This window comes from Eutrigla gurnardus (assembly GCF_963514095.1).
Source record: "Eutrigla gurnardus genome assembly, chromosome: 17".
NCBI classification, from domain to species: domain Eukaryota; kingdom Metazoa; phylum Chordata; class Actinopteri; order Perciformes; family Triglidae; genus Eutrigla; species Eutrigla gurnardus.
Window position 1 is genome coordinate 955,180 of NC_139928.1, and position 122,205 is coordinate 1,077,384.

A 122,205-nucleotide genomic window follows, 5' to 3' on the forward strand; every position below is an offset into this window, starting at 1 on the left:
GAAGCTGAGGAAAGTCGACCAGCTCTACCAACTCGAGTTGATCACCAACGTTAATATGGTGCCACGTCAACAGAAACACAGAAAATAAACTAGAATGTAGCTGAATACATTAACATGGACCAGATCCCTGTTTACACTGTGGAGAAACCTGGCTAACAACAACTTAATCACCAACTGAATCCAAGGTTTGTTTAATCTTTATGGAATCATTTTCTGAGCCCAGAGCTATACAACACAATAAAACAGAAAATCTGGAAATATTTGTCATACAGTATATACCCTACAGTTATATTATGTGTTTTGTTTTCGCACATCGTCAGACAACTTTTTAAGTGTTGTTATTGATGTTGTTTGTATTGTTCTAATCTTTATTTAAAAATATTATCCCCCCCCCCCCCCCCCGTGGTAGAAAAAAAGGTATAGAGTTTTCCTGGGTATCGGTATCAAGTTTGAAATTGTAGTTTTGAGACAAACTGAGACAAGCTTGGGATATATTACTTCTATCGATAATGAGTAGTGTTTGGCATCAAAAATCGGTTCTAAATGGAGACTGTAAAATTTGGACTCCAAAGGAATCATTTTTATTTTTATTCCGGTGATCAGTTCAATGAAACAAACTTCACTCAGGAATGGGTTGAATTATAGACTGTCACCACGGCAAGTGGCCTTTAAAAGTGTGGCTTCATTTTACAGTGTAACGCCTATGCTAAACATCTTTGCCTGCATGGTGTACAAATGAAGGAGTGTACCGTGTTCGTTTGCCTCGTCCTCCTCCGTCTCTCCTCTCCACTGCCGGAGACACCATACTGCACATACTGCCTGAGAAGGCAGATATGATCATTTGTCTAAACAAGAACTGTTTCTAATTGAAGTGTGTTGTCCAGACTGGGTTGGTTGTAGTTCTATATATTTATATTACGTTATGTTAATTTGTTTGGACCAGGCACCACAAACTACTTCTCTCTCATCAACACCTGCATGAGCTGCAGCCCTCTAAACAAACTGTTAATCAGTTGGTTTTGCAATGTTGTCAATGCGATGGGGTTCAAGAATGGATTTATTATCAAATCATTCATCATTAATGACAGAAACCCACTGTGTGCAACATTCCGTGTATTTTTTTTGTATTATTACTTTTGAATACAAGTTTCTCTAAATAAATAAGTGACCTGTTTGATTCTGCCCCTCAAAGAACTGGAATGGAGAATCGTTAAGAACCTGACGAAATGCAGAATCGGTATCAACATCAGAATTGTTAAAAACCAAACGACGCACAACCCTACTTATGAGTGATGAACGACTCACGCCAGAAGTGAGTGACATATGAATCAAGTCACAAGCAAATGGCTAACAACTCACATCACTACAGAGTGACAAACAACTCATGTAACCTCTGAGTGACTTACGACTTGCGTCAGTAGTTAGTGAAAAATGCCTAACGTCACTCCCGAATGACAACAGACATGCATCAGGGTGATAAACTAATCACGTCACTACTGAGTGACAAACGAGTCACATGGCTATCAATAACAGATGACTAACGTGACTACCAACAACTCATGTCACTAGTGAGTAAAGAACGAGTCATGTCACTTTTTTTTCTCCGTTTTGCCTTGGCGTCGTTTCAAGAAAATCTGCGTCCACATGAATCCACTGAAAACGACTCAGCGTGCTGTAGTACATATTCCAGGCCCTTATGCGGTGCTGTTTCTGCTACAAAAATACACCAAAAACGCAGAAGAAGAGAGCTGACCGGATTTTTGCCGTTACTATGACAACACGTGAAAGCTAAGGCTTAACTCCGCCCGGCCACCCGATCACCCGATCAATAAACACCCATAAGATGCAAGTTTCGACCCGCGCAGCCTTGCGCATGGTCAGTTTGGCAGTTTGGTGGATCGCCTGCGCCAAGATGGGTGTGGCGGCGCAGCAGGGGGAGGCGTCACAGATTCAGCTTGGCGTAGCGGAAGTTTCGTGGCAAAAAGCCTTGCCGAGACTTCGCCGAAAGCCCGCCAGCTCCAACCTGGTCTACTCTCGGCGCAAGGCGTAAATAAAGTCCATTCATTCAAGGCGAATCACAGCTGGCGGAGTGGAAGTTTGGCTGACGGTGCGCAGTGCGCACACGTCACCGAGACCTCACAGGCAGGTTTCCACAGTTCCAGGCACATTTAAATGCTATAAATAATCACAACAAACACTATTTAATGCAACTAATTGAATCAACACGTGAATTTATATCTATATCGATTGTCCCGTCACATCTGACGTCAGATCAAAGGCGCGTAACGGAAACTCAGCCTCTCGGACCAAAACATCTCCCTCTCTCTCTCCTGTTTTTTATAATATCGCCATTGTTATTATTATGATACGCACGCACAGCGCGTGATGCGCGTGGTGGGAGCGGCAGCGCTGCTTCTGTCATCGGGTTGTCAAGTGACGGAACTTGCACTGAACCTCCCCTAACGCATTAAAGGTGAGGAGAGGAGCTCATTTGATTGGTGAAGATCTGAATCGGCTGTATTAATCCCAGTCCACGCCTCGTCTCCTCCTCGTCTCCCACTCACGCCTTCTTCTCCTCCCTCTTTCCCACTTGCGTGGGTGGGCGAGACGGGAGGTGTGCCTGCGCGAGCCTGCGCGGTGCACGAAACTTGCAAAGTCCAGGCGGACAGGCCTAGTTTGGCAGGACTGTCTTAAAACGTATAAGGAGGCTCTCCGTAATGCCAGAGCAGCCTACTACTCATCTTTAATAGAGGAAAATAAAAACAATCCTAGATTTCTTTTCAGTACTGTAGCCAGGCTGACAAAGACTCACAGCTCTACTGAGCCATGCATTCCTAGAGATCTTAGGAGTAACGACTTTATGAACTTTTCTAATGATAAAATTCTAGCAATCCGCGACAAAATTACTTGCATCTTGCCTTCAATTGGAACCGCGTTACCCTCAAAGTCAGGAGTTTTAGAACTAGCATTAAGACCTGATATATATTTAGACTGCTTTTCTCCAATCAACCTAAACCAACTAACGTCAATGATCTCTTCTTCTAAACCTTCAACCTGTCTCCTAGACCCGATACCAACCAGGCTACTGAAAGAAGTCTTAACCTTAGTTAGCGCGTCGCTATTAGATATGATCAATGTGTCTTTATTAACAGGCTATGTGCCACAGTCATTTAAAGTAGCTGTAATTAAACCTCTTCTTAAGAAGCCTTCTCTAGATCCAGGGGTTTTAGCAAACTACAGACCAATATCAAATCTTCCTTTTCTCTCTAAGATCCTTGAGAAAGTAGTCGCCAATCAGCTGTGTGACTTTCTCAACAATAACAGTCTACTTGAGGACTTCCAGTCAGGATTTAGAGTACATCATAGTACAGAGACAGCTCTGGTGAAAATTACAAATGACCTTCTTATTGCTTCTGACAAAGGACTGGTTTCTGTACTTGTTCTGCTAGATCTTAGTGCTGCATTTGACACCATTAACCATGAGATTCTAATATGTAGACTGGAAAAATTAATTGGCATCAAAGGAACCACATTAAGCTGGTTTAAGTCCTATTTATCCAATCGATCTCAGTTTGTGCATGTCAATGAAAAATCCTCCAGGCACACTGAAGTTAAATACGGTGTTCCTCAAGGTTCTGTGCTCGGACCAATTCTTTTCAACTTATATATGCTTCCTTTAGGCAACATTATTCGAGGACACTCTATAAACTTCCATTGTTATGCTGATGATACTCAGTTATATCTATCGATCAAGCCTGAAGAAACCAATCAGCTAGTTAAACTCCAGGCATGTGTTGATGACATAAAATCCTGGATGACCTGCAATTTCCTGATGTTAAACTCAGATAAAACGGAAGTTATTGTACTTGGGCCTAAACTCCTCCGAAGCTCGCTGTCTAAAGATATAGCGACTATTGAAGGCATTGCCATCGCCTCAAATGCTACTGTAAGAAACCTTGGAGTTATCTTTGATCAGGACCTGTCCTTTGACTCGCATATTAAACAAACCACGAGGACAGCCTACTTTCACCTGCGTAACATTACTAAAATTAGGCCAATGCTGTCTCAAAAAGATGCTTCTCTGACTGGCTCCCAGTAAAATCCAGAATAGAATTTAAAATCCTTCTCCTCACTTACAAGGCTCTTAATGGACAAGCACCATCATATCTTAAAGAGCTCATTAAACCCTACTGTCCTCCTAGAGCACTACGCTCTCAGAATAAAGGGTTACTTGTAGTTCCTAAAGTCTCCAAAATTAGAACAGGGGCCAGAGCTTTCAGCCATCAAGCTCCTCTCAGGTTTGCCCTGAGCCAGCTCTTGGTTAAGCTGCTATAGGCCTAGACTGCTGGGGGATTATAGTGACACACTGAGCCTCTCTCTCTCTCTCTGTGTCTGAGTCCCTGTGCTCTCTTGCCTAGCAGGTCTCCCTGGACCGTGGTGGAACCTGATCCGGACTGCACCGATGTTGTGGTCTTGTTTGCCTCTTACCGCCAGTATTTTTAATTAAAGTAATTGACTAAAATCTGCATCTCTACTGTCACTAACTTGACTACTCCCGGGATCACTCCCGGGAGTCTGGCCATGCTTTCTGGTCCAGCAGAGTCCACTGAGGTCCTGACTGATGCAGACTGCTAACTGGCCTGACGCTGGAAACACCACATTGTAGCTCCACCTGCCCGCTGTGTGACTGCTCAACTACTCCTGCTTTTTGGTCTACGGCGACATGGTTGGGATGGATCCATCTCTGCGTGGCTGTGCCTGCTGCCATGGACTACTACTGTTGATACTATTGCTTCTGTTAATACCACCACTACTGTTAATGCTACTACTACCATACTACCAACACCAAATGCAGTTGGAACCCAAGGGCCTGAGCTGCACGAGATTTCTGCCTAAAAGCCTATTAAGGCAGTTTTTTCTCGCCACTGTCGCTGTAACGCTTGCCCTGGGTGTTGTTGGGACTTTGAAATTGTGTTGACTCTTGAAATTTTGAGTGTATTTTAGTCCTGCTCAATGTGTCCTGAGATGACTTCTGTTGTGATTTGACACTATAAATAAAATTGAATTGAATTGAATAAAGTAGCAAATCTGCGACTTTTCTCCCGGAATATTGCCCCCCTCTCTCGGCTCCGTTTTTTTTCCATACAGTGGCCCTAATACGCCGTAGTACAGACGAGCAGAATATCTGCTACTAGCACGTAGGCCGCCATTATTGTTGTTTTTGTTACGAGACGCCAAGGGGCAAGAAGTCAGTCTCGAGGGTCCAGGGGCAGGCCGATGACGTCATCGTATTCGTTTTTGTCGTCTACATGAAAACGAACACGAAACGGAGGGGTGCCGTTTTTTTCTTTTTCACCCTGAGAGCTGGTTTCAAAAAAGTGCGTTTTCAGGCAGCGAAAACGCCGGATCCGTATGGACGGCAGGCCGAAACGCACAAGACTTGTCCGTTTACACACAAAAAACGTTTCCATGTGGATGGGGCCTCATTAGCAGATGACAAGCAACTCACATCACTGCATATTGACAAACAACTCACGTCAGTAGTAAGTGACACTAGCCACTCTCGTTGGTACTGAGAGTTGTACTAACAACACATCACTAGCAAGTGACAAATTACTCACATCATTCCTGAGTTACAAACGAGTCACATGATTACTGAGTTACAAACGAGTCACATCATTCCTGAGTTACAGCCAGCCAAGCCCCCTAATCAGCCCATCTCTCCCCAATCAGCTCTGTATTTAACCTGTGGAGTTTTTCTGTACTGCTTTTGGGTCCCAACAAAGCCCCGTGATACATGTCAATAATGAGTGATGACTCAGGTCACTACCTAGAGGCAAACAACTCAGATCACTACCTAGAGGCAAAAGACTCAGATCGCTACCTCGAGGAAAACGACTCAGGTCACTACCTAGAGGAAAACAACTCACATCACTACCTAGAGGCAAACAACTCAGATCACCACCTCAATACCTAGAGGCAAACGACTCAGATCACTACCTCGAGTAAAACGACTCAGGTCACTACCTCGAGGAAAACGACTCAGATCACTACCCCGAGGAAAACGACTCAGGTCACTACCTAGAGGCAAACAACTCAGATCACCACCTCAATACCTAGAGGCAAACGACTCAGATCACTACCTCGAGAAAAACGACTCAGGTCATTACCTAGAAGCAAATGACTCAAATAAATACCTAGAGGCAAACAACTCAGATCACTACCTAAAGGCAAACAAGTGTTGGGGATGTAGCAGGAGCAGATTTGGTTATCAACAGCTCATTATTAATATCAATATCATTGTCGATATTAATAATTATATTTAATATATTATTATGATATAATCATGAATAAACGGGGCACCACCCTGGGATCAGGGAAAAGATAACCTAAAACTGTATTCAGTCTGAATATAAAAGGTTTTACACTCACATGCCAATCATCGTGATCATTGGCATAGAAGTATGAAACAATCGAACAATTAAAAAGGCGTGAAATTCAAGCACTAGCCTTCACAACCTGCTGTTATCCAGTGACATATACACAACAAGCACAAGAGACAGCTAGTTATAATATAATAAGATTTATTAAAATCAGTAATAATGATCACAATCAATAACACTGCAATTAACATAGCCTTATTACCTAACTACCTAACACACGAAGCTAAGCTAAACAAAGGAAGAGACACACGTGGAGTGTGTGTGTGTGCGTGTGTGTGTGTGTGCGTGTGTGCGTGTGTGTAGAGAGAGAGAGAGAGAGAGAGAGAGAGAGAGATATGGCCGGGCGCGGCCACCAGATGGAGCTATCCCTCACAGCGTTCAGGGGCGGAGCCACTGACGTCAGATAGAGTAGCGAGAGAGAGAGAGGGAGAACGGGGAGTCGCGCGGTCGCGGCGGTCTCCTCAGGATCCAAAATGATAAACAAAAAGAAAAATAAAGCGAGTAGAGAAAAAGAGAGGGAAAGCAGTCTGTTGCTTGTCCAGCGAGTTTGGGGGAAAGACTGCGGCCTAGGACAAAGGAAAATGCTGCAGACGTAACGTTCCCCTCCTATTGTAACGTGTGTTACGGTGGAGAGAGCGTTGGCCTCCTGTTGCAGCGGTGTGCTGCGGTGGAGGGGTCGCCTCCTGTTGCAACGTGGTGTTGCGATGGAAGAGCTGTTCTTAAGATGGCGCCGGTTTATATAGCTCACGGCTGCTCTCCGGGACCCCCTGGGGTACCTGTGGTTGTCAGCCAATAGGGCACCAGTTGTGTGACGTTGCACTTCGCACCTAGGTGCAAGGTGAAGCAAAAATGTCAGTTGTAGTTTTTTATCTCCTTTGTTCCTTTGTCCTGACTGCATGTGAGGGCTTGTGTAGTCCTAATGGTGAGGTCCCAACATTCCCCCTTTTGGTCTGAAGGTTGAGGTGTGGGACGCAACCTTCGGAGCAACATAAGGGCCGAACAGCCCATGTATTCCTTGAAACACGTGGGAGTCCAAACAGTCTGTATATTCCATGGAAAAGAGGTTAAACAGTTCAATCAGGTTAAAGTCCATAACTTTGATGGAGGCATTGTCTGAGCAGAGGTTGAGGCAAAGTCTGGGCAGAGATTGAGGCAAAGTCTGGGCAGAGATTGAGGCAGATTCTGGGCAGAGATTTCTAACCATCTAACCTATATCAAACATCTACTAAGACACAATTTACACAAACATCAACATTGTCATTACATTCAGGTAGTTTCAAACAGGAAACACCCCTACTATGAAAACAGAACGAAGGAGGAAAAGGAAAGCGAGGAAAAGGAGAAGGGGTTAGTGGTCGCTGGGTTTACTCCTGGAGAAGATTTGAGTTAGCCATATTTACTATGTTGTGGCTCAGGGCTGTAACGCTCCATGTAGCCAGAAACAGAGGAAATGTCAGAGGCGCTGTCATTATCTGAGTTGTCATGTTTGTACACTGCTGGTTCACGTGACTGGGCCAGAATTTCAGAGTAGGGCTTCCTACTGCTTCTGTGTGAATGCCTGTCTCGACGCAGTTGGTGGACATGTCGGTGATGCTCAGTGTCCCCACGCCGTCTCTTGCCAGGCTTCTGTGGGGAGCTTAGTGATGGTTGGGATGCGTCAGGCTGTGGCTCTATCGCTTTTATCAGCTTTTCGATCGAGTTGCACAGATCCCTATCTTCGTTAGTTTGGGAGTTTGTCTGATTCCAGGGGCGTGCTGGCCGCTCACCCCCTTTCGCGTTGTTATGAGGGCTATGCTTTAAGGCGGCAGATGTTTTGGACTTATTCTCGTTCCTTGGTGTTGTCTGATTCCCGGGGCGTGCTGGCCGCTCACCCCCTTTCGCGCTGTCATGAGGGCTCTGCTTTAAGGCGGCGGATGTTTTGGACGCAGATGTATCAAAGTTAGCAGGCTTTCTTTTAAGTTTGCGCGCTAAGTAGGTTTCCCAAGCCATCTGTGCGTAATTACAAATCTCTTGCATGGAGAGTCGATGTGTCCTGCAGTGCATGGCGACATCCCCCCGCACACTTTCGTGCAGGTTATGCAAGAAGAGAGACTGGAAGGCAGGCTCTTCCTCCAGTCCTGGGACATAGGCGGCTCTGAAGCGCCTATAGTACTCCTTGGGTGATTCCTGCTCCTCGTGTACAACGGCGAGGGCACCGAGCGTAGCGGAGGCGGGATCCCAGTACCGGCTATACTCCTTCCGGAGTGCTGCACAAAGTTTGGGGTATCGGTCCTGGATTCTGGGTGCAAGTGTTTCTATGAAACTGCGGACATCTCTGGTTGTGGTCTTCCAGACTAGTCTGAGCTTCTCCCGTGAGGAGGCATGGGGTAGGTCAATCAGGTGGCTGTCTAACTCTCTCAAATATTTGTGAATATTATGGTTCGAGTTGTCGGGATCAAAATGTTGAATATCTTTAGCCATGCTCTCAACAAAGCGGAAGCGCTGTGGCGTCCTTCCTGGTGAAGGCGAGACTAAGCTAGGTTGAGGAGGCGCGTCGCAAATTACCGGTTTGTTCCAAAGATAGGAAGATTTTGGAGGAGAACTTGTGTAAGTTCCGCTGCTGGTTTCTTCGCTATCTGTGTCAGAGCAATGGGAAGCTGCGTAGCGGTTACCGCTGTCTCTCAGTGGAGCTTGTCTTAAGGACTTTGTGTCCGCTGGTAACTGTTCCCATCTTCTGCATGGCGGGTGAGTTGTATTTTCACTACAAAAAGAGTGGGAGTTGGAGAAGCCTGAATCACACTGACTGGACGAGTCTGCTGAGGGAGGACATTCTGGTTTAGACTTCGACCACTCGTTATTGTAGGACAAAAACTCAGACTCTGCGGTGTGCAGGACATCTAAAAAACGCATGGCTCTTGTGTTTGCCGTTTGAACCTGGTGGAGGCGACAGGCACTTTGCTCCTCTAATGTTACCACTTTTTCCTCTAGGGCAGATTTACTCTGAACCAAGAGACAGATTTGTTTGTAGAAAGTCAGTAGCAAGCATTTTAACAATGGACCCTTGGATGATGTTACTACATCAGATCTGCTGTTCAGTAACAAGTCGATCTCCTCTTGGCACTCACTGAGGTTTAGTTTCTGCAAAAACTCAGAGTAGCCTGTCTGAAGGCTCTGTGCCACAGATGAGATGAACTGATTGCAGGGGGTCTCCATTGTGTCTGGAGAGAAAAGGGGGGTTATGCAAATCACCTGATAAGGTAACTGGCGGTTCTCTTTTAGAGAGGTCAGCTTCACCCTCTAATGATTCTATACAGCAACTCAGACTTACTGTAGGCTGCTTACTTAATTCTTTTCCAAAGGCACGCTAACTTAAATGCACGGCAGGAACAGTTAGGGAATTATTTTGAAATTTTGACTCGAGCTAGAACCCGTGGTGGAAACAGCAACGTACAATTTCAACGTTCACAGAGTTGGTACACTCTGTGGCTCAATCCTCTGCTCTACTTCTAGTAAAGGGAGAATCTGGTGGCTTCACTTGTTTGGTGTTAATCGCAAAAAAAATAATTAAATAATGTATTTGTTGTTATGCTGATGTGGGTGCACAGGTGAGCTGCGTCCACCTGTGACTTACAATGGAAATGTTAGTACTCTTTTACAGCCTGTGGACTGTCAATGAGGTGTCTCTAGCACCTCTGGTGAGTAATAACAGTGTTATAACGCGTCTTAGTATTCATAACCCTGCGTAGTTGTTAGTATTGTTGTTACACAATAAATGGCTTATCACAACATGCATTTGCAACCCTCAACTGTACTTGCCTGGAAAATAGTAACGGGGAGCACGCAAATCGATCCTTGAACATCAATTTCTAAACAATGATATTAATAATAACAATTCCTATTATTGTTATTATTACTATAATTCTCAGGTTATTGTGCATAAATCTCTGGATAAAGCTGGTTTAAGAAGGCCTCACACGGGGCGACAATTAATCGCGGCTGTAGCAGGAGCAGATTTGGTTATCAACAGCTAATTATTAATGTCAATATGATTGTCGATATTAATAATTATATTTAATATATTATTATGATATAATCATGAATAAACGGGGCACCACCCTGGGATCAGGGAAAAGATAACCTAAAACTGTATTCAGTCTCAATATAAAAGGTTTTACACTCACATGCCAATCATCGTGATTATTGGCATAGAAGTATAAAACAATCGAACAATTAAAAAGGCGTGAAATTCAAGCACTAGCCTTCACAACCTGCTGTTATCTAGTGACATATACACAACAAGCACAAGAGACCGCTAGTTATAATATAATAAGATTTATTAAAATCAGTTATTAATGATCACAATCAATAACACTGCAATTAACAAAGCCTTATTACCGAACTACCTAACACACAAAGCTAAGCTAAACAAAGGAAGAGACACACGTGGAGTGTGTGTGTGTGTGTGTGTGTGTGTGTGTGCGTGCGTGTGCGTGAGTGCGTGTGTGTAGAGAGAGAGAGAGAGAGAGAGAGAGATATGGCCGGGCGCGGCCACCAGATGGAGCTATCCCTCACAGCGTTCAGGGGCGGAGCCACTGACGTCAGATAGAGTAGCGAGAGAGGGAGAGGGAGAAGGAGAGATGGCCGGTTGCAGCCACCAGATGGAGCTATGTCCTTAGCATCCGGATACGGAAACAGCTGGCGTAGGACACGTGTGGGGGGCGATGTATGTGTGCGTGTGTGTGTTAGCGGGACACAAACAAAGAGAGGGGGAGAATGCGCGCGCAATATTCTAAGGCTCAGGAGGCGTGTCACTATCATCAGCTCGTGAATGAACTGGCGTTCAAACAGTGGGACCGTGGTCTTTTAACTGATAGTAGACGCTTACTGAGCTCGCGAATATGGCTGAGGTTAGTCAAAAACACCGTTACAGAAATCAACCCAGCGGCGTGGGTACACAATCAGCATTCAAATACAACAGCACATAAACAACGGACTCGGCGGTCCGTGATCAAAACTTAAAACACATTAACAAGAATTACAAGCATGTCCTACACTATCGAATCTCTGCTTCTGCCCAGACAAATAGCCTCTTACTTTTGTCGATGTGAGATGTGTCGATGTCAGGTTTCCGTGCGGTGATGGCGTTTCTTGACACTGGCGACAGACGGTGGTTCGCGAGCGCTCGTTCGGCGCCGGATCAAATTAGTTGAAGAAAACAGTTAGTATTTCTCCCTTCTGCAGGCAACAATAAAATCGCGGGCTCTGCGATTTAGTCAGCTGATTTCAGACAAAAACGGGTTGTAGTTCTAGTTCCGTTCTGCTGGCAGCTGGGACAAAGAAAGTGTTTTTCTTCCTTCGGCGGATGAACAGGGGGAGTCGCGCGGTCGCGGCGGTCTCCTCAGGATCCAAAATGATAAACAAAAAGAAAAATAAAGCGAGTAGAGAAAAAGAGAGGGAAAGCAGTCTGTTGCTTGTCCAGCGAGTTTGGGGGAAAGACTGCGGCCTAGGACAAAGGAAAATGCTGCAGACGTAACGTTCACCTCCTGTTGCAACGTGGTGTTGCGATGGAAGAGCTGTTCTTAAGATGGCGCCGGTTTATATAGCTCACGGCTGCTCCCAGGGACCCCCTGGGGTACCTGTGGTTGTCAGCCAATAGGGCACCAGTTGTGTGACGTTGCACTTCGCACTTAGGTGCGAGGTGAAGCCAAAATGTCAGTTGTAGTTTTTTATCTCCTTTGTTCCTTTGTCCTGACCGCATGTGAGGGCTTTTTTAGGCTGCATTGTTTAGTCCTAATGGTGAGGTCCCAACACAAGTCATGTGACGACATGTGACAATGACACATGTGACTATAGAGTGACAAATGCCTCACATGACCGGTTAGAAATGAGTGACACGACTACCTAGTTACTAACATACACTACACGCATCACTAGTGAGTGACAAATGACTCGTGTCACTTATTTGACCCATCCACCTCCTCTAAGCAGAGTGTGGTGGTCTTTATCCTACATCACATGCTTTCACCGTCCACTAATGCTGCGGGAGGGTTTACATTGGAGCCACGGAGTTCTCGCCGAATCTCTGTATTTGACGGGTTGGGAATGAGATCTGGTTGGTGAAAGACTCGGGACATGTTGTATATTACCTGAGGACATTTCTGTACTCTACAAGACAAGACAACATAACCTCTGACCAAAGTATTATTTATAACAGTTATCAATCACTTACTTTACACTTTTGCTCGATCACCCCGGTGCATTTCCTGAAACAATGTTGCTGCAGTGGACAGTAAAGACAAAGAAACATGGAGTCTGCTTTTTCGGTCATACAAGAGAATAAATTACTGCAGGGAACTATTGCAAAACAATAGCAAGTAATATTGTAATTGTCACTAAATTTTAAGGCAGAGTAGGTAATTTGAGAAAAAAATACATAGACTTCATCGAACACATCGTGCAACCAAAGAAACCTCACCCCCTTCCTTCAGACCTCTGTCCAAAGCCACGCCCCCAGAACACGTGAATGCGCTGCCTGACTACTGAGGAGGACGAACACGAGAGCGTTGGGAAGAGGAGCACAAGCTGACTTGTGACGGCTCATTCACAAGTAAGAAAACACCTAACATTATCATAATAAACGTAAACAACAAACATGGCTATTGTTACTAGGCCCATGTTAGCATGTTAGTATTAGGAAATGTTATTGAAAATGGAGTTCTGATGCAGCAACTTATTGGGGGCTAGTTAGCAACAGCTGGCTGTGCTAACTGTAGATGTCAGGCAAAGCTAAAACATCAACGAGGTGAGCAATACTACACAGCCAGAGTTAGTTTTTAGTTTTAAAATTCAGTGCATTTCATGAAACAGCTGCAGTACCTTCCTAGCTTTCTGTTACTACCTGTGACACAAAGACGAATTTAGATAGGACTCATATTGTGTTGTTTGCATATCAGAGCTTCCACAATGAGAGCTTTTTTGGATCAGATATCGAGTATGCTCAAAAGCCAACAACATCCGTTCAAAGACGACCAAGTTGAGGTAGAGAGTGAGGGCAACCAGCAGTGTCTGGGGAAGAGGAGGGGGAAGAGGACGGGGAGGTCAGGCAGACACGGAGAGACAAGATCATATACAGATAGTTGAGAATCTACAAGCTCATAGGGTTGCCGATGAGCATGTATGTACACCAATACCTACATGTCTTTGTCTTAGTCTGAGGATATGATGGTCAGTGGGCTCTCTGTGTACTGGTCTAACTGGCATGTACAGAGGATCAAATGCCTCTTTGAGGATGATAGGAATATATAATCAAGTCTGTTACTTTACAGGCCAGAATTCAAGGACTGAACTTGGAGTAGTCACATCAGCTGTTGGACCTGGTTGACACACAAACCCCAAGTTTTCTGTTAGACTTACTACATATGGACAATATAAAGGTTTCATCCCAAGTAGAGCTAAGTGAGCAGTATATTGTGCAATACAAATGGTTTGTTTTATATACTATGTATGCTCTGCATAACTTATTTTACATTGTTTGAATAAAAGTCTATAAAATTTTGAAGGCATTTTCCTTATACTCACAGCATAAATGATCATTTTAAATAGATTATTACAACTCTCTCTATTAGCTGCAAAAATAATGAGAAACAAATGTGTCATGTGTCACCTGTTTATTTTTCGAAACCACAAAATAATAAAAAAAACTATTTTTATTTCTATATATGGGCTGTCAAACGATTAAAAATATAATCAGATTGTAGCTGTAGATAAATCATGACAATATACCAATCGTAAATATACCTGGAAAATTTACAGTTACACAGTTAAAAGAAATATTAAAGATAAAAAAGCTAAGAGACTCAGAGGAGCAGCTCGTCACTTACAGAAGAATAGTGTTGGTCCACCTTAAAGGTCAGCCGACCTTAAGTGTCCCTAAGCTCGAGCAGCCAGAGTTGACTGTATGTTTAGTTTTATACTGCAGCTGCTGATAAATGATGATTTAACATGTTTGTTCATCAGGTTATTGTTGCAGCTGCGTGAGCTGCAAGCTCCGGTGTGCTTGGATCTTAGTCATTTTATGAGGCTGCAGCATCTGCACAGGGGTTTCCTAGAAGTCTTCTTATCCTTAGGCAGCGGTTGTCCTTTAGAAAGAATATCACAATTACAAATCAACATGACTGTCAAAGACTGATTTGATTTTATGCAGTGACAAACGTTTATAACAGTTTTCACCTACCGTGGGAGCCAAATATTATTGTTTTAGTGATTTGTTAGTGCATTTGTGTTGGTGGACAAAGCCACACTTTCATATGGCTGAGCCATGACTTTGTTAAAAGAACTATTGTAGATCATAAAAAGTAGTTCTGTAGCCATTACACGTGGGGACGCCAAAATAAGATTGATTCTCTTGCCACCTTCACCAAACCACTTGGGATTACTGGATATATGAGCACCCTTCCCCCCCTGCACATTTATTCACCGTGTCACAAATAAATATTATTTGTAAAACTGCTTTACTGAGTTCTGTGTCTTGTGTTTGGGTTCGGTCTCTGTTGTTACCATAACAGAACGATCTGGCCCAAACATGAACCCAGCAGACACAGGACCAGATCTGCAGGCCACGAACCTTGGCCGTGCTGTGACCCAACAGGGGGTTCTGCTTGGACAGCATGACCATACTCTTCGTGGGATCGTGGAATCCTTGTCGGACCTGACTACCGGACTTGCTCGGTTGGAGAGACAGCTGCAGATTTCCCCTCCTCCAGCTCCGGTTCTCAACCCACCTCCAGCAGTACAAGTGGGCAATTTCCCTTCATTGTGAACCTTTTGTCCCTGCACCCGAACGCTATGAGGGTAATTTAGGTGACTATAGGTCATTCTATCCGTCATTCTTAATTCCAATGTTCTCTGGTATTTGAATTGCAACCTTTGACTTACTTAAATGACAGAGCCAAAATGTGTTGGGTTTATTAACTGGCAGAACTAGGTCGTGGGGTAATGCTTTCTGGCACAGCCCACATACAGCTAATGCTGTCATTGAAGAATTTTCAGCAGATATGTCAACAGTATTTGACCACCCCGTAGCCAGTAGTGACGCTAGCAATCGCCTGGTTAGATTTCGACAGGGTTCCCTTAGCGCTGCAAACTCTTTCTCTTCTATTGAATTCCATACGTTACTGGCTGAACTGGGGTGGGATGATAGGGCTCTTCAGAGCATTTTCATGTAGGGGTTAAATGAGGCCATTAAAGACAGCATAGTAGGGAGAGCTGAGACTAAAGAGCAGGAGCTAATAGCATTAGCCATCAAGGTTGACAACAGGTTGAGAGAAAGATGTAGGGAGAGATTGCAGTGCTCCCAAACTGGTTTCTCTGGTACCGCTGCTGCAACTGGATGTTCCTACCAGGTTCCTGAGACCAAGACCTCCAACATCAGCTCCTCTATTCCACCTCCACGGACCGAATTGACTAACCCCCACAGAGTGAAAAAAAAGATTTAAAGAAGGCTTGTGTATCTATTGTGGAGAACCTGGACATCAACTAGCAGCATGCCCTCTACGGTTAAACCCGAGGCCTCAATAGTCACAGACACGGTTCTGGTGAGTAGTGCAGTATTACCCTGTTTGCCACGAAGACGCATGAACATTAATGCCAGTACTTTCCTTAACGAGATCGATTCAGGTTCCGACTCCAACCTACTTGAATGTAAATTTGTTAAACACTGTCAGATAGCCACTGAACTCATTGACCCTCCACTCAAATTAAACACCCTTAATGGAGATTTATTAGCTCTCATTTCTCGCCAATTCATTGTTGAAGTAGACACCTCGGATCTTGGTGTGGGAGCCATCCTGTCGCAAAGAGCCAAAGGAGACGACAAGCTTCACCCCTGTGCCTTACCTTCTAGAAGAAGCTGTCACCTGCGGAGAGGAACTAGGACGTCGGCACCAGCCCTGGAAGAGTGGTGCCACTGGCTGGAGGGAGCAGATATACCATCTACGGTATAGACAGATCACAAAAACCTGGCATACATTCAGACAGTTAAACGGTTAAACTGCGCACCAAGCACTTGGGCCCTCTTTTTTGGTCGCTTTAACTTCAACCTCCCCTATAGACCAGACACGGTAGCAAGAACATTAAACCTGACCCTCTCTCCAGACAGTTAACAGTTAACTCAGACACTAAAAGACCCTTTGTTTCTGATACCATCTCTCTTCAGGGTAACCCAGATCCTGGTGGTGGTCCCCAGGGTCATCTGATTGTGCCTGTCCCTGTCCGTCCTCAGGTTCTCCAGGTCAGCCTGGAGTCTTCCGCACCCTGCTCCTGATTCAACGCCATTTCTGGTGGCCATCCATTGCGGCTGACACACGTGAGTATGTGAGGGCCTGTACCATCTGCCGCCGTGGCAAGGCTACTCATCACCCTCCAGCTCGTCCCCTGCATCCTCTCCCAGTGCCCAGCCGCCCATGGTCTCACATAGCTCTGGACTTACCCCCATCTGAAGGTAAAGACATCATACTTACTATTGTGGACCGTTTTTCAAAGGCTGTGCATTTTGTGGCCCTTGCCAAACTACTCTGAGCTGCAGAGACTGCTGAAAGAAGGAATCCAGAGCGGCCCTCCTGCGCACTCATGAACAGAATCAGAGGTTGGCTTACCGGCTCCTGCTCCAGTGTACAAGCCTGGTCAGAAGGTTTGGCTTAACACTTTTAATACAATTTAATTTGTAAATTATTGTAAATGTGGGAATGATAGTCCAAAATAATATTAAATTGTGAAATTGGTTGTTAAAAAAAATGATTTTTTGGGGGATCATTGGGTGCTCAAAACCCCTAAAGCTCTGTTCCTAGAATCGCCCCTGGGTTCCACCTCTAAAGTCATTACTTTAGAGGGTTGGTTGGTGCATTGTGGGCAGGAGTTATAGACAGTATTTCCCATATCGAACTTAAGCCAGCCGACACAGTCAGATCATCATCTGCAATGCAAACAATACATTCAAAAACATTCTTCTCATAGGAGCTCTATTGGTAGGCACCTTAGCACCTTAGCACCAGTACTGGAAGCATAGTGGAGCAGGAGCAGTTGATGAATGCTTTTTTGTATCTGAAGGAACACCCTCATGTAAGCAAACAAACAAGCTATACAAGAACGAGAGGATAAGAAAACAGGTCTGAGCTATTATCGAATCAAGTTGTACTCACCAGTCAGAGGGAGGCAATGTGAAAATGGTAAAAACAGCAGGATGGGTTGGGTCTCATCAGTCCATATTTCATCGGTGTGGAACTGTATGAGTCTCTGTCATAACCACAAAAACAAGTAAGCTACATCACTGCATCCGTAAACCATCCATTCAAAGACAAGATAAATGAGATGAATGAGTTACATAGTGTCTAGTAGTAACTTGTAACTTGGCGTTGGCTAATACATACATAAGCTATCTGCAAGTTACGTTGGATACAAAGTTTCACCCAAAACAAAGCAGATAAATTACCTGTCCAGAAGAAATAGGCCTTCATGGCATCACTTTTGAGCCCCTTCTCTTCACACACGGTTGTTGACTCTTCATAGCCGTCTCAAATGCTGTCTTTCTTTGGCGACCGATTGCTGTTGTAGGCACTTTCTCCGCAGTCTGAAACTCTTCTTTCGATTTTTGCTTCCGCAACTTGCTTGCTGGCTGGAGATACTGGCTTCGTGTATGGGACGTTTCATGTGCCCCAATGAATGCAGTATCAGCAGAGTGCGAACTTGGCAAGCAGGAAGTAGGCAGGTTAACAGACAGGCAGACTATATTATCATTTTCCCCATAAAGACTGGCTTTTTACAGGCCTGCCACTGCCACAGATGAAGATTTATTTTCATTTTAATGTCTTTGTTTAATTCCTTCATTGCTATCGGTATGTTACAGAAAGTGCTTCTGAATAGAATCACCTACTCCATCTTTGAGTAATTATTTTTCTGTTTTTACCAATAAAGAATGGTCGTACCATGTCAAGGACCTTTTAATTTGATTCCTGGTGTCTATATCATATGAAAAAGTAAGTTAATTTGTCAAAGTATATTGTCAGGTTCAAGGGTTATGAAAACCATTATCTCATGGATGTATTATTAGCTGGATGGCGCCATATTATTCTACCTGACTCAGTGTTAGTAACGACTCGGCCAAATTCCTAGTATTTTCTTTCCTGTGTTTTTTCGGTTCCGCTCCACCATTCAGCTGTCACCATGTTGCACATCCAACTCACACCCCATTCACTGGACTTCATTCTTCACTGTCCCATCACCTGTCCATCCCTCTTCCCCTTTTTATTGAACTGTCAAATCTTAACCAGCTGCCTCTGTGTCTGCTTCTGGATCCAATTTAAAACCTGGCCACATGGACCCAGCAGAACCAGATCAGTTCCACCAAGCCTTAGCCGCCCAGGTGAATCTTGTCAGTCACCATGACAATGTTCTCTGTGAAGTAGTGGCGAACCTCCATTCCCTGAACACCAGAGTGGTTGGCTAGACAGCCAGATTGTTGCTACACGCCCAAAGATTACTCTCACCAGTTACTGGAGGAGTTCTGATGTGCCACACTCAATCTGTCCCTCCTGTCCTTCAGTCGAATATGTTAATTTGAGCCTCTCTACTCCTCCCTAATGCCACCATTCCCCTACCAGCACTAGTAGACTCCGGAGACGATGACAACTTTATTGACTCCAATCTTGTATAACAGGCCGGGATTCCCCAGCGCAAAGCAGGTTAACAATTTAGAGAGAAGACTCCTCTCCAGTTTAACCCACCAGACCCAACCACTCAGTCTTCTCCTCTCTGGTAACCATTGTGAGTCCATTTTGTCATCACCACTCCACAAGCTCCCCTGATTTAAGGTCTCACTTGGTTCAAGCTCCATAACCCCCATATATACTGGTGCAGAAACACCATCTCCCTTTTGCCATTCTCACTGCCTCCAGTCAGCTCAGCCTTCATCGAGTCATCACTCCCTCTTTCCGGCCCACCTCCTTGATCTCTCACTGGTTCCCTATCTATATCATGACCTAGCTGAACTTTTTAGTTAGGCACACGCTCAATCCCTTCCCCCACAGCAACCATACAACCGTTCAATCAACTTACTTCCTGGTGCCCCTCTTCCCTCTCACCACCTCTACAACCTCTCCCCACCTGAAAATGAAGCTATGGAAAAGAATCTTGGTGAATCCCTCACAGTCAGCCTCATCCGTCCCTCGTCATCTCCTGTGGGTGTTGGGTTCTTTTTTTTGTCACCAAAAAGGACCACACGCTACGCCCCTGCATTTGCATCACTGTAAAAAAAAATCCCCTTCAACGATCCCTTCTGTGAACCCCTCAGCAAGCCACCATCTTCACTAAACTGGACCTCTGCAAGGCATACCACCTCATCCGCATCAAGGAGGGGGATGAATGGAAGACAGCATTCAAATCCCCCCTTGGACATTTCAAATATCTTCTTTGTCCTAGTGGATATGGACGACATCCTCATCTTCTCCCAGAACCCAGAGGAACACACTCAGTACATCAGGTTGGTGCTTCAGAGACTACTTAAGAATAAACTATTTGTCAATATAGAGATGTGAGTTCAATGTCCCTTCTGTCAGCTTTCTCAGATTCATCATCGAGCAGGGGCAGGTGTAGATACATCACACAAAGACTGGACTGGCCCTTCCCATCAACCCAAAAGCAGCTTCAACGTTTCTTCGGATTTACCAACTTCTACTGACGCCTCATCTGAAACTACAGGTGGGTGGCGGTCCTGCTTACCCGTCTCACCTCCCCTTCAGTCCCGTCCAGTTTGTGGTCGAGTTGGACACTTCTGACATCGGGGTCAGAGCCGTACTCTCACCCACAGATCAGAAGCTCTCTTGGCAGCTCTCTCCAGCTAAGTGCAACTATGATGTGGGTAACTGGGAACTGCCGCATTTATAGATCTGCTGTCCTCCAGTGGGGACATTCCTCCTACTTGTCCTGTCACCTCCGGATTCAAACGATTTGGATTTTTTATTCAGAGACATTTCTCGTGGCCTATTATGTCTCTGGACCCCAGGTTTTCGAGGCTGCCTGTCCTATCTTGCATTAGCCTCCAGCTGGTCTCCTGCGCCCCCCGGTTTGCCGTAGTCCCACATTGCAGTGGACTTTGTGACTGGTCTACCAGTGTCCGAAGGTAATGCAGTTATACTAACCAACCTTGACCATTTTTCTAAGACTGAGCGGACTTACAAGCCTGATTGAAACAACATATGAAAATATAACCTGAAAGGGTTTTGTTTGTCCTGGAATACATTTCTGTCCTGCAAACATTGTTTCAGTCTTGCACCAGGCAAGACACACATTTTCCAGAGATAAACAATGCAGAGGGCAGCTCTTTACAGTCTCATCATAGCCTAGTTCATTATCAGACATGTGCTGTGAATGTTAGTCCCCATCATGTTGCACAATGTCTACAGCCGTGTTACAGTAGCAGCTATTCTCTTCTATGATAATTTCATGTAGTGCTCTGGCGTCTGTATGCAGGTCTGAGAGACAATTAATACCACGGCATGTAGCTCCAGTTTGCGGCAATGTTCACAGTGGTACGAGTCCTGACGGTAGGGCAGGTGTTTGGACATCAGACCTAGCGCAGCGGTAGCAAATGCAGCACTGATGAGGTGCAGCACCAGGACACATTTCACCTGCAAACCACAACAGAAGTGCTCAGGTACAGTCAGGTAATTACACAGTTTTACTATGCTGTATGCACTATGCAGCATCCTTAACATGCCTTCTGCCATATCAGTGACGCTGTTATTATGACTTTATGAGTCGGTGTGAGATTTGTCACAGAAATAGTGTCACAACCTTGCAAGATGCATTCAGCAAACTTTAGGGCCATTAGCTCTCCTACTATACGCCTCAGATCTGATTTGCTGTGGCTACTGAGGTGATCGCATTGGTCTCTATTTTGGTGTTTGTAAAATGGCATAACAATATACAAATGATCAAATGCATGACGGAAGAGGGCTTCTTGTCCATTCCAACGTCTCTTATACAACTATTCAAATAGTAGCAAACAAGATAATATCTACCTGAATGTTAAACAAGAACAGAAGGCCAAGAAAATTCACACAATGCAAATACACCCACCTAAGGACAACATTTAAAATATGGAATTCCTATAGATTAACACTGTTGCCATTGATTGTGTTTCTCAGCACCAGTTCACCTGTAAATATATCTTCAGGATTGTAGCACCCTATAATGTAATAATTTCCTGAAAATGCACGCCTGTTGTGTTATAAATGTTATAAAATTTCCACTCAACTCGATTGAAAATACGATAAAACCCAATAATGTAATAACTTCACCAATAATGTAATAAAATATCCTGACTGATATTGTAATAGCATTTTCACCGATAATGTAATACCTTACTGCATTATTGGGAATTTATTACATTTTCAGGAGGGTCTTTTTTTTTCAAAACTGATAAATGTAATACTTGACAGATAATGTAGTACTGTAAATCCTCTAATATAGGCCTGTATTCTATTACCGGCCAGTCTCTAACATTGGCCGGTCTCTAATGGAGGCCGGGACTATTATGAAAACCAACGTTTTTCTGGGCAGGCCTCAACATTATGCTTGTGATAGTAACATGCAAGTACCACAGGGGCGCAATGTTTGCTAACGAATCCAAGCCAAAGCTACGGCAGGGCTCTCAGTTCAGTGTGAGAATTTGGCTGAAGATACGTGTCCACAGGCAGCGTTATTCCCATTCATTGTCTATGTAAGAAGCCATGCATTGCCTTCGCGTCGCGGTGAGTTTTGAGAGACGGGGCGGCGCCTCCCGCAAGCTCTCGAAACTGACCGTTGTCGATCTAAAATAAAGACAGATTCAGCAACTGCATAGCTTATTTCTCGCATAAAATGTTTTCAGAAAAACATTTCTGTGAACTATTGTCATAAAATAAGAGAAAGTTTCGAAACGAGCCGCCATGTTGGTCGGTTTGAAATCCGGGAGCAGACAGGACAGTGGTGAAAGCGTTCGTCCGATCAGGTGCAGCCACGAGGTGTGCACGTGATTGTATGTAGTAGAGCGCCTGTCATCCTCCTAGTGGCAGTCCACCAAGCGTGCAATACTGGCAAGCGGTAAATGTTGTTTACGGTAATATGGCAGCTGCAGAGCCAAAGAGGAGACTTTTTCAATAAATGAGTATTTTATAGGTTCAAATAGACACAAAATCTTGTTTTTATTCATTCTACTGGTAGTCCGTTTTGCTCGAATAGAAATAGAGACCCATCTCTAATTCTGCCCTCCTTACAATAAAGGCCTGGGCCACGATGCGCTTGAGTAAATCAAGGCCTATATTAGAGGATTTACAGTATATATGTTCATTTTCAGTCCAGAGTTCTACATTTTGTGTTTTAATAATCTAAGAATGTTATATACACTGATTTGAAACAATAGAATGACTATTGGGTTAAATTGCAGACCTTGAGTACCATACAGCCATATGCATATGTGCAAATACTCAAGGACATGCAACTACATCCTGGTCCTACTGAGTGGGTGATGGACTTCCCTCCTTGGGAGACCAGACTTCCAGCTCAGATATAAGCTTCAGCAGCACTGGAGACTCCAGGGAACTCTTCCCTAAACGTACCTCTTCATTTCACAGATTTCTAACAAAACACTACCTCATGAAATCAACCACAAACCAACAAAACAACCTTCAGTAACACTTCATATGAAGAGTATACATAAGCATTCACCTACATACACATTACATGACACCTGACATAAACATAGGCCTATATATCTACTCATAAATCGTTGTGATATCACTTTTAATGTCTCCAGTGCTGCTGAAGCTTATATCTGAGCTGGAAGTCTGGTCTCCCAAGGAGGGAAGTCCATCACTCACTCAGTAGGACCAGGATGTAGTTTCATGTCCTTGAGTATTTGCACATGGCACACATGGCTGTATGGTACTCAAGGTCTGCAATTTAACCCAATAGTCATTCTGTTGTATCAAATCCAGTGTATATAACATTCTTAGAATATTAAAACACAAAATGTAGAACTCTGGACTGAAAATGAACATATATGTTACATTATCTGTCAAATATTACATTTCTCAGTTTTGAAGAAAAAATGACTCTCCTAAAAAAATGTAATTAATTCCCAATAATGTAGTAGGCTATTACATTATCGGTAAAAAAATATTAATTCAATATCAGTCAGGATATTTTATTACATTATTGGTGAAGTTATAACATTATTGGGTTTTTATCACATTTTCGATTGAGTTAAGTGCAAATTTTATTACATTTTCAGGCGTTATTACATTTTCAGGAAATTATTACATTATTGGGTGCTACAAGGATCCCTGCTGTCCTGTAGATATGAGTAAATTTGATTATTAGAGGATGATATATTTATAATAATTAATAATTAAAATAATTATTAATATAATTCATACATTTGGGGCACCACCCTGTTATAAGGGACTAATACGTATAATAATTAAAATCATTATTTATATAATTAAAACATTTGGGTTACCACCCTGTTATCAGGGACTTATAACAAAGAGTTAGTTAGATTATTGAGAAAAAGCAAAAATCCTACCAGAACCCAAAGGCTCACTCGGGTGTGAACTTTCAGGTGCAACTTAAACTCTGAGATCCTATTGGACAAAGTCCACTGGAGCGTTTTTATTCTTTTTTCGCAGCCAAACGCCGCATGCTGGAAATACTTTATGTCCTGTTTATGTAATCCACAACGAAATATCCCTTGAAATTAATTTACAATGCAGAATAGTTGTGTGGGGATGAATTTTAAGGAGAGCAGGCAGGCTGATGAAGAGGAAGTGTAATATTACACCCATGTTGTTGTAGGTAGATGTCTGCTACTGTGTGACTAGAAGTCACTGTGTTTGTGTACAACAGTGATCTGTATCATTATACGCACCCAAAACAAAGTCGGCTTCCTCCCACTGTGGACCAACACTGAACCCGACAAGGTCACCTGATGAGTGGCAATACAGCTTAGATTAAAATCAGAAAGCAGGACAAGATCATCTTCCATCAGTGGCGTCTAACTGACCTGTATGACAACAACCATGAAGAGGGCCACGTCTCCCGTGAAGTGGACCTCATGGATCTGGAGCACCGAGGCACTCAGACAGAGAATCAAAGCCCCGATAATGATCTGGATTGCCTGAGAGGGGGGTCGGGCAAAGAGCATGTTGAGCAGTTATCAGCACATTGAGTTCGACACATGCATTCATGATATTTGTCAGAAATTCAAAGCTCTTTTTTACAGAGACCAAATGCCCCAGTTTGTTCGGGGTTGTCCCGATTTCAAGCTGGGGGTCCCAAGTCTCCAAAAATATCTGTAAAACACTCAAATGTACTGGTTCTCACCAAAATTAACTGGTAATATTATACTTGTTGTCAGCGCTTACCATGGATGTTTCTCAAGTTATGTCCCATTCATTAATACTAACACAATAACATTAACAATGCACCACACATCTGTTTACCTGTCAATCAATGTTGTTGTCAAGACTGTTGCTATGGCGCTTGCGGTCTGACTGCCGTAAACACACCTGCGTACTTATTACACACTGACGTCGTATAAAGACGGTGTCCACACGGGGAGGAACTGGATGGGTCAAACTCACACTTTAGTCCAGGGGTGTGTTCCAGAAAGCTCTCAACCTAACCCTAACCTGTCGCAAACTGCCGTGGCGGACACGAATGGGGCCAAATGTATTTTAAAATTAAATATTTCAACTCACGTGACAAATTTGCGCGTGATAGCATCGAGATTCTCCTCGTGTCGTCACTCTTCAGTGAACCATTCACGGAGGTACACAGAGCATAACGGTCTGTGGTCTCCCGGAGCTCTACGATAGTATCTCAATTTTCATACAGAGTACAAACACCAAGGTCGCTGCCGTATTTATGCCGAGACAACGTTATTTTCAGTGTTAGCGAAAATGTGTTAGCATAGCCTAGCTCTGAGCAAGCTGAACACCAAAACAAGCATTTTAAAAGTTATTTGCGTATCGTCTTAACGGACAGACTTAACAAACCACAACTTTTTTTCCAGTATTCGATACTTTGGCATGTTATTTATCCATGTACTGCAATTGAATCACAACAAAGTTGTTTGATTTTGGTTCATACCACTGTAGTAAACCAGGCGATCTGTGTCCTGCTTAGTCACACTGAATCCAGCTCAATGAAATCCACCGAGCACCTCTGGATGATGTCATGAACGCAGACAGGACAGCCTTTGGTTTCCTCCTGTATCTGGGACTTGACTGATACAAAGCAGCAATAGTGGTGATTTCAACCATGAATTATGAAACATTGTCAGTGTCTACACTTACGCCCGCCTCCTATTTATTTTGAAAAGACACAATGCAGGTAATGAGTGTCTATTGACATGTGGCTGACAGCTCCTGAATGGACCCTGGTATCTAAGGCTTAGGAGTACTAACCAAGCTGCATTATTTGACTCCACGGGCTGAGAATGCGATTATATGGGAATGTGCATGTGGTTTAGTTTACAAACCCCCAGAGTCTTTGGCTCCATCTTGAGGTGGGACTGCAGTTGTTCTGGGGACAGTGTCTCCACTGCAGGCATCGGGTCTTTCTCATACAGAGCCATCCTGGTGCTGATAGAGAAACAAACAGAAAAGGATTCAGTGAAAGAAGACGATTGTATGGAGGGGACAGTTGAATTGTTTGGCAAGACGGTAATAGCGTGTAAGAACTGACTTCAAAATAAAAGCAACCTTCCAGTGAACGTGATATGGCACTTAACATTCATTTACTAAGTTTTGTCCATTAGTCCGACCTCCCATTTCCCCGACCTAAGTATGCTCGGTGTTACGACTCCCAGTAATTACGACAGTGTATTAGACCGACTAATCCGGCCCAGAAGCAGGATAGACTGAGATATCAACTTGTATTTTGACGGCGCCACAGTGTAGTCAAAAGTGCGTGGGTCCTGCTCCTGTTCCTTTTATTTTTTAAGACATGTGCACAGATGTGATACAGTCAGTGAAAGCTTAATTAATAAACACAAAGTCTCGGCATCCGAAGGAGGAGATGCCTTGAACGGGAAGCAGACCGTGGTGGATTTCAATCACACACTGTTGCAACTTTAGAACATTTTATCCAGGAAAAAAAAGACTTACAAACACGGACCAAAACGGCTCCATAATACGCACAAAAATCCAAAAGAAACTAAAGTAAAAAAAAAAAAAATTATAATCTCTGCATGACATTTTGTTCAGTGAAATCCACAGACAAGACGGCTGCAGAAGTGGGGCGTCAGTTTATTTTGAAAAGTGCTGGGGACAATAACCATATACTGGAGTTTGTTTTGAGGGGTGCTGGGTAGGCTGTTCCGTTAGTTTTGACTTTTGTTAACACTAGAGGTGACCCCGAATAGTCGTTGATTGGATTCGGAGGAGTCTCATTCACTGTTCATCAAATCATCGCAAAATGTGGTTATGAAAAAAAGACCGTACCATTCTGACTCCATAGGGGTACTCACTGCTGCTACATATAATGGCCGCGTTTCCCAGATTCGATCGTTCTTAAGGACTTAAGAAGGCTCTTAAGAAGGGTTCGGCTAAGAAGGAGCGCTAAGATACGGCTGTTTCCCAGACGCGTTCTTAACTGCCTTCTTAGGAGAACCTTAAGATCAAGCCAAAGATTTTCTTAAGAAGCTCTTAGTGGGAGCTGTCCACCGCGGTGGTGCTGAAACTGAATCAATGGATGCCAGGTAAATCGATCACCCACCTCTTTATCAGCGCATAAGTCACACACAGCGCCCCGTGGTCCCCCCACACAGGTGCAATTAGGCTACGCATGTATTGTGTGTGTGTGTGTGTGTGTGTGTTTGTACCAACAGCTGTACTATCCAAGTAGTAATCAAGTCCATTAGCGCATATATACCCCCGTGGATATAGGCACACACATGTGAGAATGGAAGAAAGCAGCAGCAAGCGAACCAAGCGGGCACCGGCGTTCACCGCGGAGGAGATGGGCGTAGTGCTTCCTACCGATCCAGCATGGATCCACCAGGGAGGGATTGTGGATTGGAACGAGGGTGCCATCCACCACACCGATCACCCGGGGGATCCCAGCCACTGCGTGGAACCCTTGGTGGACCTGGCGGACCTCGTCTCATGTGGTGGGCATCTTTATGTGGGTCCGGGCATGACGCAGGAGAATCGGTGTCACAGCTGCCACACTCCGTGACACCGATGCCTTGCTGAGGCCGGTGCCGTCCCCCACCACCTCCAGGAAGCTCCCCACTGCGTAAAAACGCAGCGCAGCCAGGAGCTGCACCTCAGGGCTGAGGGCAAAGTTGCAGCGGGTTGCTCTCTGGATGTGTGGAGACAACAGAGTGATCAGCCGTTGGATCTCCGCACGGGGCAGCCGGTACTTTGCCTGGACAGCCCGGTCTGACAGCACGTCCAGTGGCGAGAAGTGCTGACGCACGTAAGCATTTATATAAACTGTCTGGCTTCGCGCACGGCGACGCTGTTGGTTCGCAGCGAGAATGTGCTGTATTGCAGCCATGGTTTCTCACACGCGTGGACTTTGGCAACGCCTTTATATAGAGTAGCAGGTGGAGCCTCTGTGGATGAGGTTCAGCTGAGTTCAATTACATCTGTTTCCTTGATATCTGTGAAATGCCACAGGGTTGTTGATGTGTTTTTATGTGTAGTACTATAAACTCATATATGGAGATGTGTGTGGAAAACTTAAACGTGTAATTCAATGAAAAGTTTTTTGTTTTTTTAGCGCATTACAACATTGAGCATTGTTTGTTTATTATTTCGAAAAGTGGAGAATATAAATTTCCCTGACGCGGCTTGATCACTGAGCATTTCGTCGCTAAGAAGGCTGTTAAGAGTGGGTCAGCTCGATCTTACGTTTCCTTCTTAGTGAAAGATCTTCTTAAGCTAAGAGCGACTCTGGGAAACACATCTTTCTTTCACAGCGTTCTTAAGAGCGCTCCAAAGACGATCTTAGCACTTCTTAACTTAGCTTCTTAACGAATCTGGGAAACGCGGCCAATTTATTTGACTTGTAATAGCCTATAGCCTTTTTTTGATACAAATTAAGTGATTAATGTGCATTGGAGGTCCTAAAGAAAAACAAAACAACAGCGCTGTCCATGGTGCTGTGATCGACCCCTGAACCGACTAAGCCCTGATGCTCATGGCCCCACCCCCAGCCCACCTCTGCTGTAAAGGCTAATAAAATCATAGAAGGTCATATGACCGTTGTAGATAGAAGGAAAAAATAGAAGGAAAAGACAAATGTGGGTTATCTGAGTGGTTAATTGTAATATCCATTACTAGTATGATCACATTTTTGTTTAAAATAGGGTCTGTGAATATCATTTCCTCATTTATTGATGCAGTCATTTGGGTACTTAATGATCAGTAAAACAAAATGCCTCGAGTCCATATTTATGTTTCTTCAGTACCTATGGCTGATGGTTTGACTAATTTTAAATAAAATATTGCCCACCCCTGTGTTATTACAGTAACACTGGTGCACGTTGTGCGCAAATGATGCGCTGAGGTCCGGGTTGTTAGCGGAGCTGTCCATGGTGCTGATCGGCCTCCATGACGATGCGTCGCAACAGGGCTCTGGGTCAGAGAGGCTTATGTATTTGCCACTTTCTTTTATTTTTGCCACCTGATTCTCTGTTTGTGTACACTTTTGTTATCGTGCTTATGAGACGCACTGTCCCCTGCAGATTGGCAGCCGACTTTGACAAAGAATTACCGTAAATTACCAAATAATAGCCAGGTTTCAATTAACCGCTGGGTTCCCTTTAAACGCCGGGTGCAGGTGTATATTTTGATAAATAACCGCCGGTTCCAAATAAATGCCAAGTCTAATTATTATTATTTGTTTAAATCAAGGAAGAAGACGTGTCCACTGACACTGCACGTTTTTCTTCTTCGCCTTCTTCACGTATTGTGCTTTCTGTCAGTCAATATCACACTGATGATCGCCATGGCTCCGGTGCAGCAAAAAAGTACGACTTGAAATTCAAACTTTCTGTCTTAAAATATGCAGAGGAGGAGCAGCCGCTAGACGTTTCTCTGTCGACCAGAAGAGAGTGAGACATTGGCGAAAAAATTAAACGGAGCTTCAGCGTCTGTCCGAGGAGGACAGCAACAGGGCAAGGCTGCCTGGTGGAGGTGAAGAAGGCTAGCGAGGAGCTGGAGATAAACATGCGGGGATGGGTTATCAGCAAACGGGTACGCCATGAGAGAGTGTCCCACAAAATGATCAGGGCGATGATGAAACAAATGTACGCCACCGTGAGTGACAGCAGAGATGAGGAGTTTGCCGCGAGTGCTGGTTGGATAAATCGTTTCCTCCGCCGCAACAACTTCACTTGCAGAAGACGAACAACTATTGACCAGAAGGATGCCAGAGAATTCACCGAGAAGCTGGAGAAGTTTGTGACATTTTCATCCCGGATTTTTGAGAGGAAGGAATTAAAGCCTGGTCCAAATAAACGCCTGGTCCCAAATAAACGCCTGGTCTGTTAAGTGATTAAAACAAATAAACGACTGGTCCCAAATAAACGCCTGGTCTGTTAAGTGATTTAAACAAATAAACGCCTGGTCCCAAATAAATTAAAAGCAAAAGCGAGAAAACTTATCGTCCTTAAGTAAATAAGTGAATCTGTCAAGGCATCATGCCGACAATGCAGCCTGTGGCGTTTGAACGCACCTCCAATACACAAAAAAGCGACTGTGTGGTTCTTTTAACGGTTTAATTTCCCAAAGCAGGTGAAAACACAGACACACTTGATTACATAATAGTAATACATTTCAAAATGAACGAAAAAGCCATCAAATTAACGAACTGAATAATCCAAAATCCATAAACAACAGTGGCCGCGTTTCCCAGGGCTGCGTTTCCCAGATTCGTTAATGAGCTCTTAAGTGCTAAGATCTTCTAAGGAGCGCTCTTAAGAACGCTGTGAAAGAAGGATGTGTTTCCCAGAGTCGCTCTTAGCTTAAGAAGATCTTTCACTAAGAAGGAAATGTAAGATCGAGCTGACCCACTCTTAAAAGCCTTCTTAGCGACTAAATGCTCAGTGATCAAGCCTCGTCAGGGAAATTTATACTCTCCGCTTTTCGAAATAAAACAATGCTCAATGTAGAAATACGCTCATAGCTGCGGACCACTGGCGCAAGAAACATAGGCTCATAGTAGAGAAGAAAAAACAACTTTTTATTGAATTACAGGTTTAAGTTGTCCACACACATCTGCATATATGAGTTTATAGTACTACACATAAAAAAAACAAAGTAAAGAAAAAGCCAAAGTCCATGGCTGCAATACAGCACATTCTCGCTGCGAACCAACAGCGTCACCGTGCGCGAAGCCAGACGGTTTCCATAAATGCATACGTGCATCAGCACTTCTCCCCACTGGACGTGCTGTCAGACCGGGCTGTCCAGGCAAAGTACCGGCTCCAACGGCTGATCACTCTGTTGTCTCCACACATCCAGTGAGCAACCCGCTGCAATTTTGCCCTCAGCCCGGAGGTGCAGCTCCTGGCTGCGCTGCGTTTTTATGCAGTGGGGAGCTTCCTGGAGGTGGTGGGGGACGGCACCGGCCTCAGCAAGGCATCGGTGTCACGGAGTGTGGCAGCTGTGACACCGATTCTCCTGCGCCATGCCCGGACCCACATAAAGATGCCCACCACAAGAGACGAGGTCCGCCAGGTCCACCAAGGGTTCCACGCAGTGGCTGGGATCCCCGGGTGATCGGTGTGGTGGATGGCACCCTCATTCCATTCTCACATATGTGTGCCTATATCCACGGGGGTATATATGCGCTAATGGGCTTGATTACTACTTGGATACAGCTGTTGGTACAAACACACACACACACACAAAATACATGCGTAGCCTAATTGCACCTGTGTGGGGGGACCACGGGGCGCTGTGTGTGACTTATGCGCTCATAAAGAGGTGGGTGATCGATTTACCTGGCATCCATTGATTCAGTTTCAGCACCACCGCGGTGGACAGCTCCCACTAAGAGCTTCTTAAGAACGATCGAATCTGGGAAACGCGGCCACTGATGGTCAAAAAGAGGCAAACATTTAAACCATGACTGTCGGAATTCTGGATGGTCGGATTTAGCCCTGAGAATACAGAGATTATTTTGGTCGGAGCAATGGGCAGTCGGGCCAATGGGCCTAGAAAAGTCGGATTAATGGGTAGTCGGAGAGATGGGCGGTCGGACTTTTGGGCCGTCGGACTGACGTATGCTCCCCGCATAAAACGCAGCCACCCCGCTGCCAAGTGAGCCGAGGCCGGAAGACAGAGATGGAGACAGAGATCACATTTCAGTCGAGGTGGGAGGGGGAGATGACAGGTCGTACCTTGTTTGTTTACATTGACCTTTTGAAGATGTATTACTATGCGACGTGCCGCTGAAGTGTTTAGAGAGATGAGAATGTAAATCCGAAGAAGATAAAAAGCCTGTAGTTGCTCGTATGAGGCTGCCGTTGTACGCAGCAACACGTATATGATACACAGCAACTTCACTTGCGGTTGAAGAGTTGTGTAATTATGCAAGACGAGCAAAAGTTCACCTTTCAGTTGTTTTAAAGCCAGGGGTGGAGTTCCGATGCTCATTGAATATGTCACACGGCCTGCAGCACCGTATCCGTCTCTCGTTCCAAGAAGCCACGATGTTTTGTAAAAAGAGACATCGTTGCAGCGTTACGCTGCAAAGCAAAGTTTTTTTAAGCTGTATGATCGCGGCATATTTTTGACTCCTTTTCGTGATCACGGTGCACTCTTCCGTGTGAAAACATGAATGTATCACTTGGGAGGGTCTGCTATGGCGAGTGCGACGCCTAGTGGGAAAGGTCGGTATCACCGGTTCAGTCATGTCTTTGGCTTAGTATCAGACCGGTTTTAAAATGTTTAAGCCGGCCCAAGCCTACAAATGAATAAAGTAATTAAATAATTTAAACAATACAGATAAAAAGGAAATACTAAATACACTAAATGTGATGACTCAAAAACAAATGATTGGTGCCGGTAAATTGTATTTCAGAAAAAATGTGCAACTCCAATTGCAGGACTATTTACTGAAATATGATTGTTATGATTATTGTTTATTTAAAGGATCCCCATCAGCTGATGCCATAGCAATCTACTCATCTTCTGGGGTCCTCGCCTTACTCCCAAGAAACATTACAGGACATTGCAACAAAAGATATTAAGAGGTATGGTGTTCCAAATTGCTATGGCTCTATAGATGACAGTTTTTTTCAATTAGTTAAATTTTTATGAGTGCGACTGAAAAAATTGTAGGTCGCACTGGTGCACCTAACGCTGCTTGGTTGAAGCAATTTCCCTGGCTGATGTACGATAAAGAAAGGGACTCAATGCACTGCATTTATTGTCTGGAGTGTGGTCAGAATTTGGCCGGTAATAGTGCGTTTGTGGAAGAGTCAACAACATTTCGCATCGAGACGTTGAAAAAGCGCAATATGTCCAAAAAGCATACTACATGCCATGAAAAGTGTGTTAATAAAGTGGCCCCTCATCCAGCTGCATTTCAGCATCAGGCTGTATCAATCAGGTTCGCTGAGGAATCTGAAATGATTATAAAATTCAATGTCTCATATAATATTGCAAAGGAGGAGTTAATTAGAAAGTTAGTTAGAAATGATTCTGATGAAAAAAAATGCCGACACACTAAAGAACAAGACAGCTGCGGAGATTGGAAACGCCACGTACACGTCATTCATGATTGACGGCGACACAGACGTCTCTATGAAGGAGTGCGTTATTGTCTACTGCCGCATTTTGCGGAAAGGGAGGCCGGTCAACATGTTAATTGGACATGTCGAGGTGGAGCATGGACACGCACAGTGTTTGAAGGCCCACATTACAGCATGAGAGATCATGAATAGGAAATTGTTTAGTAGCCTATTCCTAATATTATGAAAAATGAATAGCCTAAGTAAAAATATAAGTAGGCTAGGCTAAGATCACATAAACATTTTTCCATTTGCAATCTATAGGCTAGTGACCTGTATGATCTTTTTATTCTTGAGGAATTTATGCTGCCACAAAGCAAGCATTTGCTGTGCTTGGGCATCAGTGTGCAGATTGGCTGGAGAAAACGGTTGCTCTGGGTGCTGATGGTGCTGCAGTTAACCTAGGCCATAAGGGGGTGTCATTATGTAAAAGGAGAGCGATAAAAAGGTGACTTTTTGGCGTTAAAGGCGACGCGATGAAAAATGTGGGTGCACCTGTGAATGTGTGTGTGAATGGGTGAATGTCAGGGTTTAGCTCTGGAGGTAGAGCAGATGGCTGGCAACCGCAAGATTGCCGGTTTCGATCCCCGGCTCCTCCTAGCTGAGTGCCTGAGCAAGACACCTTACCCTAATTGCTCCTGACAAGCTGGCTGTTGCGTGGTTGACTCTGCCGTCGGTGTGTGTGTGAATGGGTGAATGGGTGAATGTGAGTCATTGTTGTAAAGCGCTTTGGAGAAAAGCGCTTTATAAATGAGGCCATTTACCTGTGTACTGAGTCTGTCTTTGCTCGGTCGTCTGTTGTATCCCGGATGTATACCCACCACCAGAAAAATGGCATTGCACAAAAATTGCTACTCACCCTCCATGAATTTCTGTCCCTCCTAAAGAGAGAGAAACCATTAATCGCTAACTCAGTGTTCTGAATAGATGCATCTAAATGAGTTTCACATACTGCCAATATATGAAAAGATTTGTCAAACACCAATTTACTCAATTCATGTATTTTATTCCTTAAGCTACAATGTTAACATGTGCTACTACCAAGCCTTTTGTTTGGAAATGTTAAAGGTCTCAGTGTCATTCATTAAAATAAAATATCTGCCTAGTTCATGAAGTCAGACATGCAGTTGAGGAACTTTTTCTGGGTTTGATGACCAGCTTGTCTTAGTACTGCAAAATCACCTCTCTCTCTCTCTCTCTCTCTCCCTGAGATCAGGCATCAGCTCCTTCCTTTTTCTCTTGATAAGGTCTGAGTAGTCTTCATTGATGTAAATCTGTGTAAGTTTAACTTTCTTGACCTGTGATAGAATCATCTGCTTGTCCTTGTGGAGTTTTACTAGAGTCAATCTTGTCCCACTTTCATCAAACTTTCCAACGTTGTACCCTTTCTAATATTCTTCACATTCAGGCCCAATTTATTTCCCAGTATTTCCTTTACTTTAATTTCTGCTATTTCCCAGTTTTGGCCTTTTTCCTCAGGGACACCATCAATAATAATATTTGCTCCTCAGTGATTGACTTTCCAGATAGTCCTTCTTTTTCTCAATCTCCCTCAGGAGACCATTTGTCTCCTGAGGGATCTCCTCCCAGACCTGAACCAGAGCAGCAGTCAACTCCTGGACAGTCTGTGGTGCGACATGGCGTTGGTGGATGGAACAAGACATGATGTCCAAGATGTGCTCAATAGGATTCAGGTCTGGGGAACGGGCAGACCAGTCCATAACATCAATGCCTTCATCATGCAGGAACAGCTGACACACTCCAGCCACATGAGGCCTAGCATTGTCATGCATTAGAAGGAACCTAGGGCCCACTGCACCAGCATATGGTCTCACAATGGGTCTGAGGATCTCATCCGGTACCTAATGGCAGTCAGGGTACCTCCGGCAAGCACATGGAGGGCTTCCAAAGAAATGCCTCCCCAGACCATCACTGACCCACCGCCAAACCAGTCATGCTGGGGGATGTTGCAGGCAGCAGAACGTTCTCCACAACGTCGCCAGACCCTGTCACATCGGTCACATGTGCTCAGGGTGAACCTGCTCTCATCCGTGAAGAGCACAGGGCGCCAATGGCGAATCTGCCAATCTCTGATCTGTAGCAAATGCCAATCGCATTGCATGGTGTTGGGTTGTAAGCACAGGCCCTATTTGTGAACGTCGGGCCCTCAAACCACCCTCATGAGGTCGATTTCTGACCGTTTGAGTTGAAACTTGAACATCAGTGGCCTGCTGCAGGTCATTTTGTAGGGCTCTGGCAGTGCTCCTCCCGTTCCTCCGTGCAAAGGAGCAGATATCGGTCCTGCTGTTGGGTTGTTGTCCTTCTTCGGCCCCCTCCACTTCTCCTGGTGTATGCTCTTGACACTGTACTGGGGGACACAGCAAACCTTCTTGCCACAGTGCGCATTGATGTGCCATCCTGGATGAGCTGAGTTGAGTCTTGACCAATGTTTTTTCCAAATTCACTCAAGCATATCCAACATCAGACCAGAAGGCCTGTACTGTTGTCAAAATCCTCACAGGAAAGTGGTTTTACACCTATGGAGTGCCTCAACAAATTTATTCAGACCAAGGACGCAACTTTGAAGGTGAACTACTCAAACGCCTTTGCCAACTGTATGGGATTGCAAAAAGCAGGACGATCCCTTACCATTGTTGGGACCTCACCATTGACTACACAATGCGGCCTACACAGAGACCAAAAGCCTTCACATGCGGTCAGAACAAAGGGACAAAGGGGATAAAGAACTACAACCGCCATTTTGGCTTTACTTCTCACCCAGGTGCGAAGTGCAACGTCACACAACTGGTGCCCTATTGGCTGACAACCACAGGTACCCCAGGGGGTCCCCGGGAGCAGCCGTGAGGTATAAAACCCGGCGCTGCCTTAAGAACTTCCTCTCTCCATCGTGACACGCGTTACAACAGGAGGTGAACTTTTACGTCTGCAGCATTTTCCTTTGTCCTAGGCCGCAGTCTTTCCCCCAAACTCGCTGGACGAGCAACAGACTGTTTTCCCTCTCTTTTTCTCTACTTGCTTCATTTTTCTTTTTTTTTTATCATTTTGGATCCTGAGGAGATCGCCACGACCGCGCGACTCTCCTGTTTACCCGCGGAAGGAAGAATAAACACTTTCTTCGTCCCAGCTGCCAGCGAGAAGGATAACTTCTATGACCCGCCCTCGTTTAGATTCAGCCAACTCGTCGCATTCTCCGTCGCCGAACGAGGATTCGCGAACCACCGTCCGTCGCCGGCGTCAAGAAACGTCATCACCACACGGGACGGAAAACCTCACATCCACAAAGTAAGAGGCTATTTGTCTGGGCAGAAGCAGAGATTCGATAGTGTAGAACTGGCTTGTAATTCTTGTTAACGTGTTTTAAGTTTTGATCACGGACCGCCGAGTCCGTGGCTTTCTGTATTGTTGTATTCGAAGGCTGATTGTGTACCCACGCCGCTGGGTTGATTTCTGTAACGGTGTCTTGACTAACCTCAGCCATATTCGCGAGCTCAGTAAGCAGTCTACTATCAGATAAAGGGCCGGGGTCCCGCTGAACGAACGCCAGTTCATTCACAAGCTCCTGTGTGATAGTAACACGCCTCCTGAGCCTTTGAATATTGCGCGCGCATTCTCTCTCTCTCTTTGTTTGTGTCCCGCTAACACACACACGCACACATACGCCCCCCCCCCCCCCCCCCACACATATCCTCCGCCAGCTGTTTCCGTCTTCGGACGCTGAGGAAATAGCTCTATCTGGTGGCTGTACCGGCCATCTCTCCCTCTCTCTCTCCCTCTCTCGCTATTGTATCTGACGTCAGTGGCTCCGCCCCTGGATGCTGTGAGGAATAGCTCCACCTGGTGGTCGCGCCCGGCCATCTCTCTCTCCACACACACACACACACACACTCCACGTGTGTCTCTTTCTTTGTTTAGCTTAGCTTTGTGTGTTAGGTAGTTAGGTGATAAGGCTTTGTTAATTGCAGTGTTATTGATTGTGATCATTATTACTGATTTTAATAAAATATAACTAGCGGTCTCTTGTGCTTGTTGTGTATATGTCACTGGATAACAGCAGGTTGTGAAGGCTAGTGCTCGAATTTCACACCTTTTTAATTGTTCAATTGTTTTTATACTTCTATGCCAATCACTGCATGAAAAGTCGGATTTTCGTCCCTGTAACGTCCTTTTGGTCACACTGGGTCTTTTAAACAAGAATAATCACTAGTGATTGGTTAGCAGATATATATATATATATATATATATATATATATACACACACATATATATATATATATATATATATATATATATATATACACACATATATATATATATATATACATATATGTTTATATATATATGTATATTTATACATATACACACATATATTTATTTTTATTTATTTATATATTTATAAATATAAATATGAATGAATTTATTGAGGAAAGGAAAAATTGCCAGGAGGAAGTATTCAAAGAAAGAGCTTTATTGACAACACAACACACAACTGTACAAATTTGCCCACACAACAAACAAATGAACTGGCGACATTCTGTCCGAATTTGGTCAATTTTACAGCCGACTGCGGTGCGTGGCCCTGTACTTGGGAGTCTTCTCTAATCGCGACTGTAGAGTCGCACAGAGCTCGGTGAGCTCCTGGCTACGATAGGGGTGGAGGTCGCACAATCCATCCAGACACATCTATTAATGCACCTGAAAATAGGTTTAGGTAGGTTTGGTCACATTGACCAAAAACGGATCTAATAAATCTAATAAGTCTTACCCTCTTTCTCCTGGAACGACTCCGAGCTGACGTCTTCACAGCTTCCGCCTGTGATGCGAGATCAGGCTGTGTGTGTCTGAAGCTCCTGCGTACCGTTTCATAGTATGTCTTACAGGCAGCTGGAAAACAATTAAATGAGTGGTATGAATAAGAAAACTTAAGTCACAGTAAAATTAAAACAAGGAAGAAGAAAACAGTAAAAGTTACTTACACACAATGGCGTCACTATCGGCGTCATAGAAATCCGGACTTGCGGACAAAGCTCCGAGCAAGTAAGAGGTCACAGCTTCGTTATGAGGCGAGGTTCGTCTGTGAAAACAAAATGAACAGTTAAGATCGGTATCTCCTGTTAACGCATCTATTTCCTTATACAGCAGAATGAAAGCATATTCTTTAAATCGTACCCTTGCTCCGGTTCGTAGCGCCTACAATTCGTCTCCGAGTTGTGAAGACGGCGTACTGCTTCCTGTAAAAGACCAACAACGTACACTTAACAAAGCAACTTAACGTTACACTGGTTCCTCTCTCTTGTTCTTTTACAAGGCTACTATGCTACTTTTAGCTTGGATTATTAGCTTTAAGCTACTTTTAGCTTGGGCTTGCTTTGCTAATTTTAGCTTAGCTAGCAGTCACCGAACATATTCTTACCGCAATCATCCTGAGAGTCTCCAGCAGTCCTGGGACATCCTGAGAGTCTCCAGCAGTCCTGGATATAAGAATTATAACATTTAAACCACATTTTCTTAAGTGAAGCCTCTCAGAGCAGCATTCCTGCTGCCGGTGAACGTGAACGTCTCCTCATCGTTCCCTCCACTGAATGAGGCGCCCGGTGTCTGCATACGTCCCTTTAACGGACAACGGTGCACGGCGTTATTAATCACCGTTAGTAAATATATAACCACGGTTTAACATAAGCACTATATTATTAGTTAACGTCGGTAAAAACGGCACATTTTCCGCTTCGCTTGCGCTCGCTAACCTCTGTGGTAAATTAGCGTCAGTAGGCTAGCCGGCTGGCAGGACCTTCGATTCGTAACGTTAACGTACAATGCCAACAACAATAAAGTAACGTTCATTATCAATACGATTTAAAAGTCAGCTGGAAACATAAAAGTCATGTTACAGTATACTTACATGTGTACGCGGTTTGTGTCGGGCTCCTCGCCAGAATCACCGCAGTCGTCCGCCATTATCCAAAACTTGTGAAGTCAGACGAGCCGCAATGCATTTTGGGAAGTTGAGTAGATTTAGCAAGGTCCGCTGTACTCAGAAATTCTTGCCAATGCAGTATACATCCGGGCATTTCTCGCGTGCACAAATTCACATACTATTGTATGTGAACGCACTACGTACTCAAATTTACGTCACAATTAAGTACGAGTAGGACGTTAGTATGGCATTTCGAACACAGCCGAGATCTATGATCTATGAACCCATCCTTGACCCTCTAGCAGAACTACGACCAGCCATTATAAAGCAGTTTATAGTTGTTAATGTTGTGTCAAAAAGTACTGCATTTAAACATGTTATTGCGCAAGTTTCCTGGCTTCATCCCCATCCGGACAGACATTTTTATGGAAAGCCAATAGAAGTTTGGAGCTTGCAGGGAACAGACACGTCATACCCAGCATCATTTCTGCCTGTTGAGCGCATTGCTGGGAGATGTGTGGTTAACACATCCACTGTGCATTTAAAGGAGTCATAACCTGGTTTTATACGTATCCAGCCCCCCTTGGATCGCTTTGGATCAATTCGTAAAACTTATTAGAAAAAAAAAAAAAAAATTTAATCAAACATTGAGCTTGTTCTGACCCTTTTTCGTACCGCGATTTTATCACGCGAGATTACGCGCGAGGTTTTGACTGGTCCGGATGTGCATTGTATAATATGTAATGAGGCGCGCGTTGATTCGCCGCAGGAAGGACAGAGCCGGGGGGGGCTTGCCTGCATGCAGACTCCAAAACATAATGGCGGCGCTTCGGCGATTTCAGGTAGCGGACGGGGCGGGGTTGGGTGGTGAAAGAGGGGTGGGCTTATGCAAGTAGCCGCCACGGTGACGTCACCGAAGGCGCAGAATCAAAATCTCGTGCTTTAGGAATGCACACCCTTGTGTGCTATTCCTGTTCGGAAAAAGAGCAGAAGCGAAAAAACGGCGCCACTTTCAAACTCCAGCCTTTCAGGCAAGTTTCAACTGAGGTCAAACACAGATATGCATGTTTTAACAAGAGAAATTGCGATTTCCTGGTGATGACTCCTTTAAGCACAGAAAGGGTCACTGTAGTCATACCACTATGCACAGTGGTTGAGCTCTAGGAGACTGTGATGTTGTTTGCATGAATGTACATTTTACCTTTGTGGCAAAGCCTGATTAAAAGTAATTGTTGAAGCAAATTGTTTTGTGTATCTTTGAATGAAGATGAAATTAAGTTATATCTTTGAATGAAGATGAAATTAAGTTAACACTTTTCAGAAAAATGTCACCTGGGGGAAAACTCCCGCTGCTACCCTGATTTGCATTTGTATAGCTCACAGCATTTTCATTTACATGTTAAAGCCTCCCCTAGGATTACGGCGAGGGGGGTCATGGGGGGACAACTGCCAAGCAAGGCCCACGTCAATTCCCGGCAATTTACGTCAGTTTTCGGTGTTTCCTGCAAATTGCCGTTTGCAGTCGTAAACCTGAACTTCCACGTCAATTTACAGGGCCGCTAACTGACGAAAATCCCACTTTTCATGCAGTGAATGATCACGATGATTGGCATGTGAGTATAAAACCTTTATATTGGGACTGAATACAGTTTTAGGTTATCTTTTCCCTGATTCCAGGGTGGTGCCCCGTATATTCATGATTATATCATAATAATATATTAAATATAATTATTAATATCGATAATCATATTGACATTAATAATTAGCTGTTGATAACCAAATCTGCTCCTGCTACATCCCCAACACCATCCAGAGGGAAATGGACAGTGCGAGAGGTTTAATCAAACCCTTTTTGATCTCTTGCGCTGCCTGTCCGGAGAGAAGAAGCAAAAATGGCCCCAAATGCTCCCCCAGTTGGTGTTTGCCTATAATACAACAGTTCACCAGTCAACTGGTCATTCACCATACGAACTGATGTTTGGCCAGAAGCCCCAGCTATGTGTTGAGCTACGACTGACACAAGCTGATAAGAAGCCAGCTTCGATTACACCAGATGACTGGGCAACCAAACATCAAGACTATTTGGCTTCTGTTAATGTGGCAGCTAGAAAGCATTTGGAGGCAGCTGCCAAACCAGAACAACCTCCAACAATCACATCCACCCTTCCAGTTTGCACTCTGGTTTATAGGAAGAATCATGTACTAGGACGAAGAAAACTCCAAGATGTTTGGGAATCAACAGTCTACCAAGTGGGAAAATGTCTGGAAAATGTCGACACAGTATACAAGATCCAGTCCAGATCCAATCCAGAACAGCAGAAAACTGTCCATCGCTCCGAATTAAGGCCAATCACTGAGAGAGGAATGCTGGTTTCAGAACCACTGGTGGCCCCCCCTTCCCCCGGACAGAGGGAAGAAACCCCTCCCTGAGGGAATGCTAGCAAGGATGAGGACAGCAACACCAGCCCTCTGTCAGGTTTTATCAGCTCCCTCTGTAATGTCAGCTCTATTGCTGAACAGGAGCCAGCCCCAGATCTCCAGCCCCCAGAGACTGCCCTTGTGTCCATGGAAGAACCCGCAGAGCCGATCCCAGCTGTCATTGGGCAAAGGCAGGGTACACCCTGGACAGGTCGCCAGTCCATCACAGGGCTAACATATAGAGACAAACAACCATTCACGCTCACATTCACACACCTATGGACAATTTATCATCAATGAACCTATCCCCATCCTGCATGTCTTTGGACTGTGGGAGGAAGCCGGAGAACCCGGAGAGAACCCACGCTTACACGGGGAGAACATGCAAACTCCACACAGAAGGAACCCGAACCCGACCTGGGAATCGAACCCGGGACCCTCTCGCTGTGAGGCGACAGTGCTACCCACTTCACCACCTTGCAGCCCCACATTACTTGTTGTCCTTGTTTTTGTCATCATGTCTGTTGTATTTGATGTTCTGTATTCTAACGTGTGTGTATTGTTTTTAACTTTGCTTGTGTAACTTTTAGTAAAGGCCTAACCAGGGACAGGGGTTGCAATTTAGTCTCGACTAGAAACCTGTATGCATGCCATCTATTTTATATTTTATATGAAACAATGTACAATGTATTTGTCCCTGCTAGGGGTGTGAATCTTTGGCTTCACTTCGATTCGATTAATGATTCAGTAGTTGGCAATTCGATTCAAGGACAATTTTTTTTGTAACGATTCGATTCTGTAAACCAAGATTCGATTCAGTAACTTGTAACCAAAATTCTATATCCATGAAATAAACATGCAATAATGCAAGAGAGACTATCTGTGTTCTTCTGAAAGGTGAAAAAATAAACAGACCACAGAATTACTTATTTAACATATTTATTCTATAAAAGAGTAGTCCTGCATAATTATTTTATGCTGAATACAAAAATGTAATTAAACATTGCTCAGTACGGCGCTCCCATTCCATCTACCCCAGCCCTTAGCCCCACGGCCCCCAGACCCTTTAGAACACAGGCCACGGGACTTATGTTCCTGCTAGGCAAAGCGAGTTATGTCATCGGGACAGTGACCTTTTAAAGTGGGGGTTTATGTAACATTTGGGACGCTAGGAGTATATGAGACTAGGATCTTGCAGGACTTTACAAGTCCACGTTTGTTCTCGTAGCTCACCCTCGTCCATGCTCCTGTTGCTGGCGCTGTGTGTCTGAGAAGAACAGAGGTACAAACATTTTCTGGGTCTATACAACTTGTGTTTTATGTTGAGTTTAGACTACTTCCCGTTATTGCATTTTTAGTGTCTCTTTTGGTGCCATGGGGGTTAAACCGCATTGAGTACAGCTCATCTCGTAGCAGTTTAGTACGGTAGGAATTTTAATAGTGTATCCACCTGACATGGTGTTTTATATTACCAGTCTGCATTTTAGATTTGTCTGGTTTATTTAACTTTGTATTTCTCCCGTCATAATTCTAGACAACCAGCACTTTACCTGCCCCAGTCTATCTGCTGTACTCTACCTGTACGTGCTACACCTTAGCTCAAGAAGGTAGGAGACTGGGCATATGGCTATGCCTATCTAGGTCAGTTTTAATAAGGCTGTAGCATTTCTTGTAATGTATTGATTTTGTTTTTTAGGCTGAACTGGTGACACACGTCGGCAGGGCAGCCACTGTTCTCTCCTCCAAAAGAGTTATTGTAATAAGTGCCTCGATCCTTGTTTTGTGGGGTTTTATTATTCTGGTACCTTGATAGTGGTGATTATTCACCTTTCCATGGTGTCTTATTATTTAATGTTTGCTCTATAAGTGTGCAGTGCCTTTGAACCTTTTTGTGTGTAGTGCCTTCGAACATTTAAACGCGCAGTGGTATACACCTGGTAGGGTTGCACGGTATACCGGTATTAATTTGGTACCGGGGTACTGAGGCATTTAAAACGGTACCATATTGCATTTGGACGGGACCGGTACTTGCAGCGCCGCCGGCAGCGCCCGCAACAGCGGCGAACTCGCCACGTGACGTCACCGCGTTGTAACTACAGCTGAGAGGACGAGGAGCGAGCCGCAGCTTGGGGAGATAAAAGGCAAGCCGGAGGAAACCGCTAGCAAGTTAGCGAGCAGCGTAGACTGGAACAACAAACGGAGCAGGAGGAAAGCTTGGAGAGAGCGAGAGAGAGCGAGAGAGCGAGAGCGCGCGCGAGAGAGCGAAGCACGGAGAGGAGAATGGCTGCTGCCACCGTCACCACGCCGCAACTTGCGGACAAACCAGCGCCGCGAAGTGCGATATGGCCGTACTTTAGCTTAAAACAAATGCGCAAAGCGAGGCAGTTAACGCCGACGCACCATTGTGTAAACGGTGTTTAAAACATGCATGGCTAACGGCGGAAACACCTCCGACTTATAAACACTTAAAGGACCAGCACCCAGACCTGCACACTGAGCTCAGGGAACGACAGGTCATTTAAACTCATGAAAAAAAGCCACATTCAGTGCTAAAAGCAAGCGCCACCGCCCTTCACTCTTAACAAAAGTAGCTCTGGAAGAAAAAAAAAAGAGCTGGTTTATTTATATTATTATATTTTATATTATATTATTGTATTTATATTTTAATATTTTTAAAATTGTGTGCATTAGAAAAGCTTGTCTTTGTGGTATTTTATTTTATTTGCTGATTAATATGTTATTGTTCTAAGATTTTCTATTAAAAAAAAGTCAGTAATGACATTTTTTGCGTTCACTTTTTATTTGAAAAAGTATCGAAAAGTACCGAAAAGTACCGAAACACATGTTGGTACCGGTACCGGTACCAAAATGTTGGTATCGTGACAACACTAACACCTGGTTATGTGTGTCCAACTCTTGGTACTAGTTGTTTTATTTTATACATACCCACGTATTGATCCTATTGTTTGACATATTGCTGAATAAAATTGTTATTTGTACCCAAGCTAAAAGAGCCTCTGCTTGTCCTTGCCATAATTGGCATTAACCTGAGTGGGGGGTCTTTGCTGTAGTGGCGTTGTCACACATAAGTTACCCTAGTGCCAGTCACATTTATGAAGATCAAGAAAAAGACAAAAACCTACTCAAAGTACAAGTCAGAGAAACAAAATGGGTTGGAGATCCCAGCCGAACAGAACAAAAGATGGGGAAGATACTGGGTCAGCCTCGCAGTGGGCTGTCCCAACCCAGCTCTCCACTTCAGAGCTACAGAGCATGAAAGCAGCTGGGCATGTACTTGAGCAGCGTGTTGCTACAATCTACTCCGGCATCATAAATAAAAGTCCTACAAAACTCCATACAGTTTTTCTCCACCATAAATCATTTCCTCAAGCCACAGACCCTCTCACACACGATAACACAGAAGTGCAACAGCTTCATCACTTTTTTTTAGGATAAAATATTTAAGATATAAACACCATCTGCTCTTCTTTCTCCAGCTTATCTGCTCTGTCTGTCCCAAATGTCGACCCACAGCCTGGGATTCTCCAGCCTCTCAGATGCTTCACAGACATCTCGCCGCAAAAGATTGAGAAAACCTTCCATGTGTGCCCTGGACCCCTTTCTTACAGCTCTGGTAAAACCCAACATCTGCGCTCTAAGTCCCTTGATCACCCAAGTTATCAACCACTCACTCCAGGCAGGTATGTTGTCATCAGACTAGGCCTGGGACGACTCACATAAATACATTGGCACGACTACAGAAAGACAAGGAGAATAAAAACATATTTGCAATAATTAAAAACAGTGCAGACATTAAAAGATTTAGCAGAAAGCTATGGTGAACATAAAAGTTTTCAGTCTAGTTTTAAAAACGGTCGTGGTTTGGGGCAAGTCTTACATCTTCAGGAAGTTTATTCCAGCTATTTGTTGCATAGTGACTAAATGATGCTCTCCCGTGATTGTTGTTTACTCTGGGAATCACTAACAGATTGGTCTCAGAAGATCTTAGTGGTCTAAAAGGCTTATGTAGTGGGAGCATATCAGTGATATACTTCGGTCCTAGACCATGTAGTGATTTATATGTGAGCAGGAGGATTTTGAAATCAATCCTCTGACATACAGGGAGCCAATGTAAGGATTTAAGAATTGGTGTAATGTGCTCACATTTTTTGGTCTTTGTAAGATTTCTAGCAGCAGCGTTCTGAACCAACAGTGAAGTCGTCCTTTAAAGGGATAGTTCGGAATTTTGGACATAAGACCTATTTTCCAAGTCAGCCGGTGTGTTCGAGACGTCTGGAAACGTTTTCAAGACATTTCATTCAGTTCTTCTAGTTGCCGAGTTCGCTTGTGCTATGGCTAGCGCAAGTCAATCGTTCTAGTTTTAGCATGGCATTAAAAACAGTCTTGCCAACTCCACAGTGCACCCGAGGCAAATCAATTGTAACGGCAGACTATTGATGTACATATCTGTGTTGATAGAATGTTTGAAATAAAACCAACCTTGCATTTTAAAGGATTTATGTCTCAGCAGCAGCAGCAGCAGCGTGTCATACTTCCTAGTAGGCTATGGCAGCGGCGGACTGATATCACCTAGCACTTATAAGTTACCGGTTCTATAATGGTTTGTTTACCTGCTGTTATTGCTACAGACGCAGAGTAGCCTGCAGTGCTAGTTTCTTCAATCTCACAGAAATGGACACTTTTGGAGAATATAGTGAAACTTTTGAAGACAAGAGTTTTTTTCCACCCAAACCCAACCGTACCTGTACGAGCCTGAATTTACAGAGGAAGAATTGCGCGAGAGGGATGCTCAAAGGGCAGAACGGGAACTAGCGTCTGTGGAGACCGAGATAGCCCCCGCTGGAGCTGAGAACCGGGACCAAACAAACGGAGACTGGTGGTGCCAGGAGGGAATCCCCCGCAACTCGTCCGAGGGTTTACGGTTCTCCGGACGAAGCAGTGGTCCGGGTTCGCGTTGCGTAATTGTGGGTTCGCGTGGCCTTGGGCTGTCCGATGTTGGTCTGCGGTCCAAGGGCTTTTCACCCAGCTCTGAGGGCACGAGGCCCGAATATTCGGCAGTGTTCATGTGTCTATTTACCGGAGGTAATCCCCGCAACGCGTCCGAGGGTTTACGGTTCTCCGGACGGAGCAGTGGTCCGGGTTCGCGGTGCGTAATTGTGGCTTTGTTTGAGTGAGCTCCAAAGGCTTTTCAGACAGCCTTGGGGGTATAATTGCCGACAGTTCGGCCTGACTCGATTGCCTATTTACGGGCAGTATTTCTGGTGGTGCGTCTTAGAGTTTTGAGTCCGACGGAGCAAAGTAAAATTCCGCTTCTGCTGAGAAACTAGTCCCTCAAAAAATGGATGATTCATGCAATGCGAGTTTTGTTTCAAATATCATTCTATCAACACAGATATCGACAGTCTAGTGTTTGAATTGATTTGCCCCGGGTGCACTGTGGAGTCGGTATGAGTGTTTTTAATGCCTGTCTAACTAGAACCATTGACTTGCGCTAGCCATAGCACAAGCGAACTTGGCAACTAGAAGAACTGAATGAAATGTCTTGAAAACGTCTCGAACACACCGGCTGACTTGGAAAATAGGTTTTATGTCCAAAATTCCGAACTATCCCTTTAACTCAACTCTGATAAATGGTGACTGTGTCCATGTCGAGTCTTGAATGTGACTGTTTCTGCTGCTCTGATTTGCTCAAACGACAGCGCCCCCTGGTGACGTAGTACACTCGACTGACCAACCTTATTCGTCAGTTACATACTTCCCTATTTACTTACTTCCCTACTTACTTACTTCCCTATTACTTACTTACTTACTTACTTATTTCCCTACTTACTTACTTAGTCAGCTGCAGAGCCAGTTATAGGAAAAATATGTGTACTTTGAAACATTGTTATGAACTTTATATTTTACAACACATTTTAAAAAACAAAATGTCTTTTAACCACTCATTTTAAACAATATGTATTTGTCTATTTAATAACCTATATACCACAAACAACTATTACTTTATATGTTTCACTAGGCTACATATATGGGATTTGAAAGAACTTGAACACCATGAGTGAAATGTGAAGATGGTCTGCTATCAATCCCAAAGCAAAATTAATTTCTGCATTTGAGGTAGTTTAATGTAATTTTGAAGTCAGATTGGAAATCTTATCTTTATTCAAATTTGAGTAAATATTCACATAGTTGGAATAGATTTTTTCCCTCAGAAACAGAGTTTGCAGTTACCAATTATTGTTATTCATCATTCATAAGCCATTCAGTTATTCTTAAATCATAGTAAGAATGCATTTAATGAATTATTTCCTATTTATTCATTTTGTTGAATTTATTTTCTGTATTTAGTCATCTGTTTCTTTAGGTCTACTTCCTTATGTGACTTACTTGTGAATGTATGTATTAAAGAATGTGGAGTCTGGCTGGAGTAAAGTTGATGAAACCAATGTACTGGACAGTGGAGGAAATTCACGTAATTTGATCTGTAGTCCACGGCCGGACCTCAGACATGGAGGGAAGGACCACAGTTAATCTTATCTGTAGTCCACAGCTCTGTGATAGCAATTATTCATGTAGCTGGAGTCTCCATCCCCCTGACTGAGCAGCCTATGTAGGATACCTATAAATAGATATTGGATAATATGATTTCATTATTTTTTTAAGACAGCAGCAGCCAAAAAAAAAAACGCTTAACATCCATTTGTACGAACTCTATTTACACATCATTCAGTGCTTAAGAAGCAGTCCGGCGGTCCAGCGCCCGAACCGGGCGGTTCCGTGCGGGACTCCTGGATGTTTCTTTGGACAGACAGAGTTCGATATGTTCTGTTCCCCCCTACACATAAAACAAGTGCTTACCTACGGGTCTGATTACTTATAATGAACATTATGTTATTATATTATTATTATATTGGGAGTTTCCCGTTTGCCGCAGTGTCGGCGCTGTTGTCAACGCCACCGTCCGTCCCCGCCGCCCTGTCCGCGGTCATCCTGCGGGACAGAAGCATCTCTTACCTCGCGGTGATCCGCAGCCTCTCCTCGTGTGCAGGTGAAGGTGAAGCCTACAGCCGCTGCGCTGCTCGTGTTGCGGGGGTCTGCGGGACTCTGCGGGGCTCTGCGTGCTGCTGTAGGGTGTGTTCAGGAGCGGGTTTCACTGCAGTATTCTGATACTGCGACTAGTTCTGCACGCGAGCTGTCCGATGCAGTTCACGCGCACGACTGCAGACAGGAGAGCCAGCATGACGTCGACTCTTAAAGTGATGATGCAACATTCAAACAAGACTGGCTCGAGGACACACGGGCTGGATCAAGGGCTGGATCAGGGGCTGGACCTGGGGATGGATCAGGGGCTGGCACACAATGTAAAGTTGAAATGTTTCATTTTAAAGTCAACTGCATTCATCTGGTGTACTTTGAGAACAACAGCCAGAACAAAAACCTTTAGATCTATGAATAACTGTATGCTTTGAAAAATGTTAATGTTAAACACTGGTTATTTAGACGCAGCAAAAAGTTACACCCACTTAAGTGTTGGTGTCTAGGTTTCAGGATTAAAAGGTTTAGGAGGTCAGGCAGGTACGAAGGAGCGAGCTAATTCACAGGTGTCTGTGTGATTAACATCTGAATGTCTGATCTGACATCAAGACAATGAAGGGAACTTCAAACTGGTGAAATATTAGATTTCAGATTGTAGGTGGAGTGTTCTGAACCTTTTCTACACTTTTAGTAGCACATGACTGGCCTGACAGCAACACAAACTACAGTCGTCTGTCAGTACATGTCCCTGTCCTCTCTTTACCTCCCAGTCTTTTCATACATTGTTAAAAAAAAATCAACATGCCAAAAACAGAGAGGGTAATTTGCGGAATACTTGAGTTTGACATTTCAAAAATATTTCTCTTGTAATTATTGGAGAACTCAGAAAGGTCAACTGTCAGTTCTTACAGGATAAACATTTAGTTTATGAAAAAGTAGTCACTAATTGCGAAAACTATTTTGTGCAAGTTTCACACTCCATCTCTGAATGTTGGGAGCCACGGTGATGTCTGTAACTTAATTCTCCTGGCTCAACAAAATCTACTTTACCACCAAGAGACATTCCTGGTTAAATGGTGAGCCTTTACAGTGTGATGTTTTCATAAGGACATTAAAGACTCACGACTAATGACTAAAGTGACTGCTTGCATTTTCCAGAGCAATACCCAAGAGCCTATCTGTTATGGACAGCAGGTCAAAATCCACAGGAGCGAAATAACATAATAAGAAAAAGGAAACAAGTTCAAAGTGAAAAAAAAAGTATTTACAAATTAATAAAAGGATCAGACAGACAGGCTCAGGCCAGCCACGCCAAGGCCGTCAGACCTGAATCTGTAAATGGCCGATCACAGGAAACTACAAAATAAATGTCTGCTAGTCTCATCCATTCCAAAACAAACATTAAGGGGAATATAGTTCTACATAAATGAACCCACAGGACAAGCCACAGACTGCTTCCACCAGCCTGGAAGAGAGACCAAGGCCCGATCCCAACATCCCCCCTAAAGCCTTAAACCCTGAACCCTCAGGCGAGCGATCACCGAGCAGTTTTTTTTAATTATCCCGGTAATTTGTCTGCGTGAGAAACACTACATGTGGCGTGTGCTGCTTTGTCCTCTGACAATGTAAACAGACTAGTCTGTCTCAGTAACAGGCTGAATGTAAAGGAGGACTAAGCTGAATTGTTGTTCTATGGAGTGAAAAGGCTTTATCATTCTGACTTCATAGCAGAATATTTCCTTGTTCTTTCTTCCATATTTGCATGTTCTATTGTGGACCTTTTTGAAATGTTCTGTAAGTGCATAAGAAATATGCCTTTTTCAAGCTGACAGTTAATTTTGATGGCCTTGATGGTTTCTTTGGAAATCTGTAGTTCACATGAGAGAATCTGTGCTTAAAGTTAAAAAAGCTGCTATTTAACAATAGTATTTGAATTGAAATACTTCCTTTGTGTTGATTCTACATAAATTCCATCATTTTACATTTAAATATCCATTATAACATACTTTATTCTTAAGAAGAAAGAAAGCGATTAATTACGGCAAATTGTGCGATTAATTAGTTAATTTATTTTAATCGATTGACAGCACTACAAAATATATGATCTAAAAGTTAAATAAACCAGGTGTGTAATATTATAATAATAAACCAGTTGTGTAGCCTATGATGCCATTCCTATGATTTCAAGTTTTTTATGATCCATATTAAATCTTTAATGTTAAAGTTTCTGTGTTAATGGTAACCCCGTGTTTCACATCGCAACGCTATGAACCATGGGTAATTCCCTCAGGTAAAGTCAGCATCGATGCTGACTTAGGCCAAATCCCATCTCCCCCCCTCACAGACTTTGATGGGCGTGCCTGTTAAGTCCCTGAGGGTTCAGAGGCCTGTACTAGGAAGCAGGATTTGGGCTTAACGAGGTAACTTTAGGTTTAACTCTGGGTTTTCAGTCCCACTTCTTACCACACTTATTTTTTGACTAATTCCTCTCATTTCAGCCTGCAGAGAGGACACAGGCGGAGCAGGAGAGGTGTCAGGAAGGCATGGACATGTGTGTGAGCTCTGAGACTGAAATGTAGTTTCACTTTGGATCACACCAGATCAACAGTCATGAAACTTTCCACACCTGCTAATGATTTTATTCATTGTCTCATCTGCTCCACAATTAGCACGCACCTTAGACAGCAGTCAGGGAGATAGATGGCGATGAATGTAGATCGCTTGCGTCTAAACTTGCGCCACGAGGAGGCGGCTGCAACACTGCCATGTGACCACAGGCACGACCGCATATGAGCAGGGGCCCGTCACATCACTGCATGCAGTTTTAATTATTATTATTATTATATTACACACCTGAGGCCTGTATGATTTGGGTTTAGCAAGGATTTGCAGCCACTCTGCATGCACACAGATACGGTGTTGTACTGTCCAAACCAATAAGGGCACACAGGTACTACAGCCAGGACAGCAGGAGCGATGTCCTCCAACATGACAAGTGTTTCCCTTTAAATAAAAAAATGTGAAGATCTGCACATCCATGAACAACATCCTGATGTTACTGCTTGTACACCAGCAACACTATTTATAATGCATTCATTATTCTGTTTGTAGATCGGTTTAGAAGTGAGTGGACATTATGCAAATATCTTACATCAACTAAAGCTAGAGAAGGTAAAAAACCAGAGACTTTGCCTTTCAACACATTGCTGAACCCAAAAAGTCCCCCCCTACATCTTGTCAAAGTCCTGCCCCCTTCAACTGTTTTATGTCAGAGCATTTAATGTATTCATTGCTATCGGTATGTTAGGAGGATTTCAAGTAATATAACAGCAAGTGTTTCTGAATAGAATCACCTACTCAACCTTTATGACAAAAGACTCTCCTCTCCCTGACTATGTTATTATCCATTCAAGAGCTTAACAAAGAACAATTTACAACAAGTAAACTAGCTGATATTGAATTTGTTTGAGTATGAAGGCGATGAGATTGAAGGCTGGTCTCGTCTCCTCCGAGCAGAAACAAGGGAACTGAGATGATCTTCATGATGGCGGACCAGACCAGGAGGGAGGACACATGAAATATGGCAGCTGAGACATGCTCCCAGTTTCTCGTTTCCATGGCGTGTCAGAAATCACATGACTGTAACCTCTTTATTGAAGTTGATGTTAGGCTGCATGTCTACGATGATGAAATATGACAGACCATCTCAGCTGCAGCCAAGGCATGTTCACATTATGTGTAACTAAGAACAGATGAATGTGTGGTGATCCACCTCGACCAGCGCTGATGTTACAGGAGCACCAAACCTGGTCACTGAACACAACCTGGGTAAGTATGTTGCCATGTCCGGTCTGGCTGGATATGTCTGATGAACACGGTGAACACGGGCCCAGATTGTCTTTTTGAAACAGATGTTTAAAAATACATTTCAAAGGTTGGGTCGGGAAGTGGGTATTTATGCATAATCAGTGTATTAAGTACAGTAGATGGTGGTCGGCATTCCTTTTTAGTTTGGAGAAAAAAATCAGGCTTTTTCACGCCTGATGAAGTTGTGTGAATCGCAAGCTCATTAGCACGGCTATCATTGGTCATCTGGGCTCCTATAGGTGACGTTAGCGTCCTGGTTTGCAACATCGACAACAGCCCCGCACTCGCGCTCCGTCCCGAGAAACGTAAACTCTAAAGGCGGGCTCACACCGGACCGAAAATCGGCGTCTTTGAGAGAGTCGGCGTCCCTGACATGAGTCTCCTTGGTGTGGTCGCTCGAATCGGCCCACGTCGGCGTTCATTTCAGCCGATTCAAATGTGTAATCCGCCATTCGAGTCGGTCATTCTTTTACCATTCTGATTGGTGGAGGCTAGCAGCTTGACTAGCGAATCAGTGAAGCCCGGAAGTGACGATGGTAAACATACCAGATAACCAGTGGAATCGAAGAAGGTGGTCTAGAGAGGACCGGCTACTTCCGGTTTTCGTGTTTTTTGGCCCACAATACAGTACAATACATTAGCGCCGCGAGTCGGGCAGTTCTTCCGGTGTGTACACACCTTAAGACACGCCGCCCGGAATACTGCCCGTAAATAGGCAAACAAACCCTGCCGACCAGTCGGCACTGACGGCCCCGATAATGTCTGAAAGCAGCCTGGAGCCCACACCGACACCGGGCATCGGGCGGGCCCCACGAGCCCGCACTCGCGCTCCGTCCCGAGAACCGCAAACTCTAGACGCGCCGCCCGGAATACTGCCAGTAAATAGGCAAACAAACCCCGCCGAACAGTCGGCACTGACGGCCCCGATAATGTCTGAACATGTGAATCACCTGGTATTTTTGGCGAATAACTTAAAAAACTCTGTAGCCAAATAAACTGCAGCCAGCCAGATCTTTATGTGAGCGAAACAATTTGTTAATGGGCCGTTAATGGCTGGTAGGATGGGTTTTGTTTTTAGGCCTACCTTTATTTTGTCTTTTCAGTTTAGCCTGACTGGCTTATTTATCTTTATTTTGATGAAACCGAATGCATACACAGTTTGTGTCTGACCTTAAATAAATAAAGGTTCTGAAAACATCGTTGCCTGCCTATTGACGTTGACTGATACACTGCTCTCTGGTGGACAAAACAGATACAACTTAAGTACCATACCATACCATATAGGTCTTACTGAAGGCATTTAATGGTCAAAATATTATTAATAAATATTCGAATATATTCGAATATTAATAAACAAACAAACTTCGAATATGATTTTTGGGCAAAAGTCAAAGCCCTAATCAGAACCAGCAGTTTGTAAGAAATTGGTCAGGAAACGATATGTCATATTTTGGTTCTCAAAATTCCCCAAATTGATGCATTAAAATGAAATTATTCAAAATATCATTTGCATTTTTCTTTATATGATAAGGAAGATAGCATTTGATGTTACGTATGCAGTAGATAGAACCTATTCAGAGGGAAATTCAGCTTCTCAGAAGAATTGCCGCTTATCAATTAATCATTGATCGATAAGATGAAACAACTATCGATTAATTAATTACTCGATAATTTGCATCCCTAACAGATACATGTGTAAAAAAATACTCTGGTAAAAGTAGAAGTACTGATTCAACTCCTTTACTCAAGTAAAAGTGAGAAAGTACAGGCTCTGAAATGTACTTTCAAAGTAAAAGTAAAAATTATTTTTTGCGGTTAATGAAACACAATACATTGAACAACTCTTTTAAATAGGGCCATGGATGGGGAATGTCTTGCTTCTCTGAATCTTCTGAAGCGTCGCCATCGGCAATACTCCCGGACCCCCCTTCGCTTCCTTCCTTCATGTCGCCGCTACAGTGCAAGTTCTCTACTGTCTCTACCGTCCCCTCACTCATTCGACTTCTTCCCACGGTAACCTGTCCCCCCCTCTTCTTCTCCCTCTTTCCCTCTCGAGTTTGTCACGCCTTTTACGTATGCTTTTACGTATTGTCGTCATTTGTGGAGTTTAAAAAAAAAAGAAGTAACGAGTCTGTTTTTACGATGTAAGGAGTAGAAAGTACACATTTTTGTGTATAAATGTAGGGAGTAACAGTAAAAAGTCATCAGAAAAAGTAAAGTACAGATACCTGAAAAATCTACTTAAGTACAGTAACGAAGTACCGTATTTGTACTTTGTTACTTGTCACCTCTGCTAGTAAGTAAACACAGATGTAGACCATTAAGAAGAAAACCCCTTCAGTGGCCAAAACAAACATCTTCATTTGAGTTCCACAAATTATAAGATGGAAATCTGACCATCAGGATCACAGTCTCACAGGGTTTTTACATTGTCTGTAAACAGAGCCTCCCACTGGGCTGACTGACAGTCAGAATGGTGATTCTGGTAGCTGGGGGGCTGACTAACAGTCAGAATTGTGATTCTGGTAACTGGGGGGCTGACTGACAGTCAGAATGGTGATTCTGGTAGCTGGGGGGCTGACTAACAGTCAGAATGGTGATTCTGGTAACTGGGGGCCTGACTGACAGTCAGAATGGTGATTCTGGTGACTGGGGGGCTGACTGACAGTCAGAATGGTGATTCTGGTAGCTGGGGGGCTGACTAACAGTCAGAATGGTGATTCTGGTAACTGGGGGGCTGACTGACAGTCAGAATGGTGATTCTGGTGACTGGGGGGCTGACTGACAGTCATAATGGTGATTCTGGTAACTGGGGGGCTGACTGACAGTCAGAATGGTGATTCTGATAACTGGGGGGCTGACTGACAGTCAGAATGGTGATTCTGGTAACTGGGGGGCTGACTGACAGTCGTGGTGGTGGTGGAGGGAGATCACCCCTCAACCCTGGTCTCACCTGTAACAGACTACTCAGATAGGGGTGTTGGGCAGATGCCCATTAGATCCTGTGAGGGCCCCGTTACAAATCAAACCACTGGCCTGTCCACTGTGCAGCCCATGTCCATTGCGTTTGTTCTGAAACTGGTTCCCCCTGAGGGCATCCTGCTCCATTGGGGTCCTTCTGTCAGAGTCTCTAGTTGGGGTTCCTGGCTGAGGGGCCGTCCGGCTGCTGCAGCACTGTCTGATGACATACAGAAGGATGGTGATTAGCAGACTGAGGCAGAGCACCAGCAGAACCGACACAACCACCAGCTCCTTCAGGTAGCAGGGGCCCCGGGCTGACAACAGGGGCTCCCCGTCCTGGAGGTCCCCATCCTGGAGCTCTGCCTCTTTCTGCCTAGACTCCTCCATCCAAAGGGTCCTGTTTCTGCCCTGCTGTCTGGTGGGGACTGCGGGGCCCCTGCTGGACAGTGTGGAATCAGCCTCTCCTTGTCTTGTTGTGGTTGTTTTCGGCCAAGTCCCCATAGAGGTATGCAGTCCAGGACCAGGGATGTCCAAAGCCTTAGTGGTGGGTACAGGCTGTGTCTGAGGCCATGTGTAGCTGGTTGGACTTTGAGTCATGGGACTGCTCTTCTGTTTCACATGATAGATGGCCATTGTTTGCTGGTAGCCGTTTTCAATAGACAGGCAGAGGTAGTGGCCCAGAGTTGCGGGAGTGGCCACAAAGCTCAGACTCCCATCCAGCAGGTGCAGGTACAAGTCCGAGGAAAGTCGGCTGTTGGGACGCTCCCAAAGCTGCTGGGACAACTGTGATGCTGCGGGACACTGAAGACGTACCACTTCATTCAGAGACACAGAGACCAGCTCACCTGCAGGACACAAGGCTTACATATAGATTACTCAGACCCTTCATACACAGTGAATCCAACATCAACACCCCAGGACCCCCCATAGCCCTGTACGCACCGTCATCAAGAAATATGCCAGATCATGTCATTCTTCATTGGTAGCATTCATGTACACATGTGGCTACCCCACATAGCCACACATTAGTTAGGAATGAACGCTCAAGATGTACTCAAGATGCAGTTCACCTACGAACAAGGACTATGTCAGGATGTGGACCAAGGTCACCAAAACAAAACCACAGCAGTCATGGTGACAAGTTCCGAAGAGAAACGAATTACTTTTTCTTCTGTGAGTTTAACAATATTGATAAATTGAACAACATTGGCATATCCCAGATATTGTATAAGCATCTATGTTGGCTGGTGAATCACAAAGTCAAAGTTATGTTTACGGTCATTTAGAAACAGCATCTCCATGCCAGTTCATCCACTTAAAAATGTTAGTGTTTACCTTAGTCACGACTTTATAAAACAACATTTCTTCCAAAATTGATTGATTGTTGTGATTATTAATAAACATGTTATTGAAAGCAAAATGTTTCGTCTAATATGGAGCTACTATGCTATACCTGTCATGTTGGGGTGTAACGGTACTCATAGTCCTACCAGAAATGTTCCATCGGGTCAGTACGCCTGACACCTAAACAGCTGCTCATGTCAACTACTCACACACGGAACACAAACATTTTTGCAGAGAACAGTTTTTGTCAGCTGTAATTGGTTAAGCGCAGTTAGCTGGCTTAATCAAGCTCTGAGGACAAAGATTTGACAAACTGAAGTCGGATACATCTAAGGATACACTAAAACATACACATTTAAGTTATGATGGCAGCACCTGAATATGTCGATAGCTGAAGGAAACATTAACACACAAAATAAGAGTATGGCCGACATGTCAAACGTGGATTTTGGGTACTGTTACGCCCCTAATGTCAAGCATTAAACCTTGAAATGTTTCTAACTATCAGCATGTAACCAATTTAAACCTGACACCACCTACCTGCAGGCAGTTTGTTCAGACCAAATCTGGCATGGTGTGTATAAGAAACAGAGTTGCAGGCCTCTTCAACGTTCCCTCTGTCCACGTCCTGGCCTCTGAGGAGAACAACTACAGTCACCAGACTGTCATATTCAACCATTTCTATAGACATTATTGTTTCCTCCTTTTTGAAATCTATTGAAAGAGGAATTCAGAGATTCTCAAACAATCCATAATTTAGCCCAATGACAGATCAAAGTGAGGATTACTGAGCCATGAACTCTGGTTGAGTTCATGGCTCAGTAAGATATTCTGCTTTAAAATGTTCATTGCCTTGTACAACTTTTTCTGCTGCTTCAGTGAAACAGGTAAGCTAATTTCCAACCATTCTTATTTTCCCTGACTAATCCATTGTTTTCCATATATTACCTACAGTAAACCGGCCACAGTTTCATGCTTTATCATCGAAGGTAATCCCTGCACGCATGTTTTTACATCACTCATTACAGGTTTCATGACCCTATGTGGTTGTATTGTCTATCAAATTGTGACCAGAAAATATTTGAGGTGACAAAAGTTGGCAATCACCCTTAGGAATAGAATATCAACTGAATAGTCCAGACTAAGGGTGTTTTCACACCTGGTCCGTTTCAGCCCTACAAACGATCTCAGAGAACTCAGACCCCTCTGAAAGTTCACTTCAGAGTGGTCTGAGTTCTCTTGGAGTGTTCACATATATGCGCAAAAATGCTGATCAATTTGTTGGGCTGAAACGGACCAAGTGTGAAAAACACCCTCAGTTCTCTTTGTGTTCACAGTGTTGTTTCATTTTGTTTCTGGTCCACCTCGGCTCTGATGGGGCCTCAGTCCTGTTCCTGTTCACACTATAGTTCATTAAGATTCATGCTTTCCCCTTCAATGATGTGATGTTTAGTGTCGCTTCCACACAGAGAGAACTTTGAGCTTTTTCTCATTCATTCCCACTAAAATAGATCGCTTTGTGCTCACAATGAGTAGGTAATGCAGACTGCAACACGAAGCATACTCAGACCACCTCCCTAAGGAGGTCTGAGTAAGAAGTCTGAGTATGGCTCGTTTCAGAGGGGTCTGAGTTCTCTTGGAGGGTTCACATATGCGTGAAGTGTGAAAACACCTTGAGTTTGGTTCATGTAAAGAGGCCTATATGTGAAAACACCATTTGAGTCCGTGTTGTGGTCTGAATACCGGCTTTAGCGCTTTGTAGTTGCTGGTCCATAATGTGAACAGCAAATACGTGTTGAAGTCGTCAGGAGATGCCGGTTCCTGATCGGCTAAATAACGGAGCTAACAGCTAACCATGTTCTGGACTTGACAAATAATATTTTAAATTGACAAACATCATCATTCATAGTACAATTCAAACAGGATCACAGCATGTGTCTCTCTGCGTTGATGTGAAATAAGTCCCGTTGTGGACACAGAAAGGGGCAGGACTGTCTGTGGAAAGGGGAGTTATAGTTAGTTTGACCTTGAGGACTCAGTAGTGGAGCAACTTCACATGACAGTGTACTGACTTATGCTGTGTATGTTGTAGCTCTTTATAATATCAAAATTATAATATATCATCATAATAACAAGATTTTTCCAACGTAAAAATGGGAACATCTTGTGAGACTCACAGACTGGTCTGGGTCCTGGTGGTCTCCAGACAGGCCCTGCTGACAGTGTCCCAGCCACAGAAGGGGTCTCGGGCCAGAACACACTGAGGACAGGTCCAGTAGAAAGAGCAGTTGGCTGTTGGGACTCTCACCACACTCTCTGATGTGCCGACATATAACATCCGCTGCAGAGGGGCAGAATGAGATCCAGATTAAGCTCCGCCTGGACTCCACACTCACATACATGCTACACCAGGTGTGATGTCGGTGGTAAACGTATTAAATGACAACAGTGAGCCGAGTCTCTTTCATCTGGTATGAATGATTAGCTGTAGGTTGTAATACACATACATGGGCATCATGTCTGATACTGTGCTTATGTATTTGTACTTGTCAAACTACTGTCCGACCACCACTGTCCGACCACCACTTTGTGACTTTCTCCCTCCCCATGAAGTCCACCACATCCCTCCCCTCTACGCCTCGAACTGTCACCAGCCGCCGCAACCTGTAATCCCTCACTCCCTCCGCTCTCTCCTCAACTGTTATTTCCTCACTACCATCCACAATTCTCCTTAATGCCTACGGAGGAAGCCTCCTCCATCCTGATGTCCTCACTCTCCTCTTCTTTGGACACTCTCTGTCCCCCCATCTCACGACCTGTGCGATCATCTCCCTCCCCTCCCTGGCTGTCTGAACCTCTGTGAACCAACAGATCATTGTTGCGAGCGTCAGAGAGAAAATGGAAGAAATCAGGCCAGCACGAGGACCTTGCACACTACCACCACCTCCTCTCTGACTTCACTGCAACTGTTTCAGCAGCTAAATCTGCCTTCTACCTGGCAAAGATCAACTCTTCCGCCTCCAACCCCAGGAAACTCTTCTCCATGTTCTCCTCCCTCCTCACCCCTCCTACACCTCCCCCTCCTTCCTCGCTTACTGCTGATGACTTTGCAACTTACTTTACCAAGAAAGTAAATGACATCAGCTCCTCATTCCTATTCCCTCCCAGAAAACATCTCCCCCAACTCTCAACTCTGATGGCCTTACCAGCTTTAGCCCCCTCACCTCTGAAGACGTTCACGCATTTGTTACATCTAACCGTGCCACCACCTGCTCCCTTGAACCGATTCCATCTAACACAACGTCTTGCCATTCCTCACCACCCTGATCAACTCCTTCCTCACCTCAGGTGTCATTCCAGTGGCTTTTAAGACTGCTACAGTGAAGCCCCTCCTTAAAAAACCCACCCTAGACGCTGCTGACATCCAAAGCTACAGACCTGTATCTCTTCTTTCATTCCTCTCTAAAACCTTGGAACGTGCCTCCTACAACCAACTGTCATCCTATCTCTCGCAGAACAACCTCCTTGACCCTAATCAATCAGGATTCAGGACTGCTCACTCCACTGAGACAGCCCTCCTCACAGTGACCGAGTCCCTGCGAGACGCCAGAGCCTCATCCCACTCCTCCGTTCTCATTCTCCTCAACCTATCTGCTGCATTCGACACAGTCAATCACCAAATCCTCCTCTCCACCCTGGCTGAACTTGGCATAACTGACTCTGCTCTCACCTGGTTTACATCATACCTGACAAATCACACCTTTCAGGTCACATGGAATGGCTCTATGTCCAAACCCTGTTCTCTGGACAACTGCGAGGAACCTGGGTGTAATCCTCGATGACCAACTATCCTGCACCCCCAACATCACTGCTGTGGCCCGATCCTGCAGATTTGCCCTCTACAATATCTGCAGGATTCGGACCTTCCTCACAAAGGATGCAACGCAACTCCTGGTCCAAGCACTGGTCATCTCCCGCCTTGACTACTGCAACTCTCTCTTGGCCGGACTCCCGGCCTCTGCGACTAAACCATTGCAGCGTATCCAGAAAGCTGCAGCACGCCTTATCATTAATCTACCCAAATTCTCCCATGTGACCCCCCTCCTCCGTGACCTCCACGTTGGCTCCCTGTTGCAGCACGCATCCAATTCAAGACGATGGCACTGGCCTTCAGGGCCATCAATGGAACGGCACCCATCTACCTTCAAACACTGGTCAAACCTCATGCCCCGAAGCGTGCACTTCGCTCCTCTACTTCAGCTGGCTGGCTGGTACCACCATCGCTGAAATCAAACAAATGTCGCTCAGCAAAGTCCAGACTCTTCTCTGTTCTGGCGCCTCAGTGGTGGAACGAACTCCCGACCAATGTCAGGACAGCAGAGTCATTTGCCATCTTCCGAAAAAGGCTCAAGACTCACCTGTTCAGACTTCACCTCGACTCTACATAGCATGACCCACTAACACCCCCCCCCCCCAAATGGCCGTGTGATGTCTCACTCGTTCTGCAAAGCCAGGGTTCTATCTAAACGCAGACACACAAAGTTTTATCTAAATGTTTCGGTTCACAGCATATTTTGACTTGCCTTTCTGCCAATACGGTGGAATCGCCTGTCTAAAAGGGGCTAGTCAACGTCCTGGCAGTGAACAAAGTATTTCAGTGCGTAAACAGGTTATTTGTTGGTTAAAGTGGCAGTTCGTAACATTTGCATCTATTTAATTGTCTTCCTATCTATCAAAGAATGAGTTAAAACAATGGTGGTTGATCATGTGACCCACTAATGAAAGTTCTGCTTTGCCCAGAAATAGGATATCCGTGTCTGTGGCCACATTCCAGCTAAACTCTAAATGAGTTTTATCTTTTTCCGTCAGTCAGCAGCAGTTGGTCTGCAGGTGGAGCTACTCCTGAAGTATGCTGCTTTTACTTGGAATGGGAAATCGGTAACTTCCAACTGCTGAGTCAGGCTCCCTCTAGTCTAAAGTGTTTGACCAGGTACATTTCATTACTGCTGACTCACAATGGAGGATCAACAGGCAGAGAAAGAAGACCATTCAACTTCCAGTCCAAGAAAAAGAAACAACAAACTAATGGAAGTGAAGAAGGAAAGTCATCAAGAAGCAAAGTGACCGCCAACAAGGGAAAACCACGGACCTCCTTTCAGTGTGGAGCATTTGAAGGCAAAGCAAACCAAACTGATGAAGAAACCCAGCGCAGCAGGAGAGGCTTTGTGGTTTTGAACTTTATTAAAAGGACAATAATAGGTAAAGACAGACATTATGTTTGCTGTTGGCATTGTGAAACCTGCTATGAGCTGCTCTTGGCCAACTCCATTTGGTCTCAGAGGAAAAGAGGTGGAAAGCCCAACTCAAGTTGGTGTCTCTATTCAGTACACTACATTTTATCAATCCAGTTGGAAAACAAATTGAATCCTGTTTTCCATGTCACATCAACATCAATATTTTAGATTGATTATGGTGATGCAATTTTGGTTTAGATCACCGTCCACCTTGTCCAAACTCTACCGCCCACTCAGCCCTGAGGTACACCACTAATGCTTCAGGACCATCATTGTTCTTTATACAGCTCAGTAGGATGGTCAACCTTCACATTATAGTCTATGAGATCATCTCGGGAAACTCCCTACTTACTTCAGGAAGTTATGTTTTGCAAAGCAATCAAATTGTTTCAGTTTGAGCAGCAAAGAGGCCTGATCCATTGGTTGAGGAACAATCATAAGGCCAAGCTTAAACTTGTAGACCCATATTGCTTTAAATTTAAACTTAGAATAATGGAAATGGTCACTTCAGCTACTTCAATTAACTAACAAACACATGATCAAGGAATATAGTGTTGCTATCTGCAGCTGTCTGAACCGGTCTTGGCTCGGTCTCACTTGTGAAAGAGGTTTGAACATACTTAAATGTTGACAGTGGGCACAGGTCTGCCATTGGCCTCCCTCCTTCAGCTATCAGTACTATCTAGACCATCCAGACAAGTATCATGAAAGTAAATTATAAAGTCTATATCATAAAGTTGATGTGTACCTTGGGTATGGAGAGCTTCAGGCTCTTGACAGGCTGAGGCTGCTCAAAGACCTGGACTTCCTCTATGATGTGGGCTCCAGTCTGCAGCAACACAGCTTTGTGAAGGTAACCAGACTCTGAAACGCAGCCAAACAGAAAACACAATTAATGTGTATACAACTACTACAGCCCTGGAAGAGTTGACAGTTGGTAAAGTATCACAACAACATTGCATACACTGCAGCTGGAACCTTCACTCTGTTTTTGAATGGCCTTTAAGCTTGTTAGTCTTGGACGCTGTAAAATGGCCAGCCAGACAACTGAAAGAACAACAGTTAAATTAAAGCTGCCAGCAGTGATGAACGGGCCCTTGCACCCCCATGCGAGTCGGGGAGTGCTGCAGCCGCTTCCCTGTTGCTTGGCGCTGGCCGGTCGACACCTTTCTGACTTTTCACCCATTTTAGAGGGAGCATGACTGAGTTAAAGGTTACTTACTTCCTCCATTAGGTGGCACCAAACAATTCTCCCTTATCTTACATCATGCCTCGGTATACAGTATAGAGCTGTACAACACACCTTATATTTTTTCACACAATATATAAAGAGTAAATATCAGTGGCTGTTTCCACTTGTGGAGGTTTTAACCCCCAACAGAATGCTGCTTCAACACAGAAATTTCAACACAGTTTCTCTTCTTTGCCTCGTAACACACAAAGTTACAAAAATACTCAAAGTGAGGGAAACATCCATAATTCTGTTCTTTGTTCCATGACCCAGAAGTGGAAGTGGAAACGGTAGCTTGTCCACTATTGGTCCAATTCCCCGAGAAGTGTCCAGATTTAACCGACTAGTGAGATAACCATCATCTTTAGCCCCTTGAAGCTCCATAAGCAAGTCTCCAAGCTCATGTAGTTTGATGTGGTCTGGGGCAGCATATAAGTCACAAAGTCTCTGGTATACTGTACGTAGAGCCAGACTAGGATTGTTAAATGTCTTAATGGTCTTGGGTCTTCTTATTTATCTCCTACCCTTTTACCCTATCAACCCTCACGGAACCTGAGGTCCTCCAGTGCTGGCCTTTTAACCATACCACAGGTGAGAACTAAAACACACGGGGGGGGGGGGCGGCATTCAGTTACTATGGCCCCCGATTGTGGAACAGCCTTTTGGAGAACCTCAGGGCCGCAGAAAATGTTGATGTTTTTAAAAAGAGGCTCAAGACCCACCTTTTTAATCAGGCTTTTAACTGACATGTTTTCTAATTTCTTTTATGCTTCTTACATTTTTTATTATTATTTATTTTTATATTATTTATTTCAGCTTATCCTGTCTTATTGTTTTATTTTTAAATTTTTATTTCTTCTATTTGTTTTATTTATTGCTTCTATTTTACTAATTTTATACATTTTACTGTTTTTATTCCCTCAGTTTGTAGCTTCTACCTTTTATCTTATTTTACCGTTTTAGCCCCTCGGTTTTCCAGTGTTTTCCTCCTGGGGGCCTACCACACCGGGAGTTGTTTCTGGTCCACCGTTGGGGGTGCTGTCCTGTGGACGGCCATGGCCCGGGTGGTTGGAGAGCTCATTTTGGTACCGGTACCGGTACCAAAATGTATATATTTCGGGACTTTTCGATACTTTTCGATACTTTTTCAAATAAAAAGATAATGCAAAAAATGTCATTACTGACTTTATTTTAATAGAAAATCTTAGAACAATAACATATTAATCAGTAAATAAAATACCACAAAGACAAGCTTTTCTAATGCACACAATTTTAAAATAATGCATGTATGCATTTTACAGCTCTGGAAAAAAGATAAGGGACCACTTCAGATTTATTGTAAATCAGCATGGCTACATGTATGGCAAAAAGTTTAGAAATCACTGTGAAAATACAATAATATAAAAAAATATATAATAATATAAATAAACCAGCTCTATTTTTTTCTTCCAGAGCTACTTCTGTTAAGAGTGAAGGGGGGTGGCGCTTGCTTTTAGCACTGAATGTGGCTTTTTTTAATGAATAAATGACCTGTCGTTCCCTGAGCTCAGTGTGCAGGTCTGGGTTCTTGTCCTTTAGGTGTTTGGCTAAGTCGGAGGTGTTTCCGCCGTTAGCCATGCATGTTTTTAAACACCGTATACACAGTGGTGCTTCGGCGTTAACTGCCTCGCCTTGCGCATTTGTTTTTAAGCTAAAGTACGGCCATATCGCACTTCGCTCCCCTGGTTTGTCCACAAGTTGCGGCGTGTTGACGGTTGCAGCAGCCATTCTCCTCTCCGTGCTCTTTCTCTCTCCCTCTCCCTCTCTCTCTCTCTCCCTCTCCAACGTCTCTGCTCTCTCCAAGCTTTCCTCCTGCTCCGTTTGTTGCTCCAGTCCACGCTGCTCGCTAACTTGCTAGCTGTTTCCTCCGGCTTGCTTGTTTTTTCCTTTTATCTCCCCAAGCTGCGGCTCGCTCCTCATCCTCTCAGCTGTAGTTACAACGCGGTGACGTCACGTGGCGAGTTCGCCGCGCTGTTGCGGGCGCTGCCGGCGGCGCTGCAAGTACCAGTCCCGTCCAAATGCAATATAGTACCGTTTTAAATGCCTCAGTACCCCGGTACCAAATTAGTACCGGTATACCGTGCAACCCTACCGTGGTGTGGAGCCTCCTGTCTGCCTGGGCTGGGGTGGTCCCTGTGGCGGCGCCCCCTGTAGTCATGGACCATGTTTCCTCTCGGTGTGCGCGGCCCCCCAAAGGTAGCTTCTTCCCTCACCTCAGATCTGCCATGTCTCCTCAGCAATAGCTAGTGTATGTGTGTGGTTGAGTGGGTGTGTGGGTGTGAATGTCTGTGAGTATGACTACGTATGTGTGTGAGTGTGTATGTCTTGGTGTATCTCTGTGTGTATATTTGTGGGGGTGGGACGTCTGGGTTTTTATGGCGTTTCCTTGTTCCTCATTTTTGTTTTTATTTTATTTTCTGTAAGGCACTTTGTGCTACTCTAAGTATGAAAAGTGCTATACAAATAAAGTTGATTGATTGATTGAACATGCACTGAGCATATGCTTTTCACCTGTTTGCCAGAGTCCTTTCCCATTTTGTCACGAGATCCAATTCTTGGATACTTGGATAGCACACCTGCTTGGAGGACACGTATCGATGGTCCAAACTAGTAGGAAACTATGGTTCCTGAGTTTAAGGCCCTGACACACCAATCCGATGGCCGATCATCATCAGAAAAGGCAGTCGGACTGATCAGTCAGCCTCCGTCTCCCCGACATGGTCAAAAAAGTGCCTCACACACACCTGAACGACTACCGACTTGAGCATACGTTCTGCGCTTGCACGAGACGTAATATGTCCATAACATCAGGTGGCGCTTATCTGTATTATCGCCCAAAAAGAAAGAAAACCATAATGAGGGAACATCTCAAGACCAAAACACAGAGCACGCATGTGCATGTGATGCCATCGTCTGCGCTTCATCTGGTTTGTTTACCATCGTCACATCCGGTCTTCTTGTTCACTGATTCGCTAATTCAAGGGCTAGCACTCCACCAATCAGAGCGGTCAGACTGAACGACTTGGTCGTTGCCGACTCGACATGTGGAATCGGCTTAAAAGAACGGCGACGGCTTTGACGACTGCCGATGGCACAGAACACAGAACAGACTCGTGTCACCGACGTCGGCAGACTGTCCGACGGCCGATCATTTAGACCAGTGGTGCCCAACTCCGGTCCTGGAGAGCCACTGTCCTGCATGTTTTAGGTCTCTCCCTGCTCTTACACACCTGATTCTAATGATGTGCTCGTTATCAAGTGTAGAAGAAAATGTGTTACCTTACAATTCTTTTTTGTATCTCATACTAATAATCCTTTCTCTCGGAACATCAAATGTCCTGCTGAGCTGTGTTTAACCCTTGCCGTCTTGATGAAAAGACTCTTTGATCTTTCCCTCTTCCTGAACTGTCTCCGTAACATTTGTCTCACATACATTGATCAAGGCCCGATGGGTGACCCCTGTAGTGACATCATCTAGCTGTCGCGAGAACAGTCACACCTTGTAGACATCCACAGATGTCTCTTCCTCTGCAGAGAGACATGTCTTGATTCAATGCAAATCCACTCATGACGCCTTCCCTTTTGTTCTCCCGAATGTTCTGTATAAATCCACCTCGGCCAGGCCATTCGGGAGACTGGATCTTCATGGATACACTGTGAATTTCTTTTCTCCACTGTCAGTGATTAAACCTCATTTGAACCAGCCACAGAATTGGACCTGAAGAGTTTTTCTTCCACACAAGCAACTGAAGCTTGTCACAGGCTTGAAAATCGTTCGAATCAGGTGTGAAACCTAAAACATGCAGGACAGTGGCTCTCCAGCCCGGAGTTGGGCACCCCTGATTTAGACATTCTACGCTTTCTAAATGAATGAAACAGAGTGAATAGTCCAATCTTAAAAACAACGTCCAACCTGTGAGCAGAAACAGGACAGTGTAGTCTTTGTTGTTGGCAGCCTGGACTCTTTGGACTGTCAGATGGCTGTAGTTGTGATCAGCAGACACCATGGTCAGACTTCTTCCAGCTGGTCGCACACTGTCATCTGCCAGGAAGTTCTCTTTGACGAACCGCAGGGCGTTGTCAGATGCGTTGTGCAGGCCGCACTATCACACAAAATGATAGGATTTTTTAATTGATATTACCAGATATGGCACCACGAGTCATTCATACGTCATCTCAACTGAACCAACACTAGTGAACAAACTGCTCCTATATAATCAATACACAAAAAATACACTTCTAGTATTCTTCTAGTTTTAAATAGAAACAAAGATTTAATAAGCTTGAAGTATTTACCACAGGAAATTTAGAATTCATTTAACAATTCATTCCACAACAAATCAACTGTCATGTCTTCAGGGACATCATCCACCTGCCGCTGTGATGTTGCTCATCACTGACTGCTTTCTGGTCTACGGCGACATGATGGAGATAGAAACGTGGCTGCCACCATGGACCACTACTGCTCATATTACTACTACTGCTAATAGTACTACTACTGCTAATAGTACTACTACTGCTAATAGTACTACTACTGTTAATCCTACTACCAACACCAAATGCAGATGGAACCCAAGAGCCTGGTCTGCTCGACATTTCTGCCAGCCAGTCCTAAAGTGACTGAATGTGCACAGGTGGATTAAAGGCAGAGATAAAGTCCACTGAGCCCAAGACTAAATGAGGCTGAGGAAGACCCCTACAAGAAGGCTAGAAGACACTAAAAGAACTAAACAAACTCAACACAATACAATAGTAGTAAAATATATTCTGATACAATAAATTCCCATGTTGACACTTCTCCCTCCTAATATGTTCAATAAAAAGTTCCCAGATGTTAAGAAACTTGGGGTGGGAATCTGAAATATTATACCCAGTTTCTTCAAGGTACAGACAGGATGCCATGTCATTTAACATTTTTTCAAAGCAAGGAGGGAAAACTGACTTGCCTCAGAATAACCCGTTTTGTTGTAATGCTAGGGAGAGGGGGAGTCAATGAGTGGGGAGAAACCCAATATCACAATGATAATAAAGTTATCTTCACTTATTAGAAGGATCAACTTACCTCTCCTGGATTAGCAACTTTCTCCTGGACCCGTATGCTCCACTGTAACGTGTCCCGGTTCAGGACTTTATAGTTACCAGATAAAACAGACTTGATGTCCCCTAGTCGGAACGAACACACCGCTGACCGTCCAGAGTTGACAGACCTAATTGATGGAGGGAAAAAAGACACTATGAATCTAAGAATATGAGTATAAGAATGACAAGACAAGTAACACAAAGTTACAGCAGCTCAGGGAATGAAGCTGCTGCTGTTGGAAAACGCCGCACCTTCAGGGAATGTACACTAGATACTGGCTAGATTAACTTTGCTAAAATCAAAGGCCATCATGTCATTATAAATCCCCCGGCAGTCTAGGCCTCTAGCAGCATAACTAAGAGCTGGTTCAAGGCAAACCTGAGCCAGCCCTAACTATAAGCATTGTCAAAGAGAAAAGTCAACCCTTTATTCTGAGAGCGTTGTGCTCTAGCAGGACAGTACGGTTTAATGAGCTCTTTAAGATTTGATGGTGCCTGACCATTAAGCGCCTTGTAAGTGAGGAGAAGGATTTTAAATTCTATTATACTGGGAGCCAGTGCAGAGAAGCTAATACAGGAGAAATGTGATCCCTTCTTCTAGTTTTAGTCAGAACACAGGCTGCAGCATTCTGCACCAGCTGGAGAGCTTTAAGAGATTTATTAGAACAGCCTGATAATAAGGAATTACAATAGTCCAGCCTTGAGGTAACAAACGCATGGACGAGTTTTTCGGCATCTTTTTTGAATCAGCATTGGCCTAATTTTAGTAATATTACGCAGGTGAAAGTAGGCTGTCCTTGTAGTTTGTTTAATATGTGAGTCAAAGGACGGGTCCTGATCAAAGATAACTCCAAGGTTTCTTATGGTAGTATTCGAGGCGATGGCAATCCCATCAATAGTAGCTATATCTTTAGACAGCGAGCTTCGGAGGAAATTGCAGGTCATCCAGGATTTTATGTCATCAATACATGCCTGGAGTTTGACTAGCTGATTGGTTTCTTCAGAGTGTCCTCTAAATATATTGCCTAAAGGAAGCATATACACTCAACAAAAATATAAACGCAACACTTTTGTTTTTGCTCCCATTTTTCATGAGATGGACTTAAAGATCTAAAATTCATTCCAGATACACAATATTACCATTTCTCTCAAACATTGTTCACAAATCTGTCTAAATGTGTGATAGTGAGCACTTCTGCTTTGCTGAGATAATCCATCCCACCTCACAGGTGTGCCACATCAAGATGCTGATCTGACATCATGATTAGTGCACAGGTGTACCTTATACTGCCCACAATAAAAGGCCACTCTGAAATGTGCAGTTTTGTCTCACAGCAAAATGCCACAGATGCCACAAGCATTGAGGGAGCGTGCAATTGGCATGCTGACAGCAGGAATGTCAACCAGATCTGTTGCTCGTACATTGAATGTTCATTTCTCCACCATAAGCTGTCTCCAAAGGCGTTTCAGAGAATATGGCAGTACATCCAACCGGCCTCACAACCGCAGACCACGTGTAACCACACCAGCCCAGGAGCTCCACATCCAGCAGGTTCACCTCCAAGATCGTCTGAGACCAGCCACTCAGACAGCTGCTGAAACAATTGGTTTGCATAACCAAACAATTTCTGCACAAACTGTCAGAAACCGTCTCAGGGAAGCTCAACTGCATGCTCGTCGTCCTCATCGGGGTCTTGACCTGACTCCAGCTCGTCGCCGTAACAGACTTGAGTGGGCAAATGCTCGCATTCGAGAGGTGTTCTCTTCACGGATGAATCTCGGTTTACATTGTTCAGGGCAGATGGCAGACAGCGTGTGTGGCGTCGTGTGGGTGGGCGCTTTGCTGATGTCAATGTTGTGGATCGAGTGGCCCATGGTGGTGGTGGGGTTATGGTATGGGCAGGCATCTGTTATGGACGAAGAACACAGGTGCATTTTATTGATGGCATTTTGAATGCACAGAGATACCGTGATGAGATCCTGAGGCCCATTGTTGTGCCATACATCCATGAACATCACCTTATGTTTCAGCAAGATAATGCACGGCCCCATGTTGCAAGGATCTGTACACAATTCTTGGAAGCTGAAAATGTCCCAGTTCTTGCATGGCCAGCATACTCACCGGACATGTCACCCATTGAGCATGTTTGGGATGTGCTTGACCGGCGTATACGACAGCGTGTACCAGTTCCCACCAATATCCAGCAACTTCGCACAGCCATTGAAGAGGAGTGGACCAACATTCCACAGGCCACAATTGACAATCTGATAAACTCTATGCGAAGAAGATGTGTTGCACTGCATGAGGCAAATGGTGGTCACACCAGATACTGACTGGTTCTGAGTCCCCAGACCCCCAATAAAGCAAAAAGATTCACATTTCAGGGTGGCCTTTTATTGTGGACAGTCTAAGGCACACCTGTGCACTAATCATGATGTCAGATCAGCATCTTGATGTGGCACACCTGTGAGGTGGGATGGATTATCTCAGCAAAGCAGAAGTGCTCACTATCACACATTTAGACTGATTTGTGAACAATGTTTGAGATAAATGGTAATATTGTGTATCTGGAATGAATTTTAGATCTTTAAGTCCATCTCATGAAAAATGGGAGCAAAAACAAAAGTGTTGCGTTTATATTTTTGTTGAGTGTATAAGTTGAAAAGAATTGGTCCGAGCACAGAACCTTGAGGAACATCGTATTTAATTTCAGTGTGCCTGGAGGATTTTTCATTGACATGCACAAAGTGAGATCGATTGGATAAATAGGACTTAAACCAGCTTAATGTGGTTCCTTTGATGCCAATTAATTTTTCCAGTCTACATATTAGATTCTCATGGTTAATGGTGTCGAACGCAGCACTAAGATCTAGCAGGACAAGTACAGAAACCAGTCCTTTGTCAGAAGCAATTGGAAGGTCATTTGTGATTTTCACCAGAGCTGTCTCTGTACTATGATGTACTCTAATTCCTGACTGGAAGTCCTCAAGTAGACTGTTATTATTTAGAAAGTCACACAGCTGATTGGCGACTACTTTCTCAAGGATCTTAGAGAGAAAAGGAAGATTTGATATTTAGTAACGACGCGCTAACTAAGGGTAAGACTTCTTTTAGTAGCCTGGTTGGTATCGGGTCTAGGACACAGGTTGAAGGTTTAGAAGAAGAGATCTAAAAAGCAGTCTAATATATATATTAGGGCCGGGACTCGATTAAAAAAATTTATCTAATTAATTAGAGGCTTTGTAACTAATTAATCGAAATGAATCGCATTTTAATCGCATATAAATATTTGACCTGAGAACAGTGAGAAGTCATTTTTTTCACATGGATTTTTAGTATACCTTGAATAATGACTGAATACATACGTTTAAGCAACAAAATATTGTTTATTTTTGTTCAACCAAGTCCAACAGACCAGTGCAATTTTTGCCATTAAGTGTAGCAATAGCATATTTAGAAATATAGTACATTTCAGAAATTCAGGTAGCCTATTGGTAGGTAGACCTTCTGTAAACTTTAACACTTCGTTTTTTTAAGTAAAACACCATACTTTCAAGTACATTCAGAACATTGGAAACCCTGACTATCAGAAAACATCTCTCTGTTGGCGAGGGTTAACCCTCCGACGCTAGCTACCACGCTAGCGTCCACGCTAGCTGCTAAATGTTTTGCATTGAGGTGATACTTGAGGCTCGATGTGCTGCGGTGATGTGCAAATTCCTTGTTGCATAGCTTGCACACAACCATGCTCTTATCGACGCTTCCATCCGTTCGTTTTTTATAACAAAATTTCCCATCCACGGGGCCAACCAAAGCGGGGTATATATATATATATATATATATTAGGGCTATAGATTAGATTAGATTAGATTATATATATATATATATTCCTCTATTAAAGATGAGTAGTAGGCTGCTCTGGCATTACGGAGAGCCTTCTTATACGTTTTAAGACTGCTTTGCCAGACTCGCGGGATTCGTCCAGTTTGGTGGAGCCCCAGATGATTTCAAGATTATGCCATTTTTGTTTTAATTTACGAGTTTGGGAGTTATAACAGGGAGCTAACTTCCTATGTTTTATAGTTTTCTGGGAGGGACTAAAATGAACATAGAATTCCTAATTTTCATTAAGACATGGCATTGAATTAAAGATCAAGGCTCTTGCTCCTCAGTGATGTTGGCACTCTTTGAAATACTGACTGAAAATCATGAGTGTCTTCTAGTCCTGCTCAATGTCTAAAGTGTCCTGAGATAACTTCTGTTGTGATATGACAGAATAAATCAAATTGAATTGGCCCAGAAGTCAACTGACCACTGAGAGGTGAAGATGCCATAGAAGAGTGTGTCGTCTGCATGAACGCCCTCTGCTGGTGAAAGGGTGTCTATGTCCTGGATTACATTGTAGGGCAACTCATTGTTAGCCTGACACAATAGCTGAGCTTTGGCAAATGTGGTCCAGCGTCGCTGCAGAGTGCGCTGACCTCCGACATCACTCTGATAAATGAGAGGAGAAGAAGAGATCAAACACAACACTACAGTACAATGTATCAGCCTTTCCTCCTCTGGCATCAAAAACTCCTGTCTTTATTATACTAGAGAAATAAAACCTCTAGATTTTATTATACTACAGAAATAAACCCTCTAGTCTTTAAGATACTACAGAAATAAACCCTCTAGTCTTTATTATACTAGAGAAATTAACCCTTTAGTCTATTATACTAGAGAAATAAACCTTCTAGTCTTTATTACACTAGAGAAATAAACCTTCTAGTATTTATTATACAAGAGAAATAAACCCTCTAGTCTTTATTATACTAGAAAAAATAAACCCTCTAGTCTTTATGATACCACAGAAATAAACCCTCTAGTCTTTATTTTACTAGATAAATAAACCTTCTAGTCTTTATTATACTAGATAAATAAACCCTCTAGTCTTTAATATACTACAGAAATAAACCCTCTAGTCTTTATTATACTAGAGAAATAAACCCTTTAGTCTATTATACCAGAGAAATAAACATTGTAGTCTTTATTATACCACAGAAATAAACCCTCTAGTGTTTATTATACTAGAGAAATAAACCTTCTAGTCTTTATTATACTAGAGAAATAAACCCTCTAGTCTTTGTTATACTAGAGAAATAAACCTTCTAGTCTTTATTATACTATAGAAATAAACCCTCTAGTCTTTATTATACTAGAGAAATAAACCTTAGAGAAATAAACCTCCCTTTCTTCATGTGTTCAATACTTTCTTTCTCTGTCTTTTTACATTATTACACTCAGCTTAATTTCTGAACATTTTCGGTATTTGGTGAAAATGTCTTAAATATATGTACTGAGGAAAACGGTGGCGTGTTCAATACTTATTTGACCCGCTGTATATATATGCTCTGAAGTTAATCATATTAACATAGAGGTCTATGGGTATTGACATATTACTGGAGCTTCAAGTGGACATTTGTTTGAGGAGCTGCAGTCCCCCCCCCCCACCCCCCCACCCCCAACAACTGCATTTTATTGTCTCTGCACAATGACAATAAAGTTGAATCTAATCTAATCAAATCCATAAGCGTAGAATGCACGCATGTACTTGTATTACCTATTTGATTTAGGTCTGGACTACTCATTCATTTCATTTCCAAAGAGAAAATTAAAATTTCTTATTTGTGGCTCTTAAAAACACGTTTGTACGAGTGGCCTGTTTAAAACTTACCATGCAGATCTGAGACACACGAGACACAATGAACTTGTCAATAAAGTTATATTCTCTGCCCACTTCACTGAAGAAGAAGTAGATTTTCTCCTCATCAGGAATGACGCTGGAGCTGATAAAGGTGGGATCTATAGCAAAACAGATGGCAGAGTGTCAGCTCATTCAAATAAAAGCATAAGTGACGTTAAGGACATGAAATAAACATGCCTTGGTTTTACGTCACACAGATGTTTTACTCAATGCTTTAATGCACAGCGACACACTGAGTGCAGTCGTCACCACTCTGACTGTCTGTCCTCCACACATCAGAGCACCAACCGCAGACAAACACCACAAATGACTGTTTATTTGTCTTATTCGAGTCTTCTGTGTTTTGCTGTCACAACAATAATAATTATAATCATAACTTAATTTATATAGTGCTGTATCAAAAGTTACAATCTGCTTCAAGAGCATAATTAAAACAAAAAAATTAAAACAAAAGAGCAAAAACATTACAACAGCAATATACACTATATTGCTAAAAGTGTTCACTCACCCAAATAATTGAAATCAGGTGTTCCAATCACTTCCATGGCCACAGGTGTATAAAAGCAAACACCTAGGCATGCAGACAGTTTCTACAAACATTTGTGAAAGAATGGGTCGCTCTCAGGAGCTGGTACCAGCGTGGTACTGTGATAGGATGCCACCTGTGCAACAAGTCCAGTCGTGAAATTTCCTCACTCCTGAACATTCCACAGTCAACTGTCAGTGGGATTATAACAAAGTGGAAGTGATTGGGAACGACAGCAACTCAGCCAAGAAGTGGTAAAGAACCACGTAAAAATGATGGAGCGGGGTCAGCGGATGCTGAGGCACATAGTGCACAGAGGTCACCAACTTTCTGCAGTCAATCACTACAGACCTCCAAACTTCACGTGGCCTTCAGATTAGCTCAAGAACAGCACAGAGAGCTTCATGGAATGGGTTTCCATGGCGATCAGCTGCATCCAAGCCATACATCAGCAAGTGCAATGCAAAGCGCCGGATGCAATGGTGTAAAGCGCGCCGCCACTGGACTCTAGAGCAGTGGAGACGTCCTCTGGAGTGACCAATCACGCTTCTCCATCTGGCGAGTCTGGGTTTGGTGGTTGCCAGGAGAACGGTACTTGTCTGACTGTATTGTGCCACGTGTAAAGTTTGGTGGAGGGGGACTATGGACTAAGAATGGGATGTCACTTAAGTTCATATGCGAGTCAAGGTGAGCGAATACTTTTGCCAATATAGTGTAACTCCAACAGGAACAAGAAGACTAGATGTAAGTTTAGAAAGTGTGGTGACATCAGGAAGAACATTCCAGAGACAAGGGGCCACGAGAGAAAAGGCTTTCACAGGGGTACACTTTCCTTGAGAGCTTTATTTTTGAAAACCTCATGAAAACACATTTACACATGAGCGTATGATGCTGCAGGTACTTTAACATGTTACCGTGCTCCCACTGATGGGCTAACCTGGTGCAGAATAGCAAATAAACAATAGGAAACAACTTGTAAAACCTTCTTTTGTTGCATCGACATCTTCCCCTTTGCGGCTTAGGTGAACGGAGTAGGCTCAGCACATCGCGGAGCCGTGGAGTCACCAGCCTGGCTAAAGTTAGCAATCTCAGATCGTAAATTGTCTATGAAAAAATATGTGGGCTATTGGTTAGCTGCCTCAATGTTGGTGCAAGACATATTATCTATTGTTTAACTTTCTGGATTCGGACTGCAGTGCAGTCACTGCGGTGCCACGCTCGGTGTCGGAGCCGGACCCAGACCCGGAGCCAGAGGAAGACGCAGCGGAAGAAGGTCGGCGCAGCGCATCAAAGACGGGTCGCACATTTATTTCTACTCCAAGAACTCGGAGGAGGTGCTTTTTCATGTTCGTTCTCCACCCTCCTATGCACAAAATAATCTTGTCGCTAGTGTTGCATTTTGCCGAGATTTCGTTGTTTTTAGAAAAGTGAAGCCACACTTTGGACCGCCGACACACGCTATCCATGCTTGACTCGCTCGGTTATGCAAACACTTCTGGTGGATACTTCTTCGTTGGTGTTCAGTGGCTTCTTCTTCTCCGTTCGGCGGACTGGCAGTAATACAAACCGGGGAAACAAACTAGTGCGGGCATTTAGGAACCAAAAAAAACTATCTAAATTCAAACATCTTCGTAACGGTTCCGGAACCTGACGTTATGCCCAACCCTAGTTAATAGCAAACAATTCTAAACTAATTCTAAAATAGATGTGCAGCCAATGAAGACAGGCCAGAATGGTCCTATTTTCTGGAGTTGGTTAAAATCCTTGCTGTTGTGTTTTGAACCAGTTGTAAATGGGAAAGTGAACCTAAGCCAGAATAGAGGGAGTTCCAGTAATCCAGCCTTGAAGAGACAAGGCATGGATGACTTTCTCCAGGTCCGTACGTGATGAAGAGTCCTCAGGGTCACTGCTTATGTGGTGAGTAGCTTTGTACATTGTCTCTTCATAATTACATGAGTTGCAAGAGTGTTTTGTTTTCATTATATCGTGTATTGACTGACTGCCAACTGCTGCTGTGTAGTCTGCACCCTCTGCAACAAATGGCTAGTCTTCCAGACAAGCAGCGGATCACTTACTACAGGCACTTAATCTACAGCTGCAATACCACTTTCACCAAGCTGCTGTCACAGACAAGCTGCCTGAGGAGTTACAATGCAAACACCCACCCAACCGGACAGACAGGGTGTCTGCACAACAATACAAAAAAGAAGGTAACAAGATGGTGGTAGACGAAAGGTGGAATTAAAGCAAGACATAGGCGAGGGGAAAGTGCACTTCCCTCAGTGATCCTTGCTAATGTGTGCTCATTGTGCAACAATACTGATGCAAGCCAACGTTTTTCATATACGAATACCGGATTGCTTCCACTCTTTCCTTTACTGAAACGTGGCTGACTGGAAATGATAACAGTGACAGCCTGCACTGGCTTCGGGTTTCCTGTAAGGTTAGACCGAGACACTGAACTGCCTGGTAAACAACATGGCGGGGGTGTCTGCCTAGAGCTACATTACCCACGCTGGTGCAAAACTGTTGTTGTCAGAGAAGAACTGTGTAATCCTGACATAAAACTCCGAGCTGTCTCCCTCACTTCTACCTTCCGAGGGAATTCCCTCAACTGTTTTTCATTTTGGTTTATCTCCACCCCAGAGCATCCACAGCCACAGAACATATCAAAAATGTGCTCGACAAACTGGAACTGATATCCCCAGACACCACCAAATTCATCATGGGTGACATCAACCACTGTTCAACGGTTCTACCAGTATGTCAACTGCACCAACCATCTGGGATATACACTGGCTAAATGTTAAGGTTCACACCCAGGCACCTACAGAGATGTCTCCCTCCCTCCTCTCAGCTCAGAGAGGACAGCGAAAGTCATCAGGGACATCAAACAGTGGACACCGGAGAGTATCGACAGGCTTCAAGGGTGTTTTGAAACCACGGACTGGAATACCCTAACATTCTCTTCCACCAAAATCAGTGAGCAAGTGGGCTCAGGCTCAGCATACATCAATTTCTGTGTGGACAATACCATCCCCTCCAAAAAGGTCACAATCTTCCCTAAGAACAACTAAAAATCTGAAAAACATTCTGAATAAGCCGGTTCTGAAGCCGAGAAGAAGGAGATCAACAGAAAGGTCAAGCGGGCCATACAAATTGCCGAGCTGAAATATGAAAACAAAGTGGAGCGAACCTTTGCAAAAGGGGACCTTCACGCAGCTTGGCAGGGCCTCAAGAACATGGCAGCAAGGAACTCTGTCTCTTCCAGCTGTAAGCCCATCCAGGTGGCAGGCAGTAACTTCACTTCACACAATGATCTCAACTCTTCATCACCAGATTCAAAAAGGACAACAGCACCCAGTTACATTTACATTTAGGTAATTTAGCAGACGCTTTTGTCCAAAGCGACTTACAATAAGTACATTTGTCAAAAGAAGGAAACAAAGAAACCACAACGTATCATTGCCGATAAAGTACGAGCTAATAATAGAACAAGTGTTAGGTCCTCATCTGAGTAAAGTAGTACCTTAAGAGCAACAGTGCTATGATCAGAGTGCTATAGGTAAGGATTTTGTTTTTGGGGGGGGGGGGGGGAGCCTTTTTCGGAAGATGGCAAATGACTCTGCTGTCCTGACATTGGTCGGGAGTTCGTTCCACCACTGAGGCGCCAGAACAGAGAAGAGTCTGGACTTTGCTGAGCGACATTTGTTGTTTGATTTCAGCAATGGTGGTACCAGCTGGCCAGCTGAAGTAGAGGAGCGAAGTGCTCGCTTCGAGGCGTGAGGTTTGACCAGTGTTTGAAGGTAGATGGGTGCCGTTCCATGATGGCCTTGAAGGCCAGTGCCATCGTCTTGAATTGGATGCGTGCTGCAACAGGGAGCCAGTGGAGGTCACGGAGGAGGGGGGTCACATGGGAGAATTTGGGTAGATTGAAGATAAGGCGTGCTATACGCTATATAGAAGCAATCATCTCCACATCTCCAGACCTGATGACTCCGTCCTCAATCAACATATCAGAGGTGATAGAGCCCTCAAAAGGACTAAAAAGAACACAGTTCCAGGACCAATAACATCTGTGGGCAGACCCTATAACACTGTCCTGAGCAGCTGGGAGGTGTGTTCCAGCATCTGTTCCAGGGCTCTTTGACCAGCAGCACAGTCCCTGTGATGTTGAAACACTCAGTAGTGATTCCTATCCCGAAGAAGGGCACCACTAAGCTCCTGAATGACCTTAGACCTGTGGCTCACACCTCTCTGGTCATGAAGGCCATGGAGAGGATCATCATGGATCACATCACCAAAGCACTCGATGATAGACCCATTGCAGTTTGCTTCAGGGCTGGCAGAGGTGTCGATGATGCAAAAATATTTATCTTTAATACCATCCATAAGCATCTGGGAATCCCCAACTCAAAGCCAGACTCTGGCTGAGAAGGATATCACACACTTCCATCTCAACCACCAACTCACTCAGTGGATTACATACTCACAGAATGTCATGAACTACGACATTCTCAACTGCCCAAACAACTGGACTGTACACACATGGATATACTGATCTGATATACACTTGTATAGCAGCTGCTATGACGACCACATGTTATGTGTGTTTATTGTTTGACAGAGACACACTCACCCTCCAGCCACCCTAACGTATCGTCGAGCTTCAGGTCCACACGTCGGCCTTCACTGAGGTGGCGGGAGATGACGGGCCGGTTCCCCCGGTAGTCTGCCACCGTCCCCGTGTACAGCTCTCCATCTGACAAACACAACAACACTTAGAACAACACTGAAGATCAACCAGAATGAGTTTCATCTAGAGGTGATCTAGTCTAAAACAGACAGACCAGTCCATGACTGACTGACAGCTGTTTAACGGCTGACATGAGTAAGTCATAGCTTCATAGATTTCCTGAAATCAATCGTTTCCATGCCATCTAATGACTACTGCAGTAGTAATGAGGAGTAAAGGTTTGAGTGAAAGATCATTCCAAAGTGGACCTAATCTGTGTTTTTGGATTTAGATTAGATTTGAATTTCTCATTCTTTTAAACAAATTGCAAATGTTTTGACACATAGATGCAAATGGTAAAGAACAATTATCTACAATTTGGACAATTACTGATTGAATAACTCTTGCTGATCAAATCTAATTATGTTGCTTCTCAGTTGAATAGTTGATCTCTTCAACATGACAAACATGAATGAATTGAATCAACTGTTTAACTGTGTAGGGCATACCATGAATATCATTATGTACTATGGAGTATTTTCTAACGTCCACTAAACTGGTAAATTGTCTGTCAGGAGAAACTTGAATTTCACTAACGAATGAGGAGTTTGTCCCATCTTACATCAACCAATCACACGTCATCTCCAGTCAGCTGACAGGTGCTATTCATGATTACGGCTGTTACCAAACATACACTATATTGCCAAAGTATTCGCTCACCTGCCTTGACTAGCATATGAACTTAAGTGACACAAAGTTGGGAGCATGGACTTGTCCAACATCTCTTGGTATGCTGAAGCATTCAGAGTTCCTTTCACTGGAACTAAGGGGCCAAGCACAGCGCCTGAAAAACAACCCCACACCATAATCCCCCTCCACCAAACTTTACACGTGGCACAATGCAGTCAGACAAGTACCGTTGTCCTGGCAACCGCCAAACCCAGACACGTCCATCAGATGTTCAGATGGAGAAGCTTGATTGGTCACTCCAGAGAATGTGTCTCCACTGCTCTAGAGTCCAGTGGTGGCGTGCTTTACACCACTGCATCCGACGCTTTGCATTGCACTTGCTGATGCCATAATATAAATATGACTAATAGTAATGATAGTAGCAGAACTCATAATAGAAATATGACTTATAGCATATGCTTTTTCAAATGTTCATGGTAAAAGGGTCCAACTCTGTATAAACTTTTCTCAGCTAATTCCTGTATGATCCGTGGCCTCGTGGCCCCTGTGGCCTTGCTTGTAGCCTCGCTTGTGGCCCCGTGGCCTCGCTTGTGGCCTCGTGGCCTCGCTTGTGGCCTCGTGGCCCCCGTGGCCTCGCTCGTGGCCCCCGTAGCCTCGCTCGTGGCCTCGCTCGTGGCCCCCGTGGCCTCGCTTGTGGCCTCGCTCATGGGCTTACCTACCTACGATGATAGCGGTGTTGCGTTGGTAGGGGTCATACGGGCAGCGGCCTCTTCCTTCATCGGGGTTCACACTCATCGTTAACGTCTCAGAGTTCTGGACACACAACATGAACACGTCCAATGTAGATGCACAGAGAGATCAAATGCCACCTGGTGCCTTTAAAGAACATCTGAGTGTTTTACTGTATAATAAACAGTAGATCATCATCACACAATTTTCCACACACACTCACTATGTAGGTGCAGCGTGGACTGAAGGCAAACGTTCCACAGGCATAGATGTGTGTGGCGTTTAAGAACTGCAGGACACGAATGAAATTCGGGCAGTCGGTCTAGAAACAACACACATAGAACATCAAGTCAGACGTTTCAGTAAAGCCAAGAATGACAGCAATGATTGGACGAGGATTTACAGGACATGTATTTCTCCTGTCAAAGAATTCAGACTAAATCACAGATTAGGAGACGTGTTGCTCGTTAAACATGAATGGTTGTTCTGCTCATGAAAGCAAATGTAACTGCTACTGACAGCCTCGTCTAGGTTGGTTGGTTCCTGGGTCAAGAGAAGACACTGAACCTTTAATCAGTAAACATTTGTACTGCAGATCGACTACTTGCCCTTTTCTTCCCTTTCATGGAACATTGTTCCAGGTCTTTGTCTGAAGGGCTCCAATCCATCTGAAAGAAGAAGAGCAGCAGATGAAGATATCTCAGCATGAACACGTTACATCCAGCAACCAGATTTAGCAGGTCTGGATTGTATAATATCTGTGACTGTGAATGAAATGGATGCTACCCACATTGTGTGCAACACCGTTCTTATAATCATTTTCATAATCTCATTACATTCTCATACAGAGTTAAAAACATTATTCTGGAGTGTCTTTGATATCCATCTTCTCTTCTGATTCTGACAAACAATGTATTTCTCTTCAATCTGCAGACTCCCACGGTTCCCCGTTTTCCCCTTCTGAGGTGCCGGACGGTTTTCCAGAGGCACCTTGGTGCCGACCGAAAGTCCTTCTCCATGGCTACATCCCACACCCGCTAATTTGCCTCCCAACCACCTCCGGAGTCTTCCGAGGTAACATATCCTAGAATACTCCTCCTTCAGTCTGACGGATTCCCTGACCACCAGTGTCCTCCGGTGTTCAAGGGTTACTTGAGGCTCCTAAGACCTTTAGACCATAGCTCACTGCCACAACTTCAGCAATGGGAGTTTTGAACATCGCTTAATGAACCAGAAGATGTTATATTGTTACTGTTACTATTGTTACTGCCCTCCATCTAGCCCCGGGCTTCCTAAGGGCCAGGTATCCCCTGCTCTACCTTTATTTTTCATTGGGTCTTTTTGAACTATTTTTAGTCTGGCCCCTCGCCTGAGACCAATTTGCCATGAGAGACCCTACCAGGAGCACAAGGCTCCAGACAACACAGCCCTCAGGGTCATAGGGACACACAAACCTCAGGGTTTCCTGCAGACCTTATTTGGCCAGGCGCCCCGGCCTGAAATCTGTAGCGCCCGGGCCAGAATGTCGGGCAAAAAAAAAAAATGTATGCAATGCATGCAAGTGACACGGCAGCGCTTGAGAACTAATCTACCAGCGCACATAGATAGATTTGTGTTATAATGAATTAATGTTGACTCTTTAGTGCTGCGCTGTCTTCCTGCAGCGCATTCTGCGCCATATCTCTCTCTCTCTCTCTCACACACACACACACACACGGGCGATCCCTTGCCCCCCTGTTCAGACGTGTATATCTCCGTGATGGTCAACAAGCGCTTCTGCTCAGCTGTTGTTCATTCAGAGCTTTTTTTTTCATTATTGAGTAAATAACTTCGAAAAATGAATACGCCATGTTTCTGTAACCAAGAAGTTTGTACACTTCTTTTATCTATCTGACACACACACACACACAGACAGAGAGAGAAAGAGAGTGTGTATGGTAGTAGACAGTAGAAGTGTAGATATACCGTTGAAATACACATATTTGTTTATCTACTCTTCAAATGTATTAATTGTTTTCAGCTCTCTACTCTGTTTAGATACACAAATATGATCGCATTTGTCAATTGCAGTATTTTATTTTGAAAATTGACCGGATTGTGTCGTGTTTCTTTGTGTGATTTCCTGCCAGAATTGACACGCGCAAAAAACAGAGCAGACGCCGAAACGATCGCTTCACTGCCTATTCACGGCGCTTTGCGTCTGGTGTGAACTACACTATCGCTTAACAAGGGCGCCGAAAGGAAGCAGGCTTCGCTCCGCGCCTATTCGCGGCGCTTCCGCGGCCGGTGTGAACAGACGAGAGTATTCCATCCGACGCGCTGCAAGATGAGAACCTCAGCAAAAGATTTTCATCATCTGAAAAACTACCATCCTGGCTAGTAAAGAGTTTGAAAATGCCGGTCCTACGTGCATTAATGCCCCCCCAAAAAAAGAAAGAAAAAGAAGCTGGAAGTGAAATTAAACAGCAACATCCGCTCGTCAAGAAAAATGCCATAAAATGAATGCAACAGGTTGGCCTTTTTTGTTTTCTGAATTTTCTGTTTGCAAAGGGTTCCGAAACTTATTAGGCCATGTTAAGCAACTTCTCTCATATTTTGAGAGCCAAAAATAATAATTGATTAAGCAACTTCTCTTTCATTTTGAGGGCAAAAATAATAGAACAACATAAATGTATCCTTTTTTTTTTTGTGAAGAACGGTTCTCGGCAACAGTTCTCGGGTTGAACCCCCCCACTCACCTCCCCCCCTGGCCAAAGATTTTTCTTGCAGGAAGCCCTGAACCTCTAAACCACGGCAAGGTGGTGGTTCCCGGAGAGGCTAAATTAAAGAAATTGACTAAAATCAGCATCTCCCGATTACTCCTGTGAGTCTGGCTATGCTTTCTGGTCCAGTCCACTGAGGTCCTGTCCGATGCAGACTGCTAACTGGCCTGATGTTGGAAACACCATATTGTAGCTCCACCTGCTGCTGTGTGACTGCTCAACTACTCCTGCTTTTTGGTCTACGGCGACATGGTTGGGATGGATCAATCTCAGGGTGGCTATGCCTGCCGCCATGGACTACTACTGTTGATACTATTGCTTCTGTTAATACTACTGCTAATGCTACTGTCGCTGTAATGCTTGCCCCTGGGTGATGTTGGGACTGAAATTGTATTGACTCTCTGCTCAATGTGTTAAGTGTCCTGAGACGACTTCTGTTGTGATATGACACTATAAATACAATTGAATTTTAAATGGATTTCATATTGGCCTAATCTGAGATGGAGCTTCTTGGAAACTACGTAAAGCCATGCGTTTGTTGTATTATGACATGATGATGTATATACAAGAGGTACTCGTGCCGAGGCCCAATGGGCTCGGAGCAGTGTGAGTGCAGGCCAGTGGGGGCCTGGGGAGGGGGGGCAATCGTGCTTCAGCACGGTATGGATCAACTGGCCCTAGTGTGAGTGGTCGGTCTGGCCCGCATGGAGGTGTAGGTGACTCTCCCCCAAAATCTGGAAACCAAGGATTAGAGGGGTTATGGGCTGCACCCATAAAACGGAGCTGTATCAGTGGGATGGATTTTTGCATTGGATTCTCACTTCTAACCACTTGATGGTGGTGTAGTGTATTTTTCACAAGCAAGGACAACTACAATCATAATATTGGTGTGATTGTATGCATCAAAGGATTTCAAAATATTGTGATCTATATCGTGTATTGCAACTTAACCTAAAAACATCGGTTATTGTTTTTGCATATTATTCATAGGCCATATTGCCCAGCCCGAAAGGTAGGAACTACAGAGTGAACATAATAAGGACCAAAAGTGGACCAGAAACAGAACCGAGTCGTCTTTCGGTTGGTCCACTTTAAGAGGGCTGAGTCTGGTTCCTTTAAAGAGGACTACATGTGAAAACTGCCTAAGTGATTAGTGATTAAACAGTGATGAGTCAGTCAGTGTCTGCGCCCCCACCTTACTCTTCAGTATGATGCTGTCCTGGTGGCTAACATCCAGCGCTAAGACAGCGTCCCGGGCTCCTACATACAGAGTGTCTCCATCCTCACTGAGCAGCAGCGTGGTGGTGTTACCAACACCGTGGCTCCTGAAGAGGGCAAAGTGTCTCCCAGGACTCCCTGTTGGTTCACAGCAGTTCACCCTTACATTCAGTCAGCAGACAGCTGGAAGTAGCAGATGTGAGTAGACTGTTAACATGCTAATAGCAGTCAATGAGCTCACCCATAGGGAAGGAGACTCTGGGAGTCAGGTGGGTCAGACATGGACTCAGAAGAGACAGCAAGGCCAGGATGAGGGCCATCAGGCTGGGAGTGTCCATGACAGCAGGAAGGAGGGAGTCTGACCTTGATTACATAGGAGGTCAGGGGGCGAGGGTCCCGTCTGATGTTCAGAGTGTCAGGGACCAGTTAGGAAGATGGGAGACAGCAGCTGAAGCCACATCCTCAGGGTTCTACAGCAGACCATCACTGGACCTGAGACAGACAGAGATAAACAGACAGATAGACAGACAGAGAAAGACAGATGGACAGACAGAGAGACAGACAGAGAAACAGAAACAGAGACAGAGAAACAGACAGAGGGACAGACACAGAGAGAGACAGAGACAGACACAGACAAAGTGAAAGATAGATAGTCAGACAAAGAGACAGAGAGATAGACAGAAAATCAGATAGAGGGACAGACCGAGCCAGACAGACAGACAGACAAGCAGACAGGCAGACACAGTTAGACAGACAAATAGAATCTCTCTCCATTGTCCATTCACAAAACAATAGTCCACTCTTGATAACAATCGTAGAGCGTAAGTTAATTCCATATTTTATAGACTGTATGGATTCCTTGTCATGATCCTACAGCTGCGTTGACTAACCAATCCAGTGTTCATGGATCAATGTCCATGCTCAGAAGTAACCGGCAGAAGTTCCAGGCTGGGTGAGCATTAACCCAATGGCTGCATTCCAAATCTCATTCTTTGTTTTTAACTTGGAGGACACTGCTGGATGTAGCACACAGCTGGGTACATTACATAACCACAACACTGTGCTCTTTGGGAATCGGATGCAATCTGCTTTCCAGTTCCACATCAATTATACACCATGTCCCTGTTACTTGAATGCATTAGCAGCTGTACCCCGCTGAAGCCCCCTTCTCCCACCCGTATCATACTGAAGCCCCTCTCTCCCAACCATACCATGCTGAAGCCCCCCTCTCCCAACCGTGCCAGGGGCGAGGAAGTGTACGGAGCCTCACACTAGTCACACAAACTGGACTTTGGGGGTCAAACATGCTCGGACACGGTACGGATGGCCGAGTGTGGGCGGCCCTCAGTGTGGAGACTTGCACCGCATGTTTCTCCACACAAACTGTGTGTTGTCATAGTGACAGCCAACAGTCATTTGTCAGCATGTTGTAAAAAGTTGTGGAACTGTGATTATGAGTATTAAGTATTACGCTGTGACGTGACACGGATTCATAATGGATGAGACTAACACCTGTTGACTCTCCTGCTTCTCTACTGCCATCATGTTGACCTGCCGCTCCACAGACCAACACACGGACACGGACACGCCAGTGGTCAGCAACAGTGTGTGTGTGTGTGTGTGTGTGTGTGTGTGTGTGTGTGTGTGTGTGTGTGTGCAGACAACAACGTTAGAGTAACGAACCTACACGACCACTCGTAACGGTTCTGACGGTCGCCGGTCCTCCGTTAACCGAACACGTGGTCGGACGGTCAGACTGTCAACAACACGTCCACATCCGTTACCGTCGCAGCTGACTCCACTTCTCCTCGCGACTCCTTTCTCTTTGTGCAACAGGACGCCGTGCAGCTACAGCGAGTCAAACAGGCCCCGTCTAACTGATGGCGTTAAAGCGGTGGCGTACTTCACCTCGTTGTTTCCGGCTCCTCTTCTCCTCCCGGAGCGCTACAAGAAAGAAAAGGCCGCTGTTGTCCGTCCAATGTCTTTGTGCCGGTCAGAACTGGACAGAAGAAACGGGACCCGGTAAGCGGACTTACTACAACAACAAAGCCCCAGAGCCTCCTCCCATCTAAAGGTCCAGCAGGATCCAGACTACCCCTACAGGGCAGCCAGGCACATTACAGCCAGCTAAACCTTTCTCCACCCCTCCTCTAGGGCTTTACACCACTGCTAAGACCCATTTGTTGAAACCTTCCAGCCTTGTCTCTAAACTGGAAACACAAATCCTAACAAATCAAACAATCACATCAAGTCATTCTGAGAAACACTGTTGATCACATCCTCCACACAGCCATCACAATCAAACTCTACTGAGCAGCGTTACACATAGAATAGAGAACACAGAGGTCACTCCAGGCAGTAGGTAGTAAGATGTCAAGTTCATTGCAATAAATAAAACAATGACTAAAAATGCAGTTTAAATTTCCATATTCAGGGAATTCAGAGAAGAACTGTTGGGTTTTTTTGTTGTTTTTTGGTCATTCCAGATGTTCTGTGTCCAGATGTTCCCATGACGGTTTTACTGTGTTTATGTTTTTGTAACTTTGTGCCAGACGGCCACGTCTCTCCGCTGCACCTGTCCAGGTGTGCAAACCTTCTGCTTCTCTGAGTATTTCTTTTGGAAAACGTAAAGTGCATTTTTAGTCATCATTTATTGTAATGAACTCATGAACTCATTGCCTCAAAAACAATGGTGTTTTTCTGGAGTGACCCCTGACCTCTGTGTTCTCTATTCTATGATGCAGTGTGTGACGCTGTTCAGCAGAGTTTGTTTCTGATGGATGTGTGGAAGATGTGAAAACCATGTTTGATTCTCAAAATGATTTGATTGATTTTGCCAGAAGAATCAGAGGTTTTGTGAATGTAGTTAGAAAACAGGGTTCAGTGTTTCCAGTTCAGAGAAAAGACTCGAAGGTTTTAACAACAAGCAGGATCCAGACTTCATTTACAGGACAGCCAGGCCCATTAGAGTCCTCTACACCAGGCTGGTGTCAGGCCTTCTTCTCTAGGTATATTACAGTTTTTCAAAATTGCACAACTCCCACATCGATTGGACCCAGTCCCCACTCTCTAGCATCCCCCGTAGACCTGAACCACCTGATCTGAGAAGAACATGTTCAGCAAAGATAAGGCTGTCTACGCCTACTCACCGGTCTTATGATCCCCTGTGATCACAACTAGTCACCTCTACCACCACATTTGGTGACAATTGCTCGTCATGGTGCTTGGCCCTGAGGCTATGATGTGAAATGGGGGCCCCTACAGCTCAACGAGCGGTTGTACCTACAAGAAGATGTCCTGAAATCAGAACTTAGCAGTTGCTTATAGGAACTACACAGACAGTGAATCCAGCAAAGTCAGCATACGTCCTGCTGCCCTACTAGTATGGAAGAAACGTTGTCAAACATCTTCTGAGACTCTCAGATGATATAATAATTATTATGATGCCCTGGGACTTTCATCATCCCCTGCCGTGTGATTCTTGCCTGTCTAGTGTCTGTAAAAGTGAAACCGGCCTGTAATGAACCTGAGGCTATGTACACCTCATTAAATCATACTTAAATAAATCATCAACATGTTGCTGTTTATCTGTAATATATAATTTGCAAGTTCACCAACTTCACTCCCTTTGACAAGAATATTAAGGGTTTTATTCCAGCTCTGGTTGTGCATACATCAGTAATGCATAATATAAATAAACCGGTCCTAATATACTGTATCTCTTCAACCCCACTGACTCGCCAGTGATCCTTATTACATAATCATTTAGAGGGACTACAAACCATATATGTCACATCAGCTGAACAACACATCCAAATACTTCCATTTGATTGAATTCGTTTCACTCACTTTTAAAAAGCTACAATGTTATACAATGATACAGCAGGGGAAGGGTTTTAGAGAGAGATTAAAAGTGAGCAATCTTGTACCCATTGGGTTGTTGGTCTTGGTTTCTGAAGGATTTTCTGAGGTCTGTCTTCCACCAGGTTTTGTCTTCAGCTCAGACTCCTTCACAGAAATAAACAGCGGTAGCTCCCGAGCTGAGGATTCTGCTGGTTGAGACTGGTTGTCTTCTACTTATTCCAGTTTCAGTTTAGAGCTAGAGTAGAATCCAGCAGTAAATCCAGCACCTCAGGCCGTGTGCAGACTTGTGCAGAATGAGTCATAGATGGGCTTCATTGTGAGCACAGCAGGAAAAGGAGTTGGTAAGATGGCTAATGAGGAGAAAAGAAGATTGGACAGGATTAGCAGTGACCTGAAAACAGCCATGTGGTAACAGGCACTACGCCTCCCAGCATCAAACAGGAAGCTGCTGAGCTACTAGCATACTGTGATGTGGTTGGTTCATGGCTGCGGCATAAGACAGACTCAACAACGTGGACGTTTATGAAGGTGATGTTTCGATGGAGGTTACCGGTTAATCATTGTCAAACTAGATTCAGTGTGAATGTCGTGTGAGGGAAATTCCTATTTAATCATGTATTTCTGTTATGATCAGGACTTGTACATTTCCTGACTGATCCAATCACAAACATGGATCAGGTTATCAACTCGGTAAGTCAACCAGGGGCCTTTCCTACGAAGCAGGATTCGGGGTTAGCGAGGTAACTTCGCCATGGTAACTTACGTTGGTTTAATCAATCAGATCTAGTAGTGCCCTTATGATGGGGCAGTCATATTATACAACTATTAATGCTATTACGACTTATGCTATCACACAGTCGGCGAGTTTTTGCCAGCTGTCCTTGAAATGAAACTGTTGCTTTTTACCTGTATTATATGTTTAACTTCTTCGTATTTCTGTAAGATTATGGTTTGCTCCTCGTACATGAACTACGCCGCTCCGCTGCCCATAGACTGATCCATGTTTGTGATTGGTCAAATGATGCAAACCCCACCTCTTTTATGTGCACGCGTTCATAGCTGGGAAGGGAAACCCTGGGTTGACTTACGAGTTGATAACCAGCGTCGTGTGACCGCTAATCTCTGATCTCTGAAAAAAAAACAAAGACAAACAAAAACACACAGAGGGAGTCCAACAGAGACAAAAGACCTACACCAACATGAATACAGTATGTGCATACAAATGATGACTGGTGACAGAAGTTAGCCTAAGGGTGCATTCCACAAATGTCTCAAGATGCTGCAGTATAAGGTCCCCATATTTTCATGTATAAGTCTTCTTTGTCTTGCAGCCTATAGCTAAGACATTCGTAGGAAGCAATCTTAGCCATCTCATCAAACCATTCCTTCACATGTAAAACTTCTTTTGTTTTCCAGTGTTGCAGTACTATCCTGCATCCAGTAATAAGTTCTGTTCTACACCATATCGTCTGGTGGACAGTTAGACCACTTCCCTTTGGTAACACACCTAGTAAACAGAGCAGCGGTTGTTGCACCAGAGTAGAGGACATTACAGTGTTAATAAAGGAGATAATCTTAGACCATACTGAGTCTATCATGGGGCATGAATACAACATATGAACAAAAGTACCACGAAAAGCATCACATCTCCAACACAAGTCAGAATTTCTAAGTCCCAACCGTGCCATTTTATATGGGGTCCAGTAAGTTCTATTAATAATTTTATAATTAATCAAACAGGTCTGCATTTCCCTTGATACTTTAAACCATGATTCAATAATTTGCGCCCATGTTTCACCAGATATCTCTTCCTCTATATCCCTCTCCCAGCATCTCTTAAGACCTTCATAACTGGGTGACTGAGACCCCCTTAGTAGGTTGTAAAAGCATGCTGATTTCCTCTTGAAGTGCCCATCCTGTTCCAGTCTGGTTTGTATTTCAGTTCTAAAATGTTCTCATTTTTAAAGATGTGACAAGATACAGCTCCGTAACTAGAGATATTTCCAAAAATCCTTGTTTGAGAGTTTGCACTTTCCCCTTAATTGTTCAAAAGAAAGAAACTGGTCTCCATCAAATAAATCCCCAATATAAACAATTACCAACTTGACCCAACCAGCCCATGAAAATATTTTTTTTACCTATCTTGAGGCTTTTATTGTACCACAAGGAAGTTTTATTTGTAAAATTAGGATTTAAGCCCATGATTTTATGTGAGGCTTGCCATGTCTCCTGTGAGAAGGCAAGGATTGGATTATCATAGGGGATCATATCACTAGTTTGAGTAATAAAGGCCTGAGTCGGGTAGGGGTATGTAAGTTCCTTCTCTATAGACACCCACACAGGCGCTCGGTCAGCTGACATATATAATTTCGACAATTGTTTGAGACAGAAAGCATAATGATACCAGGCTATGTGAGGGAGGCCCAGACCTCCATCCTCCATAGCGGCATAAAGTTTTGTCTGGTTTATATATGTTTTTTTACCCGCCCATAAAAAGCTGTATACAGCTTCACTATATTTCAATAATGCATTGTGTGGCAAGCTTAATGGTAGCATATTACTTATGTAATTAATTTTGGGAACTATTACCATCTTTAAAATATTAATTTTACCTAGAAGTGACAGTCCTAATTTTGTCCAATTTTGTAATATAAGCTCAATTTTATGAATTAGAGGGAGAAGGTTGCTTGTCATAAAACTATCCAGCCGTGGAGTGATCTTTATACCCAGATATGTCAGGCCAGCTGGCTGCCATGAAAATGGCCATCCCTGCCTGATACTAGGTGGACAAATTCTTGATAGGGGCATTGCTTCAGACTTTAACCAATATATTTTATAACCCGAAACACCTGAAAATGAGTCGATCAGAGTGAGGATATGAGGTATAGTTGTTGATGGACGCCTGCACAGTAATAAAATATCATCAGCGTACAAAAGTAATTTGTGCTCCTGGCCACCAGCCTTAATGCCAATTTTATTATTATTTTGCCTAATCGCAATTGCTAATGGTTCGAGAACCAGAGCAAATAATAAGGGGGACAGAGGGCAACCCTGCCTTGTCCCTCTATGAAGCTGAAAAGGAGGGGATCTCCTGCCATTTGTTACTACAGATGCCTAATATAATAATCTAAGCCAGTCTTCTCATTTTGTCTGGAGAAAAGAAGGAAGCTGCTTTGTCTCTTGTTGGTAAGTCAGAAACTAATTGTAGATTTGGGTTTAGGAATTGTGCGAGTAAAGCTAGTTGTAACATTTAGTCTTGTGTTGAAAGCTTGTTGTTTAAATTCTTGTGAAGCTGTCTATGCTAAGTGAGTAATCAGCTAGTTTCAGCCAGCTCAGCTGTAGTCAATAGAGTTGATTGGAGGGAGGGGTCACAGTCAGTACTTGCGGTAAACTGAGCACTTAAAAGGCTGTCACTACAGCGTCAGGCCATCAGAACGAAGACAAAGGGAGTCTATCTGTGGGAGTCCATTGAGGTAGGCATAACATCTCGTCCCCCCCCCCCCCACCGCAGCCATGTGTCTTATCCCAGTCAGGACATCACTCTGGAGAAGATTTTACCGGAGACCCTTCACTCGAGGCTGTAACCCATCCAATCTCTGCTACCCACCATTCTCCACCGGTAAGGAACTTGAAGTACTAGGGGGGCTGTGGAACTGCCAGTCTGCAGTCAAGAAGGCGGACACCATTTCAGCCTATGCCTCCCTGCAGACTCTTCACTTCCTGGCCCTCACAGAGACCTGGATCACCCCAGAAAACCCCACTGCCACTCCAGCTGCCCTTTCAACTGCCTACTCGTTTTCACACTCCCCAAGACGAATAGGGCGAGGAGGAGGAACTGGGCTCCTCATCTCACCCAGGTGGTCTTACCAGGTCCTTCCTCTGGACCACCTACCCCGATCTACACTTGAATTCCACGCCGTCTCTGTCACCCTTCCTTTCAAACTCAACATCATAGTGATCTATCGCTCACTCGGTCCTCTCTGTGACTTTTTGGATGAGATGGATGCCCTCCTGAGCTGCTCCCCTGATGATGGCACACCACTCGTCGTCCTCGGTGACTTCAACATCCACCCGGGAAAGCTGCATTCATCTGAATTCATTGACTTCTTTTCCGCATTTGACCTTACACTCTCACCCTCTCCACCAACTCACCGGGCCGGGAACCAACTTGACCTTGTCTTCACAAGATCCTGTGGCATCTCGGCACTCTCTGTTGCCCCGCTCACCGTGTCCGACCACCACTTTGAGACTTTCTCCCTCCCCATGAAGCCCACCACATCCCTCCCCTCTACGCCTCGAACGGTCACCAGCCGCCGCAACCTGAAATCCCTCACTCCCTCCACTCTCTCCTCAACTTTTATCTCCTCGCTGCCATCCTCAGAACAGTTCTCCTTAATGCCTAATGAGGAAGCCTCCTCCATCCTGATGTCCTCACTCTCCTCTTCTTTGGACACTCTCACGCACTTGTTACATCCAACTGTGCCACCACCTGCTCCCTTGACCCGATTCCCTCCTCTCTTCTCCAGGACATCTCACACGACATCTTGCCATTCCTCACCACCCTGATCAACTCCTCCCTCACCTCAGGTGTCATTCCAGCGGATTTTAAGACAGCTACCGTGAAGCCTCTCCTTAAAAAACCCACCCTAGACGCTACTGACATCCAAAGCTACAGACCTGTATCTCTTCTTTCATTCCTCTCTAAAACCTTGGAACGTGCCGCCTACAACCAACTGTCATCCTATCTCTCGCAGAACAACCTCCTAGACCCTAATCAATCAGGATTCAGGACTGCTCACTCCACTGAGACGGCCCTCCTCACAGTGACCGAGTCCCTGCGAGACGCCAGAGCCTCATCCCACTCCTCCGTTCTCATTCTCCTCGACCTATCTGCTGCATTCGACACAGTCAACCACCAAATCCTCCTCTCCACTCTGGCTGAACTTGGCATAACTGACTCTGCTCTCACCTGGTTTACATCATACCTGACAAATCGCACCTTTCAGGTCACATGGAATGGCTCTATGTCCAAACCCTGTTCTCTGGACACGGGTGTCCCTCAAGGCTCAGTATTAGGACCGCTTCTGTTCTCACTATACACCAGATCACTAGGTTCTGTTATCACATCGCATGGATTCTCCTACCATTGCTACGCAGATGACACCCAGCTGTTCCTCTCTTTTCCCCCGTCCTCTGACACTCACATTGCAACTCGCATCTCGAACTGTCTGGCTGACATCTCTGTCTGGACAACTGCACATCACCTCAAGCTTAACCTGAATAAAACCGAACTCCTCTTCATCCCAGGGAAAGACTGCCCTCGCATGGACCTGTCGGTCACTGTCGAGGGCATCACAGTATTGCCATCGTCAACTGCAAGGAACCTGGGTGTAATCCTCGACGACCAACTATCCTGCACCCCCAACATCACTGCTGTGGCCCGATCCTGCAGATTTGCCCTCTACAATATCCGCAGGATTCGGACCTTCCTCACAAAGGATGCAACGCAACTCCTGGTCCAAGCACTGGTCATCTCCCGCCTTGACTACTGCAACTCTCTCCTGGCCGGACTCCCGGCCTCTGCGATTAAACCATTGCAGCGTATCCAGAACGCTGCAGCACGCCTTATCTTCAATCTACCCAAATTCTCCCATGTGACCCCCCTCCTCCGTGACCTCCACTGGCTCCCTGTTGTAGCACGCATCCAATTCAAGACGATGACACTGGCCTTCAGGGCCATCAATGGAACGGCACCCGTCTACCTTCAAACACTGGTCAAACCTAATGCCCCGAAGCAAGCACTTCGCTCCTCTACTTCAGCTGGCCGGCTGGTACCACCATCGCTGAAATCAAACAAATGTCGCTCAGCAAAGTCCAGACTCTTCTCTGTTCTGGCGCCTCAGTGGTGGAGCGAACTCCCGACCAATGTCAGGAAAGCAGAGTAATTTGCCATCTTCCGAAAAAGGCTCAAGACTCACCTGTTCAGACTTCACCTCGACTCTACATAGCATGACCCACTAACACCCCCCCCCCCCCCCCCAAAAAAAAACCCTTACCTATAGCACTCTGATCATAGCACTGTTGCTCTTGAAGTACTACTTTACTCAGATGAGGAACTAACACTTGGCGTATTTTTAGCTCTTACTTTATCGGCAATGATACGTTGTGGTTTCTTTGTTTCCTTCTTTTGACAAATGTACTTATTGTAAGTCGCTTTGGACAAAAGTGTCTGCTAAATGACCTAAATGTAAAATGTAAATGTTAATAAAAGAGGAACCAACACCAAATTTTTCTAATGACTGAAAAAGGAACGTCCACTCCATCCTGTCGAATGCTTTTTCAGCATCCAGCGAAAAAGCTACAGTTATGTCTATTTTGTTTCCAGCTTGCCACATGAGGTGGAGCAGCCTGCGTAGATTATCTGAAGATGTCCTATTCTTAATAAAACCGACCTGGTCCGGATGAATGAGTTTTGGTAAAAAAAACTTCCAATCTGGATGCTAAAATCCTGGCAAGCAACTTAGCGTCGACATTAACCAGTGATACAGGGCGGTAGTTGCCACATTGCTGTGGGTCCCTGTCTTTTATATATTAAAGTTATAATAGCTGTCTGCATACTATCTGGGAGAGAGCCTTTCTCTAAGGCATCCTTAAAGACTCTGTGTAGTTTTGGGGCAAGAATATCTGAAAAGACTTTATAAAATTCAGCTGGGAGGCCGTCTTCACCTGGAGATTTCCCACTCTGCAGGTCCTGTATAGCCCTTTTAACCTCTTCCAATGTAATGTCTGCTCCAATTCGATCTTGTTCCTCCTGTGATAGAGTTGGACAATTCACATTGGATAAAAAAGAAGTGGTATCTTGTAGGGATGTCCCGATCCGATATTTGGATCGGATTGGCCGCCGATATTAGCACAAAAAAACGACACCCCTCCGTTTCGTGTTCGTTTTCATGTGGACGGCGAAAACGAATACGATGACGTCATCGGCCCGCCCCTCGACCCTCGAGCCTGACTCCTTCCCCCGCGACGTCTTGTAACAACAACAATAACGCCGGCCTCCGCTCGTAGCAGATATTCTGCTCGTCTGTATGACGCCGTTTTAAGGCCACTGTATGAAAAAAAGAGGAGCCGAGAGAGGGGGGCGATATTCCGTGAAAAAAGTTGCAGATTTGCTACTTTTTTACGATGCTAACAAACAACCGCTAGCTAACTTCCCATGAATGTAGGCATTTATTTGTCTAATTAATCCATCCCAACGTGTGACAACGCCTCGTCAAGGTCCTTAGGGTGACGGCTGTTGATGCTTGTTGTTGGTTTTATTTATACGGGCCAAATTGTCATCTTATGGGTGTTTATTGATCGGGTGGTCGGATGGAGATTAGCCGTAGCTCTCACGTGTTGCCATAGCAACGGCAAACATCCGGTCAAGCTCCGTCTCTTCTTCTGCATTTTTGTAGCAGAAACAGCGCCCCATAAGGGCCTGGAATATGTACTACAGTGCGCTGAGTCGTTTTCAGTGGATTCGTCTGGACGCAGATTTTCTTGAAAAAAAGTTTGTTTTGCTACGTGTGGATGGCCCCTCAGACTGCAGCCAGGGCAAACAGTAGAAATTGAAGGGAGTGTGGAGATGGAGATGGGGCAGTTAAGTGTGGAGGAGATAGCAATACTGTAGAAGGCGTGACAGTTATTTGGGTTGTTATAGCCAATTCAGTGTGTGTGTGGTAATTTGACTATTTTCAGGTTTTGTGTGTTGCTTTTATATATAATTTTATATTGTTTACAATATTGTTTACACTGATGGGTTTTTTAAGCCTTGGTTTACACTCTTGAGCTGAGCACTGATGCCAATTCAGTTTGTGTGTGGTTAATTATTTATTTTCTACTCAGGTAGGGGAGAGTGGGGTAATTTGTGCCAAGGGGCAAGTTGTGCCACCCCTGTTATCTAGAAAACCATAGAAGAAGTTGGTCATGTGACCGCATATTTTTGAAGAGGCATCCATTTCACTCATCCTACAAAGAAGGGAGACACATGGCTTGAGAGTTAAGCACATTTAAGTTAAAAACATTTGTTTGCCCCCCAAAGTAAAATTTCTATGATCAAGGTTTTTTGATTGCTGTGTTTGAACAATTATAGACAACATTGAAAACAGTTCACACATGTTTTAGTGCTTTAGTAAGCTACACCATGAGTCTATACAGTTAACATGATGCTAGGTCAAAACAGCTGGGGGATGCATTTTTTTTTTTCAAAATGGTGGGCTTGGGGTAATTTGTGCCAAAGGGCCTGGGGTAAGTTGTGCCACTGGCACAATTTATGATTTAAATTGATTTATGATTTACTATATCTTACTTTTTTGTATTTTATTGTTATTGTACATTGTATTCTTACATTTGATCACTAAAACTATGTGGCATTCTTAATTTTAGACCAAAATCCATCATGCCATGCAAATACAAACGGAAGACAGGGTTTCAATTCCTCTTGAGGAGTTAGAAAGAGCAGTGAAAGAGGTGCAACAGGGGAAGACCATACGTCAAAACCAAAAAGAAAGTGCTCTCCAGTAGCTCAGAAGAGAGTGACTTTCTGATTCCACTTAATGATGCCACTGATTATGAGAGTTCAGATGTCCAAAATGATGATGATGGTGACAAGGATCTGTCTGCTGGTGACTTTGTCATTGTGAAGTTGGCAGGTAAAAAATATAAATCTATATATATATATATATATATATAAACTATGTTGGATTGATGGAGAATATTGAAGGTTACGAGATCAGTGCAAAGTTTCTGAAGCAAAATTCTAAGAGATCTGTTGATGGAAAGCCCATCTTCACATTCAGAGAGAATGATGGAGTCATCCCTGGAGATGATGTGCTCAAGAAACTACCCACACCACAAAACTTGGTGGTACAGCTAGAAGGGAGCAGAAGTTCATATTTCCCTGCAGCATTGACAAGTAGGATGTTAAATGTAGGCCTAGTAGGCTGGATCTGCGAAGAGTCATGTGACGGTATAGGCCTTGTAAAGTGACCTTTGATGTTGTTAAAACCTAAATATTAAATAAGTAATTTTGTATTGAATTTGTCTTGGTTTTATATAGCATTATCGTTTGTGAGATTATAATGATCTGTTTTACTTCAATTATCAATGGCACACCTTACCCCAGTGTATTCTCTCTAATGGCACAACTTACCCCGCACCGGGGGAAAATTGTGCCACAAAACCACTTTTTTTTCTAAAGCTATATTTCTCAAACAATTTATTAAAAATCATAAGTGATTGTTCCCAGGGATGCACAACATCCTAAACTATATGTCCATATTTTAGTTGGAGGCATTACTGTAATCCCCTTGCTTTAAAGGCGCTTTAAGTAAATATTGGCACTACTTACCCCACTCTCCCCTATGTGTGTTTTGCTTTTTTTATAGAGTTTACAATATTTGCACTGATGGCTTTTAAGCCTTGGTTTACACTCTTGTTGTTCTAGAGCAGAGCACTGATGCCAATTCAGTTTGTGTGGCTAATTGACTATTTATTATTTTGTCTATTTTGTGTTTTTTTAACCCTGTTAAGAATAAACAGGTCAGCTTCTCATTACCAACCATTGTGGATTATTCAAACTAACCTAATTAAGTTGGCTAATTGTTCTTAAGAGTAAAACCCTTTTCAACATGAGTCTGACAACAAAATAAGTAAATATCTTTAATCTTTAATACATGCTCGGATCGGCCGGTATCGGTATCGGCCGATACTAAAAGCTACAATATCGGTATCGGATCGGAAGTGCAAAAAGCTGGATCGGGACATCCCTAGTATCTTGTGTATTAGGGTTGTCTGATTTATAAAGACTTTGATAAAATGTTGCGAATATAGCATTTATGTCCATGTCGTCTGTTTTCAGTTCACCTTTATCATTCTGCACCCCAGATAACTGATTGAGTGTACTGCTGCTTTGCTCTCTGAGCAAGAAACCTCCCCGTTCTCTCCCCTTGTTCATAATATTTTTGTTTAGTTCTGAATAATGTATATTCCACTTTCCTCTGTAATATAGAATTGTATTCTACTTTTAATTTGTTTAGTTCCAGAAGCATGGAGTGGTCAAATTGAGTGGAGTGCATATTTTCAAATTTTTTAATATTCAACTCCAGTTCATGGAGACGTTGAACAGATGTCTTCTTCAAGTATGAACAGTGTTGGATGAGTCGCCCTCTAATAACCGATTTAACACTGAGCCTTCATTGTTCAACCAATAATCCAGTATCTCGTTTTTAATAAATTCCACTGAATGTTCATTCCTGAGCAGAGATGAGTAAAATCTCCACCTAGTGGGCCGGCGCTTTGGTAACCAGTGTTGGGAGTAACGCGTTACAAAAGTAATGCATTACTGTAATGCATTACGTTTTGCTGTAACGCGGTAATGTAAAGCATTACAAAAAAAAAACTGGTAATATTTTACTCGGTACAAATCTCAGTAACGCGCGTTACAATGCATTTTAAAACCGAAATCAATTGACTCTACATCGCGAGATGGCCATACGCTCCACTTTTGGAAAAGTGTGAAAGCCGGTCCGTGTAACTCTACACTATGTTAATTAAGCGCTGTTGTTAGCAGGCTCCATGAGCTGGACACCGACTCACGGAGCGGCTCCCGGTCGGTCAGAGCGCAGCCGACCCCGGCACACCGAGGATCAACAGCTGAGGGGCGGCGGCGAAGGCGGAGGCTCCGATTCTCCCCGTCGGTTTTGAACCGCTTTTATGTCCGCGTCATAACGCTTTTGGTGTGTGTTTAAAACAGTAGGTTTACTTCAAAACGCGAGCGTCAGACGCTGTCAGAGCGTTAATGAACAGTGTTTTAGAGCTCCCCTAAATGTCTCAGGTAGGCTTTCAGGTAATTTCGCAGCATACAGCGCCTTCAAGGTCATTAAAAAAGACGTTCGGCAAATCTGGAATGAAAAATGGCCCTGTTATTTCATCCCCGAATCCCATTCATGAACACAATATCTAATATCAGTTAACGAGTCGTTTTCCGTTTCTCGTTTTCCGTTTTTAAAACGAATAACGGGATATGAGTAATTTTCCGTTTCTCGTTCTTTTATTTTGAAGCGAAAAACATCACATCCTGCTGTGTAATGAGCTGCATTGGACACAAGATCTATTGAGAACAAAAAATCCATATTTCCTTTTGTTTTGGCGAAAAGTAATGCAAAAGTAATGTAAAAGCAGTGTAATGCCTTACAATTCAAAGACAGTAATATTGTAATGTAACTAATTGCTTTGAAATGACAGTAACAAGTAATAAATAATGCATTACGCTTTTGAAGTAACTTGCCCAACACTGTTGGTAACTGGCCCAAACGCAGTGCCATCCCCACTGGTGCATGGTCAGATATTAAAATAGTACCTATCGTTGTTTGTTCAGTAACAGAGAGTAATGATTTTGAAATCAGAAAATAATCTATTCTTGAATAAGAAGTATGGGGATGGGAATAAAAAGTAAATTCTTTGTCTGAGGGGTGGAAAAATCTCCAAGCATCTACTAAATCTAGCTCCTCTTCCAGTGTATCAATTGCTTTTTGTGCCTGTGAGGGTCGTGTAACACCCCATTTGTAAGTTTTATCTACCTTAGGATCTCTAACTTTGTTAAAGTCCCCACCCAATATTGTATATAAATTTCCAAACTGTGTAATTGCATTACCGATACCTACAAAGAAACCTGGCAGGTCTGCTGTTGGAGCATATATGTTCATAAAAGTACATCTAATACCAAAAAGTTCAGCATCCATTGCTACCCATCTCCCTTCTTCATCTGATTGTTGTTTGAGTATTTTGATATTAAAATTCTTCCGAATTAGAATGGCGACTCCCCTCTGACTAGAGCATCCGGCACTATAAAGAACTTTCCCTACTCAATCCCTTTGCAGTAATAACGAATCATTCTTTTCCAAATGAGTCTCCTGCAGAAAGACCAGATCTGGGTTTTTCTGTTTAAGATACGAAAGAATCTTTCTCCTTTTGATGGCTGAGTTTGCACCCTTAATGTTCAATGATGTCAGTCTAACCACTTCACCCACAGTTTGTTATTAAATGTAAAATGAAACCAATACTTATAAGCGTTTGTCCGAAGATATTTACAGATCTCCTGTCCTGTTATGTTTCTCCCTCGTGAAACGACTAACCTTACATAAAACTCAACACTAATTACCAAAGCCCTAACACAACATAAAAAACAACTGTGAGCCAAAACAGAACTTGAGGCTCTCCTACTCTAACTAAACTGCGATAATGCATCCGCGTGAAAGGGGCACCTGGCCTGCCCCGGCTCCCCTCCGCCCCATTCCCCCATTTTTTCCCTTTTCTTTTTCTTCCCATTTATCCTATAGATGTGCTTTTCATATGCATGACTGTTGGAAGGCTGGCCTAAGTGAATGGAGTGTAGGAGGCAGACTCGCAAAGCAGGGTTCAAGTATCAAAAGAGAGTTTTATTTTTTCCAAAGAGTGCCACCAAAATGCACAGTGAACCAAACAAAAAAAATATATTTACAAAAAGTATCAAAGACATAACAGCTAACTCAGCTGAACTGAAAAGACTTAATTCAATGTGACAGTGAGACACATTGTGCACTCTCCTGCACACCTGGGGCCCGTACTACGAAGCGAGTTCAACATACCCAGGGTTTCTTTCAGAGATCGAGCTTGAGTTACCCTAACAAAGGAGATCGGAGATAAGCGGTCACACGAAGCTGGTTATCAACTCGTTAACTCAACCCAGGGTTTTCCAATCGAGCTATCAGCGCGTGCACATGAAAGAGGCGGCGTTTGCAGCATTTGACCAATCACAAACATGGATCAGTCTACGGCAGCGGAGCGGCGTATTTCACGTACGAGGAGCGAACCATAATCTTACAGAAATACGAAAAAGTTAAACATATAATACAGGCAAAAGGCAACAGTGTCATCTGCCAAATGCAGGAAGGACAGCTGGCAAAAACTCGCCGACTGTGTGGATGCGGAAGTCGTATTAATAGTATTAGTAGTACTATAATATGACTGCCCCATCATAAGGGCACTAGTAGATCAGACTGATTTGACTCCAACGGTAACTTCGCTGATAGCTTAGTGGTAGAGTTACCGATCCGTGTTACGAGGCTCCTTACAGCGGCCCCGGTTCGAATCCGCCCTGCGGCCGTCTTTTAAATCATGTCGTCACTCTTTCTTTAGTCCCTTTAACTCTTACGATGTCCTTCAGCAATAAAAGGCCAAACATATAACTTTAAAATAATGAATTTGTTGCTTGGATGTATTCTTATAACGTGGTTTATGACAATATCAGCCTCATTCTTTCAGCTGCAATCCCGGCGGTGTAAAACGGACTTGGGAGCAAATCAAATAAATATAAAAACATAATTCAAAGTGGTAAGTAGGCTGTACGCTGACAAAGAAAAGTCTTTCCCTCTGATGAGAATCTGTATCTCTCATATAAAACATCATCAGGGACAGAAAAAGGGTTTTGCCGGTCTCTGTACACTCTATAGTTCTCCTACGAGACCCTCTCACGATCCACGAGCTTCTTTTTTTTTATGTCGGCGCACCAAGACAGCTGATTGGTCAGTCGGCGGTGTGTTTCTCCACGTTGATCTCTTATCAGGAACATAACCTGCACCGGAGCAGGTTAGCTCCACAGCGTAAGTAACCATGGCGATTTACCCCGGTAAGAAGTGAACCAGCGTCGTAGGACGGAAAACCCAGGGTTAACGCTCAACTTACCTCGCTAAGCCCAAATCCCGCTTCGTAGTACAGGCCTCTGGTGTCCTCTCTCTCTGACACCACACACTCATCTGACTTCCCCTGCATGCTGGGAGCCAAATACAGGAATCCACCTGGACTCACCCAAGCAGCAGGGAAGCCTCCTTTTACTTCTACAAACTGGTAAGCATCCATATTAATAATCTTCATTTCATCACACAATGGGAATTCTCATAAGCTTTTCTCACACACACATCTGTGCTCAAATACATCACATAATATCAAACTATACACTTTTCACACTCCCACACAATCTACAACCCCCCCATAGATGGTACCGCCTGTTGACCTCACTGATGATGTCATCCAGGTTATAAAAGCAGGAAGTAATGAACCTTTCCTCCTTTTGCCACTGGTCCACATGGTGAGTATGAAACACAAGCAACAAAACGGACAAATGGTGTGGTCTCACCCACTTTGTCACAATGACCCATAATAAGTTAACCACAGCTGAATATTATTATGTCTTCCAGGAGGAAATTTAAATAAAACACATGACAAATTATAAGTAAATGTGTAAAACAACAGAACAGAGAAAGAAAAACTGCACATTCTATACACGCACCAGCTACTCAAAATAATAACCCAAATTTACTCTATATTCACTTCCTGTAAATACACAGGTCTGTCTATTAAAAATAAGAATATGCCAATAGCGTGTATGTCTGTGTAAGAGCAAGTCATTCTCAAAGACAGTGTATAGTCCTCTCTGGAGACAGGTGTGGAAGTAACACACTATGAGTCTGGTGCTTTATAATAAACACCCAGAAGAATAACTAATAAACATACCTATATTGGCCATCGTGACTTTCAACACAGTCCTATATTCTGATGTTTAGCCCTGTGTTGTGAGGAAGGCAGCTGCTGCATCTGGTGAGGTGAAGGTGTGGGACCTGTTGTTTACAGAGACTTTCAGAGTCGCTGGATACGCCATGGAGCATGACATCCCCCGCTCCTGGAGCTGTTTCTTTACCATGTCGAACTTCCTTCGCTGCTGAAGCACATCTTGAGAAAAATCCTGAAAGAAGGAGATCCTGTTGCCTTCCCATTCGACTCTCCTCTTCTCAAGGGCCGCTCGAAGAACTGCTTCTCTTGCGCTGAATCTCAGAAAGCGAGCCAGGACATAACGGCTGCGCCCATCGTCTCGCTTCGGGCCGACATGGTGAACTCGTTCCAATTCGAATCCCGCTTCCACGTCTAGGTCCAGTTTTTCAGCCAGAATATGAAGCATGAAACCACTATCTGTAAAAAGGGCCTTCAGAGATTATACTTCCTGCGCAGACTAAAATCTTTTAATGTTGATAAGACCTTAATGGTTCTGTTCTATAGATCTTTTATTGAGTCAGTTTTAACTTTTTGCTTGATCTCATTCTATGGAAACCTGTCGGTTAAAAACAAAAATTGCCTGCTCAAAATTGTGAGAGATGCCAATAAGATAATGGGTATGCAGCAGCTCTCTCTCTCAGAGATCTTTGACAGACGAGTCTTACGGAAGGCTCGGACCATCCTGTCTAGCCTGGATCACCCATTGTTGCAGGAATTCATTTCTCTGCCGTCTGGACGGAGATATATGCTACCTAGGGCACGAAAAAATAGGTATAAATTTTCCTTTGTTCCACGTGCAATCAAAACAATCAATCTGCACAATTCTTAAATGCACTGCTCCTGTGGCATTTCTTATCCCTTATACGCTTTATTCTCTCTGACACCTATATTTTTATTTCGCTTAAGATTGTCTTAAATCAAGTTTGGTTGTGCTGTACTCTGCAACATTGTTTCATGTCACTGTTTGTTTGTTTATTTATTGTTGTTGTGTAAGTTGCATTGCCACTGCAAATCAAATTTCCCCTGGAGGGACAATAAAGCTCTGAACTGAACTTAGATCCTGTTTCTCTGTGTTTTCGGCTATGCCTGCCACACGTACGTTATTTCGCCTGCCAGCATCTTCTAAGTATGTAACTTTATCCTGGAGCTTTTTTAAGTTTGATAAGGCAGAGTCCAAACTAGCCCCTCGACTATCGCTAGCATCCTCGAGGTCAGAAATCCTGGTTTCAGCCTCCGTCACTCGTGCCCCAAGCTGTTCCACAGCTGTTTGTAGCTTCTCCATGCCTGTTTTCATGCTACTCACATCAGCTGCAATCCAATGCAACAGTTCTCTGATGCTGGCAAGCTCGGACCTTGTGTCGTCAGGTGTGGTCAGTGTTACGGCCGTAACAGTTTGTTTTGGGCTCTGCGCCATCTTGTCCTCCGTCGCGTTCTTTCTAGGTTGTTTCGCTGAACGAGGATGGTTTTGTCCCGGGTCTTGTGACATATCTATTGCTCGCCCTTTCCTACTATCTGGCAAAGTTTAGTCAATATATGACGGCTATAACATGGGGGTAGGGAAGCCTAGCAGAGCGGAGCCAGAAGCTATGCAGCCATGCTGGTGTCGCGCCTCACCGGAAGTGCGAACCATAATCTTACAGAAATACGAAGAAGTTAAACATATAATGCAGGCAAAAGGCAAGAGTTTCATCTGCCAAATGAAGCAAGGACAGCTGGCAAAACCTCGCCGACTGTGTGAATGCGGAAGTCGTATTAATAGTATTAGTAATAGTAGTATAATATGACTACCCCATCATAAGGGCACTAGTAGATCTGACTGATTGCATGACAACAGTCACTTCGCTGATAGCTTATGGTACAGACACACCAACTCCGGCAACGGACGTCAAGTCAACGGATCCCATTCATTGTCTATGTAGAGCAGGAGCTCCGCATGATGGATACAGCACGTCGAGTTGACGGCCCGTCGCTGTATGTGAATTTGCATAAAGTTCGATAGATTGAACCTTATGCAAATGACGTCCGTCCAACGCAATGCGGCCGGCACCAGAAACTTCATTCAAACTATCAAACTAGGCAGTGTTGATCAAATATGAATCCAGATTCCGTTACTGCACTATACATTTCCCGCCTCAAATGTTTTGTTGTTGTTGTTTAACTGTAAAATGAGATTGTTTGTGGCCCGGCCGCCATGTTGGAAACGGCAACAATTGGGATTGTGGTGAGCGATCGCTGAGCAGTTTGGGATCGGGGACGTTCTGCAGTAGGAATGAGAGAGAAATCCGACCGGCACCTGCTGCATTTACACCGATAATGTGTCATCATTCATGGCTGTAATAAACACTATTTCTGCTTTGTACATGTTGTGGAAGTCCCGGACACACCGGTAAACTAAACGGTGTCCTGTCTGAGTTTACCTATACCTGGAGGGGGATGTTCCCATTCATTGTTTATGTAAGAAGCCGTGCAATGACTTCGCGTCGCGGCGAGTTTCGAGAGACGGGGCGCCGCCGCCTGCAAGCCCACGAAAATCTTTTAAACTGACCATTGTCGATGATAAATAAAGACAGATTCAGCAGCCTTAGCCTATTAGAGTACAGGAACACCCCGGTCGATGGACTGAAATCGCCAGCGCAGCTGTTGATGAGCAGTGGTCTGCGCTCAATCCTTCTGTCCACAGAAAAACAACTTCAACCGGAGCTCGTCTGTTGCAGCACAGTTTACAGTCGGAGAGAAGTTTGTCAGACAAGGCAAAAACTATACTATGACAAGAGTGCAAAAGCACAACCTGCCCTGCCTGCAGGAGCTGCAATCCGTTTCCAACTGCCAAATAGAAGATGGGAGCCCAAAACAGTTGGGGATCCAGCAGGCACCCAGAGATCATACAACATCCTCACAGAAGAAGACTTTGATGGTGAAATTGTTTTGTTGTGATGCTATAATTCAGATAAATACCTGAGTCAATGTTGTAAATGTTATATTCAGTTTTGCTAATGTTCCCAGAAATTATTATTTGCAATGGTTTTTTGTTCTTAAAAGAAAGGAGATGTAGTATTTGGGCATAGTTACGAGTCCACTAGTTGATGACACACCAAGGCACGAGGCAGAGTCATGTAAAACAAAATAAAGGTTGGCGGCACATGCACGAGACCGAAGCACATTGCCTGTATTTATTAAATCCGAGCTGTGAATACTACAGTAAGTAGGCTGTACGCTGACACAGATAAGTCATTCCCTCCGATGAGAATCTGTATCTCATATAAAACACTGTCAGGGAAAGAAAAGGGGTTTTTGCCGGCCTCTGAACACTCTAGTTCTCCTCAGAAACCCTCTCACAATCCACCGAGCTTCTTTTTTTTTTATCCGCGACCAAGAGAGCTGATTGGTCAGTAGGCAGTGTTTTTTTCCACGTTGATCTCTTATCAGGAACATAACCTGCTCCGGAGCAGGTTAACTCTGCAGCATAATTTACCATGGCGATGTGCCCCAGTAAGAAGTGAACCAGCGTCGTAGGACGGAAAACCCAGGGTTAACACTTAAGTTACCTCGCTAAGCCCAAATCCTGCTTCCTAGTACAGGCCCCCTGGGGCCCCATGGGTAGATCCCCATGGTAACTCAGGCTGTGGAGCTAACCTGCTCCAGAGCAGGTTATGTTCCTGCCTACTGTGACGTCTTTGCAATCGGCTGCTAAGTCGGACACAATTCTAGCCATCATGCATCGCTTTCAACCCACAATACATCACGTTAGGTAGCGCGCTGCAGACGGCTACATCAAGTTGAATTCCCCTAATGTCTTCCCTTCTCTCCATGTCTGGTCATTGTATCTGTCTATCTCTGTCCATGTCTGCTCCTGCCCATGTTCTTGTCCGTTTCAAGTCCCTTTGTGGTATGTTTTGGTTTTCAGTTTTCCATGTTTGATTTGAACTTTGCCTTTTTCTTTGCACTTTGTCCTGCCTTTTGTTGCTACTTTGCCTTGCTGTTTTTTTGCTACTTTGCCTTTTGTCCCCTTTTGACTGTTTTTTGTACCTGACTACCCAGTTTTTTGTATTCAGCTTAAATAAAGCTCGCTTTTTGTTTCTCCCTATCTTGCCCCCTCATCTGATTAATTGCATTTGGGTCCTCCCTCCATTTCCATAGCTATGCCTTTTTCTCATCGTGACAGAATGACAGGACCAAAAAAGGACCCAGTAGTTAATGGCCATGACATTATCAAGTGGTATCAGGACTTTATGACCAATCCTGCTAGCAGGGCTCGCCAAATTGCTGCTAGCAACCTTTTTTTTTTCAAGCCACAGCCAAGCTACCAGCCCATGCCTCAGTCACAGCCAAGCTACCGGCCTCAGCCCATGCCTCGGCTACGGCCTCAGACCATGCATCAGCCACAGCACAGCTACCAGCCCATGCCTGCGAGGTCATCCTCTTTAACGGCATGGCTGACAATGGTTCCTGCTGCTCCACCTGCCAGTGGTCCTCAGTCGGCGGCCCGATCGACACCAGTCCAGGCGGAGGCCCGTCCGTCACCAGTCCAGGCAGAGGATCGTCCGTCACCAGTCCAGACGGGGGACCGTCCGACGTCTACTCCACGCAGCCTTCCGGGGGTCCGCTCATCACCCGTTCCTGTCCCGACGGGGGACCGTCCGACGGCTGCTCCACCCAGCCTTCCGGGGGTCCGCTCGTCACCCGTTTCTGACCTGGCGGGGGACCGTCCGACGCCTGCTCCACGCATCCTGCCGTGGATCTGCGCGTCACCCGTTCCTGTTACAACAGGGGACTGTCCAATGCCTGCTCCACGCATCCTCGCCCTCATGCCCGGTCTCGCCCTCATGCCCAGTCTCGCCCTCATGCCCGGTCTCGCCCTCATGCCCGGTCTCGCCCTCATGCCCGGCCTCCTGAGGGGCCCCGCCCGCTGGCCCTGTGATAGACTGGTTACCTGTCTGTCTCTACATGTCGGCCCTGTGATAGACTGGTTACCTGTCTGTCTCTACACGTCGGCCCTGTGATAGACTGGTTACCTGTCTGTCTCTACACGTCGGCCCTGTGATAGACTGGTTACCTGTCTGTCTCTACATGTCGGCCCTGTGATAGACTGGTTACCTGTCCAGGTGAACCCTGCCTTCGCCCAATGACAGATGGGATCGGCTCCAGCCTCCCGTGACCCTGAATACAGGATAAGCGGTAGACAATGGATGGACATTACTTTAAGCTAAAAAAATAATTCATAATCCAAACAGAAAAAGGCTAATGTTGCACAGTGAAGTCATCCTGAAGTAGAGCAGTGAAAGCAGTTGGGTAATGTTTAACTGATGAAGTGTCCTGAACATTCACGTTTATCTAACCAAATGTGGACTGAGATATTAGGTTCAGCTCCTATGGCTGCTGAGATCACCTTTTCATCTTCAGCTGCTCTGCACAGAAACATGCTGCGACTCTGTGGATATCCCCTTTTTATTTTCCAGCTGTCTTTGGCATCAGGAGTCATCGCTGGTGAGACATTTATACTTTAATTTTAAATGTGTGAAGCGTAAAAAAACATGTCACATTAATAAACCTAATATATCCATATTCATTGAACTGCACAAGTAAAACTGACTTTACCTACAAAACATCATCAGAACGTGTTAACTAATGATTATTGTGATCATCTGACCAACCCGTTTTCATCTATCAGTGATTTTGTGGTTACAGATGGGAGAGATCAGAGGACTGCAGTCAGTTTGAACCCAGAAAACAGGTGAGACATCACATGGTTAACCTGACTATTCACAGAGTCTCTGATAGGAAACAGCTGCTCAATGTAATATTACATTAATATCTTTGATATAAGCTACAAAACGATGTTCTATCGGGCCTATCCTTTGTAGCTAGCATGATGTTAGCCAGTCCACACTGAAACATCACTGTACATTCTTAAACAGCCTTCTTTCCCTCAGACTTGTTAACTGACACATGAGAAACAGCAGGGCTCTCAAGTTTTTAACTTAGTTCAGCGTGAGATTTTGGCTGAAGGTTCATGTCCACAGGCAGCGTTATTTCCACGCTTCCCATTCATTGTCTATGTAAGAAGCGAGTTTCGAGAGACGGGGCGTCGCCTCTGCAAGCTCTCGAAAATCTTTTAAACTTACCGTTGTCGATCTAAAATAAAGACACATTCAGCAACTGCATAGCTTATTTCTCACATAAAATGTTTTCAGAAACACATTTCGGTGAACTACTTTCGTAAAATAAGATAATCTTTTTTTTATTATCCCGTTAATTGAAATAGTAGATGTGGCGTGTGAGCGTGTGAACAGGTTGAAACGCGTGAGACTTGAGAGCCCTGTCATTCAGTGTTAGCATTGGCATGGCGAGCATGTAAGCGAGCATTTAGCTCAAAGCAGCAGCTCAGAGAGCCGCTAGCATGACTATACATGTAGCGTTGACCTGAACCGGTTCTTTTCGCCTGTGCTCTGTTGTACACTACTGTTTCCTTGGTTCGCTGCTTTATGTGCTTTTAAGTGCTTTTAAGTGCTTCCTTTTTGTCTTTGCAAGATCCGTGTTAGATACATGCGGGCCCATTCATTGCTCTTTTAATTACGCTGTCAGGTTTGATAAATACGACGTAAAATGAGGCACAGCGTGCGCTGTGTGCAAACTCTCAATAAAAAACGCAGCGCAAACTGCGGCAGTCTTAGTAATTCTACCCCTCAGTGTTAATTCATCCTTCACGCTCCTATTTCCAGGTCAGATCTTCAGAGGATCCCACCAAGATTTAACCCACTAAATCCTGATCCAGAACCTCTGACTATGTGTCATATAATTACTGACAGCTGCAACCCTGCATTTCTTCTTCTGAGGTCCATTAATCAGGCAAGACCTGCTGGTCTCCTTCAGGAGACCCTCCCAGTGGATTTGACGAAGGCAGATGGTTTCAGGTTCAGCAGTGATACATTGGACACAAAACTGATGCCCGACCAGGAGCCTATGAGCCACCAGAGCATCGTTGTTATGGAGGAGGACCCTGCAGTGATGGAAGCAGCCTCTTACCTGTTTGAGAGGTATCTCACCATGTCAACATTGCTGATGTACCAGAAGGGGGTGCTACATGTTCTCAGAGGACGCCACGTCTTCCGTTCTAGAGATCATGAGGTCATACTTGTTGGTCACGGCAGCACAGGGACCAATGGAACAGTCCAGTTAGCTGGTTATGGTCCAGAGGAACTTGCAGGAATGGTGTCAACCTTAAACACTCACAGCACTGCTAGTCATCTTGGCGTCATCAGCCTCATCAGCTGCAACCTGGGAAATTACCTGAACTTCATGTTCCAGCTGCTCCGAGCCCTCCGGTCCCTCAGCATTGACACAAAGCTCCACCTTCACAAGTCCTTCCTATCTGTTGGCTCTAATGGTGACATAATGACCAGAACTGACAGCGTCTGGAGGTCACATGACCACAGAGGAAGAGTTGTTGCTGCTCTGGACCAGAGAGGTGAACTGCTTATGATGGCGGAGGTGGGCTGTGCAGGGCCGGCGTTTCCTGGTTATAAAGGAAATGTGCTGTACCTGCAGACGCTGGAGTGGCCCCACCAGCCACAGATGTTTGTCCCGATGGAGCTGCGGAACAAATATCATTCCATCGACTGTCTGGAGGGGCTGACCTGGAGCCTGTTCTTCGGGGAGAATGATCGAAAACGAGCTCCTGATTACGTCCCAGACCAAAGTCTCCGGGAAGCTGTTTGGCTCACAGAACCAGGACTAGAAGAAAAGGATGTGGCCTTGAAGCATATCAGTAACATTCAGGATCTACTGGTGGAGATACGCTACAACGCCAAAGAGGAAGTTGCATCAGACCTTTACTACGTTCTCAATGAATGCATCTACAGAGTACACAGGAAGAATCTGAGTGTGAGTCTGGTGGGAAAGTTCATGAGCTCTGACAGTCCAGCTGACGTTGAATCTTTCCGTCTAAACTTCAGCAACCAGTTGATTGAGTCATCGCTGCAGGAGCTGAGTCAGGGTCTCAAAGCCTCCAGATTCATAGACTTTTGTCGCCAGACCTTCCAGTTCCAGCAGTGTGTCTTCAACTGCGAGAGGTGGGGCCGTTACTTTATGGTTGCAGTGTTTTCAGCGTCTGTGCTAAACTTCAGAACCTTCTCGCTCTTCCTCATGAGTGTCATCGGTTGTGAAGTGGGCCGTTCCCGAGGGGCCGACAGCCCGCTGTGCACTGCATTTGCTGGCGTGGACCACCCCATGGCGACTGACCAGACCTGGCCGGAGTATCAGCGGCGGGGTTTCTATGGCTGCACTGTGGACAACTATGAGATTGCCCCGCGTGACAGGCAGATCTGGTTGGATCAGGTTGTTGCAAAGGAAAATGCTCTGTACATCACATCAAAGCAGATGATGAATGCGGTGGACCACGACGAGCAAACAGAGCTGGACATCTTCGGGAGGGTCAAGGTCATGAACAAGTACGTGTTCTCGTCCTACCTGGAGTTCTTCAGAGGGACACCAGAGGGAAAGAGACTCAAGAGAGGATGTACTATCCATGAGTTCAACCCTGATGCTAATATACAGTAGTTCATCTCATTTTAATATTCTTATGATTATATTTCATATTGCTGAAAGGTCTGAACCTGATATGATGCTGTACTTCTACTAGTTCAGCCACACATTTGACTGTTTAAATAGCTGGAATAGATAACAAAGATATGGAACTAAATGAAACTAAATAAAATACAACATAACATCTGTCACATTTTCATGTAAGATACTTAAAACTGTGAGCCACCTCCTTATTAAATCAAAAAATTATGAAACAATAACAGATTGCGGTTCTGGTGAAATTGTTTGTATCTTTATTACATCATATTTATTTTGGTGTCACACAGATCAGAATACAGAGAATTACAAAATATAAATACGTAGAAAAGTGGAAAGAATTGCTGGTAGAAACGTATGAAGGGACTATGAAGGACAAAGACAATCTGAGGACTTTTATCTGATGATTTCAAAGTCAAACATACTGACCAAAGTACACTTTTGTGTATTTGACCTCATGTGTCCACGACATGAGCTCAAATAGAGATGATTCATATCATGAGACTTGACATGACTGCTAACTGTCAGTGTTAAAACAATAACAGATACAAAGGAATAAAAACATTCTGTTTCTAAGGATAAACTGTGATGTTGATGATGAAGATGCCTGAGGTGCCTTCAAATGGTTCTCCTCCTTTCTGACATGCACTGTATTAGAAGTTCACTATTAGAAACAATATGGTTGGCATGTACGTGGTTACCTCGACATCTTTAAATTGTGAATAATGTCATTTATTTGACGCTTGATGGAGTCAGTCAACAGGCACTTTGATCTATTAGAAAATCTTCTTATTGTTGGGAATAACACGCTCATCCTCCTACTAGTAGTGAAGTGAACAAGAGCCATTCGAAGGCACCATGAATTCCCAATTCTACATGGAAACAAGATGAAGGGGAAGTGACTGTTAGTGATCATGACAGGTCACATGATCACAGGGTGTCCACTACCAGCTGGTGTTCATGCTGAAGCCTTAAGAGACTACGTGGATGCTGACACATATGGTTAGTTTGATGCAATGTTTTAAGTGTGACCATTGAGAAGTCTTGGTCTGGGAGGAAAATCTGTGTTTATCTTGAATAAAACATATAAGGACAGGTGACCTTCTGTTAAGGGTAATGTTTATCAAGGATGTCAAAGAAAACAACATACTGGAGGTACTTCATTCATGATCACCACATGGCTGCAGACACATGTTATCTGCTACAGGTATGAAGAGGATGACGTTATTTTACTGTAAGAGAGTTTATGTGCAGACTTGGGACAATGTGATCATTTTGAACTGGTGCAAAGGATGCTGGGTTGTGTGTAAAGACTGTCATGGATTAGAGAGAAACGTTAAGACTAGTTTGTACTCTACTTTGTATTCTGTCGGACACCTGAGGATGAGAATGATGTGATGTACATATGGATCCTCTGTTGGGTTCAACTCGGAGCGGAGGTGTTGAACTCGGAGTCTCTCATCACAGGACGATGCAGCTGCAGGAGGAGCCCATCTGGCTGCTGAGGAGGCCATGCTGCGTTGTGGCTACTGACTGGATCAAGTTCCAGAAATGCTTGAAAGAGATGCCCTCGCCGTCACCGACACCCATCTTCCTCAGGATCTCACCAAAGCCCTGGTCTGAGCCCGCCTGGTGGTCAGCAAGGGCAGAAACAGAAACCATTAGTGTGTTTACTGGGAATGAGAAGAAAACTTCAGTCCTACGCTACAGGAATGCTCCACTTCATCAGAGTAGCAGCCGACATCTGGGAACATGGAGAGGTCTGTGAAGACTAGTTGGATGGGGTCTCTGTCGACTAGTTGGATTAGGTCTCTAAAGACTAGTTGGATGAGGTCTCCGAAGACTAGTTAGATGAGGTCTCTGAAGACTAGTAGGATGGGGTCTCTGTAGACTATTTGGATGGGGTCTCTGTAGACTAGTTGGGTTAGGTCTCTAAAGACTAGTTGGATGGGGTCTCTGAAGACTAGTTGGGTGAGGTATCTAAAGACTAGTTGGATGGGGTCTATAAAGACTAGTTGGATGTGGTCTCTGAAGACTAGTTGGGTGAGGTCTCTAAAGACTAGTTTGATGGTGTCTGTGAAGACTAGTTGGATGGGGTCTGTGAAGACTAGTTGGATGGTGTCTGTGAAGACTAGTTGGATGGGGTCTCTAAGGACTAGTTGGATGGGGTCTCTAAATACTAGTTGGATGGTGTCTGTGAAGACCAGTTGGATGGGGTCTCTAAATAGTAGTTGGATGGTGTCTGTGAAGACTAGTTGGATGGGGTCTCTGGGCTTGGCATCAGCTGAACTGAGGTCAGAAATCTAGGAGGTAGGTGGAATAGAGAATTTTGAACAATTTGAATTTGGAAGTACATGACGTTAACTTAATAATAAACTATGATAGCATAATAAATGTCACAAAATGTAATTTCATAACTCATGTCAAATGACACAAGTCAGAGGAGTATGTTAATCCTTACTGCTCAGAGCTGTGTTGCGTGTTCAACATTCTTTGGTTAGCTGTCAAAACATCTTAAAATCTCAAAATCATCAAAAAATTCTACCCATTTTTTTATTGTCTTCTTTCATTTTGGAGTAAAAGGTACAAGAAACCCCACTAGGAAGCTGAATATCAAACACAATCATTTTTTTCTGCTGACTGTCAGTGGTTTACTCCATCTGACCTTGATGATGACTTAATCCACAACATAAGGTCATATATGAGTGAGGTCCGTGGGAACCAGGATGTCTTAGTGGGAGCTTTGCTACCGCGGAGACGGAGATCACGTTTACCTTGACCAGGTTTGGCATCTGGGAGGAGAGAAGACCTTTGAACTCATCAGTTTTCAGCGTTTGAGCATTGTCAGCTGAAGCAGAGTGGAACTGGGTGACCAGTGTGTTGATGGCCTTCTCTAGGTCTGAATACTGGGAGGAGACAAAGAAAAGGGATGCTCAACAAACCTCTGCATTATGAATAACAGGCTTTGCTCCAAATAGCTGCTCAATGCACACATTAGATCAAATGAATGAGAAAAGGACACAAATATAATTAATCACTTCCTTCAAAAACAGCCCCTATGACCTTTGTAAGCTGCTATGTCTTTGGATAAACCGGCCACGTGGCCACATTTTAAAATCCTCCCTCCAGAGACTCTCCCCTAAACACATTAATGTTCCTAGCAGACTACTGCTGGGGGACAAGTCAACAACACAGATGGCCTGCAGGTCACCACTACCATATCCAATTGTCTTACACTGAGGGCCGCCCACACTCCGCCATCCGTACCGTGTCCGAGCATGTTTGACCCCCAAAGTCCAGTTTGTGTGACTAGTGTGAGGCTCCGTACCGTGCTGACGCCCGGTCCACTTCCTCTGCCCTGGCACAGTTGGGAGAGGGGGGCTTCAGCACCGTCCAGTTGGGAGAGGGGGGGCTTCAGCACAATACAGTTGGGAGAGGGGGGCTTCAGCACAGTACGGTTGGGAGAGAGGGGGGCTTCAGCACGGTCATGTTGGGAGAGGGGGGCTTCAGCACGGTCAGGTTGGGAGAGGGGGGCTTAAGCACAGTACGGTTGGGAGAGGGGGGCTTCAGCACTGTTGGGTTGGGAGAGGGGGGCTTCAGCACGGTACAGTTAGGAGAAGGGGGCTTCAGCACTGTACGGTTGGGAGAGGGGGATTCAGCACTGTACGGTTGGGAGAGGGGGGCTTTAGCACAGTACGGGTCATGCATGAGGACATCCTCCCGCTATTGAGACGCTTTTTTTTCTAAAAAATTCTGTTGATTTGTCGGGCACAGATGGATTCTGGGTCGGGCTTGCTTGGGCTTCAGACTTAGACAGATACTCTACAGATCGTGTCTAACAGGATGTAACTTTTTCTATGACTTCCTGTCAAATCTTCTTGGCCGATGGAAACTGTCAGACTTGAACGCAGCATTTAGACTCCGCCTCCTGCTGCTGCTGCCTGCTCTCGTCTACTTTCCAGGTCATCCTCAGGCAGTTCATCTCGAACAAGCCAAATTAATCCTATCGACGTTCTATTGACCTGTCTCTATATTTCTAGCAAGGAAAAGGTATTATGCCATCCATCCATCCATTGTCTACCGCTTATCCTGTATTCAGGGTCACGGGGGGGCTGGAGCCGATCCCAGCTAAGTTAGTATGCAATAATTATAAATATTGTTTTATTGCCCAGCCGTAAATGTTTAACCTGCTGTCAGTTACACAGTTCAAATAAATATTAAAGATAACAAATCTAAGAGACTCCTCGAAGAGGAGCAGCTTGTCACTTAAAGGAGAATAGTGTTGGTCCACCTTAAAGGTCAGCCCACCTTAAGTGTTCCTGAGACAGAGTTTTTGCCCAGACAGGAAGTTAGCTTGTGTCTAGTTTAGGGATGTCCCGATCCAGCTTTTTGCACTTCCGATCCGATACCGATATTGTAGCTTTTAGTATCCTCCGACACCGGCCGATCCAAGCATGTATTAAAGATTAAAGATAATTACTTATTTTGTTGTCAGACTCATGTTGAAAAGGGTTTTACTCTTAAGAACAACTAGCCAACTTAATTAGGTTAGTTTGAATAATCCACAATGGTTGGTAATGAGAAGCTGACCGGTTTATTCTTAACAGGGTTAAATAAACACAAAATAGACAAAAAAATAAATAGTCAATTAACCACACAAACTGAATTGGCATCAGTGCTCTGCTCTTGAACAACAAGAGTGTAAACCAAGGCTTAAAAAGCCATCAGTGCAAATATTGTAAACTATATAAAAAAAGCAAAACACACAGAAAACCTGAGTAGAAAATAAATAGTCAATTAACCACACACAAACGTCGTCTTTTAGGGTAAAATAATCCCACACAGCTGACATTTTTATCGATATCTTTAAATTCTTAGTGGGACATGCACAGACAAGTCTGTCTTGTTGTTGTTTAGGGGATGCTGGACAGGTTGCGAGGTGTGCGCTAGGTGCGCTGGAAAACACGGACCGGAGTTTTGAAAACTGGATCGGGAGTCCGGATCGGGATTTTCCCGTGCAGGCCGAATGTTACATGGACGTGGTAACGGTTGTAGTACATCTGTGTAAGACTTGACAGTTTCTACCAGCAGACAAAATGCTGACAACTTCCCAGCTTAATGAAGTGATGTGTCTGTTTAGCTTCATACTGCTGATAAATGATGATGTAACATGTTTGTTCATCAGGTTATTGTTGCAGCTGGTTATTAGGCTCCATGGTGAGAGGTTAAAATCACGTTATGAGTCTACGTATTTATGGATTGTTCCAATTTTTGTTTGTATACTGGAAGGTCCCATCCAGAGAGCTCATCCATTCATTTAGCCTGTGGAGTGGTCAGCTGTGTGTCTGCTGTCAGGGTTCCACCAATGTACCACAAGCCATACATAACGTAACGCAAGTGTACGGGCGAACAACTCAGCTCAGGAACACTTAAGGTGGGCTGACCTTTAAGGTGGTCAGCACTATTCTCCTGTAAGTGACAAGCTACTCCTCTGAGTCTTATTTATCATTAATATTTATTTTAACTAGGGGTGTCAACGTCTACACGTGTAAATGGGTAGAAGGATAATAAATCATAACGTTTAGAAAAATCAATAACTGTATACGTCATTTTTCCTCCTCCTCGTTTATTTCTCAACAATATATACGCCTATAGTATTTTTAGGGGTGATAATGTTGCCTGAAAGCTTCAGATAATAACATTAACTAACTATACAATTAAATGTTCCCACGAGTGCAGTTATCCGCATACATGATGGGGCACAATGTTACGTTGAAAAAAACCTGTGGCCACAGCCAGTGTCGCGTTGACTCGGGATGCGGGGACTGCCACTGAAAATACAGTTGAGTGTAAGACCACTTAAAGGCAAGACAGCTGCTGTGCTGTGTAGAAGAGAAGGGCGCTCATCATCTTCTCCATGCGCTAATGTTGTCCTGCTGAAAATAAAAACTGTTAATGGCTCGTTATTTTAGCCTTTATTGTTACGCTTTTTACGAGAATAACCTTGAATAAACGTTTGATTTAATGGGATTAGGAGGCGGTTGAATGGAAACAGAACCCTCTAGTGGTTATATGGCGCAACTGCGATAGAAAGAGATCATAAATGTAAACGTGTAACCGGGTACACGTCGGTTAGAAGCCCCGTGTACACGTGTAGAACATTTTTTAAACATTGACACCCATAATTTTAACTAGAGGGTCCCGTGTTTGATTCCCTGGTCTGGTTCCTTCTGTGTGGAGTTTGCTTATTCTCCCAGTGACAGCGTGGGTTCTCTCCGGGTTCTCTGGCATCCTCCTACAGTCCAAAAACATGCAGGACAGGGACCTGTTTGTCTCTACATGTCAGCCCTGTGATAGACTGGTTACCTGTCTGTCTCTACATGTCTCCCTGTGATAGACTGGTTACCTGTCTGTCTCTACATGTCAGCCCTGTGATAGACTGGTTACCTGTCCAGGGTGTACCCTGCCTTCGCCCAATGTCAGCTGGGATCGGCTCCAGCCCCCTGCGACCCTGAATACAGGATAAGCAGTAGACGATGGATGGATGGTAACTGTGTAACTTACAGCAGCAAGTTACTGTTGTAGCTACAGAGCTGTAATAGTATTATGAAGTACTCATATCAGTACTGAAATGAGTACTTGTAGAGGCTTCACATTCTGGTCCATATAAATATTCTGTCATTTATCTTTCTGTCTGCACAACAAGAGAAGATGGACATTCGTATGGTATATTTAGGAATGGTGATTATATATATAATATATATTCCTGTTCTTTATACTCGGAGTTATGACGTGGGGGGGACATGCACAAATCATGGACGGAATCGCAGAATTTTGACAATGAAAATTGAAACAACTGCAAAACGTGGAATTAGAATTTGTCGAAATCAAAGAAAAAAAAAAATCACCGGGGGGCAGGGCTGAGACACGCACGCGCACACACACACACATCCACAGTGATCGAGTCATGTCTAAGACATTTATTATAACTGAGCAGCTACAAACACAATCTCACATCAGAAGCGTTCCGAAATTAACTGATTCACAACTGAAAGTGAAACAATGACATTTTTGGATCTACACAAGGGGGCCCCAGCAGAAAAGTTTTGGGAACTCCCATTTGTACCAAGCAGTCAGATAGCTGTGTGCATTAAGGCGACAGCTGGTTGGAGTGGTCTGGTCTGTCATGGACCAGGTAGTGAACACTATTTGAAGACAGCTAGCTGCTGATTCATCCATTTGATCGAGTTGGATTTAATGTGGTGTAGAGCAGCTCTTGTTCAAGTTATTCAGCGCATGTGGGCCAACTGCTTTTTGTTGAAACCACACCCTTTTGGTCTGATGTAGGCTACTCAAGCTGCTGCAGGTCCACTTCCCCTCACAGAAACTGGCAGACCAGGTTTACTGGAGAATCACCTTTATTCTGAACTGGCCTAAAGACACGGTGGAAGCCGGAGGCTGCCTGCTGTAAAGCAGAAAACAGAGAGTCGTATGGTAGAGGAGCGGAGACTACTGACTCATTTAGCTTCACTGAAACAATTAAAGCCCATCACCACACCCTAACCCTGCATTTCTGCACAGCTCACTGCCGAACAAACAGGATCCACTCTCTGGGCTGGTTTCAAGGTTTTAGAATAAAATATGACATTCTTCTAACACCACGGTGTTGGATATGAGTTGGTCCAGAGGAAAGCTCATAGATCGTCACAACTTCATGGTTCGGGGCAACACTAAGGACCGGGCTCTGGACTTGCTGTCAGGTACACGTAGAAACACACCACGGGAGGTTGTTATTCACTTGTCATTGCGATCAAGGGAGAAGACAGCAGGGTCCTGTACCAAAGAGGAAGTCTGGTGGGTCAAATCCCCCTGGACATTCCCACGGAGACACTAACATCCTTCTTTCCATAATAATGGAGCAATCTCCCGCTATAGTTCTCTGCTTCTACAACGGGACCAAACTGTTGCCGTGTTGCATTCAGGGAGGGGCGGCCAACGACGCGGCGGCTGGGACGCACAATGGCTCCGCGTCCGCCTAGCAAAACGGTTTAAACTGACCACAGTTAGAAAAGAGTTCAACCCGACCCACAAGGATCTGAGACCTTCATTTTAAGCCTGGCTTCTCTGACAGGAAACCCCCCTCTACGTCTCCGAACCGTCCGCTGAAAACGTTGAAACCCGTTTGTGAACCGGGTCGACCCTCGACCCCCCCCCCCCCCCCGGTGCGTGCGTTAGTTAGTAGTCGGTTCGTTCCGTACCTGGGACATGTCGACTTGCTCTGGTCTCGTCTTCCTGCCGTGTCTGTCTGGATACGGGCTGCCGCTTTGTGTGTCGGTGGAGTTTTGCTGACAGACAGACGGACTGGCAGCGATCCCGGATCCTCCCTCAGAGAGACCAGCCCAGAAAAAACGGGATCTGAACCCTACACCTCCGCTCTTATATATGGTGTCCTATAGACAACCTGTGTGTGTGTGTGTGTGTGTGTGTGTGTGTGTGTGTGTGTGTGTGTGTGTGTGTGTATAACAGGTTTAATACTGTGTACATATACAGTCACGTGCTTGCATGTAGCAGACCGAGCTCACGTTCAGAGACTCGTCCACATCTGGAAACCTTTAGTCAGAGTTGGAAACTGGAGTTGTTGCGCAATACGCTGCTGCGAGTTGAGGCTGGTCCCCCCCCCGGTAGACGGTCCCGGTGTTAACCTCTGCACTGCCGGTAGTCTTTGAGACTGGCACACTATGTGAGACACACGGGGGCGGTTTTTAAACGAAAACAAGGAGGGAGAAAAAACCGGCTGGACCACATTCTTTCGATGTGAGTGAGGCTCCAGTAAGCGTGTGTCACTTTATCTGATTCACGTGGTCTACAGCCCCACCCCCTCCAGATCTGAGTAGGACGGGCTGATGCCACACCCAGTCAGAGACGCCACAACGGATTGTTTCAGGATGACACCATGAACATGTTCTCTCTAAAAAAAAGTAGTCTCTCGAACTCTTTCATTTATGTATAAAAGATTCATATTTTGTATATATATTTATTTATTTATTTGATATGGAATGTTAACTGGAACTGTTTTATCCCCAGATTGATTTTTTTCCTTTTTTCTGAATGTATTGTCAAAAGTAAATTTTATGAGGACTACATGTCTGAGCTGACTTTATGAAATACAATTTGTTAAAAAAAAAAACATGTTACCACAGTGTCAGGGCACACACATGAACACACACACATTTAACACACAGTTCAGTTGTATTAATCATTTAGTAGCTCCGACTCAACATGCACGTCTCTTTCCTATTTCACTTCTCTGCAGTCTCACAAGAGTGGAGAGTCCATGGTATGAGTCAAACTCCATTTCCCATGCCCCTCCCTGCCTGCCTGGTAAACACTCCCATCTCTGGAAGTGCTTTTAGGATAACCCTGAAGGCAACACGGGCTCCACTAACGGCTCAGAAGACACACATTATATATATATATATATCTGTCTACCTTATTTCTTGACTGACCACTGACCACTGGTAGTTAGAATTTTGTTTTCATTATTATTTATTTATTTGTAATAGTTTTCCTTTCATTTGTTATTGCTGTAACTTGCTAATTTGTTTATTTTGATCATATTTTGCATTATCTTGAATATGTCTTTCAAATTGTGCAATACAAAAAAAGACCTTATGGTGGAGAGAACTAAACATTCAAAATTGTGGTTACACTTCACAAGAGTCCATGCTGACGAGACTCGCTGCCACAAATGCAACAAGTGTTTTGCATGTGAGGTAACACGAGCCATCTGTCAAAGCATTAGCCAAGTCTGTCACATACAGGCGGAGAGATGCACGGCTCTCCACAGCTCCATCCTTCACTGAGCCGGTATGACATGTATGCTAGCAGCCTACAGATCACTCCACGGTCCTGACATTGGCTCATACATTCAATCTGAAATGGTTGAAATTATATTTATTTTATACATTACATTAATGACCATGTAACCAATGTTTTACATTTACATTTAGGGCATTTAGCAGACACTTTTGTCCAAAGCGACTTACAATAAGTATATCTTTCGAAAGAAAGAAACCACAACATATCATTGTCAATAAAGTAAGAGCGAAAAAATAGAAACAAGTGTTAGGTCCTTGTCTGAGTAAAGTAGTAGTTCTGCAAGGATACCTTCAGTACAACAGTGCTATGATCAAAGTGCTATAGGTAACAACATTGAAGTGCAAGTTTCTTTTTTAGTGGGG

The 122,205-nt window shown here is 44.3% G+C and overlaps 3 protein-coding genes and 1 long non-coding RNA gene across 11 annotated transcripts in view; 1 reads left to right on the forward strand and 3 right to left on the reverse strand.

Annotated features, from left to right (window-relative positions):
• Positions 1 to 48,902, reverse strand: part of LOC311027561 (uncharacterized protein) — a 59,536-nt gene extending 10,634 nt beyond the window's left edge. Inside the window, exons 1-6 of one of the 2 annotated variants that reach the window (XM_084031621.1) lie at positions 48,653 to 48,900; positions 25,996 to 26,098; positions 24,517 to 24,630; positions 24,382 to 24,438; positions 20,963 to 21,100; positions 12,652 to 12,699 (exon numbers count right to left, since the gene is read on the reverse strand). In XM_084031621.1, coding sequence (XP_083887747.1) covers positions 12,652 to 12,699; positions 20,963 to 21,100; positions 24,382 to 24,438; positions 24,517 to 24,630; positions 25,996 to 26,091 — 453 coding nt within the window. In that variant the 5' untranslated portion in view covers positions 26,092 to 26,098; positions 48,653 to 48,900. Of the gene's footprint in view, positions 1 to 12,651; positions 12,700 to 20,962; positions 21,101 to 24,381; positions 24,439 to 24,516; positions 24,631 to 25,995; positions 26,099 to 48,652 lie in introns of both variants that reach the window. The other variant, XM_084031622.1, reaches the window with a different exon arrangement.
• Positions 48,903 to 54,656: 5,754 nt separating this feature from the next.
• sema4ab (sema domain, immunoglobulin domain (Ig), transmembrane domain (TM) and short cytoplasmic domain, (semaphorin) 4Ab) lies at positions 54,657 to 102,557 on the reverse strand. 7 transcript variants are annotated; one of them, XM_084031589.1, is made up of 17 exons: positions 102,524 to 102,557; positions 88,825 to 89,109; positions 86,804 to 86,894; positions 85,137 to 85,387; positions 84,873 to 85,033; positions 81,524 to 81,583; positions 81,139 to 81,237; positions 80,906 to 80,999; positions 79,401 to 79,523; positions 74,206 to 74,333; positions 72,802 to 72,983; positions 68,472 to 68,616; positions 67,323 to 67,512; positions 62,888 to 63,003; positions 59,023 to 59,186; positions 57,386 to 57,480; positions 54,657 to 56,346 (listed from the first exon to the last, which is right to left on the reverse strand). In XM_084031589.1, exons 4-17 carry the CDS (start codon positions 85,231 to 85,233, stop codon positions 55,508 to 55,510), a joined length of 2,493 nt encoding a protein of 830 aa, XP_083887715.1. In that variant the 5' UTR covers positions 85,234 to 85,387; positions 86,804 to 86,894; positions 88,825 to 89,109; positions 102,524 to 102,557; the 3' UTR covers positions 54,657 to 55,507. The 7 variants fall into 7 exon arrangements, with proteins under 7 accessions (XP_083887715.1, XP_083887714.1, XP_083887717.1 ...); XM_084031588.1 differs by lacking the exon at positions 102,524 to 102,557 and adding an exon at positions 89,794 to 89,888; XM_084031591.1 differs by lacking the exon at positions 102,524 to 102,557 and adding an exon at positions 89,794 to 89,888 and having other exon boundaries at positions 86,579 to 86,894.
• A 6,235-nt stretch (positions 102,558 to 108,792) lies between these two features.
• On the forward strand, positions 108,793 to 110,632 carry LOC311027827. The gene is made up of 3 exons (XR_014598640.1): positions 108,793 to 108,871; positions 109,073 to 109,118; positions 110,107 to 110,632. It is a non-coding gene; the product is annotated as an uncharacterized lncRNA (long non-coding RNA).
• Positions 110,633 to 112,198: 1,566 nt separating this feature from the next.
• s100v2 (S100 calcium binding protein V2) lies at positions 112,199 to 120,379 on the reverse strand. The gene is made up of 3 exons (XM_084031630.1): positions 120,223 to 120,379; positions 114,739 to 114,870; positions 112,199 to 113,593 (listed from the first exon to the last, which is right to left on the reverse strand). Exons 1-3 carry the CDS (start codon positions 120,229 to 120,231, stop codon positions 113,426 to 113,428), a joined length of 309 nt encoding a protein of 102 aa, XP_083887756.1. The 5' UTR covers positions 120,232 to 120,379; the 3' UTR covers positions 112,199 to 113,425.
• Between the last annotated feature and the right edge of the window lie 1,826 nt (positions 120,380 to 122,205).

Bases quoted from the DNA above. Each gene is read 5' to 3' on its own strand.
- sema4ab (XM_084031589.1), bottom strand. From the start codon at position 85,233: ATGGACACTCCCAGCCTGATGGCCCTCATCCTGGCCTTGCTGTCTCTT. The intron at 81,584-84,872 runs GTGGGGGCGCAG...TTCTTCTTTCAG, and splicing joins GCATCATACTGAAGAGTAAG to ATGGATTGGAGCCCTTCAGA. The intron at 63,004-67,322 runs GTTGGACGTTGT...GCTGCGTTTCAG, and splicing joins TGTCCTGTTTCTGCTCACAG to AGTCTGGTTACCTTCACAAA.
- s100v2 (XM_084031630.1), bottom strand. The intron at 113,594-114,738 runs GTAAACGTGATC...GCTGACCACCAG, and splicing joins AGATGCCAAACCTGGTCAAG to GCGGGCTCAGACCAGGGCTT.